The 144179-nt window shown below is 41.5% G+C and overlaps 2 protein-coding genes across 13 annotated transcripts in view; one reads left to right on the forward strand and one right to left on the reverse strand.

Moving 5' to 3' along the window:
• Positions 1-1250: 1250 nt before the first annotated feature.
• Positions 1251-62270, reverse strand: UMODL1 (uromodulin like 1). 2 transcript variants are annotated; one of them, XM_073359875.1, is made up of 21 exons: positions 62099-62270; positions 53232-53393; positions 52713-52828; positions 51012-51204; positions 49538-49678; positions 46929-47183; positions 44545-44657; positions 41423-41642; positions 35846-35983; positions 34477-35250; positions 29015-29272; positions 28403-28515; positions 19870-20083; positions 17705-17842; positions 15467-15924; positions 13957-14099; positions 12590-12826; positions 10803-10962; positions 6338-6422; positions 4898-5099; positions 1251-3983 (listed from the first exon to the last, which is right to left on the reverse strand). In XM_073359875.1, exons 1-20 carry the CDS (start codon positions 62214-62216, stop codon positions 4918-4920), a joined length of 4218 nt encoding a protein of 1405 aa, XP_073215976.1. In that variant the 5' UTR covers positions 62217-62270; the 3' UTR covers positions 1251-3983; positions 4898-4917. The 2 variants fall into 2 exon arrangements, with proteins under 2 accessions (XP_073215976.1, XP_073215987.1); XM_073359886.1 differs by lacking the exons at positions 49538-49678; positions 51012-51204; positions 52713-52828; positions 53232-53393; positions 62099-62270 and adding an exon at positions 49198-49260.
• A 34258-nt stretch (positions 62271-96528) lies between these two features.
• Positions 96529-144179, forward strand: part of ZBTB21 (zinc finger and BTB domain containing 21) — a 50489-nt gene continuing 2838 nt past the window's right edge. Inside the window, exons 1-7 of one of the 11 annotated variants that reach the window (XR_012160793.1) lie at positions 96529-96721; positions 111374-111580; positions 114101-114167; positions 120044-120155; positions 121873-125210; positions 127618-127653; positions 140926-142562. Coding sequence is in view for 1 of the 11 variants with exons in the window: in XM_073359936.1 (XP_073216037.1) it covers positions 121886-125053 (3168 nt within the window). In the remaining 10 variants the exon portion in view is untranslated. Of the gene's footprint in view, positions 96722-111009; positions 111581-114100; positions 114168-120043; positions 120191-121872; positions 125358-127617; positions 127654-140925; positions 142564-144179 lie in introns of those variants that run through there. The other 10 variants (XR_012160801.1, XR_012160802.1, XR_012160795.1 and 7 more) reach the window with 10 other exon arrangements.

The raw sequence follows: 144179 nt of genomic DNA on the forward strand, positions 1-144179 counted from the left end.
GGTAACAGACACTTATCTCGCTGTCTGGTCAGTGTGTGTATTGTCCACTTCACAATGGGGGTCTATTTGACTACTGAGCCACAAGCTAATCAAGACTGTGAAATCTACAAGAGATGGCAAAATCCACAGGAAGGAGCAATCAGCAGGAGGGTGTCCAGTTTATGAACAAAGATCAAAGGATTGTTTTGCTATACCTGGGGTAGCAAAAGAGACACCCAGGATCCTTTACCTAGGATACAAGTGGGCAAAATGTTTCATCTCATGTAGGAGGGATCACAGCCGGGCCCGGCTGTGAAGACTTTGGGTGAGCTTTGCCCTATAAGACATGAAAGTGCCTAGTTAAATAAGTCTAGGTTCTAGAATACATGTTATGACTTTATTTTATATGTAACCATTTGTTTCCAATACTTATACTTGCTACTGCTTGAATCTCTATTCTTTGTTAAATACACTTACATACGTCCATAGTGAATTGAAGTATAAGTGCTGTGTGGTAAGCAGAGCAGTGATTGAGGTGAAACTAGTAAGCTGGGCTGTACTGCTTCTCTGGGAGCAGAACATCTGTGAATCCTGTGAGTGTCCAGTGGACCTGGAGCTGGACACTCGAGAGAGAAGCTGAGAAGGTTCAAGGTTGGAGCGTGCCTGTTGCTACCTGTAAAGAGAGAGCGGCGCCTGCAGAGGCCTAGTAGGGAGGGCTTGCGTTGCCCGTGGCTGGTGGCATTGGGAAACTGACCCCTGGCAGTCATAGACAAGCTTTCCTCACACTCAGGGCAGGTGGTAATGAAGTGCCTCACAACCCTGGGTACCCCCAGGATGCGTCACAACTCTACCTCACTGTCTTTGACTCTGTGAAAATCCTAACACATAAAACAAAGGTTTTGTGCCTCTCTCATATAGTATTGAAGATATACCCCCTTCAGAAGTCTGGGCATGTAATAATTTGCAATTGCAATACGTATTTGCATTATATCACAAGTCACATATTTTGGCTTGATACTCATTAAACTGATGTTTGAGCAGCTGTTCAGAAACAGTCAGGAAGAAGTTGGTTCAATAAAAAGATATTACCTCACCCACCCTGTGTCCCTGATACCCTGGGACCTACACGACTGCAGGTAGACTGCATACAACTTACATTGCCACATTCACTCAACACACTGCTTCAGGACATTCTGCAATTCTTAATTTGTGACCAAGTCATTACATTAAAAAAAACCAGAAATAAGCTTAGCCCTTGCATTTATTAAGTCATCAAAACAGGCTACATAATATCTGATTTGTGTCTGTTCACAACAATAGTTTCCATTCAGCATGCTAAATATCAAATGCAAGTTATCCCATTTCATTAAAAACTGTGGGCTAGATCCTCCACAGCTGTAAATCAGCATAGCTCCACTGAAGTCAAAAGCTGACGCTCTGGCCCTGAAATTTGAGAGCAGTTTAGGATGCGAATACTACAAACTTTAAAAAATATTTATATTAAAATAGTTTCCTCTTTCACTATGTGCCCAAGGCAAATACAGTGTGATGCTCAGAGCAAATTTACTAAGAATAAAGAAACTTCTATAAGATGAAAAGTTAGTGGTACGTTCATCAAACTAAGATTGCAAAACATTGCATCTTCACTGCCCCATCATCAGCCAAGGCAGTGTTTTAAACTAGGATCTAACTTGCTGTTGAAACTGATCCACAGACGACAATTCAGTAATTGAATTACTGTAGGTGCTACAGTAGGTGCTAACTATATATGGGAAACAATCTGTTCCACCTTGCATTTTGCTGTGAGGCTGGGAGTTCCTTTCCTAGACCTGAGGAACAGCTCAGTGTGGCTTGAAAGCATGTCTCTCTCACCAATAGACAGAGGTCCAATTAAAGATATTACCTCAACCACCTTGTCTCTCTACAATTCACTCATGATTTATGGAATGATGATACAAAGGAGATTTGCATGCTTTGTAAGACATCTTGGGTCAAAAGCAGAGATAATTTACTTCAAGTGATCCTTAGATTTTAGAACCAGAATGGGAGCATTATGATCATCTAGTCTGGCATCTGGCATAACACAGGTCATAGAACCTCACCCTGTAATCTCTGCATGGAGCAAACATTGGATTCAGAATTCATTGGATTCATTGTGACTATGTCCACCATAATCGATCAAAGCAAACGTGTGACACAGGTACCGTTAACTAAAATCACTCCACAAGTAACATTTCTTAAACAATCCAAATGCAAAGTTACCATCATTATTAGTTACAAGTTATTATGCTGCATCTCTCTCCATGTTGTGGAAACATCTGTAAGGTCAGGGATTGAGGCCGTTGAGGGAAGATCATGTCATGATGGCTCCTGAAGAAGCCACTTGCCATGGAGAAGGGATTGGACTAAAGCATTTGAGAGACATATTGTACCTCTGCACAAATGCCCTAGCCTTCTACAGGTGACCCAAGATCCCGCTCATTTCCCCACTATTCTTAGGTCTCCTGGGGTTTGGAAGGCCAAGGTGTTTGCCAGCACTTTGCAGGAAATCATCATGCTTTCCACAAGATGGGTAGCAGGAACCTGCAACTTGAAACTTGATGATTACTATACGCTGACTAGCATACATATATATGATGTTGATAATACTACCCACCATCTATGTTCCAAGCATTTAAGTACACATATTATTAAGGATGAACATAGCAGTTATATATCCCAAACAGGCTTGTACCTAATCCTGTTCACTTATGCTAAGGATTCCATAACACTTTACATTAGCTGCAGTAAGCTTTGGCTAACTAGATAGGAAAACTGTCAGTATCAGGACATATATTGTTTCCTCATAGCAACAAACCTATTCGTCCTAACACAGATTTATGAGATGTCCTCATGCCCCTTAGTACCTGGAATGCATGTACCCAGAACAAAGGTGAGAGTGAATCATAACCTGGAATGCATGGGTTCAGAAAGAAAAAAAATAGAGGCATACACCAGGGTATCAGAAACAAGCAAGGTTAATTGAATCCAGTTTCAGGTGATGTACATAGTATCTTTTACTGGTAAACAAGTAGGAATGTACCTTCACAGAGTACACCTTCTGTGTAAGGTGAATGCACAGAACTGCTCTTCAGAGCCTGACATCTTATAGAATCTTTTTCCTGTATGACATTAATAACCTGACTTACTTTGGCTATTTGGTCTCTTGAGTATATTTCATAACAAACCAAAATGTGGTCAAGCAATTGATTATACAGTTTATCAAACTCATCACATTTCTTGGCCCAGTGCTTATTTTTCCTTACACGGGGATGATCTAAGCCTTTCTTTTTTAAGTTTCCTTCTCCACCTTAGAAAATAGGGGGTTTCAGTGCAGCAGGAAAGAAATCAACCCAATGCAGGAGAGCATGAGATAACAACAACAGAAGAAAATACAGTGATCAAAATGTTTAAAAGGATATTTCCTAATTGACCATGAAAACAAAAATGGAGGAGCTGAACTGCAAGTGGCTGAGAGAGATTTTTAAGCAGGAGAATCTTGGACATAGCTGGAACTGGAACAACTGAGCTGGGAGAGAAAAGGAGAAGTTCTATTCATAAATATTTTGAAGAGAGAAAATAGTGGTACACTTGCTGTGAAATGGGAATAAGAGGAGCGGTATGCTGTTTCTTGGCCTTGGGTCCCAGTTTATCCAGCTGAGAACTGAACTGCTGCCTCATACAATGGAGTACCCAATCAAATATCCTGCAATTGTACTACATGTAGAAGATCACAGCCACTTAAAATGCAGCTCTACCATATAGTTTTTGTGTTGTAATTAGACTGCTCTGGTGAGTAACAGACAGCAAAAAAGAGATCAGGAGGAATATAATCATATTTTGTAGAGATTGTTAACTTTGGGGATTCAATGTTGCAACAGATCATGAGAGATATGAGAGATAATGGGAGCAAAATGATGTGCGAAGAAAAACCATTGCTATCTGTGTGTTGAGACGAGTTCCAGCTAGAAGACAAGAACAGAGAAATCATGCTGGAGAGGTGGGATCAGTAGTCTTCAGAAAAAGTTAATATGTAAGTGGCAAAGAACTGTTTAGTTGTCTTAGCTTCCAGAAGGGAGCTATTAGACAGTGTACTGCTTAGAGTATACTAGGCTATTTATATATACATATTATGAGTCTGAATCACATTTACACCAAGGCCTTGTTACACTTGCCAGAGGCCTTGGTGTAAATGAGAATCAAGCCCTATAATTGATGGAGCTCAGCAACAGAATATGGCACACAGAGAATCTCAGGCCACGCCCCCTTTCCTGCTAGGGTGACCAGATATCCCAATTTTATAGGGGTAGTCTCAATATTCGTGCCTTTGTCTTATATAGGTGCCTATTACCCCCCACCCCCATCCTGATTTTTCACACTGTCACCCTGTTTCCTTCCCCCAAGCCTGCACCTTAATCCAATCACAGGGAGGCAACCAAAGGACCCCACTCCCCAGCTGGAGCACCGGAGCGGGGCAAGCCCCAGACCCTGCTTCCCAGCTGGAGCTCGAGGGCCGGATTAAAATGTCTGGAGGGCTGGATGTGGCCCCCGGGCCGTAGTTTGCCCACCCCTGTGCTATGAGGCCATGTAAGAAGATAAGGGGAAGCAACACACCTGTCCCCAGTACGGCCATGTAGGACCTACTTGGATCATGACTCTGGTGCAGGAAGGAAACACAGGAGCTGCACGCTCCATACTCCCCTTGATCCACAGTTGCAAGGGGATGGGAAGTTTCCTATTGGCTATCTAATTACTGTCCACATCACTAAACTAAAAAATGCTTCAAGTTATTGAAGACAAATTTGTAAGCATTTCACAGTTTCCATTTTAGGAAGGGCTGAGCGGTTTAAAACTTGATTGATCACGGTTTAGTACTTACATGTGATAAATTGGAAATATTTAATCATAGAACACTTGGTAGTTAAAGTTGTCAGACTTGATTTTGAAGTTGTATCTCCCCGTCTTTCGTTGGTATTGGAAAACCAAAAGGGCCGCCGCTCCCAGCACAAAAACAAACACAGCAATGACGATAAGGATGATGAACCCTACTCCTAGCACAGGTGCCTTCTCACTTTTGGCATCTAGAGAAAGAACAAGGGAAAGGTTTGAATCCCTGGAATCTGTTCATACATTAAGAAGCCAACTGAGTGTTACAATCTTGCATGCAATTTAGGATGCATCAAGTAGCACAACGCAGTGGTAAGAGCACGGGACTCTGATACATTGATTCGGTCCTCTTGGAACAGTTATTCTCATGGCAATGTCTGTGAGTTAGAGCAAATCCTGACTTTAGATACTTGTGCAGAACCACTACTGACTGTGATAGGATAAATGTACTCAAATTGGTATGGAGGATGTGGCTCTAGGCATTTTCTGTTAAAATAATAATAGTGATATATACATTTCTGAGCTACTGCCCTAGCTTCAGCATAACCCTGTAGGCAGAATGTTCTTTGATTTTAGTCCTATCGTTCATGTGCAGTAATTAAGCATATTTGTAAAATTAATATGTTTACATCATGTGAGATACAATTCATATTACTGGGGGGCAAGTACTAGTTAATGCCATGATGGGCAATAACTGCACTTAAAAAGAACATTCAGCGTCATGTTCAGATGGGGTGTAGAGTAGTGAGCAAGGTCTAGCTTGTACACAAACTCCTCCCTGCTTCCCCCCCCCCCGGCACTCAGTCTCCATTTGATTGACTTTTGGCCACCCCACCCATTTCTAAGGGATCTAATTAGCCAAGGAACCAGAAGAGGTGTAAATTAGACTGATCTCCACCCTAGTTTACACCTTATTCCAGTTCTTCAATATGTAAATTGTGCCAACTTTTCCTCCTTTACAGCATCAATAAAGTGGGTGGAAGGGAGCATAACAGACCTAACTTATATCACCTTACATAGCACATCTCTGAATTTGGCCCTCAGGGCTTAACATATTGTGCTCTAGAAGGAATCTAGTCGAAGCACTGTACAAAAGCTGATTGCAGTATAAGACTTGAGCAGACTCAGAACATTGCCGTTCAAATCCCCATTACTCTGTGCAATTAATTCCACCTCCTCACTAGCACAAAAAGAGTTGCACAGAACATGCACCCACCCCCACCAGTGTATGACCATTGCTGCATCGCAACAAGCAGAGACTGGCCCATAAGATACCAGTCATTGCTACCCAGCTTCAACTGACCATCCCATTTCTCAGCCAAGGGGGTTTATGCCGTACAAGGAAGGTTTTCAAGTTCACCCATCAGTAAAACAGAATCTGTTAAATAATTAGCTTGGGTAACTTTTTTGTAGCCATCTACTCATTACTCACCAGTGGCTCTGCACAGAGGCCCCCAGGATGATCTGTGTGTGGCAATAATTTCACCACTTTTCAGGGATCGAATATCTCGGCAGCTCTGTAACAATTACAAAACCCTGATCATTTATAATATAAACTTATGTAATATATATGAAGTCTTGTTATGACTCCTCTAAAGAACGAGGAATTTTTGCTGATTTAGTGAAGGCAGTACCCAGGACCAGAGCTTTTTTTTATTTCCCAACGCTAACCTTTGGTACATTATAACAAACCGAAAAAGATCAGGGAACAGTACCGGGAAAAAGTATCCGCTTATCAGAACACTGAAAAGAAACCTCTGTGAACAGACCCTTGGGACAAAGCTAGTTGTGTTGAGTCTATTTAAAAAAAAAGGCTACAGGAGAATGTCTACCAAAATTTTCTTTAAGCAATACAGTGTGTGTACTACTAAGTTTTCTCCAGCACTCTTAGGGCATGTAAGAAGGATCTGCAAAATAAGCCAAAGCACACTACACGGCCTTCAGCATCCTTTCTTAACAGCGTTCCTCATTATATTATTATTAACGAGTATTATTATTACTATTATTATGAATCATAATAATTTGTATTGTGTTGCCACCTGAAGGCCTCAGTCAGGATCAGTGCTCCATTGTGTTTACATGTAATAAGACGATCCCTCTCCTGAAAAGTTTACAGTTTAGTTTGAAGCAAGATGCAACCTGTGAACTTAATAAACAAAAAGGAAGAAATGGACAGTAGGGGTAAGTAAGGGCTTGTTTACATGGGACAGTTTTACCAGTTATACTGGTACAACTAGATCACTATAGTTATACTGGCATAACTCCACTTATTGGTACGCTTATTCCAGTATAACAGTAGCTTTCTCCTGCCTACCTTGAAACCTTTCCAAAGCCACATAAATGAAACAAACAAACACCAAAAAGCCACTCTTGTTCTAGAATTAGAGTATCCACATGGGTTGTTGTACAGGAATAACTACATCAGTTTAAATTCACATCTTAGCAACAGGTATAACTTTCCTGTGTAGACAAGCCCTAAAATAAGAACATGTGGTTACATAGGTAGCTATTGTGCAATTTCATGGTTCCAAATCATTGTAATATTTTTTGTTCTGATTTGTTATTGTGCTGCTGGCTGTGCCTGATGTTACTGTCCTGACTTTGTCCTACAACGTTTTTCTCCCAAACTACTCTTTTCTGTTCCAGATTTAAGAGAGCCAAGACTCATCTACCAAAAAACTGGGGAGCGACAAGGACAGATGAGAGAACAGGTGAGTTCCAATCTTTTGGGCAATAATCCAGGCCTCAGATCAGCTCTGAAGCGAGCAAATGTTTCTGGAGGCAGAAGGTAGGTCAAGTATGAGGCTATAGTGAGCCTTCACTTTCATGCTTCCCTAACTCGTGCTCTCACTTAAGTCATGTTGTATTAGATGACGTCTTGCTATCCAGCCCACATAAGGAGCAGCACTGGAATAGGGCAGGGACCAATCCTGGACTCAGAGTCACAGTTGAATCCTTGCTTTTCCCTTGCTCCATGGGGCGCTTACCCTTTTCCTGTCATAGCTCTATTCCCCTGGGTGCCAGCTGACGCATGGTGGGGGAAGAGCCCAGGCTTCACATGCTCCCCGCCCACCTGCTTGTGGCAGCTGCTCTTCCTCGCTGCACAGGGCCTGGAGATATGGAGCCCAACAGAGGAGAAAGAGGGCTCCTTATTCCCCTCACTCCCGTGGAGGGACATGCAGCCAGGCTGACAAATAATCCCACAATAAAGCAGATTGGAGCGCAGGACTGGGTCTTCAATAGTAGTGAGCTGTAGCTCACGAAAGCTCATGCTCAAATAAATGGGTTAGTCTCTAAGGTGCCACAAGTCCTCCTTTTCTTTTTGCGAATACAGACTAACACGGCTGCTACTCTGAAACCTGTCAATTTCCCAGTGGCTCTTTGTGACCCTTCATCCACCCTCACTCTGGCATTCCGAGTGGTTCCCAGTGCCCTAAGCACTCTCTGGGCATCCCCAGTGGTTTTCAAGTGCCTGTCACATCACTGTTCTACTTTCTTGAGGGCTTCACTCCCCCAACAACTCCTCTGGTTTCCCAAAAGTTCCTCTCACTGGATTTGCCGGATGTCTTCTAGTGCCTTCTGTGCTTATCATTTTAATTTAAATCCAATAAAAATATACTAAACTCACTACATTTTCATACGGGATACATTTTGTTTGGGATAAGGGATGATACAGTTTTCCTCTTTAAATTAATAAAGTTTCTAAATCCTACAAGAAAGATGTAAAAGGGGTCCAAGTGATTAATTGCTGTATCGTGCTAGACATTAATTTAGAATCAGCTACAAACTGGGGCCTAATTTTGATCTCACTTGCAAACCAGGAGCAACTCCAGTGAAGTCAATGAAATTACATCAGCATAAAACCAGTGTAAATGAGATCAGAATATGGTCCTCAATTAACATACTCTCTACCCCAATCTATATAATTAAAGACGTTAAAATCAGATCTATCACTATTCCTTGTAGCTTCTACTAGACCCTTGCTCAGCGCATTGATGTTAACTTTTACTCTTTGTTTGTAGTCCTTCAGCCAATTTTCTATGCGTGCGATAGTGCTCATATTCAAGCCAATGTAAACTAAATATGCAAGTAATATTCTGAGAGGCATTGGACTGAATGCTTTGCTAAATCAAGATACATTACATCTACTGCATTCTTTTTATGCATTAACTCTGCAATGGGATTAAGAAAAAAACAGCCATACAAATTAGAGATGGAGACATTCTATTAGGTCATCTAGTACATCCATACCAGTACTTTAAACTGGACCTGTCTGTGTCTCAGTTCATTAGATTGCCTGTTATACTAAACACAGGATATTACAGAAACAAAGAAGCTGAAGACAGAAGAAAGCTAGTTGATCTTCTAGTCCATCCATCGTTGGCCAATGCAGGATTGTTCTCTACACTGCATTTTTAAGGCTTTGCCCAGCCTAGTTTGTCTGGCATTACCTGTGCTTTATAAAGGCACACAGTGCTAAAGACATTGGGTTGAGAATTGGGAGACCTGGTTCTATTTCAGGCTCTGCTGCTGACCAGCTGTGTGACCTTGGGCAAGTCATATCCTCCCTCTGTGCCTTTGCTTCCTCTCTGTAAAATGGGGACGGTGACATGTACTCCTTGTGGGACACTGAGATCCAGGAATGAAACATGCTCTATTCTAGCTAAGTATGTTTGTCTTACGTTCATGCTCCTTGATGCTCATGATTCCATTGTCCTCTAGATGTTGGTCCAAATTCAGTCCTGGTATGAATAGATGCAACTTTGCCTTCATCATCTTAGTGTTTGTTCAATTATGTTATTAGGAATTGAAGTTATATGGTTTGAATACTTACTTAAATATGGGTTTTGCGGTACTTTAAACATTCAAAATTATATTAGTGTCAAACCTAGAGCCCTCCTTCCATCTGTCACTCAAATTTCCTGTTCCTCTTTTTCTTTTTCCCTGGACAAAGCTCTGTAACCTGAGACAGGAAAAGGTTTTCTTGCTCCTGCTATCCATTTCTGATCTTCTAGGAGGAGTCATTTGATTTATACTGGGACCAAGTTGAGCAATTTACAGAAGGAGGGAACTATTAAATAATGGACAAATACCTAATGAAAACATTGTGTCACCACAGAGAAGATCTTTAGCCAAAAAAAAAAAAAAAGAAAAGAAAATCCTTTTATCTACAGTAAAAAGAGAGCCCTAATTTATCTTGTCTTCACAAGCAACATATTATAAGTGCAGTTCACATACCTGGAACTAAAAAGAGATAATGTGATCATCTTTGAATGTAGTCAGAAGACAATATCATGGGTGCCCAACTTTACCAGATACGGTTCACTACATTTTTTTAAGTGCTTTTGGAAAGGTGCTGGGTTGACAGCCCTAGAAACCAGGGAACTTGGGCAACAACAGTATAAGTTTCCTCACACTGTGCCTAAACCATGATCAGGGAAAATAATCACTGGGCAAGAAAAGATAGAGCGGTCTCCTTGATAATTCCAACTTTGGCTTTTCTGATGAGACTGCATCCTTACCAGCTAGTTGACCGTTTTTTATTCTGTGGAACCTGTCCACTAGGATTTGTATTGAGATCACCTGCTCCTTTCACAAAGGCCATCAGATGGTACTTTTTTTCCAGTCACCCCCAGAGCCATCCAATTTTTTATTTATTTTCCATGCTTCAGCTGAAGCATAGGGAATGGAAAGAGAAATAAAGACTGAGGCTTACTTGTGGCTATATTATTTCCCCACTTCACACTGCTGCAAGTTGAAAAATGAAGGAAAATGGAGAAGAGAAGTTTACAGGATACCATCACCTTTCGGAAACATATTATCCCTTCATTTTCCAGTTAGAGCACTGCTTGTCATATGTCACATAGAAAGTTAAATTTAAGGAGCAAACCCCTTACCATCCTACAGGTGCTTTCAGGAGTTTCCACACAAATACGAATTTTGCAATGTAGGTAAACCACAGGGTGGTTGATAAAGGAAAAGATTTTCAGCTTCAACTGAGCTTTTCTTGAATTTCCATTTTCAATCATGGTGGTGTAGGTCTCTGGGACTGGGCAGCTAAAAGAGAATAGGAAGACACACAAAATAACTAAAGCTATAGATGTTATACCCCAGGAACGGCACCTTGTAGTTCCATTTATAAGCGTCAGCCGAAAATCCTTATCTAGGTATTCCATAGAGTGTTCTCCAGCACAGTCACGGGTGCAGTGTGGCTTGTCCCTAGGATAGAACACCACTGCACACAAAAGCCTGGGTAGCTAAGTACACTGGGGATTCAGAGGTGAGTATTTAGTGAGATTCTTCAACTTCAGCATTGGAGAAAAAACAAACTGAAGTCTGAGATGACTGAAGCCCGAAGATGAACTTGGTGTCACACAACACTGACTATTTTACACACAATACAGTAGTTTGACAAAGTAAACTGAAGACCAGTCATGCCCAGAGCACCATTTGAGACGGGTTCAAATGTCCTGCTACAGGTAAGAATTAATTCTGACTTTTGGAAGGGTGATGCTGGTGAAGGAATCCCATTCTTCAGAAATTAAATAGGGTTTTTTAGTAATTTCTTTTCAGCTCTGAAAGTGAGGTTCTACTTTAAAAGCTGTCTTTGTAAATATATATCATAGGTTCTCCATTGTTATTGCCTCTCCACTATTTCCATATCAGATGGGCCTAAGTTACTATTAAATATTTTCATTCAAACTTGCCACCCCTCCAAAATGAACCTGGACTTTGAGGGTACATCTCCTCTGTAATAAAAGACCCACGGCATGGCCAAGGCTGGCCCAAGTCAGATGACTTGGGCTGGCAGGGCTCAGGCTGCAGGGCTAAAAATGGCAGTGTAGACATTCGGGCTTGGACTGGAGTCCAGATGCTGAAAGCTCAGGAGGCAGGTGAGTCTCAGAGCCTGGGATCCAGCCCAAGCCCAAATGTCAATGCTTCTATTTTTAGCCCTGCAGCTGGAGCCCTACAAGGCCAAATCAACTTAGTTGAGCTCTGAGACTCAGTGCCGCAGGATTTTTATTGCAGTGTAGATATACCCTGAGTGTCACCTAGAGCTCTCTCCTCCTTTCTCATGTGCCTCACCAGAAACAAAGGTACTGCAAGCCAGGTGAGTTCCTCGGTTTCACTTATTCAACCACTGTCTTCAAATTATGTCCTAGTAGCCTATTCTGCTTTACAAATCAGGCTACCATACTCTGCTTCATAAGAAGATTCTGGGTGTTCTTCAAGGATCACCCCATATAGAGCATATAGCAATAATCTAACTTCAAGGCCGTAAAGGCATGCATGCCTTTGGTAATGGCTGCATCAGAAAGAAATGGCTGCACATAGATTTTTTTTTTTTTTTTAAAAAAGCACATGCACTGTTGACTACCAAAGCCACGTACGCCTCCAGGACCAATCAGAAATCAAAGAGTAGACCTACACTGAATATCTCCTTTACAAATATTAGGGGGAGGCAACAGCCGCCCCGCCCCCCAGACTCTCTTTTAGAATGTCTGAAGTTAAGTATTTGGCTTTGAAAAGAACAAGGACTCCTTGAGGGCATGTAAAAAGTACAATAAAAAAATAGGGTATTAATAGCCATCTTTGGCTCATGGAAAGGTTCCTCAAGCTCAGGGACTACACTGCTAGACAGCTTGCACATGCCTATGTCACTTCTAACATGTGTGTACTGTACCTGTTGTTAATAAAAGCAAATGATAGAGGATCCACTGGATTACTAGATGGAGTTGCCCAGCACTCAGTGATGACCACCTTGAGCTTGCTGTCTCCTTTTTGAATTCCCACCTCAATCAGTATATCATCACTGGCAGAGACACTGAAATTTTTGGGGATTGAAGAGTTTCCAACAAACAAATGCATCTCAGTTATAAAATATCCAGATCCATGTAAATCCTCAAAAAAGGTATAAACCCTGAAAAGACAATAAGCCGCTTTTAAAGATCATAAATTTGATTATAGTGTTTTTAACTGGTCACATATACAATTACCGTTTCTCTAGCACATGTGCACTACAGTAGTGAGGAAAAATCTGCAGTCCAGCATATTGTTAGGATTTCAAGAGGAAAGGGTGGTTGCTTGCTGCAATCCAGGCCCTTAGGGTAGTATGGAAGAAGGCATGGAGAAGACTCTGGGAGGCTACAAAGGTGGAAGTTACTGCAGTATGAGCAGACAGCGTAGTGATGACAGTGATTTAAAGTGGAAACAGGAGTATACCGCCAAAGCGCCGAACAAGAAGCTTGAGCCTGATGCAGAAAACAAGAGGAAGCCAGTGAAGAGATTTGAAGAGGGAGTGATGGGGTCAGAACAGTAAATGAGCACGACTTTTTGATGCAGCTTTTTGGACACACTGCAAGAGAGTGGGCATGGGGGGAGGGGAGAATCATGGAGGCCAGATGAGGTGATTGAAGTAATCAAGGCAAGAGATGACCAAGATCCAGATGAGCAGTTTTGTTGTAGGAATGGAGAGGAAAGGATGGGGTTTGGAGCTGTACAGGAAAGAAAGTGAGAGGATTTGGTGACGGCCTGGGTGTGGTGAAAAGAAAGAGAGAAGTGGTCCATCTGAGGAAGGGATGCGGCTCATTGGCAAGACAATGTGAAGAAGTCTGGGCTGTCATTTCTTGTGTGCTGCCCATTCTATAGATATAAACAGAGGATCTCACTCTATAGTGCTGGTAACCTGGAGCCTTTCGCAAGAACGAAATTTGCATTACATATTTTCAAAGGTCATCAAGTAAGTTGGTGGATTTTAAAAATCATCATCATCTTTATCATAATGCATAGTGATTACACAGCACTGTACATTCATTCATTCCCAGAGGCAGTTATTTTGCTGATGGGGAATACGACTTGCCCACGACCACACAACCAGTGACACAGCTGGGATTGCAGCACAGGAATTTCTGATTCCCAAACTTGTGCACATGCCACTAGAATACACCTTAGAAGACTACATTTCCCGCCCCCCACTCCATCCACACACATACACACACACACACAGAACGCCATACATTAGAACTGGAAGTCAGGTGAGTTTTTATTTACCCTTCTGCATCGTATCCAGATGAAGTCAAGAGATCATTCTGAAACACACAATGGATTGGACTGACAATCTTCAAGTTGTGGATAACTCGCTGAGAGGAGATGTCATTCTGAAGTATTGTTTTCACAATAGTGTTGGTCTTATTCTGGAACAGAAAAAGGAGAGAGAGATACTTTATCAACCTTTATGTTTCAGAGAATACCTTAGTCCCACTAGTCAGCTACCTCTGGTAATTTTAAGTAATACCTCAGGAATTCTGTATACAACTGGCCAATAAAACCCAAACCATCAGCATCTACTAGCTTTGTCATTGTGGGGCTAGCAAATGAAAACAAGTTTGCTGTTCTCATCTTAGTACATATTGTTCACTGGTCCATAAAACATCCATACCATTTGTATGACCAGGGCTTTTTATTCCACATTGTCCCCTGTCTAGACCAGTGGTTCTCAAACTTATTTGATCAGGCCCCATTTCTTTGGGTCTGTAGTCGTTTATTCCCCCCCCCCCCCCAAGTACATATACCACCACCAGGATCTAAAGGCAGAGCAGAGAGCAGCGGCTGTTGGCCGGGTGCCCAGCCATGAAGGCAGAGCAGAGAGCAACAGCAGCACAGAAGTACGGGTGGCAATGTGAAAAATGATAGCTATCACTTTTCACAGCAGATTTACCTCCCAATTGCCGCCCTTACTTCTGCACTGCTGCTGTCATCCTGGGGCAGACAGCTGCAGATCTGCCACCCCAGTGCTAACAGCCAGAGCCCCACTGCCTCCAGGTGAGGGATTGGGGGGGAGGAGAGGGGATGGGAGGGGAAGGAGAGCCTGAGCCCAGGCGGTGGGGCTTCAGCTGTCAGCCCGGGGGCGGTGGGCCTCTGGCTGTGCCCTTTATACCCACCTCCACAGCTGTGCACAGCCCTTCTACACTAGTCCCACCTCCTGGGGCTGAGAGCCACAGATCTTCAAGAATAAATAAATAAATACATACATACATACATAAAAACACACAGCTCGCGTTTCCCTTGAACACCTTCCCACGCCTCCCTTGGGAGGCCCGCCCCATAGTTTGAGAACAACTGAGTCTAGACCAATCAGTTCAGTCTTGCTTGGGTTACTTATGCATTTACATATTACATTAAACTTATTTCATTCAGACCCCAAATTTTAAATATGCCACAGCTCTGTGTACTGGCAGTGAGAAGTTAACAGAAGAAACGGGAGGGAACAACACTGCAGGCTGTTGGACCCCCAAAGGCTAGCAAATGGGTTTTATTGTGGGGGGTGCAATGAGGGTTTTGGTGTTGAGGATACAATCTTTACTTCCCACCTCCTTACTCCCCAGGTCGAAGTGGAGGTGATTTTACTTTGGGAATTGAAAGTGGGATTGAATTCTTTGTTCACGATTTCAGGAAACACCTGGCAGCAACAGACTGTGCCCCCAAGCCCAATCGCTGCCACTGCACTCTCCAGTGACAAGTACATTCGCCAGGTGTTTCTTCATCTGTTCAGGTGACTTACACTTTGTACTTCAGTTCCACATTCGTTCCACGCTGTCCACAGCACCACACGAGTGTCGTTGCTGAAGCGCACGTTGCAGTGAGGCTCCCCAAGATAGAGTGCAGATTCTGGGATAGATTCCTGCTGCAGAAATATCTTCTGAATGGCAATGACAATCTTCTCAATCTCACAGAACACTCTCACTGCATCCTTTAAGGATACCCCATGGGAAGATTTAGTGAGTGGCGAGGTAGTGACATGTGGCGAGCTATGGGCATTCAACACAGATGCTGTGGAAGCACGTGGCATTGCGGTGCTAGAAAACATAGCATCCTCTTTAGCTTTGGTTTTAGCAGCAGATGAATCCTCTGTAGCAGGTGAAGACACATGAGCTGAAGTATGTGGACGTGTAACAGGTAAAGCTGTGCTGCCTACCTGTTTGCCATGTGCAGTGGTAGGACCATGGCTAAGAGGAAATGCTATGGAGCAACAAAAATAAAGGGATTGTAAATTACAGCTTTAAATCTGATTTCTTAAGAATAGTCAAATAAAAAAAACCCTTATCAGGAAACTTTCAGTCACTGGTAGAAGAACTGCTGCTCTTCTTTCTTAACTGGTCCTGGGTAATTACCTCAAAATACACCATTGCTTTTTTCTTAATTAAAAATAAAGACACCGGCAAGAAAAGACCAAAGATTCCATTTCTTTCTGGCTGCAATAATTTACACACTCACAATGTGTGTGTGTTCCCAGTGTCTCTTGGGGGCCAGATTTTCAAAATAGCTCACCTCCCATTTAGGCATCAGAATAAGTGGCCATAAGGGTAACAATAGGAGCTACTGGATGCAGAACACTTTTGAAAATCAGGCCCTTATTTTTGTCCCTAAATGAGAGCTGAGCTCTTTGTAAAATGTGGCTCCAGCTGTGAGTGCTGGGCACATGAAAATCTGACCCTGGCCTGAGTTTTTTGGAGAATCTGGTTCTTGTTGCCCTGCAGCACAATAGTATTACAGCAGGTAGGTACTGTCTATAGATGTATGTAAGGAGCTTTACTGAGGAAGTTAGCAAATGTATGTCAGTAGGAGTTTTTTACTGGGGATAGGGAGGGATGAAAGAGAAGGAAACTGGGGGAGGTAGGAGGGGGATAGTCTGGGTACTGAACACAAAACTCCTTTCCCTCAGCCCCTTTTCTATCACAGGTTTTTGGGTTACCTGTTAGATTGCCCTATGATACTTTAATGATACCCACAGCCCTACTCTGCACCCATCTTTGATTTTAGAGGGAACCAACGTAATGATCTACATTCACATAACTAATACTGGATTTGTTTTGAATAGTGTGGATCCTATTATGCAATATTTTACTGAATTATATGCATGAATAGCATGCATTTGCCAATCCAAATTTTTTAAAAAATATATTTTCTAGGAAACCATCTTCATGTCTTCTGAGAATGTCCTAAATTGAAAAATTACTGATCTCATGGCAGGAAAAAGGATCCAGGAGCTCTTTCAGAAATGTCTTTCCCAAATCCTTATAATCACAGTGCTAAGAAAATGTCCTGATTTACTGAAACCTAACAAAGATAGGCATGTATTTACAATGTTGAGATTTCAGCCAATACACAGAGTTCATCACTATGGTTACAAAAACAAATACAATCCACAGAAAAGTGGTTCAAAAGAACTGAGAAACTGAAAGACCTGTTTTAGGTGAACAAATAAATTATTTGAGGAAAGGTGCCAGGAGTTGGATGCATTAACTAAAGACAAATCAATGAGTTATAACATCAGTATTTATCCATACTATAACTCATAACATAAACTGCTTCCACTCTGATTTAGTCTCTTATCTTCTATCTCTGATGTCCCTTCTATTACTCCTTATGAAAGAAAATAACTGGTACTCTCAACAATTCCATTTACCTTTAAGGGGGAAAATGAGAAAAGAGAAATCATTGTTAAAAGAAAAAAAATAAAAGAATGAACTGGGCCCATTAACTGTTCATACAGTAAACTTTTATGATAAAGCAAAAGTATAATAAATGCAATTAAATATAACAGAAATATGCAAAATACACTAAAATATACATATTTTTCAGTAGCATGTGGTCGAACACATTTAGCCAAAGTCATCCCTAGTATACCTCCATGGACCGCAGTGCAGTTCCACCAGAAGTGGATGTAACTAAATGATTTTATGAAGACTCCACCAGTATAATTTAAAATAAATCACTAGGTAATGAAAAACAATATTGCCTTCACAGTTTCTCCCAGGTCTCTCTGAATCGAGATCAGCAAATCCTTCATTACAGCTGCATTGATAGCTCCCATATGTGTTGTGGCATGATGCATCCGAGGAACAGTCATCTTCTTCTCTTTCGCACTCATCATAATCTGTTGGGGTTTGGAGTTTTGGGTTTTTTATTAAAAAAAAAAGAGAGAGAAAGCATTACTGGCATTGTGATTATTCCTTAACTGGAACTACCATCATGGTACCCAGGACACTAGTTCTCATTGCCAGCATCATGGCACCAACATGCGTGTTGTTTATCTGGGAGATTGTAACACACACAGTCCGGAAGCTGCTGATGCTAGCAGAGCAAGAATACTCAGTGCGTGGAAGGTCAGAATTAGCAAGAGCCTCCAGTGGTATTGCTGGCAGCTGATAATGGGAGGGCAGATCCCCTCAACCCCTTCCCCTCGGCACACCCAATTAATTCTCCCATCCCCCAAAACTGATAGCTGTCACAAGGGACTACTCCCAAACAGACTCTTCCATCCTACAGACTCAACACTCTTAAGAGGGAAGATGGTGGTTGGTAATTTAAAGAATATTTGGAGCTGGTTGAAAAACAGGCCACAAAGTTTGGGAAAGTTTCATCAAATTGTTTTCCCATTCTTCGACCAAAATTTAGAATTTCAAGGACAAATATTTGTTACAAATTTCAATTTTTGTACAGGTTCTACTCAGGATTGTGCATAAATGGAAACAGGCACAGGTGGGTTTCAAATTTCCCACTTGTTACTCTCACTAATCTGCATACTAACCACACCCCTAGAGGTGGCTCGTGTTAACTCTGTCCCTGAAACCCCTCAGACTAATGCCAGTTTCAGGGGGCATATATATCCCTGTCCTCACTGACGTGCTACCATGATATGGGCATTCTTTTATTATTAATGAGACACCTGTTGCTGGTTGTGGTGAAGGTGGAGAAAATGCACCTCCATGTGGTCAACAGCATGGATTTCTGTGCCTTATGTAAATCAGACTCTGTGCCATAGGAGAACATGTATTTTGTTTTTACATGCAGGAGATTCAAAACGAGTGTTCACAGCCGAAAATGGGCACTAAAAATCCAAATAGATATAGAAATATCCAACCTGCACTCAGCTTTTGTAGACTTGCAGTGCACTACTTTCAGAGAAGAAACATTAAGGGCCATCTACCGCAGTGTGCAGATTGAAATGTAGCTGAGAGTATCAGAACTGTGGAATAGCTGAAGACCATTATGAACAACTCAATAAGAGTGTGTAGGCAGAACATATCTCAGTAAGAACCAGAGTTGGAGAAGGATGTCTTTAGGAAGGAGCAAAGAAAGTTACAAGAGACTGTGGTTCATTTATTCTAACCAAATGAAAGATGGGGGCAAAGAATAACAGATTGACCTTTTCTAATTACTTTGGGGCAGATTTTGCCACTTCTACTCACATGAGTAGCACTTTAATCCTCAAGTAGTCCCACTGAAATGTGAGTAAGGCTGCTAGAATCTGTCCCTTAGAAAACAATAACCTGATGAACGCTATGTAGCATGGCTTTATAAAGGACACAGAATGTCTGACAAAATCGATAGCCTTCTTTGATTAAACGATTGTAAGTGTGGCAGGCAAGGAGAATGCACTAGATGGAATAAATCTATTTTAGTAAAGTTTTCCATACTGTCCTGCCTGCAATTCTAATTGAGAGGTTAGAACAACATTATTTGAATAAACACGTTGTGGTGTAGATACAAAACTTGCTGATGTGTCATCAACAGAAGGATTAGAAATGATTTTATACAGAGACATCAATTTGAGGAGCTGTATAAAAAAGGATTCTACTGCAGTCAATCAATGGACCAGTTTTATTTATCTTCTTTATCAATGATCTGTAAGAAGAAGGAAACTGTACAATAACTAGTGGTCCTAGTTAAACCAAACTGAGGGTCTACATCTGAGCCCTGCTACACCACACATCTCACTGTATCTTTTGAAGTTCTCTGAAAGAGCTCGTGGGATGAACTGGCAGAAGTGCTAAGGAAAAGATCATGGGTTTTCATCCAGCACTTTCACAGAAGCTGTACTCTCAAAATCACAAACAAAATGACAGGTTTTATCCTGTTGCTAGTTTTGAAAAATTACAGTGATATAAAACTGCACCTTACCACGTATGGAGATGCTGTTGTTGTCAACTGTAAAATAGGAACTATTTTTAAAGACATCCTGAAAATCTGTGGAAAGGTGGTGGATATCCAAGTCTTTTGCAGTCAGTAAATCGAAACCTACCACTATGCTTCCATTAGTAACACTGGTTATCAGCATTTTTATCAAACCAAGATCCATTTCCTGAAGAGACTTAAGAGGCAGAGATTTCCGTACCTGTGATCAAAATATAATGCATGTGAACATGGGCAGAAGTATGAATTAAATTATATGCTGTGAAGATGACTCAGAATGCCCAAACATTATGCATAACTACCGTGCTTCATGTTCAGGACAGAGACAGCAGAAAATGGGCTTTTATTTAACTACTGAATTTTCTGAATACCACTGTTTGGCTGAAATATGTATTTAACGGTGAATATAAAACACAGGAATGATTCAGCTCAGGGCATACACAGGAGGAGATAGGCGTAGATATTGACAGGGGTCCCTGGTAACACTTAGCCTGCCAAGGAGAGAGATTCCATTGGTGCAATTCAGCCTCATTATTCCCTCCATCATGGGGCTTTTAAGGAGCCAGTGCAGCCCAATACTAAGAGGCTTTGGCTATGGAGGCAGCATGGGCAGAGTGAACTCAGGATGCCCAGATTCTGTGCATCTCTGCAACAATATCTGCCAACAATCTCCTCTGGAACCTCAACCCTATCTTATAGCTGCTTCTGCAGCACAAATCCTACGTGAATGTAGCAGCCATACCACCCCCTGCCCACCCCATGGTGGATCTCCACAGAGGGCAAGCCTGGTAAGTTCCTCTGTGTATTACGATTAAATCTGGCCTCCATCTACCCAATGATCAAATCAAAGGGGAAATAGAAAAACAGTTTCTCATGCTTTCAGGGTCTCCACGCAGCCTCAGCCCAGACTAACTCAAAAATGTTTCACAGGAGTTTTCCATGGGGAGACTTGCACTGTTGCTGCAGATCCTAACTGCCAGCTTGTCACATGTCCCAGGCTCCCACATTTCCCTGACAGCCTCGTGGCCAGGCCAGAAAATAACTAAAACAATCTGAAAGTGAATATTTAGCCTCAGAGAACTACAGTTAGGGCAGTTGATCATGACTAATGATAATAAACACTTAATCGATATGCAGATGTTCTGGAATTTATATTGGACTGAAAAGAGAAAACACAGCCTTTCCCAGTGACTATTGAACCTCCCCAATCACTAGGCTATAGCAACAATCTTTTGTACTACTTTGGATAGAAGGATGGTCTCGTCTCCACAGGACTGGAATTCATAGTTCTACTTCTGGCTGTGCCGCTGATTTGGATGCATGTGTTTGGACAAGCTGTTCCACCTTTCTGTGCCTTAGCTTCCCTAGATATACCACGCAGGATAATACTGGCCTGTCTCTCAAGCTCTAGATAGGCTATGAGGCTGAAAATTAAATAACTTTGAATAGCACATTGAGATCACTGGATGGAAAGCACTATGTAAACGCAATGGGTTACTATTGATACTACCACATGGTTAAAGAGTTTAAACACCAGTAACGAGAGAGAGCAGACAATACATCCTATTTATTTCCTCTACTAATTTAGATGCAAACTGAGATGACCCATCCCAACCACGCTGCGTTCCAGAGGAGAAGCCTACAACAATAATACAGAGTTTCTGAGAGAGGCCGTAAATTTTGTGCTGAGGAAAACTGGTAAAACTACTATCCATCACATAACTTTAAATACAACTATATGAAAGTCAGCTAGTTTGATAACATTTTATGTATCTGTCAGATTTAAAACCATGCACAATATATGTGCAAAGGATGTGCAGAACAAATATGGGAGAGAAATACTGTACACTGTTGACACAGCCTTATCTCTCTTTAAAGTTTGACTGCTGAGTAAACTGCTGTTTCTATCTGCCTGTCAGACACTTCTAATATGCCACCAGTGTAATATCTAGATGCACTGAATTTTTCCATAAAGGACTCTGTTCTCCTCTTGTCCTTGCTTCAGAAGCTGCTCATAGTATCCCTGGTGTTTCTTTTCCCCTCCTGTATTCTTTTCTGGTTTTGACCATCACTTGCTTTGTCATGTCTGAATTCAGACTGTGAGCTCTCAGTGGCACTTATTTGTGTCGGTGAATCCTAGGATATTTTTCACATTTGGAAATAGACAACTTACACTGAAATTTTCAAACCTAGATACCTAAAATTAGGCTTCGCATTCCACAGTAAGGTACCTTGTAATAATCAGTTCTCTATTGTTATTATTTATTTCACAGTAGCAAATGTGGAAAGAAGCTCATAGCCCCACTGTGCTAGGTGCTGTGCAAACAGAGCGAGACACAGTCCCTAATTCAATGAGCTTACACTCTAAGACAACAAGACAGACAAATGCCGAGACAAACCTAAGACATGCACTGTCCTCCTGACATACGTACATCACTCCCATTAGCTTCAAATGAGAACGCCAAGAGGAGGAAATATCCCAAGTTGTAGAACTTGAGATTTCATTGCTTCAGAGGGGTGATTACCCTGCTTGTGCACATCTACTCCTGCTAGCTCTCCTCAAGCTAGCACGAGTATGACTAGCAATGTAGCTGCAGTAGCACAAGTAGTGGCCGTGGAGGTATGGCTGAGTTGTGCTGACTACAGAACTACCAGTTTCAGGTGGGATTGTACTTGGCATGGTTAAGCCAAGCCTCTGCTGCTACTGTCCATGCAACCATGGCTGCACTACTATTTAGAATCACGCTAACTCGAGTATGTGTGTGTAAGCAAGGGAATCACCCCTCTAACTCATAGTGTAGACAGTCTCAAAATAATAATTCTTGCCCTTTGCTTGCAAGATCCTCTATTTAAATTCCCTCATTCCTATATCATAGAATCATAGAACTGGAAGGGACCTCGAGAGGTCATCTAGTCCAGTCCCCTGCACTCATGGCAGGACTAAGTATTATCTAGTCGGTCCCTGACAGGTGTTTGTCTAACCTGCTCTTAAAAACCTCCAATGATGGAGATTCCACAACCTCCCTAGGCAATTTGTTCCAGAGCTTAACTACTCTGACAGTTAGGAAGTTTTTCCTAATGTTCAGCCTAAACCTCCCTTGCTGCAATTTAAGCCCATTGCTTCTTGTCCTATTCTCAGAGGTTAAGAAGAACAATTTTTCCTCCCTTCTCCTTGTAACAACCTTTTACATACTTAAAAACTGTTATCATGTCCCCTCTCAAGCCTTCTCTTTTCCAGATTAAACAAACTCAATTTTTTCAATTTTCCCTCATAGGTCATGTTTTCTACACCTTCAATCAATTTGTCCATATCCTTCCTGAAATGTGGCGCCCAGAACTGGACACAATACTCCAGTTGAGGCCTAATCAGCGTGGAGTAGAGCAAAAGAATTACTTCTCGTGTCTTGCTTACACCACTCCTGCTAATACATCCCAGAATGATGTTCACTTTTTTTGCAACAGTGTTACACTGATGGCTCATATTTAGCTTGCGGTCCACTATGACCCCCAGATCCCTTTCTGCAGTTCTCCTTCCGAAGCAGTCATTTCCCATTTTGTATGTGTGCAACTGATTGTTCCTTCCTAAGTGGAGTACTTTGCATTTGTCCTTATTGAATTTCATCCTATTTACTTCAGACCATTCTCCAGTTTGTCCAGATTATTTTGAATTTTAATCCAATCCTCCAAAGCACTTGCAACCCCTCCCATCTTGGTATCGTCGGCAAACTTTATAAGTGTACTTTCTATGCCATTATCTGAATCATTGATGAAGATATTGAACAGAATTGGACCCAGAACTGATCCCTGCAGGACCCCACTCATTATGTCCTTCCAGCATGACTATGAACCATTGATAACTAACCACTTTTGCACCCACCTTATGGTAGCTCCATCTAGGCTGCATTTCCCTAGTTTGTTTATGAGAAGGTCATGCAAGACAGTATCAAAAGCCTTACTAAGGTCAAGATATACCACATCTACCACTTCCCTTCTATCCACAAGACTTGTTACTCTGTCAAAGAAAGCTATCAGGTTGGCTTGACACAATTTGTTCTCAAATCGTATCAAACCATCAAGCTCTCAAGTGAGCAGCATTTCATAGATCAATGTTTACGAGGTAGACAAAGAGCAGCTTTGCTATTTTCAGGCTATTTCTCCATTAAGGGCTATATTGGGAAAGGCACGGCCATGAGTAAGTGGTTCAGGACAGCCACAATTCCTTCCCCACTCCCCCTTGCTCCTGGGCCAGGGGAGTAAACTGACATATTTTATAGGGTGCAGCTTCTCCCCTCCCATTGGTCCAGCTCTGCTCTCCAATGCATTAAGGGTAGAGACAGGATTCACCCATTCCCCACCTACTCGCTCTTGGAAGGAATATCCAGGGTGCCACACCAGACCTGGACTCAAAATCCAAGAAACTCTTACTTGGCCAAACAGTGGGGTGGGGCCTTTCTGCCCTTTACTTTGAAACATCATGAAAGATAAGGCAAAAATCTAGCCTTAAGTTTTCATCTTTCATAATTGTTCTCTGAATTACAGTAATTAAGTATGTCTGCAATCTTCCCTTGGACTTTCCTCAGCATTCACCAATATTCCCTTCTCACAGTTAGCTTTGTTTTGTGGACTCCATTTTAATGGAGGTTTTATTTTAATTTTATTTGATTTTATTCAGAGCTAAGCACCAGGAAAACATCATGGTTATGTTCACATTATAGGTTTCAGAGTAACAGCCGTGTTAGTCTGTATTCGCAAAAAGAAAAGGAGTACTTGTGGCACCTTAAGACTAACCAATTTATGCTCAAATAAATTGGTTAGTCTCTAAGGTGCCACAAGTACTCCTTTTCTTTTTGTTCACATTATAATTAGCCACATCACAGTTAGCCACTAGGTGACACTATTGGCCTCGCTCTTCAGGTTACTGCATGATTTAACAATGCCCTACCATTAAAATAATACATGATAAAAGCGGGAGGCAGAGGGAGCGCCATGGTATATGAAATGAAAGGACATTTCTTTCTCTGACTTTTTTAAGGAAATAATTATATTAAAAAGGAAAATCCATCCCTCTACTTTGAGGTTTTACTACCAGAAAATAAATCTAGCTATACCACATTCAGTCTTCTTAGCATATGCACAACATGCTTCAAGTGGCATGCAAACAGATTCATCACTGAATTTGGTCTGCTGGTTAGATCAGGTTACAAAGGAAACACCAGGAACTCCTAAACAGAACAGGTAAAGGATATGCCTACACTGCGAGTGAAGGTGTCACTGTAGCATGGGTAGGCATATCCATGATACCTGCGGTAGCTAGATTAAAGCTAACAATAGTCGCATAGATGTGGTGGCATAGGATTCAGCACAGGCTAGCTATCCAAGTAATAGCCTCTGGGGAACCTGGGTATGTACTGGGTCAGCTAGCCCACCCTGAAGTGCATGCCACTGTGTTTTCACTACTATTGTTACCTGTGCTACAATTACACCTTCCCTTGCAGTATAGTACATTGAAAGGTAAAAAGCAAAAGGCACATTACTGTCAAAAGGAGAGTTACAAGAGAGGAGGAAAACACTGGCAAAACTAACAGCTACAACATGAGATGAGAACCCCCTTTGGTAAAGCAAGAAAACCAGGAGGGAGATAAACCCAAAGTTAAGAAGCAGCCCTCATGGAGGAGCCCGGGGAAGCCACGCTGAAATGCTAGTGAAATTAAAGGAGCCTCAGTAACATGGCTGGAGGTCTGGTGCTGTTGAGGGGTAAAAGACAGAAATAGGTTCAGAGTGGAGGAGCTGTCTGTGTGGATGGCAGTAGTAATTTCTGAAGGGTACTGGTTAGAGATAATAGCCACCCTGCCAATAGATCCAGAGCAAAATGCCAGCAATACATGAAATAGCTAATCTGGGCACTTCTAGACACATACGTAGGGAGTCCTGTTGAGCAGGGAAGAATTAGAATTGCAACAAAACCTTGGAGACTGATAATAAAATGAGTAAGAGGCTATTTTAACAGAATAGGCTATTGCTATTTAGGATGGCGGGTACCAATCCTTCCCACCTCTTACTCTGCCCCCACACCGCTGCTGTCCTCACCGACTGCATTTTATGATAGGGCCAACTGGAAGAAAAGTGCAACCAAGTCCAGCACTAATAGACTCGAGTCCATGTCACCCAGACCACCCCCGCAACTGCCACTAACTGCCATCCTTCTTGGTAGTCTCAACAGAGAGGCTGAGGAACGTACCCAGAGACAGAATGACCCTCTCACTCCCAAGGACAGTTCCTCCAAGCCAGGCTTAAGGTGTGTAACACTGGCAGCCCCAGCTGAGCACCCCCCAGGGCCAAAGGTCACTCTACATCACCCTGCCTCTGTTTTTCCCCTCTTCAGGGTCCTTTAAGAACACACTCAGTTCAAATAATCCCCTCCTGAGGGCCAATTTATTGTGTACTTAGGGTGCAGACTGGCTCACTAGGCCCCAACCCCAGTTCAGCGTCTCTCTCCTGATAATTCAAAAAACCACAAACTCATAGGGTTTTCAACCCAGTTTCAGCTGGGTACAGCCCCACCTCCCTGAGGGACTATATTTAATCTTCCCAGCACTGCCTTCTCCACTTTTCTTCCAGTTGGCCCCTTCCGACTGGGCCTTTGCATCGTCTCCCCCTCCCAGGCCAGGCCTCCCTGCCTGGAGAGTTTTACTCACTCTCTCCTGCTTCTTGAGCTTTCCCCCCTGCTGACTCAAGGCCTTGCAGTTTCCTGGGCTTCAACCCTTCACTGCAACATCCTGCTCTTTTTGTACCGGCAAAGCTAACTTAACCTGGGGCCTGATCCTGCTCTTAAAATCAGTGGGACTTTTCCCATTTACTTTAATGGGATCAAGGTCTGGACCTTACATCCCGAAAAGAAAATTGTAAAGTTCTTTTTATTTTCCAGACTCTCTCTTCTTTGACAGATAGGAACACAAGAATTGTCATAAGACTCTATCAGGAGGAAGAATATTTTGCCTCGGGCAGTGGCTTATGTCTAATGGTTCACAGATGGAAGGGAAAGACTCCATAAATACCTGGCCAGTAGTATTGTTGGAAGGAACAATTATTTCCTTATTTTCACAGGTGATCAACTTAAGCCTAAAGCAGGGGTGTGACCTAGCTTACACTGTGTGTCCTAGCTTACATTGCTATCAATCTTACTTTAATTTCGTTACCTAATCTTTTTAAAGATAAACTACTTATGTTAATGATCTTCTGAAGCAGAGAAGTTGATTGTATGCTGCATGAAGATAAAATATTTCATTTTATCCATTGTAATAAAATTTGAAAGGGACAGGAACTGGGACAAGGCCTTGATCAAGGTTCTAATATCCAAAATAGCCTGAAACATATAACAATGATGAATAAGAGGGAGGTCAGTGGATACTTGCTGCATTTTTACTTTGCATGAACATGTCACTTTCATTTTATGGCTGTTGAACAAGTATTGCTAGGATGTGTCAGCCTGAGACCTAAACAGCTTCAAGAAAGCTGTGACCCATTGACTGCACATAGGGAAGGTGTAAACTAGCAACAGTGGGAAGTTATTTTATACTTTACACATTCTCTCTCGATAAGAATTCCCCTGTATTTTCATGCTGCGTAGAGCATTCTTCACTTTCTATCCTGAACTCTTCCTGAGCATGGTTAAACTGTTGCCACTTTGCATCCCAGAAATGGCTGTTTTTCAGGGATACTTAAAGTGTTTTGCTCTCTTTGGATGAAAAGCTCTAGAATGGTCAATCACGAATTTATCATTGTCAGTATTAATCTCCCAAACAATGTTTCAGTAATGCACACTGGTGAGAGGAGACACACAGCTGGAATATGTCCAATGGTTTTCCTGTGTGTTTGTTGAATAAATGCCAAAAGGAACAACAAAGACAAACAATTGATGGATTAGCCAAAAAATAAGAAAAGGAGGGTGGCACCTCCAAAGGAAGTCCCTCTGAATTACAAGACTGTTAAAGGAGATAAATAGATCTTCCAAGGTAGTTTGGTATTCTGTGCCCTAATTAAATGTGATATTAAAGCTGACTTAATAAAGGGAGGGGGAAATAGGCTGTAAAATTAGGGGATATGAAACAGGATAATAATAAAAATCAGTACTATATCAGACATGTGTGTACCTGAGAAAGGACAACAACAGAATTAATTTGCACTGATATAGTGCCTTGCAGTCCAAAGATCTCTAAGTGCTTCAACAACATTCATTAGCCCCTCAAAACTTGCCTATGAGTTAAGTCTGCTTGATTATCCCCATGTAACTGATAGGGAATTTGAGGCACAGAGAGCCAGGAATAAACTCCCAAACTTTTGATTCCTGGGCTCATGCTCTAACCACTGCACCATGCTTCCTTTTTTTTCTAATGTAATCAATAGGTCTCAATTCATTTCGGTATATGGGGATACATATATGGTACAGAACCATCATTGGCCAATCATATTCCTCATTTTATGAAGCCCATTTACAAATAATGACCATTTTAAATCAACTTACTTCACCAAGAAACAGCTGTATAAAATTACGATACTGTTCACTACTTGCATTGCTCAAGCCTGCAGTATATTTCACATTTGTTATTCTTACTGATCCATTCAGTTTTTGAACAGCTGCAAAATCAGAAAACAGTTATTTAGAAGAATGTGATCCACAGACCATTGGTGTTCTGAAGAAAGCTGTCTGGCACATGGCATAGGTACTCCTCCTAGTTTCTACCTGCTGAATCGGGTCAAACTAACGTAAATAGTTTCCCAGTATTACTTTCCCACAGAAGCAACTCCTGTAATTGCTACAGAGATGTCCCATGCCTATGAATGGGAAGGGAGGAGATCCACAAGACATGATTTATATCAATGGTACCACTCCAGTGCCAGCCTCAAGCGTTGACTTCATACCACTGTTAAATTTGCAGTCATTGTCAGCCCATTGTTTTCTACCTGACCACACATCCAACAGCTGCCACTAAATCATCCTTAGTATGTCCACCAAACCCTGTCCTGGCCATGCGCTCTCTTATAAATAGAAGTCCATTTCCCCCATTGACTTCAGTGGCATTAAGAGCTGACCCTTTAAGAAGCAATCATAAGAGTTGTTTCTAAATGAAATTACCAGTCTTTACTTTCTGGCGTGCTGGTTTACTTTCCTTCCCACAGACTTTTGTCACGATTTCAACGGTGTACAAGATCCCAGGTTCTAGCCCTGACACTGTCAGACTCGTGCTCTCAGTTTGAGCCTCCCATATTAGCTGTTTTTCCTGAAGCAGTAGAAATCGGAAAGCAGGATTCAGTGCAGAATCTGTGGACCAGGTTACATGAAAGCTGATGCTAGTCACATTGGAGAAAATAATCCTTTGAGCTGGGACAGGTACTGGGAAGAAAAGAAATCATCATCAATCAAACCTCTGGGATAAGCGGGGAAAGTACCACATTTATCTTAGAACTAGCGATTGAAGCAGGCGTTCTCGACCCCACAATGATTCTGATGCAGAAGGAATGCCTTTAAAATTAAATGATAGATTATTGGAATTTAAGCATTTTTACTCAGTGTGTCTGCTGCAGTTTGTCTTGCAGCCTTGGAATGGATTCTAGAAAGTATCTGACTTGAATGACCATTACTTAGGTAATTTTCAATATTAAAATATCTGCATGTAAATTTTAACAAATAAAACAAGTCTAATATTAGCTAAAGCCTGTACTGATAGCAAGCTAAGCAAGATTAGATAAGGAGAGTATTTGGATGGGTAAACTCCAGGGCAGAGATGTTGCACCAGGGAGATGCTATGGGACCCTTGACACACAGAGCAGGGGGGGTGGGTTCCTCAAAAACCCTGTACTTCCTGCCTCAAGCCAGCAGATGCTGTTATGATGTTTCCTCTTCTCAGTCACGGTAGCTAGCAGCAGGCCCTTGGCTGTCCCCTTTCTCAGCTTTCATTATCTTCAGAGGAGGCAGCAAGGACAGGAGAAGCAGCCATCCAGCCAACATCCTGTGTGCTGTGCTAGGCAGCTTCACAAAGCACTAGAAGGGACTCAGGAAAGGGGGCTGGTGGCAGAGCTGGCCTTACCATGAGGCAAACTGAGGCGGCCTGCTCAGGTGCCCGACTGTGGGCGGGGGGCGGGCGCCACTAGGACCCAGAGTGTAGAAAATTGTGTCTGCTGCTGGGGCATATGTATTCTCTCCGCTCTAGATGCACAGAGATGGTGGAGTGCTGTGCTGGAGAAAGGAGGGTACAAGAGACATAACAGGCAGGCAGGAGAAAAGGTGAGAGGGAATAACAGAAAGCAGCAGGAGCTGTAGGGAGAGAGAGGAGGAGGAGTCTCTTATGTAACTCTCTTGCACCCCCAGGAGCCTGGACTGATTAACCCGAGCTTCTCAGGGAGCTTCCTGTTTCCTGCTGCTTCCCTGAACCCACTTGAGGAGAACAGGCAGTCAACTGAAGCAGTAGGAGCCAGTTAGGCCCTTAAGATGCTGATATCTTCCCTCACTCAGGCCCTGCTACCAGCCTGCTTATTTGTCCCCTTCACTTGAGTGTTGAGAGCCACTATAGCTGGCACAGAACAGCAGTCATGAGTGAAAGAAGAAAACGCTCCTCTGGGGCAGCATTCAGAAAAAGAAAGAAAGCAAAGGAAGCTTTTCTATCTAAGCAGGAAGGAGCTCTCCTGAGATACATAGACACAAATATTCATGGTGAGCCTTCTGGCCCCAGTGAGGATGTGAGTGGTGAGGAGATGCCTGATCTTCAGTTAGTCAGAGTGCAGGTGACCTGGCAGCTACTGCAGCATCCATATCTCCATCTCAAATGGATGTAACCGTGCACAATCCTGAAGAAAAGTGTAGATCAGAGAAGAGTGTGATGGAGGCACAAGAAACAGCTGCTGCTGAGTTTAGTTCCTTAAGTCTAGATGATCCAGGACTGTGGACCCACTTGAGCAGTAGCCTGAGTGACTTCCTTGTAGTGCATGGGACACAGCAAGTGAAAAACTTCATGTTCCCCAAAGACAATGAAAATAGAAGTTTCCATCCAATACATTACTGGCGTGAAATCCCCAATGGTGACAAAGCGGAGAGGCCATGGCTTATGTCAGGGGTCCCCAACGCAGTGCCTGTGGGTGCAATGGCGCCCGCCAGGGCAGTTGTGCGCGCCCACAGGACACTGCACCGCCAAAATGCCACCGCCGAGTGCGGCCACTGGAGAACCGCCCGCTGAAATGCCACCGAGAAGTGCATTTCTGCGGCGATGCTTCTTTTCACTGCCACTTTTCGGCGGCATTTTGGCGGCAGGGTCTCTGGCAACCGCCCAAGCCTTCTGGGAATAGAAATGTGCTATTCCCACAGAAAGGTTGGGGACCACTGGCTTACGTACCCAAAAACCCAGAATGCTGCATACTGGTTTTGTTGCAAACTCTTCCAGTCTAATGTTCCAGCCACGTTGGGTTCTACAGGAACAAAGGACTGGAAAAATCTGGCTAGAAATCTGGCATGCCATGAGAAGGCAGCAAATCACCAGAGAGCATTCCATAGGTGGAATGAGCTTGAGATGAGACTAAGGTTAAAGGCCACCATAGATAATCAGCATCAAGAGAAGACTGCATCAGAGTCTCTTTACTGGCAAAATGTTCTGAAAAGGCTCATTGCCATTGTGAGAATGCTTGCTACCCAAAACCTAGCACTGCGTGGCACTTCAGATCAGCTGCATGTGCCAAACAATGGAAACTTCCTTAAAATTGTGGAGCTGATGGCTGAGTTTGATGCTGTACTCCAGGAGCATCTAAGAAGAGTCACCACCCAAGAAATGTACACACATCACTACCTTGGAAAAACAATTCGAAATGAGATCATACAGTTACTGACAACAAAAGTCAAACAGAAGATTGTGGCTTATCTGAAGTCAGCAAGATATTACTCTGTTATTCTGGACTGCACACCTGACATCAGCCATACGGAACAAATTATGTTAATGGTGCAGTTTGTAACAACAACAGAACCCAGTGAAAAGGCCCCTGCAATGGTGATTGTCAGAGAGCATTTTCTAGAATTTATTGACATTGATACTACAGGAGCTGGTATGACAAATGTGCTTCTTATAAAGCTGAATGATACGGGAATTGCGATAGCTGACATGAGAGGTCAGGGCTACGATAATGGTGCCAACATGAGAGGAAAGAACAGAGGAGCACAGACACGAATCCATGAGTTAAACCCTCGAGCTTTTTTTGTCCCATGCAGTTCTCATTCATTGAGCTTGGTGGTCAGTGATCCAGCATCAGCTTCTAGTGAGACTGCTGAATTTTTTAATGTAATTCAAAGCATCTGTGTATTTTTCTTTGCATCAACTCATCGATGGCAAATTTTGAAGCAACATCTGTGAACATCCTCTCTGACACTGAAACCACTTAGTGCCACACGATGGGAAAGTCGAGTGGAGGCGATAAAGCCTAACAAACACCAAACTGGGAAGATAGATGATGCCATAGTTGCCATTATGGTGGATAATGCTATGACAGGAACTGTTTGCGGGAGAACAGTGGCAGAGGGAAATGGAATCACCAGAAACATACATAACTTCAAATTTCTGTGCGGCTTAGTGTTTTGACATGACATACTGTTTGAAATAAATGCTGTAAGCAAGAGACTCCAAAGTGTTGACCTTGATATATCTGGAGCAATGGAAGAACTGGACAAAGCAAAGTCATACCTACAGTCTTACCGGTCAGATGAGAGATTTCAAAATGTTCTGAAGAGTGCACAGAAGTTGGCAGAGGAACTTCACACTGAAGCTATTTTCCCACCCATTCAAGAATACAAGAGTCACCAAAGAAGATGACATTTTGATTACAAGGCATGGGATAATCCCATAAGAGACCCCAAACAACAATTCAAAGTTGAATTCTTTAACCAGGTGCTAGATTGTGCAATACAGTCAGTTGAAGAATGTTTCATGCAGCTCAAGGAACACATCAGTATATTTGGGATGTTGTATGATATTCCAGAACTCCTCACTATACCTGAAGAAGGCCTACACCAGCAATGCAGGACACTAGAGACAGTATTGACACATGATGACATGCGTGATATTGATGCGAGTGATTTAGGTGATGAACTGAAAGCCCTTTCAAGATACATTTCAGCAGGATCAATTCCAAAGGCTGCTCTGGAATATATGTGCACAAATAAGATGACCACCCTCTTTTCAAATGCTTTTGTTGCTCTGAGCATACTTTTAACACTTCCTGTAACAGTTGCCAGTGGAGAACGCAGCTTCTCCAAGCTGATGTTAATAAAAACATGTCTACGCTCCACAATGACACAGGAGAGGCTGGTTGGCCTTGCAACCATCTTAATAGAACATGAGCTGGCCCAGACTGTGGACCTTCAGGAGGAAGCAGTTCAAATCTTTGCAACCAAGAAGGAATGGAAAGCACGACTTTGATTATTCAAACAGATAAAAATGTCAGTGTTTACTATGCAGACAAGAAAAGTTACATTTGCTGTTCAGGCGTTTGAAAGTTAAGTGTTACTTAAAATTTATGAACAAGGCATTTTAAGTTGTTAGTTCTCCTTTATTGGGGTAGGTAGCAGAGCAGTACCGTGAGAGGGTAGAACAGGAAGAAGGCAGACTTGAGACCTTTCAAAGTTTTGGCCCAAGCGAGGGAGCATGGGGGATTCATTTGAGCTCCCTGCCTCAGGTGTCAAAATGTTGTGGGCCGGCCCTGGCTGGTGGTGGTAGTGGCAGAAGGGATGAGGGGATTCAAGAGAGCAGAGAGAGGCGAGGGTGGACCCCATGAACGAGTGGGAGAGAGTTTCCAAGAGATAAAATGAGGCCCAAGGAGGTAGGTGGAAAGGTGGAAAATTCATAAGAACCATTGTAGTACATCTCCCCAGAGCCAAACAGATCATGCCTCCTCATTGCCCTAAATCACTCTTCATTAGAAGTCTTCATAAAGTTGCTCTCAGATCTCCACACATTTCCGCTCTTTGCTGGGGTTTTCAGGAGTCCGGCTGACCCTTGCCTGACTGGCAACTTTTAGGGAAGTACAAGATCAGACCATCTCTCGCCACCCACCAAGTTATACAGACCCCTCAACCTGTGGGTAGCCTACCTTCTCCTGTGCCAGGGAAACACTCCCTCAGCTGGCAAAGGGACTTTAATAGTCTTTGTAGGCTGCAGCCTACAAGTGTCATAGCAAGAGAGAGGATCCCTCCCCAGATCATTGAGGCCTAAGAGGTTTATCATAATGTTAAATGGAGCAACATTTAAGGTGTTACATGAATCACCTCACTGTTTTTGAGGACAACTTCTAAAGTGTTACAAATCGATGAAACTACATTACTATCAAAACATTGGAAGGTTCGGTTATTTTGGCAATGCTCTGACATGCTTATTTAGAAAATTGCACCTAAGAATAAAGCCAAGCCTACAAGAAAATATATAGTTCAAAAAGACAAACTAAATTTTGGTCAATCCCATCCCATACCCAAATACATACACAACTACGCATTTTTCAGAACCCTGACTTCTTTCTTCTTGTGAACAATTACCAAGCATCCAGGATAGTGCTGTGATGCATACTTACTACAGTCTGTGGTCGGGAAAGTGGTTGCACTGAAAGCTGGTGGTGAGAAGTCAGGGGAAACAGGTGGCACTGAGGATGATTCTTTAGGAGATGTCTCAGACCAAGAGTTGCTAACTTTTCTGATCTCTTCATGTACATCAAGGGTGGAATTTATGGTATAAATTGTAGGGTTTTCTGTAGTAGGCAGGGATGTACTGGAGCCATCCTGAGAACTTGCTTCAGGAACCTGGAGAGGTACGTGGGTCTCTCCAATAGATTTATTTCTCACAACAGCAGAAGTTGTATTTGAAACCATATATAATATGGGCAATGGTGAAGTGTGCCGCTCTTGACTGGTTGCATCCATGGATGCATTGGTAACAGTAGTCAGTGGCTGTGGTGCAGCAGTTAAAGTCTCTTCCATAGAGTTTTCAAGTGATGCACTTACATCTTTCCATTGTTCTGTCACCACGACTAGTGTTTTGATGGTTGTTGGACCCTCCGTACCAATTGTCCTATTATTTCTTTCAAATCCAATTGATGATATCATGCCTTGTCTCTGAGTTACTGGAGGACTGCTGATGAAAGAATGACTGCTTGATGCTTGTGTGCTACTTGATGGTAGCAGAGTAGGTATATTTAATGTGGTACTCCTCTTGGAGCTGAGAGTAGTCATTGTTCTTATTTCAGTGATTGCTGGTGAAGCATGCAGTCCAGTACTTGTTTCAGGTGGTATTTCTGTCCCGCCTGATTCATATAGGGGCATTGTTTCAGTAACTGGGTTCACAATTTCACCTGTAACAACATTGTTATGACACTGAAATGGATGTTCAAACCAAAGGAATAAAACATTAGAACATTCCCTAATTTATTTTAAAATCTATCAGATCATTTTAGTGTCATGTAAGTAAGACGTGTGTATTTCGTTAACACATTTTACCCAATAAGCTACTCAAAACAGGATCTGGTAGTGTGGTTTACTGCTCTGCCTTGCTACACAAGAGAAGCAGATTCAATTCCTGGTCTCCCTTTCTTCTGGTCAGCAGGACATGGATCACCACTGAGAAGAGCACTTAGCTCCTGGGATGCACAGGAACTCATTACTCAAAAGCCACCCTTCTGGCTGATTAAGGAGTGATACTGAGAGGTTCCAAAGGGAGACCTACCCAGTTCTCCCTTCCTGGGAAGGATGGTGGTCACAATGCAGGCCCTTGAGCATAGGAGACGGTACACTGTATGCTCCTAGGGCAAGGACCTTGCCTTATAGACATGTGTAAAGTACTGTGCACACATTCTGCACTATATAAACGATAGATGACAATAAAAATAAAGTGGAGGTGGCAAAATGACGTGTTCCAGCTTTTCCTGAAAAAAGAAACTAAATGCTCACCTTCACAGTTTCTCCCAGGTCGAGATGGATTGGTATCCATGGTTGTCTTACATCTGCACATGTATGATCCCATTAAATTGATACACTCTGCATACATACAGCAGTCATTCTCTGAACGAGATGCACATTCGTCCCAGTCTGTAATGCCAAAACCAAAGTGTCAGTAGAACAATCTCTTTTCTGGCTGAATTGAGTTATAACTACAAATAATCACAAAATACTCTTGCGCTTATTTATATAGTTCTCAGTCCTCACAGTTTATCTGAGATCCCAGGTTTGAGTGACTCAGAACATTGTCTGATCTTGATATCCTTGCAGATCAAATTTTTTTTAAATGGGTGTCCTAGTCAGGAAAAGATTTTTGTAAAGGGGATTATTTAGATTTTTGTCATAGATTTAAAACAAGACATACTGTAAGCTTGAACCAGAGAAAGTTGGTTGGGCATTAGAAAATACAATGTGTATTTACACCAGAGAAACAAGTTACTCTGGAGCATACACTCCACTGAATTCAGTTTACCACATCTCATGAGATTTCATGTACCAATGAAGTTACAACCCACGGATGCCTCTGGACCAGCAAGTCCACTGGAAATTTACTAAGGTTTAAACAGAATTTGGATCCAAATTTTTCTTATTTGGAAGAAGTGATGCCCACAGGGAACAGTCTTGAACTTTTGGAGGAGGAAGTTCTAAGGGTGAAAACTCCCATTCTTTAAAAAAAAATGTGTTCTTTGTAAAAGCAATAGCATAAAATCTAGTGTCATAGCTGAAACCCTTTTAGGCAGTCTCAGGAGAGAGACCATGGTTTGGGTATGTAAGAAAATGCTTAAATGTAAGGGCGCCCTGCTATGGTAAAGTGGAAAACGCTTCCACCACCACTGCCAGTGCTATGTATGTGGCTAAATACAAGACTTAATTCTCCAGGGCACTCTCTCTGGCATCTTTCATGAACACTTAGACCCCAATCCATCAAACCCATAAACATGTGATTAACTTTACATATGTAAGTCGTCCCATTAAGTTCAATGTGATTACTCATACATGTTAAATTACTCTCATGGCTAAATCTTTACAGGATCAGAGCACTAGTTCACTTGGAAAAAAGACTATACTGAAAATGTAATCCCAGCTACAAATCACTCTGACCAAAGGACTGGAAAATTGAGTTGTTCAACGTAACATCTTAGGCTATGTCCACACTGGCAACTGAATGACAAAACTTTTGCCTTTCAGAGGTGTTCAGAAAACACCCCCACCCCACTCCCAGCCCGAAAGATAAAAGTTTTGCCAATGACAAGCGCCCGTGTGAACAGCTCTTTGTCGGCCGCTCATTTGGGATGGAAGTTTTTTGTCGGCAGGAGAGTCGACAAACAGCGGCTACACTGAGCACCTTTTAGAAACACGCCTGTAGCAACACAGCCATGGTGCTAAAAGCTGTGTAGTGTAGACATAGCCTTAGGCTCCTGTTCTGAAAATGTACCGATATTCATTACTGTGATTTTTTTTTTCTATAACAAAGGAAACTCCTATTCTAGGAATAGAAGAGGAAAAGTGCATGTGCACGCATGCATTTGTCTTTGTGCCTGAGCACATGCTTCATTTAGTACTGCCCACCTAAGTAACGTTTTGTTTCTCTCTCTTTCAGACTCATGAGCTAATTGCCATATTTTATTTATCCAAAGTCCACATCCATTTTTAAGTTGAAACCAACCCCACTGATAGGGTTCCACGATTTATCACACCATGAGGAATGCAAGAACTTCAGTAATGTTTTACCAAGGCATGGGCCCACTTGACTTTTGATAGAGTTTTATGCTGTTAGGAGGATGTTTCAGCTCTAATTATAAAATAATTTACACATTTCATTACTTGTGAAGATTTTCACTGAGGTTTTCCTGCCATTTTGCTGAGTGTGCCCCCTGTACACCAGTTCCCTTACCCCTCAAGACTGAGAGCCTTATAAGTGATGGTCACATAACCACCATCCTATACCAGAAACCTACTGACCACTATACTTACCTACATGCCTCCAGCTTCCATCCAGGACACACCACACGATCCATTGTTTACAGCCAAGCTCTACGATACAACTGCATTTGCTCCAATCCCTCAGACAGAGACAAACATCTACAAGATCTCTGTCAAGCGTTCTTGAAACTACAATACCCACCTGCTGAAGTGAAGAAACAGATTGACAGAGCCAGAAGAATACCCAGAAGTCACCTACTCCAGGACAGGCTCAACAAAGAAAGTATCAGAACGCCACTAGCCATCACCTTCAGCCCCCAACTAAAACCTCTCCAACGCATCATCAAGGATCTACAACCTATCCTGAAGGACAACCCATCACTCTCACAGATCTTGGGAGACAGGCCAGTCCTCGCTTACAGACAGTCCCCCAACCTGAAGCAAATACTCACCAGCAACCATATACCACACAACAAAAACACTAACCCAGGAACCTATCCTTGCAACAAAGCCCATTGCCAACTCTGTCCACGTATCTATTCAAGGGACACCATCATAGGACCTAATCACATCAGTCACACCATCAGAGGCTCGTTCACCTGCACATCTACCAGTGTGATATATGCCATCATGTGCCAGCAATGCCCCTCTGCCATGTACATTGGTCAAACCGGACAATCTCTACGCAAAAGAATAAATGGACACAAATCAGACGTCAAGAATTATAATGTTCAAAAACCAGTAGGAGAACACGTCAACCTCCCTGGTCACTCAATTTCAGACCTAAAAGTCACAATTCTCCAACAAAAAAACTTCAAAAACAGACTCCAATGAGAAACTGCAGAACTGGAATTAATTTGCAAACTGGACACCATTAAATTAGGCTAGAATAAAGACTGGGAGTGGATGGGTCATTACACAAAGTAAAAACTATTTCCCCATGTTTATTTTTCCCCTACTGTTACTCACACCTTCTTGTCAACTGTTGGAAATGGGCCATCCTGATTATCACTACAAAAGTTTTTTTTCTCCTGATGATAATAGCCCACCTTAATTGATTAGTCTTATTACAGTTGGTATGGCAACACCCATTTTTTCATGTTCTCTGTGTATATATATCTTCCTACTGTATTTTCCACTGCATGCGTCCGATGAAGTGGGTTTTAGCCCATGAAAGCTCATGCCCAAATAAATTTGTTAGTCTCTAAGGTCCCACAAGTACTCCTCGTTCTTTTTGCTGATACAGACTAACACGGCTACCACTCTGAAACCTTATTCCATGAGGTAACAGTTACAGCAGCTAAATTCTTTGTCCTGTGCTGATTGGCTGTTTGTGCCACCCTCGCCCACCCCATCCCCAGTCTTTTCAGATCAGCATCATTCCACCTGCTCTCCATACTTCCCTCCTCCCTTTCCTCCCGTGCCATTATCCCTCACTTCAATGTCCCTTCTCCCTTCCTTAGGGCTTGTCTACACTTGAAATAGCAATTCAGTGTAGACACTCACAGCAACAACAGGAGGGGTTCTCCGATCAGCGCAGTTATTCCATCTCCCTGAGAGGCAATAGCTAGGTTGATGGAAGAATTCTTCTGCTGACCTCGTGCTGTCTACCCCAGGGGTTAGGTCACTTTAACTATGTTGTTCAGGGGTCTGGCTTTTTAACATCCTGGGAGACGTCACTGGGTTGACTTAATTTTTGAGCGTAGACTTGGCCTTAGTCTTTTCATCCAGCTAATCCTTATCCCACTCAAACAAAATTATAAAAATTATAAAAATAATTCTTTCCAGGCCCCCACTTTGTTCACTTGCTGGTATGTTATATTTGCCTATGTAAGGTACATACATATTGTATTCTTTATCTATCTTGTCTGTTTAGATTGTCAGCTCTTCGGGGAAGGGCCTGTCTACTACTCCGATTGTACAATGCCTAGGACAATGAGATCCCATTCTCGGTTAGTCTATTAGACACTACCACAGTAGACATAATAGATAATGATAATATATGACCCCAAAGAAAGATGTTTATTGCCCCAGTACTTTCAGCTATATTAGCTCTCCTGGTTTTTTCAGCTGTGCTGTTTTAGGGATGGATTCTCTGGTCTGCCAAGTTCACTTTGTGTCAAATCAAGCCCTTATCCTTAGCTAATGTAAAACAATGTAGATTCATTCATAGAAATGGAGCTATACTGATTATACCAGCTGAAGATATGGCCATGCTATCCAGGAATCGTTAGAAGATGCAGTTTTGATACAGCTGGAAAGCCTGATATACAAATCTTTCCCTGTGTTTTCAGCTTTATTGTGTGTGTTTCATTTTCAGAAATTATTGATAAACGAATGTTTGTTCAGAGTTAAGAAACATATAAGCCATTTTCTAGCTATACAGGAGAGTGGAGCAGTTGTCTGTGCCATTCCGGGGAATTGCTGCTGGGTAAGAATGTTACTTGAACTCTACTGGATTTTTGAATTAAAACATTTTAGAACTTTTGCCCTCCCCCACCCCTTCATGCTCAAAATTCCCGTATAATGTACGTGCAGCAAGGGGCGAACACTCCAATGATGTATTTTGGCACATATCATTATCACTTTGCAAGATTGTATCTGATGGAAGTTTGATCAATATATGCTTCAGCTACAGTTTAAAGAACAGGCGTACTTGTGGCACCTTAGCGATGAACACATTTATTAGAGCATAAGCTTTATTAGAGCATAATAAATGTGTTCATCTCTAAGGTGCCACAAATCCTCCTGTTCTTTTTGCGGATACAGACTAACACAGATGCTACTCTGAAACCCGCTACAGTTTGTCTCTTCATTAATTCCATCCACCCAGATCGGGAAGTCGGAAGGGGGCTTTTCTTGACTGTGCTAAATAAGCTTTCATAGGACACGTTATTCAGAGACCCAACCACCGATTTTGCTGCCTTTGGCAGCTGTCTGAACTGTGGTTGGCTCTGTTCGTTTTGAAACCTGATGCCAGAACCATCTGATTAGAAAAAATAGTGGGTACTGTAGATCTAAAGAGGACCTACTGCAACATAAATTCCATGCACAGTTCCTTAGCTCATTTCACTGGGATGACATCAGGTAATTCCTCTGGCTGGACTTTTATCACAGAAATGTTGCATTGCATTTTTTAAAATCTGGACCAAACACAACAGCAGCAGCCTTGAATATACAGTATTCCAGAGGGGATGTGTCTTTCACATACCGAGTAAATCCACACACTATCCTCAGCTACCCACTAGATGGCAACCTCCTAGTATCCCACAAAGCGGAGGAGGAAGGGAGAGAGGGAGTGGGGAAACTGGCTAATCCAGGCTCCATTCATTCCTACATCAGGACCCTGACAGCATAAACGGAGGGAAGAATGCCCACAGAGGCCCACCATCCTTTCTCCCTAGCCACTTGGGCCAAGGGGCAAAGAGTTACAAGAGGCCCGTTCTAGTTCTAAGCCTGCAAAGGGAGGTCTGATGTCTCTATTTTCCTTACAATACTACTGTGTCACCTTAACACTGTACCTTATTTCTGTGTAAAGTACTTTTGACAAAGAATCTAAATGCTATCGCAGGTTATGAAAATACTACTTTTTTCAAAAAGATCCACCTTCTACTGAGGTGCTCTGCTGATCAACCAAAAACACTGAGCTTCTATACAGAGAAGAAAGCATAGGAGCGAATGTGGACACGTCTGTTGGAAACTCGGGATCCTGTACGATGATTCTAAGCCTCACAATGATACTTCCAGCTTTCAGGGACTCAATTTGCACCTTCAGCTTCCCAGTTTTGTATAATATAGAAATATTTGGTGGAAATGAATTTTCAATCTGAAAAAAGTGAGAGAAACGTTGATAATACAATAAGAACACAATTAAAGCAGCACATTACAAATTTTTAACATGTATGCTGTCTATCTATCTTCATATTCTATATATAACACTTATAGAAAAACATCATCCAGTCTGTGATATCAATCAGCAAAAACCGAGCAATTCAGCTGAGTCTAATACACTCACAACACAGTGGAAGGCCATAACATGAATTAAGAACAGAGAATTAATACATTTTGAATATCTGGAGTGTCCAGGAAGAGATTTTCAAAGCTATAATATCTACCTTTCTCTGTGTAAGTGCTCTGGCTGTCAAGCACTGATGGGTTTCTGAAAACTAATTCTCATTTACTTTAGCACCCCTTTTTGCACCACTCTGACACCGTAAAGGAGTTTTAATTTGGGAGTGAATGTAATTTATACCCACCTTAAGGCCTATTTGCTCTGCCAGAGCAGTGCAAAGGGCCACGTGTAAATGAGAATGAAGTTCTAAAAGATCTGATATGTGGTAATAAGAGTGGAGATGGGTCAATTAGCATTTCAGATTCTGGGCCAACTCCTCAGCTCCAATGAGGTATGAAATAGCTTCAATCCTGGTCTAGGTGGCCAGCTAGGGATTCCCCTGGCATAGGGTAATGCCAGGGTGCCTGTGGGCCAGCATAGCCAGAATCCATAACCAACCTCCTTTGTTCCCCCAAGAGTAAGGACCAGGTCACAGGCATGCTGGGGAGAAGGAGAGGTTGGAGCATTCTGTGATAAACTACTGGACTGATCCCAGTTAGAGCAGCTCTGAGATGGTCTAAAATACATCTGAGGTCAAGTCAGCCCCCAGCAGGTGCTAGGATCAGGGAGTGCAGAGGTAGCATAAATCCAGCTTCCTATTCTTTCCCTGAGTTCTGTACTGAGCCCTCTGAACCCAAGGATAGAGCCATTCTCTACTATGAAACTGAACTACAGTAAAAGAAATGTAAAGCTCCTAAGTGATTTAGAAGCCTAAGTCTCATTTCCAGAAGTCACTCAGGTGCTTAGGAGCCTAAGTCTCATTGATTCATTGACTTTTAGTGAGATTAAGGCACCTAAGTGACTTTTGAAAATGGGACTTGGGCACTTCCAAAAAATGTCTTGTCAAATGGACAATGATGCTACAGATCAAATTGAGCCCTGGCTCAAATGAGCAGAATTCCACTGACTTCATTAGCCTTGAACTCACTTGCGCGAGGCCTAAATGTGTCCCAGTGACTTCATGTCCTAAACTTTTGATGCCAATATGGTACAATTTTAGAGCTCTCATCTGCTGCTTTGTCCCTAATTCACCTGTTCAATTCCATGTGACCTGACTGAAACCCTCACAGGCTGCAGTTTATCTGAAACACACAATCCCAACCCAAGTGCAGTGGAATCCAATTACAAAGAAATCTGAGACTAGGACAAGACAAAACTGACTTTTTAAAAAATGGATAGCTTATATAAATCAGTTTTATTTGAATGAATTGACTGAAAGACAACACAACAAATATATTATGCTTTCCCAGCAATGAGCTAAGTGGATGCATATTCTGAGCCAATGGAGTTACCGGAGGGATGAATCTAGTGCACTAATGTCAGTGTTAGAGTGTGCTAAACTTAGCAGTTTTGCCTTGTGGGTGCTTGAGCAGAATTTTTTCCAGGTTTCAGCCTTTGATTTCTGCATGATCCTGAACATTTTTACTTTGAGTTTACAATGTGAGGTTAGGGTGCAGGTGGTGGGAAGGAGGCCAGGGAGATCTCAGAGACCAGTGCCAGTCTATGGACCAGTTATTGAGAAACACTGAACTAGATGATCTAGTGGTCTCTTCTAGCCTTAAACTCTATGACTGTGTAAGAAAGCATAAAGCAGGTAAGGTTTGCTCAAACTGAGCTAAGTTTCACTCAAAACGTTCACAAATCTGAGCAAACTATTTGACTGGTCTGAGTTCTGATTTTCCAGTGGCTTCAGATGGTGTTGAAAATATTTTGCTGTTTGAGTCAGATAGACAGATTCGCAAAAATGCCCCTCTACCACAGGGGTGGAGTATTCATGGCCACGGAAACCTACGTCTTGCACCTATGCAAGCAATTACCCATTTTGCATGAGCAAATGTCCATTTAGGTAAGCAAATGTACCTGTTGTGTCTTCCTTTGAAAATGTGGTCCTGTATGTCCAATCTTTTTGTTGTCAGTCTTTTTTGAACTTTAGAGGGGACTTGGGCCCATCTGTACATATAGTTTGGGGAAATTCTGGGCTTGGATTTAGATCTGAACTTCACAGTGAGGTCCCATCTCTATAAGACGGAACTACAACAGAATACCCTATCTGAAACTCCCCACACTTTGTGGAAGTTCATGTCTGGAACCAAACTCAGGCCTATTTATTTTGTAATTCATGACTGATGAATTGACAGCACCTTAGATTCATGGCATGCAGTATGTGAATATCTAATGAGGTATTAGAAGCAATCCTGACCCAACCTCCTCTGCTTAAAGGAGAAAGAGCTTGGAGAATAGGTGAAAAATTGCTGAAAACATAACACAAAGAAACCCAGGCCACACGTGCATTTCAAAGATCTATTAAAAATCCTCAGATCAACTTGCAGCAAATTCCTTATCAATATAAAAATCTGAAGTGGAGAAGACTCTTCTGCATCACTGTTTTTCCTTCACTCTTCTGTAAGGCAAAACTGCCATTGACTTCAGTGGTAACCAGGTCAGGGCCCTGATTTGCTTTTTTATTTTGCAAACTCCTTTTATTTCAATTGTAAGTGAAGGTCCAAAGAAATGGCCTGAGGATTTTTACCAGACTTTGTAAATGTGTACAAGCTTCTCAGAGACATTAAGTAAATCCCAAGTTTAAAACAATTACACACATATATTTTAGTGTTACCTCTCTGAGCAACAGGCTTGAAAACTCTTGATATTCTGAGCTACTCGTGTTGTGGAAATGTTCAGTGAAGCTATAGTTTAGGATCTTTATTGTAACACCAAATATCTGGGCATCTATAAGACACAATATTAAAATATGGATAAAGGAGAAGAGGAAATGATTTGATCAAAACTGATGTACCTGAATCAAAACCTCAGATTTGGGTTCAGGGGCAAACTGAAACACTGAATACCAGAAGTGGAACCTTGATGGTGTAAATTAGCATAGCTTCATTGAAGTCAATGGAGTGCCTCTGATTTACAACAGCTGAGGATCTGGCCTGAATCTGAACACTCTGAAGTTTGGGAAAGTTTAGATTTTGACCCCTAATATTTAGGAGTTTTCAAATCTGTTTTGTAGTCACCCATTATATATGAAGTTTGATCTAGCATTTGTATCCAAGTATTTCTTTTACACCCATCTATCCCGCAAATTAGTGAAAATCTGTGTAGAAAGTAATGATGCGGAATGGACATGGGGGTGATAGAAAAGAAAATATAATTGGAGAAATACTTAGTGCTGAAGGTGAGATTCTCTGTCCAATAACCTAGTACTAGTATGAAGTAAATGGACCACTATATTTCTAAGGTGTTAACGCTAAACCAAACAACTAGAGCCAGTTTTCTGTTACTGATCTTCTAAAGATAGAGACAAGCACTTAGAAATTCTCCAATGTGTTTTTAAATCCAGGTCTGGGTTCCTATCAGGTCATCACAACTTGTCATTGGAAATTATGTTGCATGGTATTAACAGCATTCCTAAAATGAAGATTAAAAAAAGGTACATATAATTTCCACTGCCTAACAAACAATAATGGCTTTCATGTATAGTGTGTTATCTGAAATCAGCAGCTTGAGAGCCTGTAGCAACTGCTTTACCCTGTAACATAGATAAGATAGATACTTTCAGTCTACAGCTAAGACCTTTTTCTTTTTTTGGTGGCTTTACCTTCATATCTGACTGATGTACCTATATTTCCTCAGTCACTATAACCTCTATTTTCTCCTCCAAAAGAGATAAGAGAGGTAGCTCCTTACAGAGTCAAACCATTGTCATTTCTTAGCTGACTAAAGGGAAGAATCCTACAAAAAGGTGACTAGCAACATCCTCACAATGGCTGTAACTAAATATTTTACTTAGAACAGGTTGGGACATTTCTGATTAAATTTTCTCTTTTGTTGAAACCCAAATGTTTTTCAGAGACATTTGACAAAGTTTTTTTCTGGGAAGGTTTCTGAGGTCCAGGGCTCTCTGATACTTATAACCAGAATGAGAAGAATCAAAAACCTGACCTTTTCAACATACTTCCACTTTGTTTCTAAAGGTTTTGTCCTCATTACAATATGAAACAAAAACAAATTCTGAAACTTTGGAAGGCCTCATGAAACAGAATTGTTGACCTCTGGCCAGCTCTGATTTTTTCTGACGGATTTAAGAGGCCATGTGGGATCTCAGGAAATAATTTTAGACCAAAGGAACAGCAAAACTTTAGTAGACCCATAGTCCACCTAATATCCTATGTAAAAAAATGGCCAGTGTTGGATACTTCAGAGCCAGGTATAACACCCACATGATGATGCAGCTAATTATGCAGTGCTCTACCATGGGGGAATTTCTCCTTCACCCCAGCTAGGGACCAGTTTATGTCTTGGATTGTGAGGCTCATTAACTCATATAACTGTAAATACTGACCTCATTTAAACAAAGAAATTGTATCTTGTTAAAATTTAGGAGGGCGTTTGGTGCAGGTGAAAGCAGAGGGGGAAGCAGCATTGGCTGAGTGGATGGAACTAGCTGTAATATAGCAGAGCCTCTGCAAGCTTCTTTATACAGCTCTTGTCCATGGACTTCAATCCTGATCTGTTGCGCACTAGCTCACCAAAATCTGGCCTTCACTCAAGCAGGTGTGTCAGTTATAATATTCTCAGAGAGCCTCTGATTTATACCTATGTAAATCACTTCACTTCCTTGTTCCTCTCTCAACTCAGCTCTAAATCAGACAAAAGCAGGACCTCCCCTGCAATTTATCTTGACTGGAAAAAAAGGGTAGTGCAGCAATGGCAGCTGCCTGCATGGGCAACACCACATTCTAGATTAGATTTATGTCTCTAATTGCCTGACTCAGGAAGCAAGTGCTTCCCTTTACCAGCTGCGTAACAAAAGAGCCACACAGCTCCACACAACCTCTGCTGGCTGGTTATCTGAATTACACTAGCATTGGGGTAAGGGGAAGAGAGCATGAGTGAGTGGAAGAAAGCTGAAGGTGGGGTCTTGAAGGCATCATGGGGAATCCTCACAGGATAGAGATGTGGTGAGAAATGCAACATTTCTAAGGTGATATTTACCGGTTTTGACATTTCGATAGGAGATAATGTTCTTTCCACAAGCTTCATAGCTGATCTTCACTGTGTATTTTATACCTGCTTCCAGCCCAGACACATCCCTTTTCATTTCTGTAGTCTCCATACTTGTGATCAACTCTTTGCCCTTGTACACTTGTACTTGGAATGTGTGGTTCAGAGTAGAATATACACTCCAAGATACTTCAAAACTGCTGCTGGTAACGCTGACGATTCGGTGGTTTTCAATTGAAAACAGATCTATGGTAGCACAGGAGAGCATCATCAAAAGTGAAAGGAATCTTTTTTCTAAGAGATGATGTACTCCAAATCCATTATACACATATATGGTTTTGATCAATAGAGTGAAATTGCTCATTGCAAAATAAACGACCAGATTCTGCCATTTTTACACTGAGTAGTATCCTACTCCACAAGTAGCCCCACTGGAGCCATTAGCTATACATTTACAATTTGTTTTCCGTTTTTTGCCTCCAGGATTTGTGACTGATCTATATAAATACAGATACCTGTCCAGTAAAACACTGGCTTGAATGACTGATGTAAATGCAATCTCAGTGGTAACTACTCATGGAGTAGAATACCACTCAACTTGATTCAGAGTAACAGCCGTGTTAGTCTGTAACCGCAAAAAGAAAAGGAGTACTTGTGGCACCTTAGAGACTAACCAATTTATTTGAGCAGCGAAAGCTTATGCTCAAATAAATTGGTTAGTCTCTAAGGTGCCACAAGTACTCCTTTTCTTTTCACTCAACTTGAATAAGGGTTGCAGAATTAGGAATCAATAACTGCATTCAATACCTTTGGAATAATTATCATATGTATTATATCCATACATGCAGTGTTATTGTAGCCATTTTGGTCCCAGGATATTAGGGAGAAAAAGTGGGTGAGGTAATATCCTTCACTGGACCAACTTCAAGCTTACAAAGGACCTGAATAAGAGCTCTGTGTAAACCCAAAAGTTTGTCTCTCTTGCCAACAGAAGTTGGTCCAATAAAAGATATTACCTCACCCACCTTGTCTCAATATATGCATGTATTCTTTATTTATTTTATACTTTGCTCTCCCAATGCACTTCCTCAGCCAAATGCTACCCATCTGGGCAGTGTAAATTAGAACAAAGCTTGGGATTCTAGTTTTCATGCAGACACTCAACACAGAATGGAAGACTGTGGCATCAGTCAGTCACAATTTCAGTTCTTTTTATACTGATTGAACTTCCTAAGGAAAAGGGAATCAAAGGTTTTTTCAAACCAAACAATGTGGGTGCCTGTTTCAATGGAAGGGACTTGTTCCCAATCATTCAAGCCAGTGGCCCATCAAACAGATAGTTTTACAAATCCTAGAGGCATAACACCTACTGCTCTAAAATGACTGATTTAATTTCTGCCACTTTATGTTAAATTGCAAGTGGAGGACTAATATGAGGGTCAAAGTCATAATAACTGATAGTCTCAATGAACTAGACAAAAGGTCACTTCTTAAAACTTTCCCCTCTGCAAAGAAAAAGAGGGGGGAGATTGTTAATGGGATTGCGATCCTGCTCAAGTGAAGGAATTAAACTGGGTAATAGAAAGGCTAAGCTATTGGGGGTCATTCCTACTACTATCCCTCAGCTGGAACTCTAGACACTGTAACTCAAACAGCCTTCAGGACAGAGGGGATTGAATTGGTGATGAACTTAAAATCAAGCAATATTAATTAGCATCCAAGGTTACTTATAGCATTCTGAATCAGTAGATTTATTAGCTGTTGATTTACTTATAGCGACAGAACTATTGCTTGTACTAACTGGATCGCGTGGTGAACTTGGAGTAGAGTATATCATATTAAGGAAGAAAGGGCATTGTTAAGCAATTAGACATTCTTAGCCAAACAAATCCAAATTAAACATCATCCACATTTTCAACAGCTCATAGGACTAAATCAGTGCACTGTAAGTAATATAAGTGGAAACACAAATCACTAAATTTGCTAAGGCCCTGATCCTACAGACACTAACCGACGTGTTTAGCTTTAAGCACATGAGTAGTCCCATTGAAGTCAGTGGGATCTAAGCACGTTTAAATTCTTTTCTGAATTGTGCCATAAGGAATAATTTCACCCATCACTGATTTGCAGCTATGTCTGACTGGTACATAGCAACCGTTTAACAGCCTAAGGTTAACATTACACAACAGTTGAGGACCGTAACAAATACTGTACGCAGTTGAAACTGCAAATGGACTTTAAGTATGCAGAATATACTTACACATATTTGTATTTCCTGAGGACCCTGTGGATATGTATTGATAATGCATGACTGGATCAAAGAAGTTATTGCAGGTTGAAGCTGAAGCTTTGGCAGATGGATTTGGGAGCTTTTTGGCAATTGGCTAGGTATTGTGGGATAAAGTACATGGTTGGTTTTGCTAAAACAATCAGCAGTAAAACAGTTAACAGGCAGATCCTATGCCATCTTCCACTCCCAACTCCATCATAAAGGGCAGAGAGCACATTGTGCTCCAGAACTCCTTTGCTGGCACACAGCCCTTTAAAGTAGATGAGAGAACATTCCTCAGACTTCTGAAAATCAGGCCCATGTTTCCTACCTTTAAATTCTTTCTGTGGCTGGCTAGAATTCCCGTCCACATGTTCGCGTTCACAGGTGCAGTTATAATAACCTTCCAAATTTATGCAAAGCTCTGATCTGGAACAAGCATTGAGTTCAGCGTGGGAACATTCATTTACATCTAAGGAGAGGAACACAGTTTTTAGGACAGAACTTACAAGTATCTTGAAAGCAGCACAGGAATTTACCTGCAGTCTATAGCACAGATAAGGCCAGACTATGTACACAATTACAGTAATGTAAATCCATCCGAGTTACTCTGGATTTGCACCAACACAACTGAGATCAAAATCTGGCCAGCAAGCAATTTCAAAGCACTTACTGTAGAAAGAATGATTTGCTATTCTCAAAGCTAATGGCACAATCAAGCAATTGCATATGTAAATTATGGAAAGAAGTTTGACTTTCAAAGTCGTTCATGGACTGGGACCAACCCAGTGTCAGTTTTATGCATTTTAAAAGGATGTTAGTTTCCTCAGTGCTGCTCCTCTGTTCTGTCTCCCCACCAAGAGAGTTCATCCCACAACCACCCTCTCCATGAAGTCCCTGTCACTCTTACCCCTTTCAGCTTGTTGCCTTGAAAGAAAAATATGTATCTTATTATTACCTCTCCCAGCCCCTGCATTTTGGCCACAGAGAAGAGTGTGGGAATGCCACTTGGGACTGCAGTGTTACCACCTCCCTTGAACCAGCTTTGATCCAATTACAACTCTCCCATAATTTATTTTTAAGATACGATTTTTAAAATTATGTTACCTTTCTTACTATTCTAGGGCATGAGCCAAAACCCACTGAAGTCAATGGGAGTCTTTCCCTTGACTTCAGAGGGAGTTGGATTGAGTCTTTAAAGCATTATTTTCAAATTGCGTTTTTAGGCCAAGTAGTGTTTCGTACTACATTTTTGGAGTTTCAAATCTTCAAATACTTAAACTGCAATGTTTTGGTAGATAGATCAGATCTAGGTGACTCTAAGAAAGTGGTCTAAATACAGGGGCTCATATACCACAGGGATGTGTGCACGCCAAATATCTAGGCAGATCATATTCTTATTTGATCATCCAAGTTATCTGCAGTAGCACTTGCAACAGGTTTCCAAAATACAAAGCAGTCTTGATTTCAAAGGGCCCCATGAAAGTTTTCATTAAGACTATTACCTGTTTAAAATGCCTACTACTATGCCACAAATTCAGGCATGCTTTTCTTTTAAGTCTAAAGATATGCTACCTTATGAAAGTGTATTTCTTCTCAAGTGAGCAAGGGAATCCCCCACCAAAATGCAGATTTCTAAATAACTATGAATTAGAAACTTCATTTGCCACAGAGTGGGTATCTTAGACACCCAAATGTTCAAAGTTTCACTTTATATTTCCCATGGTCAATGGCAAGCCATAGGGCTAAAATTCTGAGTGACTGAAAAAGTTTCCCCGAGAGACAGAACCATAAAAAATAAAAACCTTGAACATCTATGTTGATAACTTCATACACACGCTTCACGATGTCTTTCAACAAAGAAGAAACTTTCATTAGTGGAGCTGGCTGATGTAATCCAATAAGAACCTGAGATGTTAATGTCCCAGCATATGTTTCTGCCTGAGTAGTCTGGATATGGTACACTGAGGAATTTAAAGGCCATAATGCACCAGTCATCTGTAAAAGAGGGGAATAAACTTTTATATCTGATTTGTTTAGCAATACAGCTATACACCAATGAGGTATAACCTATCCAGCGATTATCATACTAAAAAAAACTAATACTTAACTGAACAAAACAAAACAAAACAAGCATTCATTCAGAATTCAACAACAGGAAAAACAAGCAGTATTTTAGTTTGAATTTGTGTAGAGTGAACATTTCTGTTTCTCTTATTGCATAGAAAAGGATGCAGTGTGATAACTGCTAGACTAATGAAGGAGTTGAAATCTTTGTCAGACCTAAAAGCTTTGCCAGGAACACATAAGAAAAGGAAGGTCTGGTTGTTATTGACAGGTCCTTTTTGAGTGTAGTACTTAAATAACAGAGGCTCAATAACAAAATACTTATTACAGGCAGAGCTGATAGCACAGCCTATTATTAAAAGGACCCAACACTTCCCTTATAAGCAACTGAAAACAGAGTCTTATGACTTTACCAAAATTCAGCACTTGGGCTGAAATTTTCCACACTGGGTGTCTGCCTCAGGATGATTTTTTTAAAATGTTTCTGCCAGAATGGTTCAGCTGTTTCCAAGGATGAGGCTAGAGGGAAGAACATTGTTCTAAAACGTTAAGAAAATTTTAACAACCTTTTCTTTGAGAAGTCGTGCTGCCCCCTTGCTTTGCAGCAGGCACTTGAAATTTAGCAATGGGGTGATTTTTGCATCAGGGATGCCTTTTGTTCCTCCTGTGAAAATCCACCCAAATTTGAACAAGTTATAAGCCTCTTAAAAATCTGTTTGTACATGCTCAGTAGAGACTTGCTTGAGCTTAGCAGCCAAAACATCAGAAAATTCCATATGCACTGGGCATGCTCCAGTCCCTCACAGCTCCTAGTGAGGACCAGACTGCACATGCACCATCCTAACAAAGTGACTGAGCTTGTTCATTGGAACTTTCCCTCTAACAGCAGCTGCTGTTTACTCCTGGAGTTAAACTATCAACATTTGCGGGAGTCCGAATCTGATTTATATCTAGATCCCAGATTCACAAATGGCCCTTGTTTCCAGAATGAGTCAAACCAAAACCCCAGATCTGAAAACACCCAACTTTGGAGTTCTTTAAATCCAGATCTAAATTGTATCTCTCAAGTCCATCTCTGCTTTTAAGTGGGGCTTAGAGGCAGAGCAGATGTCACTGGAGTAGAAGGAAAATTAGATCTTATAGCATAAGAACTTTGAACTCCCTTTCAGTGTCTTAAGAAATGTCAAAGGAAGCTGTGAAATTGCTGCTACTTGACATATGCAAGAGTAAAACTGGCATTCACCTATTGAGAATGCTTTAGGAAAAATTAAATCTATCCTGCTATAATACTGGGGAGTGGCTGGATAATAAGGTCCTGCCCAACACCAAGAACCCTTCCAGCCCAATGTAGCTTGGCTGTGTTGGTATTGAGTATCAATGTCGATGCAATGAGAGAAACAAGAACGCAAGAGCTTTCGGTTCTTTGTATCTATACGTACCATGGAGTGCAAAAGGCGTGAATGATTCAAAAGTCTTAGATCCACTCTGCTTAATTCATTAAAATCCATTTTCACAAGGACTGATACATTATACCAATATTTTTTCAGGTTTCTCTCTGAAATTGAACAAATTAAAATATAAAAGCATTTGGGGTCTGATTCAGAACAAATTCGAGTCAATAGAAAGGCTCCCATTGAATGCAGTGGGCTTTGATTCAGTATCTGTGAATGTACCATATACAGCTATCACAAACCAAGGTATTTCTCATGTAATCCAGATGACAGAACTAGCCAGGGGGAAGAATTAGAGCAAGAAAGTTCCACCAGATCTTTAAAGCCAGTTGTCAGGGGCTCACAGATTCAATATTGAAACCAATCATCCTTGAATTGATGGAAATCAGATTAATGTATTATGTTATGAAGATACACAATAACAATTGCTTTGTTTGTCCTCATCTTCAGCAGAAAAAGTAAGGCTTACTTCTTTTGGAGGGAGTTGAGAATTTGTCAACAGCATACCTTCTGGTATAGGATCCACACAGCCTGCTCCTTTGGATGAGTTACAGCATTTTTTAAGTCCTGGACAGTCAGTATCAAGTGTGCATGAATAGTTTAATGAATCCATTTCTTCCTCTGGACAAACACCAGGTCTTGAGGCAAATTCATTGGATCTGTTCAATGCTGTGTAATAAAAACATTTAACAGCAAAATTGCATGTGATATTTGGTTTCTTTAACATTGTGATATTGAATCTAAGGGATACATCTCCTCATAGTCCTGGGTGAGGGTCTCTTCTTGGGGTTTTCCTGAGGAAAGGGGGGGAGAATAGCAACTTAAGACAAGAAGTGTTCTGTAAAAAATTGTCAACATCATCAACATTTTCTGATTTTTGTGACTTTTTCCATGACATTTTTATCAACATTTTGAGTTAATAGAAAAGACAGGTTGCAATAAAGGAAAAAAAAATAAAACTTTGCGTAAAATGTGGAAAATGGAACATTTCCAGCAAAACAGAAATAACTTGGAAATTTTCATGAGGTCACTTTCCAGTTTTTTGACCAGCTCTAGTCCAAACAGAATGAAATGTAAGGGTCAATAAACAGCAAAAAGCTGAGACATTCTGGGTTTTACCCCCACCAGCTCCTTCAGTTTTTATAATCTAAAATATTACACAGGGATGGAAATGGGGGTTTTCATGGGGATAAATTCTGCTCTCAGTTACACCACTGCCATGCAACTGAAAGCTATAGGGTTACATACTAAGAAAGGAGAGCAGAATTCAGCCCATGATTTGTAACCTGACAGTGTTTATTTAATTTCTGGGAATTACATGAGGTTGCTATCCTAAAACAGATTTAGCCAAGAAGAGGGTGACTAAGGAAGAATATTACCACTTCCTAAGTAAAATGCACATAATTTTCCTGGCTTCATGCCAACAGTTGGTTCCAATCTGAGGAAGACTGAAAATATTTTCTATGATTTAATATCAGGCTTCTCCGAGCCTTCCCTTCATACACTCCCGTCAGACATAGGCCCAGCTGCTGTTCATCTCCACTCGTCTTTCCGTGTTGGGTCCTATGGTTTCTCTTCTTCTCCATTCACTGTGCCCAGTGTTTTTTGGTCTCATTAAGTCCCATTCTGCTGAGTGGACAATTTTCTTCAGCCAAGAGGAAAATGAAAACAATTCTTGTGATTGTAGCCAAAGGTGTTGCAGTGATAAAAAATACATTCACCATAATTGAACTTCTCGGGAATTAAATGGACACTGCCAATTTTTAATGGGGTTTCGATTTCTCATATCCCAGTGTGCTGATTAAAAGTAAAATTTTGATTTTTCTGTCAAGTGTGCTGTAATATTGAATGAGATCTTGTGTCTCCACTAAATATACTCCTTTAACAGGCTAGTGAGCTTTATTAATCAAGATTTAAAGTGAACATGTGTAACCTACAGGTGGGTGGGTGTTACAGGTCCCCCTCTGTGTTAATCCACAGAGGACAGGAGCCTAACCACAGCTAAGGAGACATGGCTTTTTAGCTCAAGCTGCAGCAGCTCAGACTTTTTGGTCTGGAGGACCCCAGTTCCACCCCCAGTGTGTTGGTGCTGGTGTCCATCATACATGAGCAAAATTACATATTCATAATTTGCAGCCCGGTTTCTGCAACTGGCTGTGCAGCCATAATAATTGCTTAAAGATATTACCAACTAAGGCCATGTCTACACTAGTGAACTTACAGCAGCACAGCTGTGCCGATGCAGCTGCACCACTGTAAGATCGCTCACGTAGCCGCTCTGTGCCAACAGAAGAGAGCTCTCTCATTGACGTAACCAAACCACCTCAACAAGCCGTGGTAGCTCTCCCGCCGACCTAGTGCTGTGCACACTACCACTTCTGCGGGTGAAACTTATATTTTTTCCACACCCCTGAGCAACATACATTTTGCCAATATAGGGGACAGTGCAGACATGGTCTTAGACTTCAAACTGGTCTTTGTACATTCAGTTACTTACACCATCCAAGTAACCGGCATGCAAGTTATTTGCGCATGCGGTTTTGAAGATTTGAGCCCAGCATACTTTAGACTTTTTTAACTGTATTTTGTTTTGAATATGTACAAAATCAAATATTTCGGTGTTTTAGTAGAGCTGTATGCAACCTGGCACAGAGCTACATAGACTTAGTTCTATAGTTTGCTCCAAAAGGGTTGGCAGGGAACCAACTTTTGACATTTCAATTGAAAGTTAGTTTTCAACAAAGATGAACCCCAGCAGCCCTACTCCCTCAACAAATATTGGGCTGCTTTAGCTCATGTTTCTTCAGAGAGTGCCCTGGGAGTTTTGCAAGGGAGGGGCAGATATTTTGGAGAGAGCCTGGCTCAGAGGAGACAGGTTCACCATCTTGAGAGAAAGGATTGGTTAAAACACCATATTGGGACTCATGAGCTACACAGCTAACTCCCAGCTCTGCCACAGACGTCCCGTGTAATCATGGACAAAGCACTTCAGGTCCTCATCTGTGAAAGTGGAGCCTTTCTTTCACCTTTTTCTGCCTGGTCTATTTGGATTGTAAGCTCTTTGAAGCAGGGACTCTCTCTCTGAGTGTATTTGTACAGAAAGTAACACAATAGGTCCCCCAGTCAAAGTTGGGGACTGGCCCTTGGTCGGCCACCTCCCAAGCACCTCCTCTTGGGCAGACACAGCTTCCCAGCATTGGGTCTCTTTCCCCTCTTCCATGCCGTTTGTGAACTTTACCCAGTCTTTTTTGTGGCTAACACCATGCCACACCCAGAGCTGGCTTAATAACAGAAACAGTCCAAAAACAGTCTTCAGCACTCCCCAGAATAAATCCCTGCACCACAACCCAAAAGTTCATACTCCTGTCTAGCTCTTCTACCACATGCAGAGATCTTCCCATGTTTCCGTCTGCTTCCTTGACAAAATGTCACTCCGAGCCTTTCCTAGCAGGAGCTCAACCTTCTAGCTCTGGCTTCCTTCTCCTGCCAATGTCTCCCCTGTTCAGAGGGAGAAAACAGCATATTACACTGCTCTCCTTCTGACAGCTCCTCCCGAGTGGCTGAGAGATAGAGGACACGCAGCCCTGCCCCACCCTACACTACAGAATTCCTGATCCCACACCTTTAAAGAAACAGTGTCCTGGGTTTTCCCCATCCAACTATTAACTCCGCAGGACTGCTTCTTCTCTTCTGGCTTTGACCATTTCCTGCACCTTTGTTCACTCCAGTGTTCCAGGAACATGGTCTTCAGGCTCCCTATGAGCCTAACAGGCCAAAACACCCCTTTACAGGGACTTATTGTGTTATATGCTACCATATTACAAATAATAATAATAAGCTTCCCAATTCTGCAGACTACCACAAGCCAATGTTTATTGAACTTTTCTGAGCTTGGACTCAGAATTATGAACCAATCAAATCCTGAAACCAAGGCTCATTTTAAAAAAGTCTGAGGTTCAATACAGCTATTTCACACAGTTCTTTTTTTAGCATGTGAAACTGCAGCATAAACCATTAATGAGTCATGGGCAAGCGATGGGAATGCCACTGAGTTCTGGCTGAAAGCCATAGCATCCATTAATCTAGAATCTAAAGGTCATAATTTTTATATCAGCAGAGAAACAAAGATGGACTCACATCACATTTCTGTCTAATCATATAAGACACATTTGAAAATCAATTTATTCTCTCTACTGTAAGTATCATGGGAACAATCACCCAGAACTAAGCCATCTGCAAAACAACATCATACTATCTGGGAGCAAACCAATGGTCTCCTGTCAGTAGAATTACAGATAGTCTTTTCTTCTTCTATAACTTTACACAAATACTAAAGTAGAAATGCTGTTTCCATTGCCTAGCAACCAAAAGCTTAGTTACAAGCTTATTGCATATAATAACCACAATTCCTAGTTAGGCAGGAGAATCCTCTGGGATAGAGATGCTAAGGGACATGATTAGCTCAATATTAACCTCTCTCTGTCTCTCTACCTGATCAGGACTCATAATATACAGCTTTCTCCAAAACTTTCCTTACCATATCATCCTGAGCTGGCTTGAGGTTGCGATATAGCATAAGATCAAAGTACTGCGACTGTCACAGGGACCCAAATGTGAACTAACAGAGACAGGTTTCAGAGGAGCAGCTGTGTTAGTCTGTATCCGCAAAAAGAACAGGAGGACTTGTGGCACCTTAGAGACTAACCCATTTATTTGAGCATAAGCTTTCGTGAGCTACAGCTAACAGAGACAGATGATTATAGGCAGGGCTGCTGGCATCATGTATTATTAAAGTTGCCAACACTTTCAAAGACCCTGTGTTTTCAGTTACTTATGATTTTGCCATACTTTAACCATTTGGGATGAAATTTTCATACCAGGTGTCTGCCTGAGGCTGATTTGTTTTGTTTTGTTTTTTGCAGGGTAGGGAATTTTAGCCAGAATAGATCAGTAACTCCTGAGAATGAGGTTAGGGGAAAATACGTTGTTTTGCCCATGTTAAAAAATTCTGGCAACATTTTCTTTGAGAAGGACTAGCACCTCCATGCTTTGGAGCAGGGACTTGACATTTGCCAGGGGGGCCTTTGTGTCAGCGATGTGCCTTTTGACATCCCCGGGACAAGCTCAAATTTGGCCAAGTTGTAAGCCCCTTGGGGAAAAAATGCACTTTGCACATGTTCACTAGAGACTTGTAGAGAGTCCCAGCTAGTGTCTCTGAAGGTGCCATCTGCACAGAGCATGCTCCAGCACAGGGCTGTGCAGGACTTTCCCTGCAATTGCTACTCTAGGCTGCTATGGACCATGCCAGGTCAACCTTCCTGCTCTGTCCAGTGCTTTCCGTGACACCCCACCCCAGTCCTCCAAGCCACATGGAGGAGAAAGCTGCCTGATGCAAATCCAGAGGGACAAGAGCCAGACCAGGCTGGAGGGAGAAGATTAGATAAGGAGCCTGGGGGGAAACTAGGACTGGAGTTTGGGGGAGGATGGGAAGGGAATTGGGGCCTGAGGACGGGGAATGGTTCTGGCTGAGCAAGGAGACTGGTACTGGGAGCCAGGGAGGTGGAAGTCTGCTGCAATCTTAAAAATCAGAAAGGTTGTCTATGCAATCTTAATGCGGCCCCTTTGTGCATATTTATCTATTATGATACAGTCTTTAATTATGTGATCCGATACTATTTTTCCACAGGACTCCTGCCTCAGTCAGTGCACAGAGTGGATAGTGCTCACTCACTTCATGAGCCGCTGTTCAGTATTTTCTTCTACCCTCATCGTTCAATGTGTGGCCTATTTACTGCATACTATTTACACTCTGCTCTGAAGACAGAACTATTGATTTCCTCAGGGGCTTGTCTATGGCGCTCATTACTATAGCATGAGGGCATCACAAATATTAATTCATTTTCTTTTGCAACACCCTTGTGAGGTGGGTGGGCTAGTAATATCTCCATTTTACAAATGGGAAACTTAAGTCACAAAGAGATTAAGGTCGAAAGTATCCACTCTTTTTGGGTGCCCAATTTGAGAGGCCTAGGACCTGATTTTTCAGCGTATGTAGCATTAGACACCACTTCTTATGTTCAAAGTGCAGCTCCCATTGACTACAGTTGCAGCTGTGAGTATTCAGCTCTTCTGTAAATCAGATCCCAGGGTCTCAAGTCAAGCACCCAGAAAATAAGGAACACACTGTTAGTGACGACCTTTGAAAAGTCTTAAGTGGCTTGCTCAGCACCTCATGGGAACTCTGCAGCACAGGAAGGGATAGAATCCAATTCTTCAGGGCAACATTCAACTGCTTGAACCATGAAACTATCCTTTCCCTTCCCACACTCCCCTGCCTTGTTCACTATACACCTTCCAACTTCTGCAACAAATAAAGCAGAAGTCCAACAGACAACAGTTTCTTTTACTACACAACTCTGATTCCTCCCCAGAGCTGGTCCATCTTGTGTACTAAATGAGGCAGGGGTCCTGCGGAAAGAATAGTAAGTGATCATGTAATTAAAGACTCTTTTCTAACTCATACCCACAAGGGAGCTAAACATAGATTGCACAAGCAACTTTCATTCTGGCATTTCCTAACTTCTGAGTTCTTGACTTTGCAACCATATTAATGTTCTTTTAACATCTTTTCTTGCGTGTATAATATTGTCACAAAGGTGCAATTAACATTCAAAGGAGCTACTGAAGAAACCATACCAGTCATGTACTCCTAACCCTGCTCTCCACCCAAGTGTTAAACAGAGAAAGCCCCTAGGCCTGCCTTCCCAGGCAGAGGGATTTGATTGCTTATAAAAAGTAAAGGTGGGAAAATGGACAGGAATAGGTTGCACTACAAGGCTAAGCACATAGAGAAAGCCACTGTGGATAACATGAGGGAAAAAACAATAGTTCAATGGCATGCAGTGCAGTAATTCCAGCAGTTCCAAATGTCCTCCTTTCATCATTTATTTAAGCGTTTGTCTAGACAGTGCATTACAATTCATGGAATTTATGACTAATGTCCTGAAAAGCACAGTAAGATGCCTGAATAATCTAATGCTAGAAATCATCTAGAAATTATGCAAATTCTTTAGCTTGTTAAAATACTCCCAAATTAATTTAAAAAGAATAGTCAAAATTATAGCATGCCATAAGCAAACATTTCCAGAGTATAGGTGTGCTAATTAATGGCATGGTGCTAATTAAAGGTTGGTTTGAGAACTGTATATCTAACCAGTGCAGGCAATTTCCATATATTTTAATATTGGTTTTGTTTTTAAAATTAAGTATATCATGGTAGATGTTGTTTGCACTAACACTGCTGCATCTGAACTGTTAGTTAAAGAAGCTTTTTGTTTTAAAAATATACATTAATTGCACAGGATATTTTTCAAAAGAGACTAGCGATTTTTGAATTTTTGAATGTCCAACTGAGGCTCTTTAAAAGGACCTGATTTTCAGAAATGTGCATCCATCCCAAAACAGAGGCACCCAAAAACCACTAGTCACTTTTCAAACTCTTGGCCCAAATTAATTTTTGTTGGTTTGTGCTATATAAATAAATATCAACTATCCCTGACTGCTACTCCGCCATGCCATTATTTGGTTAATTTTTTACACTGTAGAAGTGGTTCTTGAAGGAGGGATTTGATCTACAGTAGTTTTCCACCAACCTGATGTTACTGCCTGGAAATTTTGTATAACCAACAGTAGTTTTCCACCAGCCCGAAGATACTGTCTGGAAATATTACAGTCTGTGGCCAAATTCTGCATTGATTTACACCCGGTACAAAAGACTGAAGTCAACAGAATTGCATGAAGGAATAAGTCAGGGAAGAATTTGTGTCTCACTATGCTTTTTTTCCCTTAGATTATTTTGAGAAAAAGGTGGGTTAAACACAGAGACCACTTTTATGTTCCAGTTATTTCAACTGAAATCTTACATTGCCAAAAAGAGTGATTTAATAAGCAATAAATGATCGACAACTTGCATAAACCGTTTGCAGTGTATGATATGGGATGGATTTTCAAATGCACCTCAGTGACTTAGAGCATAAGGGCTTGTGTACACAAGAAAGTATAGTATAACCTGAATCATCTTTTAAACCAATATAGTTAAACCAGTGCAAAAGGCTGTGTGGACACATTTCAGTATTAAAGTGGCTTATTTCCGTTTAATTAACTTAAAGTCAATTAGGAACAGGTTAATTAAACGGAAATAAGCCACTTTCATCACCAAAATTAGTGCCCACACAAACTTTTGCACTGGTTTAACGATATAGGAAAGCCACACCTTAAGTTATACCAGTACTTTCTTGTACCTTTGAAGTCCCACTGAAAGCCAATGATATTGGGCTCTCAAGTCACGGAGGTATGTCTACACTGCAGCTGGGAGCATGCTTCCTAGCCTGGCTAGACAGACACACGCTCTCTCTCTCTTTGATCTAGCATGTTAAAAATTGCATTGTGGATGTTATGGCATAGGCATCGGCTTGGGCTAGCCACCTGAGTAAAAGCCCACCCAGATACCTGGGTCCATACGCAGGTAGCTAGCCCATGCTGCAAAGTCTGCACTGCTATTTTTAGCACACTAACTCAACCCCTGCTAGTGCACATCTGTCTTCCTGAGCTGGGAGGCTGCAATGTAGACATACCCTTAAGTACTTCTGAAAAACCCACCCACTGTCTCTAAGGAACTCAATGTATCTGTAACCTTCGGGAGCTTTTTAAAACATGGATTTATTGTTGACAACAAGCGGCCCTGTGCAAAACGTTCAACGTGGTCTGACGGCAGGTGAAACATATCAGATTTGGAGTTTTGTTACAAACCAGAAAGTCAGATCAGATTCAGTGAAAGGTTCACTGCATTTTCCAACTTTTCAAGCAAACCTGGGACAACTTGTGGATTCATGAAGGAGTCATGACAGCAGGCAGCTGCTGCATAAGTTTTCCTTTGAATTTTTAGGTTCATTTGAACTCAAAATTCAAAGCACAACTTGAAGAGGGCCAGGAATTGCCATGGCTCCAAATTCAAGCAAATATTAAAATAAGTCCTTGTGAAATTAAACCGGCATGTTTCCAGCAGTCCTGACTGATAGCCCTGTAAAATGAAGTCATACACAGAACAGGTACAGCACCAGGTAATGACTGTGCAAGCTACTCCACACTGCTCTACTAATGTGCACCAACCCTGACACATACAAAGACAAGCTGTATATGTGGCAAAGTAATGCATTTCCAAAATGGACATTTTGAACCAAATTTACCGATGACCTACTGATGCAACTCAGCGGTTGCAATGGACTGGCACCAGCAGTGAACTTGGCCTTTTGAGTCAAAATCTACAATCACCTAACAAAAGGAATATTTATTTAAATAATTATTCTAATACTTACATAAAGTGCAATAGAACCCAACTTGTTCATACCCTTCACAGCAATCTGTAAAATTCATAATCTCAGGGACTTCAATGATGTGATACTGAGTTTTATAAGACGTCTTAGGACAAACCATCCACGGAATCCATCCTCCACAAGAAGTGTGTTTCTCATATGACTTTTGGTAGGCAGCCATTTTAGACACAGTTTTAGTCACGCTATAGTTGCACAGATGGTAGCCTAGCAAGGAGAGGCCTTTTTCTAAAAAATAGAAAAAATTAAAAAATCAGGGTTAGCTGCTAGCATTACAGAATGAGTTTCCTTCAGTGTTTAGATGTAAACTGGGTTATGATATAAGAAAAAAGAGCCATTTAATGAATGATTGATTCTCAGAAAGGCCATTATTAGAAAGAATGTTACTGGAGAAAGTGGACAGGTGAAGTTTGCTGATGGCAATTAGTAGTGGGAGTTTTTTTGGTTAGTAAAAACTATGCAGTTTGTGAGAAGCTCCAGATAAACATAAATGCCTTGAGAGATTGGGCAGAACAATAGCAATATAACTTGAATAAATGTTATGGACATTAACAAAATTAGTCTAAAATTCACATGTGAGCTAAGGGACTCGGAACATCTTTGATTTTTCTGAGGAAAAAGACAAAGTTCATAGTGTCTGGAAACGTAGAAATCAGAAGTGGGAGAAGCTCATTAGGTTTTTTATTTTTCCCTTGTGTGCTTCATCCCATCTTATTTTCAGTACCTCAACAACATCCTTTGAAAGACTATACTAGAAGACAAGAGCATGGTGACCCCACAACATTTGCAGACATCTTTCCGCTGACAAGCATTCCCAGAAGACCATGTCACTGGACTTTCCATTTTACCCTTCTAATTTTTTAGTGGCTCATCAATATAAATCCTATGAATCAGACCTCAGCTGTTATAAATTTGCAGAGCTCCACTGATTTTAGTAAAAAGAAAAGGAGTACTTGTGGCACCTTAGAGACTAACTAATTTATTAGAGCATAAGCTTTCGTGAGCTACAGCTCACTTGGTTAGTCTCTAAGGTGCCACAAGTACTCCTTTTCTTTTTGCGAATACAGACTAACACGGCTGTTACTCTGAAAACTGATTTTAGTGAATCTATGCCAATTTATACTGAGGTTGAAAATCTGACCCTATGTCTTTTGAGACCTGAAATCAGTTTAGATGAGGGTAAATTTAACAGGGCCTCCATAAAGGCATGTGTTAAATTAAGCCTCAAATCTCTGCTTCTTAAGCCCTGACCTTGATCTTAGCAGTCATCTTCAAAATCTTAAACAGGCCTGCTGTAGAAGGAAAACAACAGAGATGAGCTAGCATGGATTAATGGGAGGTTGTTGATGAATTGCATTTGATGTGGGATTCACAAAAAGAAAGATTACAGATCATGACAAGTTTTCCTTAATGACACAACCCAAAATTTGCTCCCAATTAGAGGGACAGATAACTTGAGAGAGAAGTATTTTGTTTTTATGCTGTCTCAAGTAAAGGCTTAGTGGTGATGCTTGGCTAAAGTCTTTGTTTTATTAAAGTAGAAGTTATGACCGATACAATTATAATGTGTGTCAGTGTATTATAGATCACTTTATAAAAGAGGATCTTTTCAGTCCTCAATCCTGAAAAACCCTTATGTGTGTGCTTGCCTTTACTCTCAATGGGACTACTCATGTGAGTAAAGTGCTGCACATTCAGAAATGCTGGCAGCATCAGGGCCTTCCTACGGATGGAATTGGTATTTATAGTATTTTCAGCTGACTTATTTCAGATTATGAAAAAACAGTTTTAAACATTCAAATACTTAATTTGATAATAAAATCAACTGACTTATCTGAAAAGCTTAATGGGTGAATCCCAATCACGTGCAACAAAATGAAAGTATCAAGAGGGGTCATTAAGAAAAGGTAGACTAGCAAGGCAAATGAAATATAGTATTTAATTAGAGTAAAATTGTAAGTAATTTTATTTAGGGTTGTGTGATAGGCAACATGATTTCCTCTTGAGCTTTTATAAAAATGGGAGGGGTGACGTTTGGAAATGTGAAAAGAATAATCAGATAAATACATTTATACTGGTATAACTTTACACACAGAGAAAGATGGAAGGGGCTTTTAATAAGTTAAATGTGAAGTGGATACAGAAATCAAAGTGTGGTGGGGCTGCACCTTTCAGGGCTCTCAGAGAACTGTGGTCAGCCAAACAGAAGCATGCAATCAAAATATGTACAGTACAAATGACTCAGAGATGACAAAAAAATAGATAAACTAATTCAGTGTAAAAATTTTAGATGCTGGTCCTTATACATCACATTTTCAAACACACACACACACCCCAAAAAACATGCTCACCACATTTGTAAGCAAACGGTACCCTGTATTTGTGCGCACATAAATGTGTAATTGAAAATTTGGTGGGTTCATTTTTAAGAGGTCTGTTTGGAAAGCTGGAACTGAGGGCCAGATCCTCAGCTAGTGTAAGTCAGTGTATATACACAGAATTCAATGGAGCACCATTGACTTACATCCATGAAGGATCTGGCCACAGACCACTTGTCTGATTGTGAGCAATTCATTTAATCTCTCTCTCTCTCTGCCTCAGTTCTCCAGCTATAAAACAGGGATAATGCTACCTGACTCGGGTGTTGTGAGCATAAAATAATTATGGCATTCAGACTTTACTGGGATGGAGGAGGCCATACATATAGATGGAGTCTGCTCCTCGGTTTCATAGATCAAAATTGTGATGTTCAAGAATTGCAGTGTTACAATTTAAAATGTTAGGATTGTGTGGGCTGTTCTGCATGCCCCCAGCCACCCTCATCACCATGACAACAGTGCTCAGATCTCACTGCCATGAGTGTGGTATAAGAACCTGAACAGAACAGCACAATGAGATAAGAGGAAGGTTAAAGATATATGTCCTCACATCCAGAGCTGAAAAGACAGTCTAAAGATATCATTACAAATCTAAAGCTTCCAGGGCAACCAAAACCAGTTTGGGATTTGTAGCAACATTCAACATATATACTGATATGAAATCTAGAAAGTAAAATGGTACAGATGTTTGAAAACCAAGTGAAAGTATATAATTAAAAAGCACTGATGTCAGGCCAGATGTATGCAATTCAATTTTATGGCTATTTCACTAGGCATGGGATGAAACTGCCAGAGCCAAGAAAGCAGGTTTGAGGGATTCCCATGAGAGTGTAGAAAGATGCACTTCTAAAGAGACCGAACCAAAGCTAACAGAAGCAAGCACAGTTCCAGCTTCTCTTTCTCTGAAGCTAGATCAGGCCCACAGTGCAGTCTAATTTAAAATAACGCTTGTTACTATGAGAGCTCAGTTCTCTGGGGACAGCAGTTTCTCCTGAGCACTGTGGCTTAGCACAATTTGGTCTGTTCAGCAAATTGGCATTCTTTGCTCATTAGCTCCCAATCAGCAGGAATTAAAGTGTACTGGACATGTTTCTGCCAACTCACGATTGAAATTACTAGCAAAGCAGATAATCATCTGAAGTTACTTCTGTTACATTAGATCTGTCATCTTTGAGCATTTCAGTTTTCATTTTAGCAATCTCAGGCATGGGCAGGCAAAGTACGAAGCTATTATACTAAAGGAACAACAACAAAAGCAGCAATGTGACTATTTTATTATAAGAGGTGAGCTGCATTGGTTAGTCAGTATTCAGCTCAGACTCTGAATTAGGAATAGGCTGTGTTTTGATTTCATGATCAAGACCAATCAGGCCTGGTATATGGGATCATGGTCAAATTTACCGGTGCCAAAAACTTCTGAGTTGTTCATGCTAGATTTTCATCCGAAATTGTGGAAAACTCACAAGATCAACTGTTGTCATGTTGGGCTGAAATTTGCAAGAATGCTTGAGATCAAAAGCCAACCATGAACTAGAGACAAAGTCCTTAATTGCTTTGATGTGACCTACAATTAAACCCATGTGGGTGGGTCCTCACCCAGGGGATTCAAACAACTGCTCTGTCCTCCAAAATTTGAAAAGATTTGAATGAAAGGTTCTGTTTTCTAGGCTCTCATATCTGAAAACCTCAAACATTTTTTGAAGCAAGCACAAAAAGATCTCTGTATCTTCAGCCTTTCCCCCCTTCTGTAGGGGGATTTTTTAAAATGTGATTTTTGGTACGGTTATTGAGGAAAAATCCATGATTAAGAAATGGGTTATATATTTTGGCTGAGAATTTCAAAGCCACCGAGGCAATTTTTAAAAAATACAACAACAAAACCCCAGCCAAAAATTAAAAGCTGTTCAAATCTAAATAAATAATGAATTAGTCTAGAAATTAAGAGTAAACTAGGAATTAAAACTGGTGCTCCAAAGCCAGAAATTTTCATGGTCATTTGGTTGGATTATTCCCATTCACAGCCGATAACTGAGGGTGAGAGTTAAAGATGTGCCATCTATACTCTCGCCTTTGCCACCTCATACATCTCTAGAAGTTTGCTAGTTTTAATTTGTAGATACTCCTCAAGACAAGGAAAAGGATTTTTCATTAAAATCGGCACATGACTAAGTATAAAGCTGCAGTTCGAGCCTCTCTTTTCTGGCTAAAGGGAAATGACAGGTTTTCTTAATTGGGGGATTCTTATGTGGTCAATGAGACGCAGCTGGGTTTCTATAGAGCAGAAACAATCACTGGTTCATTTAGCATAAAGGGACATCTCATCATATCCAAACTAAAATACCCAACATTTCTCAGCTTCATCGTGCATTACTCACCTGTAAAGACATTTCCTTTCCCTTGCCCTGTGGCTGTCCAGAGAATGAAGACAGAAATAACAATGATCCTGGTCATTGTACCAGCAAAGATTGGCATCACTCTTCTTATTTCTTTGTTCCCAGGGAACAAAAACCCAGTTGTTATTACATCCAGATTTTTGGAATAAGGAAAAACTTTCCTCTGTTTTTCTCCTTTGCAAATGGGTGATGACAACTGGCTTCTGAACAAAGAGAAAATCCAATGGGTATTTCACCTCTGTAGTCTCATTAATGCTTTCCCCATGGAACCCTTGCATCTCAATTACCGAGCCTACCAGTGCACAGCTTGAACCATCCAATGTAGTCATTTACCAAACAAGATATTAGAAAAACTGCTGCACTGGTCCACTCTTTCCTTCTCAGCACTAACCCCCTTCTGTGCCTTGAACATCAGACAGACAGGAACCAGATCTCACACACTTGACTCTACCTCAGCATTCATTTTAAAGCCAATTTTGATTCTGGCCAAATCAGAGCTGATGTTATATTATAGTTCACACCTGGAAATTATTGGCCTCCGAGATTCTGCTTCTTGAAGTCAAAGTGATTAAAAATAACTGGATATGTTAAAATAATGCTTCCCTCCTAACTTTAAGCTTCCTCCCTGGCTGCTTTTAGTGCCTCCCTCATTTTGTTGTGACCCCACTGTCACGCATGTTGCTGGCCGAGTGAGAGCTAGAATAGGGCTGGGCAGCGATAGGGCAGGATCAGGTTATATATAATCAAATTTGGGCATCCAGAACCCCTTTCTTTTCACCATCTAAAACAGGAATGTAAATTGCAAAGACAAATGTATCCACACCCTTCAAACACAGGGTGCACATTTCAACGTGCAAGCACAGAAATTGTTCTCTCTCTTTTATTGCAAAACAAAAACAAAATAACCCCACAAATCCTCACTAATGAAATGTTATAACTGAGATTTCAGAATGAAGCCTGGAAAGTTAGTTATGGTATGCCTGCACCACACAAATATATTAATACATAAATACAGTAGAACACCAGAGTTACGAACACCAGAGTTACCAACTAACCGGTCAACCACACACTTCATTTGGAACTAGAAGTACATAATCAGATACCAGCAGAGGGGGGTGGGGGAAGCAAACGCCGTACAGTACTGTGTAAACTACTAAAAAAATAAAGGGAGAGTTTAAAAAAAAGATTTGACAAGGTAAGGTGTTTCTATGCTTCTTTCATTTTAATTAAGATGATTAAAAGCCGCATTTTTCTTCTGCATACTAAAGTTTCAAAGATGCATTAAGTCAATGTTCAGTTAACTATTTAAAGAACAACCATAATGTTTTGTTCAGCGCTACAAACATTTCAGAGTTCCGAACAACCTCCATTCCCAAGGTGTTCGTAACTCTGACATTCTACTGTAATGTCATATAGCAATAGTACCAATTACTACCAGTGCGTAAGAGAACCAGGTAAAGTTTCTATGGTGACCACAATTGTGAATTTTCCAATTTGTGTGTGTTTAAGATCTCAGCCACAACAATGCAACCATACATCTTTGAACAATTACCTTGTTAGACCACCCAAGCTAAATCGGTTTAGGCCTCCAGGTAACACGCAGAGGCAATGAGTGATCCAATAAGTAATTTATTTCCTTCTGACTCAGTACTGAGCCAGAGCTCCAGCATAGTATTGAGGAAACCTAGCTGCTGTTGGCTCTACCCATCTGTTTTGATGCATGAGATTTAAAAACTTAGAGCAGGTTGGGAAAAAAATTCCCTAGAAAATTGGGACCAAAATGAAAAAAATTCATTTTCATCTAAACTTCCCACTAAAAATTTTGTTTTTTTCGTGGAAACTCAAATATCAAAAAAAATTCAGCCCCAAAACAATCTTTTGAGTTGGAAATGCTGACACAGTGTCTCATGGGAGTCGTAGTTTGGGTGCGTCATGCTCCCATTCTTCTCTGTAGGCCAGGCTCCCTAGTTGGGCAAAGGCTCCCATGATGCACTATGGTGTCTCCTCTTAGAGATGGGAGAATTATGAGAATCCCTCAGCACCATGCAGCATGGTTGTCTGGCCAGGAAGCCCAGCCCACAGAGGAAAAAGAGGATGCAACTGAACTACAACTTCCATGAGGCACCCTAAGCATAATTTCCAAATAGAAATATTTTGGGATTGGGGTGTTCATTTTTTCACTAAAAAGCCAACATTTCCCGCTGAAAGTAGACTCTTTGTGAAAAAATTTTGTTTTGCCAAAAGCTCAACTTTCTGTCAAAAAATGTTGACAGAAAAATTATAACTAATCCTAATAGAACTTAAATCCTGACTTACGGTCATTAAAAACTCCATAGTACTTTTGGAAGAACAGAGAATGTTCTATGCAATGTCCTGTAAAGATTCAAATGTAGGTAATTACATTCTGCCAACCTATATTTCCACTGTGGTTTCAAGTACATGTGGTATTCCTCACTTACTAACCTAGACTGTTGTATAGTGTTACTTTAAAACAGCCACAGTATTCCAGAGTTGGCTGGGTAACAACTGTCACCTTATCGATCTCTGACTTCTGAACCTAGAATTTCTGTAGCTAAAGCATGAGCCTCTGTATCTTGCAGTAGAGAACTAATGCTCCCAATTCTGAAAAACTTAGGCACATGCTTGAATTTATGCTCTGTTCTCCTTTGCTCAGCAACAATTCCCAGGGCTTCCTTTTAGAGTCTTCCTTCTCCTTCCCTAGAGGAAAAACAGCATCTATAGGCCCTCCTATCTTTCTTAAGAGGCCTACTTAAGCCACTTGACTGCAAGTCATGTGACCTTGTTGTTTTTCACCACCTGTGGAGGCTAGCTAATTGTGTCACAGCTGAGGCCAAGGTCCACCTCCCCATAAAGATCCAGCCACTCTGTGACAGCATGTAATGCTTCCTGGGGGGTAACTCAGGGTTGTGAGGCACGTCAGTATCACCTGCCCTATGTGTGAGGAAGCCTTGTCAGCACCTGCCAGGGATCAGCTCCCCAATTCCACCAACACAAGCACTCCCCTCTAAGCGTTGCAGGACCTGCTTTCATTCTACAGGTTAGCAACAGGCACGCTCCAATCCTCAAGCTCTCTACGTGTCTCCCTGGAGTGTCCAGTCTCTGGCCCACTGGACACTCTCAGTATTTGCTGATTCACTGCTCCCAGGGGAGCAGTACATTCCAGCTTATCAGTTCCACCTCAGATCACCACTCTACCAAACACACACGGCACTGAGATTTGCTTATAATGAAATCAAGGATAAGTTTAACAACTCACAGAGATTCAAAGTAATAGCAAGAAGTAGTATTGGAAACAAATGGTTACATATAAAAGAAAGGTTTCAGAGTAGCAGCCATGTTAGTCTGTATCCGCAAAAAGAACAGGAGTACTTGTGGCACCTTAGAGACTAACAAATTTATTTGAGCATAAGCTTTTGTGAGCTACAGACTAACGTGGCTGCTACTCTGAAACCTGTCATTATGCAATGCACTGAATTTAGCCGTATGGAGTGGAAATCCATCAACTTCATGAAAAACTCGTACAGAGGCATGCATCCGATGAAGTGAGCTGTAGCTCACGGAAGCTTATGCTCAAATAAATGTGTTAGTCTCTAAGGTGCCACAAGTCCTCCTTTTCTTTTATATAAAAGAATGTCATAACACTCATTCAAGAGCTGAGACTTAATTAATGAGATACTCTCAAGTCTCACAGAGTTTGGCTCACGCAAAATCCTTGCAGCACTTTTCAGCCAGGCTTCGCTGTGATCCTCCTTTCATGAAAGTAAGGCCTGTTCTATGCTACAAAGTTAGGTCAGTGTAAGTTGCCTTGCGTCAATCTATTGATGCATGTGTCTATACTCAAATTTGCCTCCTGCCAACATAAGCACCCTGTTACGGCAACGCAGTAACACCACCTCCCTGAGTGGCACTGAGTGATGGTCGATGAACTGTGGTTGACGCAGTGTGAGTGTATACACTCTGTTACCTGTGTCAACCCTGTCAGTCCTTCAGTAGCTCTCCCACAATGTTTGACAACTGACAGCTCTGATCACAGTTGTGAACTCCACTGCCCCGGGGTCAGAGAAATAGGAAGACACACCACACCTTTTAAAACTCCCGTGTATTTTTGAAGAGCCTTTTCCTGATTGCCCAGCCCGGTGAGCACGCCTAGCAGCTCTCCATTGTTGTGTGCATTGTAGCTGACGATGCTGGCTACATGCTTCAGATGAGCTCCTGACTAGAGTAGACAGGAGATACTGGATCTCCTGGGCCTGTGGGGAGAAGAGGTTGTGCAAGTACAACAATGGATGAGTCATAGAAATGTGGACATCAATAAGCAGATTGCATGGGGGAATCAGGAGAAGGGCTAGAACAGGGACCAGCAGCAGGGCTGCGTGAAAGTGAAGGAATTGTGTCAGGCATACTAGAAGGCCAGGGAGGCCAACAGTCGAACTGGTGGTGAGCTGCAGACCTGCCCCTTTTACAATGAGATTCATGCCATACTTGGAGGATACCCCATGAGCACCTGGCAGAGTATTATACATACCTCCCAGAAGCTCAAGGCACAAACACCTGCCATGAACACTGAGGAGGAGGAAAATGGAGTTCCATAAGCCAGGACTCCACCGCAGTCTGGTCAGTCCCAGCAGCTGAGTATGGGAGAGCCTGATGCAGGGGAAGGAACATCAGGTTAGTGTGTGAATGTTTAAATGTACAGATGCTCCCTGACCCCACCTTAGCAGGACACAGGTATAGATTTTTCATCAATGTGCTCAACTAGAAGAAGTAGAGGTACAACAAACAGTGGTATTGGTGTAATCTGCTTTTCATTCCCCTGCAGGGTAAGCGGAGCAGTTTGTTTACCTACATAGGGATGTACCTTGAAATCCTCCTGAGAGATCTCAATGAAACTTCCATGGAGGCACTCTGTAATCCTCACCTGAAGATTTCTAGGGATGGCAGCCTTATTTCCTCCTTTGTGCTAGGACACTTTCCCACACCATTCTGTGATGACTTTGGCAGGCACTTTTGCAGTAAACAAGTTAGTGGCATATAGGCCCAGGTGGCTTCAGGACACCAGCAGCAGCTGTGGTCTCTGTGCCTTTGTTACCCTCCGGAGTGAGATATCAACTGAAATTGCCACCGCCTATGGAAAATGGTGCCAGTATTCAGCACCATTGCCTTATGCTCGTATTCATAGAAACAGGGGCTTAAACTGTATTGTTTCATGCAGCTGAACAACTCCTTCCTCATTCTCCCCCTCCTCTCCTGCCTCTGGTGGGCCAGACTCACCATGGCTTGGACTGGAGAACAGTACTGCGTGCTCCAAAGCTGAAGTTTCAATAAGCATCTCTTGTTTAAAACTTTGGGGAGAACAAGGGAAGGATGTTCTGAAACTTCACATCTGCTTTCCATTATGACCATAAATCCAATGATACATCTGTGTGTTTCAGCTGTAGCTGCTGTGGCCTTGAGGGATTCCCCTCCACACACACTGAATGCCAAACTATGATAAGGAGGAGAAAGAGGAAGAGGACTCAGGAGGACATGTCCTCCGATATCTCACAAGGCAGTGCTGCATCTGACAGTGAACAGAGGGCCTGGATGGTGAACATTTCAGTCAGCCCAGATAGGGCAAATGCAGACAGGAGAAAGACCCAGGAGTTCCAGAGGAATAGGGGTGGGAGATGCACCAAGATATAATGGGGCTTCTCCAACAGCAAACACAGATGCTGCAGACTGTGGTTGACCTACAGGTTCAATAAGCAGAGGCTCGACGCCCTTTGCAGTCAGTGGAGAACTCCATTTTAGCACCTCCCTGCATCCCACAACAATCAATGGGGCATCAGGGCCACATTCCTACTCCTATCTCTCCACACAGGGTGATAGTTACAAATCACAAATTCACATACACTGACCTGTGAAAGCCACGGTTGGCGTTTATGTATAGCTGAAACAGACATGAATGTTCTTCCCCCTTGTTAAGTTCTGTTCCATTCATTTATTTCAGACGTTTCTATTGTATTTGTTTTTCAATAGCAGAGAGGATTTTTGCACTGGTTTTGGTATGCACTAAAATCTGTTTTGTTGGAAAATAATTCATCGTTATGATGTCACAATGTACGCTGCAGAATGCTTAGCGCTGCTGAAAACGCCCACTACTGTTCTTATGCAGAGCTCCAGAGCTCATAGGATCAGTGACAAACACGGCGTAATAATTATAATGTACAGAGAGCACCACAAAATGAATAGGTGCATTAACAGTGTTATATCATAGCTGTACAGCAAGCGCCACGCCATTCCCTACAGCCCCCAGAACTTTAGGACCACAGCCCACCACACCACATTACTGTGGCCCATGGTTAAAGTGCTCTTTCAAGGCATGGTGAGAAAGTCCTGCCCACACAGTGAAATAACAGTGTTACAAACTGGTTACACAAAGACAACCACATACCAGCCGAAGCCTCTGCCAAGAGTGACACATGTTTAGCTGCCATGGTTACACACACCATGTTTAGAGCCAGCAACTGTTCACAAACTTAGTTAATAGTTCTAGTGCAGACAGGAACTAAAGCTAAACATCTAGTTTTCCCAAATACCTCCAGGACCCTCTACTGTCCAGAAGCCCCATGTCGTGAACATACGGCCAGAAGCAGCAATACTTTAGCCCCGCTTCTGCACCAGGGAATCCTCCTGCAACCTCTTCAAGTTAAACCTGTCTTTTCCCTGCAGCTTAGTGGGAGACTGTGTTCTCTTTCCCTCTCCCTACTCAGAAACTCTCCTTTCCACTGCTGCACCCTTCACTTCATGAATGCCGCAGCCTTGCTGCCTCCTCTCCCTGACATTGTTTCAGCATTGCCAGCTCTCCTGTATGTGGTGGTTTTCTTAAAGCCCCAGCTCCTGGAGTTATGTGATTTCAGCAGGCTCTCTGGATTCATTGTGTGAAAAAGTAAGTTTCTAGCCCTTCAGGGTTGTGGGGGGGAAAGCTTAAAAATTTGATCCCTAAAGGGTCCAAAACCAGAAAGTGAATGGAGAGAACTCCCACATTATTATTTTTTAAATCTTTTAATTTTTAAGCCAATCTAATGTCTTTTGAACACTTGGGGTTGACAATACTGGTGCTTCTGTTTTCCCTCTCACACCTGTCCTGGGAGCACCCTGGTCCTTACTGTCCCTACTATTGCTGAGTCCCTTCTTCCCTTTCTCCATTACTTCCTGTTCCTCTTTGCAACAGCTCCACTTACTAACCCATTTCCCTTGCCTGTTCCCCTCTGCCCTGCCTCTTACCCTGACTCCTCTCGAGCTATTTTAGACCTCCGCACCAAGCACCTCCCTCCCTTCACCTTGTCCCTTTTCCCACCCCCCACTCCCAACTGGTGTAAACACCAAGGAATGATAATTATTTAGACCAATATAATGGGGTAACAGGACAAAACTAAGAAAGGGAAATAACTGTCAGGAAACCCTTTCCAACAATCGAGTCTGTTAGGCTGTGGGATGACATTTAAAAATTAGCCGGCAAAAAGAACTAGCGTGTACTTTAGGGAATAATCATAAATTGGCAGAGAAATGGTCAAATAGCTCTTTTCCCATCTCTGGCTTCTCAATTCTATTTTTAGTTTAATATCACACAGCTCCAGTGAGAAGCCAAAACTAGTAGAGGAACTTGTTTTCATCAAGAGCGGCCTGATATTATTCAGTGATAAATATGTTTGAATTTACCAGATATATTTGGCTGCAGCAGTAGGATGGCATCCTGCACCAGTGAGGTCAATTTGAATTTTCTTATTTACTTCAAGGGGAGCAGCATCAGACCCTTAGCAGGAAGTAGTAGATTTTTTTATTCTTTGCAGGGTCACTCACAAGAGCATAATGCTACCAAATATGATCTATAATAATCAAAGTTAACATCTGAAAAATTAAACCTTTCTCCTTTCGTAAGCCAGGTATAGAAGGAAGATGATATGTGCTTATTTTTAATATACAATACCGCTTTACCTCCCTGTGGCCTTAAAAAAGCCAGAGGTAAACGAAGGCTAACACTGTATTCCCACACATACCATTACTCACCACAGCGGGGTCAAATGCTGGAGTGACTTATATGCTCTGCAGCTCCATTTATTTTAATAAGATAGTACAGGATGCATATCATTGCAAAATCGGGCCCAACTTTTTAATGCACATTATTACTATCAGACCTTTGGGGTCATTCCTCTGTAGTATAACTCCACTGAAGTCAACAGACTTACACCAGAGATGAATGTGCTCGGTAAATCTTGCTAGTTGATATAAATAAGCTGATCTTCTACAAATAAACTTCCTGCAGTAAAAAAAATAATCATTCCTATCATTCAAGATTCAGACCTGCTCCATTTCCTTTCCTGTTTCAGAAAATCAATTTTCATAACTGGCATCTTTGCCTAATTTCATAAGCAGTGAAATGTGTTTCCAGAATCCTTCTTCACACTCATTCCCCAGAGCTAGGGCACTAGCTTGGGACTTGGGAGATCTGCGTTCATTTCCCACCTCTGCCACAGACATACTGTGTGACCTTGGGCCAAGTCTATGCTAGACCTTTTGCCTGTGTAGTAATGTCATTTAGGGGTGTGATTTGTTTGCAACATTTCAATACCAACAGAAGCCCTTGTTATACTGGCATTAAAGTGCTTTTGCTGGTATACTTTAGTTTGCTCGGGGAACCAGTATAAGTTATAGTGGCAAAAGCACTGTGTCTACACTACGATGGATGGTTTGCTGGTATAGTTATACTGGCAAACCTTTTCTAGTGTGGATCTGGCCTTAGTCCTGTTGTGCCTCAGCTCCCCATGTGTAAAATGAGGATAATACCACTGACCTACCTGACTGGAGTGTTGTGAGGATATGTATATTAGAAATTTTGAGGCACTCGGATACTACAGAAATGGGACTGAAGTGACTGACAGACAGACAGTGATATACCCAGAAAAGTCCCCACATATAGAACAGTCTCTTACTGTATTAAATTACTTGCTCTTTTTTTAAACCAACCCACGTTTCCATGGGCAAGTTGTTTTGTTTTTCCTCTAATATGCACAGCTGTATAAAAATGATTCATGAGGATAAAAGTTCTTATTGGTAGCAGCAGAAAAAAAATCCCATGAGTCAGGAGCAGGTCATGCTGAACATCTGACTGATCTTATATCTCTGAGTGTACCAAAATTGTGTAATTTGGAAGTCATCAAAGTGCTCATTTTCTGTAGTTCTTTGATGGAACAATCCTGCTTAAAATGCAGACCTTACAAAACCAAAAACTATTGCTCAGACCTCCCACTATATTTAGGAAATACTGCTAGAAAGAAGCAGACATCCTTTTGAAAAGTTCTTATACATGAAATAGTGCTGTTATTTTTTTGTTTGCTCTCGATAAAAAACAACAGCGTTCTCAATAGGAAAGCAATCAGAGGGACAGAGCCTGCCTGCCGCTGTGCAGGTTCACTAGTGAGGCAAGAGGGCACAAGAGTGGCTTCTCTCCTTGCTCTGCCCCTACCATTATGCAGGACCAGATTCTAATTTAGGGCTTGATTCAGCAAACTATTTAAGCATGTGCCTAAGTTTAAATACACATGTACTTGATGTCAATGAGGCTACTTACATGCTTAAAGTTAGGCAGGTGCTTAAATACCTTGCTGAATCAGGGTCTTGGTGCTCAAGAATGGAGGACCCTTCCAAATGGCAACAGGAACATGGCAGCTAGGGGACGTGGTCAAACTACTGCTGTGCCATAGTCTCTAACACATGCTGGCTAAGGGTACATGCTGCTCCTTTTCAAGGAGTGTTCAGCCCACTTCTTGTCCTCCTAACCTGCCCCATTGAATCCTGCCCTGACCATTAAGATATAAGAAGCAAAGTATGCAACAACCAGACTTTGTGATTCCCCTCCACTCAGCGTTGGTCAATTGGCCCTAGTTTACAACTAAGGAATGTCTAAATAATAAAATAAATAAAGCAAGCTTAACACGTGAGGAATTTTTTTTAATTGCAGAAAATGTTCTATATTATAGAGCTTAGGGATTTTTTCAAAATCCCTTTATGTTCAGACTGTCCCAAGCTGAAAGGTCTTTATCTGTTCAAAAAGTTTTAATACCAAACTGTTTACCAAGAAAATGTTTTCTGTGTGCTCTAGTAACAGTGTCAATAAATGACAGACAGACTTATAAAGAAGGATCATCCTGAATCTGCAGCACTGGATGGAGGTAAGCACATTAAGGCTGGGTCAAATTCCGATCTCCTCACTCACTTCTTACTCATGCCAACAGCCCAGTTAGCTTCAGGAAGGGTTTGCCTGAGTAATGACTAAGGACAACAGGATTTGTCCCAGTGCTTCTGAGGGTTAGAAGGAAACCAGCACAGCTTTTCCAGTAGTAGTTTCAGAGAATTAATTGGATCAATTTACAGGAAAGAATGTAGAAGGGTGTCTTTTTCTAACACCTTGGCATTGTAACCCTACCAGACAAAGACTGGATTGGTAGTGTACCACGGAGGGAGGGTTTTTTTAATAAAAATGAAACAACCAAACAAAGTCCCTCAGCTGCAAGAAAAGAGAGAAGTAAATTGCATCCCTCCCCTCAAAAAAATCAGACAAAGCTACAAACAGAAACTTACTTCTTTGTGTAAATTTGAACAGATTGAGAATTTGCCAGTAGCTCCATGGTTCTCATTTCTGGATCTGAAAGACTGATTTTTCTTTAATTTACAAAAAGCATTTGGATCCTCGATCATATTTGTTTATAAATTTTTTTTAATTACACTCATTTTCAGATTCAGATTACATAATTAGAATGGAAAAGCCAAACACTTTGTGGCTTCTCTGCTCCTTGCCCTGCACCCCTCTAAAGTTTACATTAATCCACTTTGTGAACCACAGCAGTAGGTGTTCCCAGAGGGCCAAAACTGAATAATTCAGACTTGCTCAGAAGGTACTACCAAGTTAAAACTCATCATGAGTAACTCTGCCATAGGCTTTTAGAGGCCGTGTTCTGATTCTGGATATTTACATATATGGATTTTTCCACTCTTTCATTCTGCCACCAGATGACCTCTGTAATATGAAGGGTCCATTGACTTCAAAGCATTTAAAAAAAAAAAAAAAGCTCCTAATTACACAACCACATTCCAGCCTGTGAGCAGGATTCATTTCACCAGGTATCTGAGAACAGATTTCAAATAGGGACCATTTTCAATTAGGTAACGGAACAGCACACATCCTACTAATTGTAGCCTATAGACGTCATACAAAATGTACACTTTGCATTACTTCCAGCAACAAGGAAGGGGGGAGGGATAGCTCAGTGGTTTGAGCATTGGCCTGCCAAACCTAGGGTTGACAGCTCAATCCTAGAGGGGGCCATTTAGGGATCTGGGGCAAAAATTGGGGATTGGTCCTGCTTTGAACAGGGGGTTGGACTAGATGACCTCCTGAGGTCCCTTCCAACCCTGATATTCTATGATTCTGTGAAGAAGCTGCCATTGGCATACACGGCACTGGAACATTATTTTCATGCTAGTGTGGGTGAACTATCCTTCTGTCTCAACACAATCTACTCTGTACTCATATTTCCACTTCTGATGCCAGGAAAGCTGTGTGGCTGTCTCCACACCCTCTGCTACACAGAGCCATTGCCTGAGCTAGGTAGCACCCCCTGGCTCTCCAGATCCCAAGGCAAATAAAATCTATCCCAGTTCCCAAAAGCATGAACTACTGACACTAAAAATAGCAGTTTCTCTATGATACTAGAGTGTTGAAATGAGATGTTTAAAAACACTAAATACTGGTTTGGAATGACACCCTGTATTGCATCATGGGTGGGTACCCCATAAAAGAAACATAGGAAAGTACCAAATGAAATGGACAGTAGGACTTTCCTTGAGTTGCCTATGACACATACTTGACCAAGAAAAAAGAGAAGCAATGAGACATGCATGGGAAGAAAGTTATGCTCTTTCTAAAGTTGGACACTTAGAAGCACATTTTTACCAGGATCTCAAACCAGCTTCTAAGTATTCTGATGTAAGAAAAGATGAGGCAATAATTAATAGAATGTGCATTTTTATTTATTATTTATTTAGATTCACAGAACACAAACACAACTGAAAGAATTTCAGTTACTTTGTATTTTTTAAAAACTCTCATTTTTTGGTTAGAGATCACCCTTCACTAGAGCAGTTGCTACTGGAGAAACTTTCTGTGTTTCCTTCCATGCTGATCTTATATAGGGGAAAAACTCCCCATCAAAATTATCCTCTTTGAAATCCCTCCTTAAAACCTAATACCTGCTTCTGGTTAAATAGGCACATTTGTCTGTTTTCTTTATCCTGTCTGAGACCTAGTTTGCAAGCTCTCTGGAGCAGGGACTATCTTCTTTTTAAATTGCTCATACAGTGCCTAGCACAATGGGGCCCAGATCTTAGACCCTACCATAAGAGAACAATAATAATACCAGGTGAGTCTCTAGATCCCAGTATACATTTCAGTACATACAATATTCCAAAGGACCTAATAAGAATTTTATACCAAAGCACACTTCATCTTTGTAATTAGTTTCTAACAATCTATAGACAATCATAGTTTGTATATTTTGATCAACAAAGTCTTACATTTGTTACAGTACAAGTGACAAGAGCTGAAAGATTTTTTAAAAATCCAGTGTACTTTTACTTCCTTATGCTGGGTTTCCCATTCTGCATTTCTCTCAGCTTGAACAATAAAAATGGATTAGTCAGTATCACTTTTGCTTACAGTTTGTTTCTTGTCAATATCACTGCCAAGTTCAGATGCAATAGCACAATATAAATACTCCCGGGAGAACTTGATTTGGCTCAAAAAACTGTTAATATTCAAAATAAAAGTAATCGAATGATATTGGTCTTCAGTTATCAAAGTTTTTTTTTAAATAAATGCTAAATTTCAGCCTTGATTGTAGTCCTAAAACATTACAAGTCACTGCCTTGACTAACAGCTTGAGATAAGGAAGAACCAACTCTGGAATGAGGTAGAAGAGACAGGAAGGAGGGGAATAAAATAAAATAAAAGTAATGGTCTGAGTTTCATTCTTGGACAATCATGTGCAGTCAGTGAGAGTAGAAATGGTTCACTGTGCCTTGTGTTATGTGACAGGGTTTTTGTAAACTCTCTTTAAACCTTTTCTCTACCAGTACCATTCAAGCCTCTGCCTCTAACAAGCCTTTGTATGCACAGTAAAAAGGGAGGTCCCACAGCTCCTTATTAACTTGTTTATTCTTTCCAGTCTTCTGCATTAAAGATAACTCATGTTACACTAATAGTAGTTATGAAAACAGTCAAATTTATTTTGTTTTGACATTCTTAAGGAGCAATATAAAGTGTTTCTCTTTAAAGGGGCATTTGAAAGGCAAACAGTTTGATGTTTGAAATATTTGTCTATGTCTGTAAAAAATAGAAATCACTGTTCTATGGTTATGTTTCAATAGAAGAGGGCAGTATAAGAAATCTGCAATTCAGCCTGAAAGTTAATAACCTAATTTGCTTATTTGGGTGAATTGTTCATTTCACTTGCTGGAGCAGAAGTGCAAATTTGAATCCTTTTATATTTTTAGACCTCAAAAGAAAAAGGCTGCTTTTGAAATCTCAGTGGGCTGATCCTGCAATCTATTATTATTCTCTGCTTTCTAAATTCTTGTTTTCAAATTTTGGTGTCTACTCATGCTGTTATTAGCACCTTCTTTTGGAGATAAAAGGCAAAAATTCAGCTACACTACATGGCCTTTGCTTGTATGGAAGAGGGAATGAGACAGTTACCATGCAAACAAACAAAAAACAGAACGAACTCTGACTTGCTCCCCTGAGCTCATCAGCAGCTAAACTTGAATTTGATCAGCTCTCCTATCAACAGCAAGATTCAGTGTAACAGAATTTACCATAAAAGGAAAAGTGGGGTTTTACTGTTATCAAATGGATTAAACAAAACAAAGCACATCACTATTGGAAGCATTTCATTGTAGGATTCGTGTAATTTTTTAAAATACATACTATGCCCACTGTGGCAGTCATCAGAATGGCTCTGCATTTTTTTATATCATGATTATCTATATTCAGCCACTGCAAGGACTGTTTCCAGTACTAAACTATATATTCTCAATAAATGTTGCAGGAATTCTCTGAATGTAAATGAAGGCAAACATGCCAAAGGTACAGCCCAAGGAACCAACAAGGCCCTTGTCTGTCTCTCGCTAATATATCCAGGGGAAAGACAAAGCTGTTCAATTAAAGAGTTTCATTATTGTTGAATTCACCAGAAACCGGGCCCCAATCTTCAGCTGAGAGTACAGGCAGACTGTTGTTGTTCAATGGAGCTTTGCACAGGAGCAGCAGTCCATCTGTGTGCAGTCAGCTGCAGAATTGGGGCCTTCACATTCGTCTCTCAAGGAAGACATATGTACAAACAAATACTACTTGTAAGCTTTTGCTTATTTTTACATGAATGTATGTAAATACTAAACGCTACAATATGTTGGGATATACTAGTAGAATTCTTAATATATGTTGACTGAAAGGTAGAAGCTCATTGTGATCCATTTGAAGATATGGAAACTGAAAAGGGGTATTTAAAATAAATAAGATAAAGAAATTTTACAGTAACAAACATTTAGGTGAAGTTCAAAACAAACTAAAAATAATTTTGGGAAAATATATCTTTCAACAAATATATAGGGAAACATAAGCCATGATTACAGAAGTGGGAACAGAAAAGGTACTGAATTTACTCGAACCGACAAAGGCATAATGAGACCCACAGTTTGGAAGATGAAGCTAGTCAAAGTTCAGGCAAAAGTAAGGCAAAATTTTTAAGTGAGGGTAATTAATCATTAGAACAATTTACCTAGGGTTGTGGTGGCTTCTCCATCACTTGAAGTCTTTAACTCAAGACTAGGTATTTTTCTGAAAGATATGCTCTAGCTCAACCAGAAGTTATGGGCTTGATGCACAAATTATTCTGAGAGCTTCTGTGGCCTGTGTTATGCAGGAGACCAGACTATCATAATGGTCCCTTCCTGCCTTAAAATGTATGAACCCACCCCAAACACAGAAATGAAGGCAGGTAACAGAGAGAGGATGAACTGATTTTCAAATATTTTCCTTTAAATATAAATGTATTTGTCATATTTAAATCTACACAAAGGTCTGTTAATGATTTGGGATCATAAACAATATTTTAAATGCTAAAGCTTTGCTGTTCACATTAAAAGGTTACTGTGTCTCTGCAGTTGCATACCATAATTGCAGTCAGCTGGCAGGTGGTGATGTGACAAGGTTGAGCCTAGTGTTTGATCAAGGTACGCTGTAGTGTCTGCTGATCTGTGCTGGTACACTGTCAGGTGGAACGTCCTCAGTGGTGGAAAGTCAACTTTGGCAGGGGGTGTAACACTGGGGAAAAAGTAACCACAATACCCACTCCATCAAGGGGCCTACAGCTTGATAGTGCAGCTAAAAAATGAGCCACTAATTGGTGTAGGGGTGGGTCCCAGGCACCTAACATGTATGCTGATTCAATGCATCCTTGGGCATCCTCTGCCAGCAGGGTTCCTGCAGATACACAATTGTAACTTAAAACTGCCATCCTTGCTGAAGCATGATAGTGAATCTCCCTTTGGGATTGGAGCTGCCCCCATTGGCACAGGGGATGACACAGAACTTGGTACAGGGGCAAATCAAACCCAAGAGCTACCATTTTCTCATAAATTGAAGAAGTATGAGGTAAAAAGACAAACAACTGGAAGGAAGTAGGAGAAAAACCAGGAGGGAAAATATAGAAGAGGAAGGAAGGAAGGGAAGGAATAGACAAACTCCATGTTGCTAGAAATAGCATTTGTCAATCACATATGATATGTCTCAAAAAGAGCCAATTAAGGCAATGGGAAAGGCGGAAACAATAACAAAGGGCTGAATCATCTAACCTAATATAGAGAACACTGAAAAAGAAAAGGGAAGACAAGATAAAATTATTTTGGGCATTAAAATGATTCCAGATTGAATCCATCTTTCAAGAATATTTCAGAGGGTCAACTCCAGCTCTACCCACAGAATTTCTGATTCACCAGCTTATTCCAATTTCACGCTGATGTATCTTCACTGAATGACTGGAGCAAAACCAGTACAGAACTGGGTAATGCAGTGGAGAATCAGGCCCATGTATCTGATATGAACACCTTCAGAAAATGTAGCTCATTGAGACATTTATTTCTTCTTTCTTTCTTCTCTTTCTTCTGAATCAGCTGCAGCATGAACATAAAAGGTTTTGGTACTGGATTCTATTAGATCCTAAGCAGTTTCCAACATTCCCCTTTCCCAGGCTCTAACTTAAAATATGTCAATAGCCAGGTCTGCTCTTCTGCAGCTTTTGCACTTCAAAACTAATCTACACACAATATTCTACATATGTCAGCCAAAGACAACACACTGTTCCTCAAGGACTATTTCATCATCTCTGAAGGGTAATTTATCATGTCATGGCTGGATTAATTTCAGAAATTCCTCTAATTGTACCACTTCCAGATTAGCATTATATATGTAAAAGGAGAGACTGCAGGTTAGCTCTCACCACACTCTACATTCTACAGGTTTGCAGCAGTTATGAAGTAATGTTATGCAGCCAGAGGAAAAAGTTTCCAGTCCAGAGAACATTTATATATTCCTAAAACTTCGGCAGTCCAGATCTGAATTAGAAAATATCCAACTACACAAACAAAAAATCACACCCAGACAGATGGATAATTAGAATATTTATAGGGATATATCAAACAACAAATTTGATAGACTGTAGACTCTTAGGGCACATTTATCTCCAGTGCAAGTTAGAGCTGCCACGGGGCAGATCTAATTTATGCCAGCTACAGCAGTCTCCCCAGAGACCTTTCTGCCAGTACACCTCACACTCCAACCTTGCCTGCAGTCAGCTCCAACATACCCCCTGTGCTGGTAGAGCCTTTGAGTGGCTGGTGTAAAACAGAATCTGCTTGAGTTACAAGCCTGTGAAGGTGAGCTATGTGGCACTATGGGAAGGGTCTACTCTAAAGCCTCTGCAGGGCAGCATTCCAGGATGTTCCATGGCAGTTGGGATAAGGAAAACTGTGTAAAAAGTCAATTTGTGAGGAGCCTGGAGACCAAAATTGTGTAATTTAAATAAATAACTTTTAACATTTGAATTTAAAACCAAAACCACATGTCCTGAGCATATGCTGCGGTTTTCAAATAAGTATTCTGGTTATCCTCGTAGCACATGGTCCAGTGCTATTATCCCTACCAGCATCACTAATGTGGTGAAATTTTAGGCAGCTATTTCAAATTCTACCTCTTCACATACTGTAAGTGGCCCCCAAAAATGTGTGATATATGCTGAAAAATCATTATTAATGTGTGCATGTCTGGTAGCACCCTCTATGCCTCATGCAGATTATTTATATTGGGAGCACATATAATCTCTGGGGGTATGTGCATGTGTATTACTGCCAAGGTCCAGGGGGAATGAAGGGGAAAGTTTTAGACCAGGAGTGAGCAAACTTTTTGGCTCGAGGGCCACATCGGGATGCGAAATGGTATGGAGGGCCGGGTAGGGAAGGCTGTGCCTCCGCAAACAGCCTGGCCCCTGCCCCCATCCACCCCCCTCCCACTTCTTGCCCCCTGACTGCTCCCCTCAAAACCCCTGACCACCCCCTCCCGGGACCCCCCACCCCTAACTGCCCCCCCACCCCATCCAACCCTCTCCCTGCTCCCTGTCCCATGACTGCCCCGACCCCTATCCACACCCCCGCCCCCTAAGAGGCCCCCCACCCCATCCAACCCCCACGCTACTCCTTGTCCCCTGACCGCCCTCTCCCAGGACCCCTGTCCCTAACTGCCCCCCCAGGACCCCACCCCCATCCAATACCCCCTGCTCCCTGGCCCCCCCGGGAACCTCCAACCCCCCCTGCTCCCTGTCTCCTGACCACCCGCCCTCCCCCGGAACCTCCGCCCCATCCAACCGCCCCGACTACCCCCTGGGACCTCCTGCCCCTTATCCAACTCCCCTCCCCTCCCCCCCCATCATGCTGCTCAGAGCGGCAGGACAGGCTTATTGGAAAGCCTGGGAGGTGGGTGGGCGCAAGTCGTCTGGCTGCGGGGGGAGAGGGACAGTGAGGGCTAGCCTCCCCAGCCAGGAGCTCAGGGGCTTGGCAGGACAGTCCCGCGGGCCGGATGTGGCCTGCAGGTTGTAGTTTGTCCACCTGTTTTAGATGCACAAAAATGCAGATCATGGCACCAATCCTGCCTCAAACACCCTTACACAGCTCCTTTTGGAGAGGACTTACAATGTAGTCTCTGTACAAGTGTTTAGGGAGTCAGAATTGGGACAGGTTTCAGAGGAGCAGCCGTGTTAGTCTGTACTCACACAAAAGAAAAGGAGTACTCTAAGGTGCCACAAGTACTCCTTCAGAATTGGGACAGAAAATTTACATCTTGTACTCCCCATTTTTGTGTGTGGGTTTCCTGGTGTATTTCTGGTTTTCTATATTCAAGTACCAAACAAAATAATTTGTCCAGTGTACTGAAGAAATTAGGCCGGTGACATACAGAAAAAACGATCAATAATTAGGCATCTCAGTTATTTTTGCTATACTACTTGAATTTTCCACTTAATAACAATTAACACATTGGACTAAATACTCAGCTGACAGTGAGACTGCACAGGTTTCATAGTTGCAGAATCTGACTTGTTGTTACAGAGCAGTATTTCTGCAGTAGCCCCATTGCGGCAAGCTTCAGTTCCTGATGTTTTCACTGAAGTGAGCTGTAGCTCACGAAAGCTCATGCTCAAATAAATTGGTTAGTCTCTAAGGTGCCACAAGTACTCCTTTTCTTTTTGCGAATACAGACTAACACGGCTGTTACTCTGAAACCTGATGTTTTCACTGTCGTACTTTTATGTAGACCAGGCAAGTACTGTCTAAACTTGTAATCAATCTTTTAAAAATAACTACTTTGTAGTCTTCATACTAAAACATAAATATAATCTATGAAGTGAGTGAATGGTAAAACAACATCTTCAATAACCATGGTACATATGTAGCATGGTGAGTTTATATGAGCTGTGAAACTTTAAATAAAAATGACAAAATACTTCTGACATTATTTGGTAATAAATTAACTAAAAACACACACAGGTATTTTTGTGTGTAACGCTATAAGGAAAAACCATGATTTAACTGCATTTTTTCTAACACGTGTATTCCTTATTTGATGAGAAGTTATCATAAATCACTTTCACTGAATATTCTGACACAGTCGTTCCAGAAAAAAAACTATTTTGGCTTTCTAGGGGTAAAGCACTGCATCACATTCCACACTTTTCAGTATATTAACCTCATTCAAACAAATGCATTTGCTACATTCCTGAGAATTGTTATCCACTTCTGTGTACTCTCTGACACCAAAATGCTTTTGAGACCAAAATGTATGGTTGATATTAAGGAATGATGAAGATGTCTCATTGACTGTTTAAATATTCCGCAACACTAATAGCTCTTTGGAGCTTTCTCAGATCCACTTATATAAACCTTCTAGAACAGAGATGGACAAACTATGACCTGCGGGCCACATCCAGCCCGCGAGACCGTCCTGCCTGGCCCCTGAGGCTAGGCCCTGGCCCCTCCCCCGCTGTTCCCCCTCTCCTGCAGTCATGCCGCCTCGCAGTCAGCGGGGCTGCAAGCTCCTGCCGCTCTGAGCGACATGGTAAGGGGGCGGCGGTGGCACGCACAGTGATGGGAGAGTTGAGTAGGGGGTCCCGAGGGGCAGTCAGGGGACAGGGAGCAGTTGGATGGGGTGGAGGTTCTGGGGTGGTTGGGGAACGGGGGGGCTGGATAGGGCATGGGAGTCCCGGGAGGCCTGTCGGGGGCTGGAGGGTGGATAGGGGCCAGGGGCCAGTCAGGGAACAGGGAGCGGGGGGATTGGATAGCAGGTGGGATCCTGGGGGGAGGGAGTTGGGGCAGGGGTCCTGGGAGGGGGTGGTCAAGGGGCAAGGAGCAGGGGAGTTGGATGGGTGGGGGTTCTGAGGGGAGCAGTCAGGGGGTGGGAAGTGGGAGGGAGTGGATAGGGGGCAGGGGCCAGGCTGTTGGGGAGGCACAGCCTTCCCTACCCGGCACTCCATACAGTTTCACACCCCGATGTGTCCCTCGGGCCAAAAAATTTGCCCACCCCTGTTCTGGAGAATTGAGGCTCCACTAGCAGTAGTTTCTGCCAAGATATGTAATCTCCAAAGTCTTGTTTACAGGAAAATAAACGTAATTACTGTACTAAAGTCAAGATACTGATGAATCTATCTTTCTTGAAAGTGAGTTTTTTGAATGTCAGGTAAAGTTAATCTAAAGTATCTGAGAGCTACTTATTTATAATCAGTATAAACTCTGAATGAGATGCCAGTGCCTCCTCATCTTGCTTTCCGTTTACTCACTCTCATTTATAGTTATGCTATGCTAGCAATTTATTTTTGTCTTTTTACTTTGCTTTTTCTATATTTCAATGTACTATATGTGCTTGCTCTAAAACAAAGAGCCAAGATTTACACATTTGTATCTGGAAAATACATGCCACAATTTATTTTTTATTGTCTTTATTATTACGCTTATACTACAACCAAAATACCTTGGGCCTTATTTTCCTAAGAGCTCAGAAACCAAACTCCAGCTGACATTAATCAGGGCTGTGGGAATTGACCACTTAAGACAATTAGGCCTTATACGCTGTACTGTGACAAGACAGAATTTTGTATCTGAATTATGTTTGTATTTTTTTCTGAAACAATTAAAATCTTTTTAAAAACCTCTCTGCATTCATTACAATAGTTATACAGTGAGGAAAAGATACAGTTTTCTATAACTAGTAATTATTTGTTTTCTGTTCATGGCATGCATGTACCTAAGTTTTCTAAAATAATTTCTTCTGTATCTTTGTCTTCTAAATGAAATTGTTACCTTTTTCAAAGGCTAGATTTGAACTTGCTATTTAAAGTTTTCTGTTATAGAATCATAGAAATGTAAGAGTGGAACAAACCTTGATAGGTCATCTAGTCCAGTCCCCTGCACTGAGGCAGAACTAATTATTATCAAGATCGTTCCTGACAGGTGTTTGCCTAACCTGTTCTTAAAAACCTATCATGACAGATATTCCACAAACTCCCTAATAATTTGTTCCAATGCTTAACTATATTTGCAGTTAGGAAGTTTTCCCCAATGCCTAACATAAATCTCCCTTGCTACAATTTAAGTCCACTACTTCTTGTCCTGTCCACAGTGGTTAATGAGAACAATTTATCACCCTCCTCTTTGTAACAAACTTTCTCATACTTGTAGACTGTTTTGTCCCCCACTCCATCTTTTCCAGATTAAACACACCCATTTTTTTCAATCTTTCCAATGGTCTGAAATTAATAGGATAAAATTCAATAAGGACAAAGGCAAATTTCAGACCATTTTTCCAGTTTGTCAAGATTATTTTGAATTCTAATCCTGTCCTCCGAAGCGCTTGCAATCTCTCCCACGTTGGTATCATCCACAGACTTTATAAGTGTACTCTCTATGCCATTATCCAAACCATTTATGAAGATATCGAATAAAACCAAACACAGGACAGATCCCTGAAGGACCCCACTCAATATGCCCTTCCAGCTTGATTGTGAACCATTGATAACTACTCTGAGTACACTTTTCCAACCAGTTGTGCAGCCACCTTATGGTAGATTCAACTAGACTATATTTCCCTAGTTTCCTTATGCAGCCATGTGAGACAGTATCAAAAGCCTTACTGAAGCTGAGATATGTCACATCTACTGCTTCTCCCTATCCACAAGGCTTGTTGCCCTGTCAATAAAGACTATTGGGTTGGTTTGACATTATTTGTTCTTTGCAAATCTATGTTGACTGTTTCCTATCACCTTTTTTTTTTTTCTAGGGGCTTTCAAATTGATTCATTATTAGCTCCATTATCTTTTTAGGTACCGAAGTTACACTGATTGGTCTATAATTCCCTGGGTTGTCCTTATTTCCTTTTTTGTGAGATAGGTACTATATTTGCCCTTCTCCAGTCCTCTGGGATCTCTTCCATCCTCCACTAGTCTCAAAGATCATCAGTAATAGCTCAGAGATCTGTTCAGCCAGTTCCTTAAGTATTCCAGGATGTATTTCTTCAGACCCTGCCTAACTTGAAGACATCTAACTTGTCTAAGTAATTCTTAACTTGTTCTTTTCCTATTTTAGCCTCACATCCTACCCCATTTACACTGATGTTCACTATGTGAGTCATCCAATCACTGCTAACTTTTCTGGTGAAAACCTAAAACAACAAAGTCATTTAACACTTCGGCCATTGCTGCATTTTCTGTTATTGTCTTTTCTGCCTCAAGGAGTAATCAGCCTACCCTGTCCTTAGTCTCCTTCTTGCTTCTTATGTATTTGTATTTATGGTATTATAATCTACATGTAATAGGCTGGCAATGTTTGCTTGAAACACTCCACCCTCTTAGGCAGGTGCTGATTCTGATTTTAAAAGATTAAGTAGGTTTTGCTGACTCACCAAAGATGGCTATTACCCTATTCAGACATAAGGAGGTGGAAACAGCTTTGCGGATCAGGGTGTGGACTGTGCAGTCTTGTAGTAGTAACCTTAGAAGCAGCCAAACCTGGAGTGAAGACTTGAGCGCCACTTTACGTTACATTATTGTCAGATTCTTTGTTAATAAAGATAAAACTTAGGAAATGGGTGAGGTTTAGACTTCTGTGAACTGTGTTTCACCGTCATTGGGGAAAAGTACTTGTTCAAAATATACACATAACCCTAACCTTTGCAGTCCTTTTCTATTACAAGTGATGATACCACCAAGAATGAATCTTTAGCATGCAGCTATTTCACCTAGTATCAGTCAATAGGAGATGTGTCTTAAATTCAGTCAGAGTGTATTTTATACAAAGTGGGCTTCCTTTCTCATACACAGCTGTATCAGCAATGCGTGACTAAAGAACATTATTTCCATATGTTTTGGCAAGTCATAAGCTCCATAATTTTGGCAAGGAGTGACTTCTCAGATATTGGAAATCACCAATATTAAAATATTTTCAGTATTCACTGAAATATTTACTTCTGCAGTAACCTGACAGACTGAAAGTAGAGATTAATTCAATCATCTTCACTGGTGTCCAGGCATTCCATTTCACTTCTTTGGAGTTCAGAGGTGGGGGTTTGAGGGAATCGAGTAGCAGAGGTGCTGTGCACTGCAGAACCATCATCTGCTCATCTCCTTGATTTCTGTGACAATCCACACAGGACGTATCACCTAATAACCTCCCTCTGTAGTCTAATTCTGGTCTCACACCAGGGTAATTCGGTAATACCTCCATTGATTTCAGTGCAAAACATGTGAGATTTTACTCTCGCCTCAGGTATCCTACATTTTCACTACTATATGGCTTCACGTGGACTCTATCAATTGATAATGTGTGCTATTGGGGGTAGGGGATGCAACAGAGCAGCAGCAGCAGCTATCCCTCCAGGATAGCATCTGTGTGCAGAAGGGTGCTCTCTTCCTCACACATACCCAACGATCCACAGGAGATCCAATAATAGGGTGAGAAAACTGCAATATCCATGATCCACAAAGACCTTTATACAAGTAGGAGCAGTTCAAGGAAGAATCCATGAAATTCCCCTGGCTGATTTTTCTTCTCTCTCTCTGGGCATTCTGACACAGTTTTCCTTCAGGAGGAGGCACTGTGGATCTGTGATTCTGTTAAATGTAATATATTCTTGTATTGAATATACAATTATATATCCACTTTTAAACGCTTTACAAATATAAATCTTAACAACACTCTGTGAGCTAAGTATTACTATCCCCATTTAAAAGATAAGAAAAGAGAGGCAAATTATTTGTGTAACACAGAACAAATCAATGTCAGAGCCAAGACTAGAATTCAAGCGTTCTGAGTTCCCAGTCTTGTGCTCAGACCACTCAGTTCCACACCTTTTTGTCCATCTAAATTTAACTCAATACAATTTTGACGAATCTTGAATCACCCTCTAATTGTACTATTTCTCACAAATCACAAATACTAATCAGGCTACATTTAGAAGATATTTCTGGATAGCAAATGGAGATTTAACTAATTACTAGTCTGTCAAAATTAATCTTCCTCAAACATCCTGACATTAAAATAATTTCACTGGTTTTGACCTCTCTGTATAAATACTGTGTGAGAGCTTTAAAGTTGTTTTATATCCTATGAATATGGTTAATAAATGCAACAGCAACGAGCAAAGTGGACAATTAAAATAAAAACATCAGATCCAGTTCCCCCCTCTTCTCCTCCCACACTAGACATGCCCTTAAAATTCTGGTTCAGCTGCTTAACTTCTTGAAATAGTGGCCTACCTGAAAATGCTGACAGCAACCATTCTAGGAATTATTAGAGTCTGAATATTTTATAGCCTGTTATAGAAACAGAGGGAGGTTAATATTACGGCTGTCGATTAATCGCAGTTAACTCTAGTGATTAATTTAAAAAATTAATCACAATTAAAAAAATTAATTGTGATTAATCGCACTCTTAAATCGTAGAATACCAATTGACATTTATTGAATATTTTTGGATGTTCTTCTACATTTTCAAATATATTGGTTTAAATTAGAACACAGAATGCAAAGTGTACAGTGGCCACTTTATATTCTTTTTGATTGCAAATGTAAAACAAAAGAAATAGTATTTTTCAATTCACCGCATACATCTACTGTAGTGCAATCTCTTTATCATGAAAATGAAACTTACAAATAGGTTTTTTTGCTACATAACTGCACTCAAAAACAAAACAATGCAAAACTTTAGTGCCTAAAAGTCCACTCAGTCCTACTTCTTGTTCAACCAATTGTGAAGAGAAACAAGTTTGTTTACATTTATGGGAGATAATGCTGCCCACTTCTTAATTACGTCACCTGAAAGTGAGAACAGGCGTTCGCATGACACTGTTGTAGCTGGCGTTGCAAGATATTTACATGCCAGACACACTAAAGATTCATATGCCTCTTCGTGCTTCGGCCATTGTTCCAGAGGACATGCTTCCACATTGATGATGCTTGTTAAAAAAATAATGCATTAATTAAATTTGTGACTGAATTCCTTGGGGGTAATTGTGTATCTCCTGCTCTATTTTACCCACATTCTGCCATGTATTCCATATTATAGCAGTCTTGGATGATGACCCAGCAGCACATGTTGTTCGTTTTAAGAACATTTTCACCTCAAGTTTGACAAAATGCAAAGAAGATACCAATGTGAAATTTCTAAAGATACCTACAGTACTCGACCCAAGATTTAAGAAGCTGAAGTGCCTTCCAAAATCTGAGAGGGGTGAGGAGTGGAACATGCTTTCAGAAGTCTTAAAAGAGCAACACTCTGATGAGGAAACTACAGAACCCAAACCACCAAAAAAGAAAATCAACCTTCTGCTGGTGGCATCTGACTCAGATGATGAAAATGAGCATGCGTCGATCCGCACCGCTTTGTATAGATATTGAGCAGAACCCATCATCAGCATGGACGCATGTCCTCTGGAATGGTGGCTGAAGCACCAAGGGACATATGAATCTTTAGCGCATCTGGCATGTAAGTATCTTGCGACTCCAGCAACAACAGTGCCATGCAATCACCTGTTCTCACTTTCTGGTGATAATGTAAACAAGAAGCAGGCAGCATTAGCTTCTCTAAATGTAAACAAACTTGTCTGTCTGAGCGATTGGCTGAACAAAAAGTTGGACTGATTGGACTTGTAGGCTCTGAAGTTTTACAATGTTTTATTTTTGAATGCAGGGGTTTTTGTATATAATTCTACATTTGTAAGTTCAACTTTCATGATAAAGAGACTGCACTACAGTCCTTGTGTTAGATGAACTGAAAAATAATATTTTTGCTTTTTACAAAAATATTTGTAATAAATAAATATAAAGTGAGCGCTGTACACTTTGTATTGTGTTGTAATTGAAATTAATATATTTGAAAATGTAGAAAACATGCAAAAATATTTAAATAAATGGTATTCTATTATTGTTTAACAGTGTGATTAATCACATTTTTTACATCATACAATTAATCATGATTAATTTTTTTAATCGCTTGACAGTCCTAGTTAATATCTGTTACCCCCATTCCAGTACTATGAATTTTGTGTATTTCACAATATATGCATTGTCTGATTGGTTGTACACCAAAAAAAGTGAAACCAGTCAATCTGTGTTGTAGGAATAGAAGTAGACTACATTATTACAAGTTAGTTGAAGTCAACTGGAGTTTTTCCCAAGTTAGGAGTGCAGGTCTGGACCCTATACAATGAAACGTGAAAATCAAACAACCCAGAGTTACTTTATGTACTTGCACTTGTAGCTGAAGCAACTGAACATTTTTTTCATTTGTGCAAGTGAATATTTTTGGGGAGGGGAAGCTGTATGTATTTGCTCAAATTTCTGAATATGTTATAGTTCTGTTTGGGTTTACTTTTTGCTTATATTCCAATAAATGAGCTTACTGACACGAATATTCACAGATACAGTAAATTTTAACTAAATATTGGCTGGCAGAAAGCAAGATTTTAATTCATAAACATGAATATCTGCATCAGATTCTAAAAGTTGTGCTACTTCCTTCATATCACAGAAACATATGATAAAACCTAAGAATCCTACCAAAACATCTCAAATTTTAAATATTTGCAAAACTGTTCTCAAAAAAAGTTAACGCAAGAATTGAGAAATCATTCAAACAATTTTGAATAATGAATAAATTTGAGAAAACAGATGCGCCCAAGAACAATTTAAAAACAAACAAACAAAAAGTATATATGGCAATCACTTGCCTCGGTTTTGTTAGCATCAACGAAAATGATCACGTCTCTAAGTCAGCAAGATACTTAAGTATCTGAGCAATTCCAGCTAACTCAGTGAGACTATCTATGCTCATGCTAAAGTACTTAGCTGCATGTAGTCCGATGTCCTTTTAAACAATCGAATATATAAGAATCGTATTTCAACTTGGAATAGATAAATAAGTACCTAATCCACCCAAAAAAGGTGAAAGAAGAAAACAAGCTTGCTGGTTTCATGCATGCCACTTTCAGCAGCTCGATTGTGGCAGTCATAATCTCACTGTTAAAATGGGCACCACCATAAACAAATATCTAAAGAATAACAGCAAAGTCAACTGGAAGCCAAATTATTATAGCTTTCTGAAATAATTTGCTCTTTTAGAGCAGCACCAAACTATTTATTAATTACTAAGATCCTAATGACAGGTATCAGAGTAGCAGCCGTGTTAGTCTGTATTCGCTAAAAGAAAAGGAGTACTTGTGGCACCTTAGAGACTAACCAATTTATTTGAGCATAAGCTTTCGTGAGCTACAGCTCACTTCATCGGACGCATTCAGTGGATCCTAACGTCTATTTAAGAATATGTGCCACTAAGATCCCAGTATCTATTTAAGAACATTTGCCACCTAGAAAAAGTATCAATATTAATTACAAGGGGAGGTGGGAAGGGTATGTTAAGCGAAAAACATGTATGTGGACTAGATATCTTTCTACCTGCAGCTTCTGTATTACTTATTAGTGTTAGAAGCGACAAAGGGCCAGATCTTGCTCTTATTGAAACCAATGGAAGATGGATATGGCTTTGTTTAGTCTGGCTTTGTTCAACTTGGATGCCTTCACTTAGGCACCTAGCGGTGCCCAACCTTATTACACAGGAAAGCCCCATAAATCTAAGCACAATCTTGTGTGGGCCAGACAAATTCTACATATTTTAATAAGATTTAAAGTCACCTGTATTGATTTATATTTTAAGTTCAGCTTGTTTCGTACATATGTAGGTAGGTTGTTTCTATGTACAGTATTGTCTATTCACACACTTGTGTAAACTAAAATGATGTAAACATAATGACAAAACACTAATGAATTAGCCATTAGTACATTGTGTAGAAGCAGGCAGTGGGCCTTATGAAATGCTCTGGTGGCCATTCACGGCCCACAGGTTGGGCACCCCACCTAGATTATTACTCAAGTATCTAACTCAAAATGGCTTGATTTTTGTCAAAAGACAAACATAATAATAGTGGTTTCAGAGCAACAGCCGTGTTAGTCTGTATTCGCAAAAAGAAAAGGAGTACTTGTGGCACCTTAGAGACTTAGCAATTTATTTGAGCATAAGCTTTCGTGAGCTACAGCTCACTTCATCGGATGCATACTGTGGAAAGTACAGAAGTACAAAAGGAAATGGTTTGTGTGTATATAAAAAGATCTTCTGTACTTTCCACAGTATGCATCCGATGAAGTGAGCTGTAGCTCACAAGAGCTCATGCTCAAATAAACTGGTTAGTCTCTAAGTGCCACAAGTACTCCTTTTCTTTTTGATAATAATAGTGCACATTTTATCAGACGTAATTTTCCAGACCATTATTTATTATATTATGTGGGCTAGCAGCTATTTGTTGTTGTTGTTATTAAATGTTCACTACAATCCTGATCCAAAGCCAATACAAATCTTTCCACTAATTTCAATGCGCTTCGAATCATACCTTAAAGGTGCTAAATATACAGTACTGGAGGTCATTCTTTTACCTATCCACACAGCATAGGCACCACCCAGAGACAGGAGCCACCCCACTCCTGTTAAATAAGTGAGGCTCTTGGGCAGGTAGGAGGAGGCACACACGGTAAAAACAGAGCCTCATTAAAACATAACTCAGGCATTATAGACATGTGTCCCGGGCCCCAGCTTCTGGGATCATGTCAAAATACCGGGGTTCACTTTAAAAAGGTAAACAACATCTCTAGTCCTCAGGGCTACAAAAAAAAAAAAACACACACACACACCAACAACCCTGGAGAACGTGACCTGAGTCTGCAGCGAGCCTGAGACCGCAGCTACAGGAGTGGCGATGTCCTGCCCTCTCTAATGTAGTGGACGGCTAACCCTGAACCCCAGCTGCTGTGGAGATCCTACCAACCAAACAGGGGCTGAGGTCTGTGCTGGGTGAGCCCAGCCTCGGCCCCTTGGGGCCTCCCGGGCAAGGCCGCCACAGACAGGGGCTGGATCCTCCTGGGGGCAAGCCCACCGCGGCCCAAGCGGACTCTACTACCCACCTACTGGACCTACTGCCCACCCCCGACTGCCCCCGGGCGCGGCTCGGGGGCCGCGCCCGGGGCTGACCGGTCCCCCCGCAGCTCCCGCGCTGCTGCATCCCCCGCTCAGTCTTGAGCCCGGGTGCCGGCCGTGGTGCCCAGCCCACCCCCGGCGCTGCGAGACGTGCTGCGCACCCAGGGGACGGGGGGATGCTCCGCTCTCAGCCCCCGAGTCTCAGGCCAGGCCCGGCGTGTAGCGGGAAGGCGGCTCCCACCCGACGCAGCGACCCGGGTGAGACTTGGCGAGAGGCGCCTCCCCCGTCCCGCGCAGGGCCGCCGCGCCAAGCGGCAGGGGAAGGGCGCGAGGAGGAGCTGACGGTTGGGGGGATCCCCGGTAACTCCCCCTAACTGCCACCCAGTCCCCAGCGCAAGCGCCTCTCCCGCACCCCCCACTCTGGCGCCGGCCAATCGCAACGCTGCGCACGTGACGAGCGTTCCCTACGATGACCTCATCCCTGGTGTGGGATGACGTCAAATTCAAGATGGATGGAATCACGGCGGTGGCAGCAGCGCGCTCGGGCGAATCGTGAAGGGAGGCGCCGAGGGGGGCAGCAGGGTGGGGTGCGGCTAACGGCGGAGAGGGTGAGTAGCGGCCCCGTCTCGCGCCCGTTTCGGGAGCTGCCCGCGCCGCGCGGGTCTCCCCGTGCACAAAGGCGTCTTTTCCTGACGTAACTCTGAGGTGTTTTTTTTTCCCCCCACCGAGCGGGGCTGCGGTCCCCAAACTCTTCAGTGCGCCTGCGCCACTTACAAAATTAGCCCGTCCCTTATTCGCGCATGCTCCACTTCCGGAGACGGACTAAGCCTGCCCCTTGCGCGTGCACACATCCGCCACATAGACTCATCGAAGCCTCTAGTGCGCCTGTCTGGTGCCCGCAGGGGGCTTCGCAGTCCCTTTTTTCGCGCATGTGTAGTGCAGCTAAAAGAACCTCAAGCTTGCTTAGCTGCGCGTGCGCGGTAGCCAAAATGTGGCCTTTCGCCCTGAGGCGCAGGGCGCTCAGGCGCAAATGTTTCACTGCGCAGGCGGGCTGACGGTGCTTGTGAGGGGACAGGGGCTGCAGGGAGTTGCTCTGAGCATGCGCAATGCCGTGAGCGTGGCCCTGCGTGGGGAGGGGAACTATTGAGTGTAGTGATGTCACTATAGGTGGTGAGAGTGCTCGTGCCTCACCTGCTCCCGCCAGCCCGAGCAGGGAGCTCCCGCACCGGGGCCGTCAGCGGGTGCAAGAGCTGCCGTGTTGCTGGTTAGGGCATCCGTGCCTGGCGTGGGGCCCAGTCACCCCCTGTTTGCGTGGCACCCTGGGCTATCCCTGCTGCATTGGCTTCAGTGCAGCGAATGTAGAGGGCGATGGGCTTCCGTGACAGCGTGGTTTACACTGTATTATATGGAAGCTATAGATCACATTTCGTGTTTCTCTCATCTGAACCATGAAGAAAGAGAACACATTTGTATATGGTAGATTCTCCCTGCTGTGTCTCACAAAAGTGCTATGCTAATGTAAAAATTTAAGAGTAACTGCTGATGAAGTGGGCTGTAGCCCACGAAAGCTTATGCTGTAATAAATTTGTTATTCTATAAGGTGCCACAAGTACTCCTGTTCTTTTTGCCGATTATGCTAACCTTGCTGACTAGTCATGCACACCAGAGCTGGGCGGATAACTGGTGGTTGTTTTTTCCTGTTCGCTGGCAGTTCTGAAACATTGGGGGAAAGAATTTCAGTTTGGATTGAAATGAAACTGAAAATTGTGAAAAATTTCAGCATATCGAAAAAATGTGTTTTGAGTCAAATACAACATGTTGTTTGACCTGGAACTCTTTGTTGTGGGTATTTTTAAAAGGATTCATAAAATGCCAGGAGGAGGAGTAGATGGTGATGGTTGTGTACCAATGCCCTTCTTATAACTTTTAGTTCAGCGTTTAGGCTACTCACCTGGGATATGAACATAAGAATGACCATAGTGAGTCATACCGATAGAAGAAATGACACTGAGCTAAATGGACTAACAGTTGTCAATGCCGGATGCTTCAGAGAGAATTAACAGAACAGGGCAATTAAAAAGTGATCCTGTCGTCTAGTCCTAGCATCCGGCAGTCAGAGGCTTAGGGACACCCAGAGCATAGGGTTGCATCCCGGACCATTTTGGGTAGTAGCCACTGATGGACCTGGCCTCTGTGAATTTATCTAAGTCTTTTTTGAACCCAGTTATACTTTTGGTCTTCACAACATCCTCTGGCAATTAGTTCCACAGGTTGACTCTGCATTGTGAGATGTAGTACCTCTGTTTGTTTGTTTTAAACCTGCTGTATTACTAACTTCATTGGGTTACCCCTGGTTCTTGTGTTATGTGAACAAGTAAATAACACTTTTACTCACTTCATCCACACCATTCTTGATTTTATAGACCTCTATCATATCCCTTATTAATTATCTCTTTTACAAGCAAAACAGTCCCAGTCTTTTTAATCTATCCTCATATGGAAGCTGTTCCACACCCCTAATTACTTTTCTTGCTCTTCTCTGTACCTTGTCCAATTTTATTGCATCTTTTTTGAGATGGAACAACCAGAACTGAGCGCAGTATTCAAGGTGTGGTTGTACCAAGGCTTTATGATTAAGGAAGAGGCACCCCGGGTTAAACTAGCACCACCAAGCCCTAGAGCTCAGGTGACTGGGCCACCAGGAGAGCCCAGGTGGAAAAAGAGAGGGGCTGAAGGCCCACCAGAAGCCACAAAGAGTTGGAGCACTGAGAGAGAAGAGAATTGTGATGTTAGAAGGCCCAAACCAAGAGACTGGGCAAGGCCTAGGGCCCCATACAGATGTTACGCCTGCGGGGAGTGGGGACACATAGCTGCACAGTGTCCCAATGCTGAGGAGCCTATGCAGTGTAACCTGGGGAACTGGGCAGATCCATGCTCCCTAATCCACCTTGTGCGGCTCTCACTAACCCCACATATGTACACCAGACCAGTGAAACTAAATGGGGTAGAGACCACGGCACTGGTTGATTCGGGGAGTGCTATCACGCTTATCTCAGGGAAGCCTGTGAAGCGTAGTCATCTGCTGCAGGCTAAACGTACGGGGATAACAGTTAGTTACTACTCCACCATCCCAGTAAAAATTGAAATCCAGGGGAACACTACTGAGGTAGCAGCAGGTGTAGTCCCTAAACTCCCATACCCGGTGCTGATAGGGAGGGACTTCCCAGAGTTTGGAGACTTTCTCCAGTCCACCTATTGGGAGTAAGAGGGGAATCCTGAAGTTAGTGAGGCATCCACAGTAGATTGTCAACCCCCAGTCTTCTCTGAAATATCACCAGATTTATTTTCCATTCCCAGGCGGGGTAGAAAGATGAAAAGGGAAAGAAGGGCAGCTAAGGCCTTGGGGACTCGGATCCTGACCCAGGGACAGAGGATCGTCCTTGTAGGCAGGTGGACCAAGGTAGCTGGAAAGGAGGCTGCCCTGGAGGAGGAAATGCCCGAGCCTGACCCCCACCCTAATATCTCTGAACCAGGAGAGGAAACAGAGACTGGCCCCCTAGAACTGAGACAGACCAGCCCCAGAAGAGAAAATTTTGGACAGGACCAGGCTGAAGATCAACGGTATGACAACGTTAGGAAGGAGGTGAGCAAAATAGATGGGGTCCTCGTGGAAGGAAAAACGCAGGGACCAGGACCCTACTTCATAATGAAGAAGGATCTCTTGTACCGGGTTGCACCAGTACGGGGGCAGAAGGTACAGCAGCTCCTAGTACCTCAAAAACACCAGAACGCCGTGTTAAGCCTTGCACATGGTCATCTTTTGGGGGGGCATTTAGGAGTAGAGAAGACCCTGGCATGAATCCTACGACGGTTCTTCTGGCCCGGGGTACATGAAGAAGTACAGAGGTATTGTGCCTCCTGCCCGGAGTGTCAGCTGCACAGTCCCCGTCCTCACTTGAGGGCACCTTTAGTACCCCTACCCATCATAGAGGTCCCCCTTGAGTGAATAGCGATGGACCTAGTGGGACCCCTGGAGAAGACAGCTCGGGGCCACCAATATATACTTGTTGTTTTGGACTATTCTGTTTGCTATCCAGAAGCCGTCCCCCTGCGGAACACAGTCTTTAAAACGATAGCCAAAGAGTTGGTGGGGATCTTTGCCCGAGTGGAGCTACTGAAGGAAATATTAACAGACCAAGGAACCCCATTTATGTCGAAGCTAATGAAGGACCTCTGTACGCTGCTCCATATACATACCCTGAGGACTTCAGTCTATCATCTGCAGACCAATGGGCTGGTAGAAATATTTAACTGAACCCTCAAGGCAATGATAAGGAAAGTGGTAAGTCAGGACGGGAAGGATTGGGACACCCTACTACCTTACCTTAAGTTTGCCATCCGGGAGGTACCTCAACTGGGTTTTCCCCCTTTGAGTTATTATACGGGTGCCATCCCCATGGCATACTAGATATCTCCAAAGAGATCTGGGAAGAGGAACCCAGTAAGGGGTATAATAGAACATGTATTGCAGATACGAGACCGGATAGCCCGGGTCACCCCTATTATACGGGAACATTTGGAAAAGGCGCAGGAGGCCCAGCAAACCCACTGCAATCTCCAGGCAAAAGTCCGACAGTTCCAACCAGGGGTCAGGTGACTGTGTTGGTACCCATGGCAGAAAGCAAGCTTCTGGCCTAATGGCAGGGGCCCTATGAGGTGGTTGAACCTGTGGGGGAAGTAATCTACAAGGTGTGGCAACCAGGACGCTGGAAACAAGAACAAATTTATCACATTAACCTCTTGAAACCTTGGAACCAGGGAGAGGCATGTGTGGTAGCCCAAGAGGCCCCAATCCAGGGAAATAACATGCAGGAGCAGATCAGGATATCCCCTGATCTAACACCAAACCAGAAGAAGGAGCTAACTGAGATGATCAACCGGTATCAGGACGTATTTTCAACCAAACCAGGCCGGACCACCGAAACATATTACCACATTATCACAGACCCTGGGGCAAAAGTAACTTTAAGGCCCTACCGGGTCCCAGCAGCAAAAAGGGAGGAGATCAAGGCAGAGGTAAAAAGGATGTTGGAACTAGGAGTCATTAAAGAGTCCCACAGTCAATGGTCGAGCCCGATTGTGTTGGTGCCTAAACCCGATAGCACCACTAGATTTTTGTAATGACTTCCACCGGCTGAACGAGATATCCAGATTTGATGCATACCCCATACCCTGCATCGATGATTTAGTTGATCTTCTGGGCAATGCCCGATTTTTGACCACCCTTGATTTAACAAAGGGATACTGGCAGATTCCCCTTACCAAAGATGCAAAAGAAAAGACGGAATTCTTGACACCAGAGGGTCTGTTTCAATATACTGTTCTTCCTTTTGGACTGCATGGGGCACCTGCCACCTTCCAGCGTCTTATGGACAGGCTCCTGCAGCCCCATACCAATTATGCAGCTGCATACCTGGATGATGTAATTATCCATACCCCAGACTGGGAGACCCAGTTGGAAAAAGTAGAAGCGGTTCTGGACACGCTAAGATGGGCTGGCTTTACAGTCAATCCAGCCAAATGTGCTGTAGGGTTAGCAGAGGCTAAATACCTTTGGCTACATTGTAGGAAGTGGCATGGTCTAGCCCCAACTGGACAAACTGGAAGCTATCCAAAATTGGCCCCAGCCAAATCGGAAACAACAAGTCCGGGCATTCCTGGGGGTGGTGGGGTACTACCAGCGATTTATTCCCCATTGTGCTACCAGAGTGAGTCCCCTGGCAGACCTGATAAAAGCCCGGGGTCCGGACATGGTGAAGTTGACTGACACTGCAGAGAATGCATTCACGGATCTACAAACAGCTCTCTGCAGTAACCCCGGGCTTATAGCCCCGGACTTGAACAAAGAGTTCATTTTACAAATAGATGCGTCTGAAGTAGGATTGGGAGCTGTCCCATCACAGATGGTCGGAGACAAAGAACACCCAATCCTCTACCTCAGCAGGAAACTCCTCCCGAGAGAGCAGAAGTATGCAGTGGTTGAGAGAGAGTGCCTTGCTGTGAAATGGGCCATGGAAACACTTTGTTATTACCTACTGGGATGACGGTTTACCCTTGTGACTGATCTTGCACTTCTCCAGTGGATGCAGCAAAATAAAGAGAAGAATGCAAGGGTGACCAGATGGTTCCTGTCTTTACAACCTTTCCAATTCAACACCGGGCCAGAAGCCACCATGGCAACGCAGATGGCTTATCGCGAGTACACTGCCTGATGTCCCACGTGGCCTAACCCTGTGGTGTTGAGCAGGGGGGTCGGGCGGGGAGCGAGATATGTGACAGGGTCAGGCCAGATGGCTACAAGAGAATGGTCGAAGGTAGATGCATTAGTTCCAGGTTAAGCAGGTCCCTTTTTCCTGGGTAAGATAACAGGGACTATTCCAGAACACTCAGGAACTTTCTAGAACTAATTAAGGCAGACTTATTAGGACACCTGTAGCCAATTGGGAAGCTGCTAGAATTAATTAAGTCTAATCAGGACACGTGGTTTACAAAGGCTGTCACTCCAGTTAGTGAGTGTGTGCGCGTAAGGAGCTGGGAGCGAGAGGACGTGCTGCTGGAGGACTGAGGAGTACAAGCGTTAACAGACATCAAGAGGAAGGTCCTGTGGTGAGGACAAAGAAGGTGTTGGGAGGAGGCCATGGGGAAGTAGCTCAGGGAGTTGTAGCTGTCGCACAGCTGTTCCAGAAGGCACTCTAGACAGCTGCAGTCCACAGGGCCCTGGGCTGGAACCCAGGGTAGAGAGCGGGCCTGGGTTCTCCCCAAACCTCCCAACTTGGGACCCAGCACAGAAGGTTCCACCAGAGGGGAAGGTCTCTGAGCTGTTCCCCGACCCACATGGTGGATCAGCAGGGATTGTTCTTATTCTTTTTTTCCCATGCTGGCCAATGATGAGATTATCTGAGTGAACAGCAGGTTTGAGGCACAAAAGTGGCCAAAGTGAGGGCTACTGTGAATCTCTGAGGCGAGCAAAATCCGCCAATAAGTACAGGACCCACCAAGGTAGAGGAAGAACTTTGTCAGAAAGGATAATGGAAAGAGCAATGGTTACATATAAAACAAAGACATTTCTTGGAGGCTAAACTTGACTTTAACAGGCTAAAACTCTTGTTTAAAGCACTTTCTCACCTAAAGCAGTCTCCCAGCATCAACCAACCAACATGGCTGGCATTCACCTTTCACAAATGCAAAAAGCACTGTCCTTTTTGCTCCGTCTATGGTCGATGATGTGTCCTTTTTTCGTTGTTTTATATTCCCAGAGTTCATTGTTGTGTCCCCAGAATCAGGATTAGCCCCTTGGTTTAGACTCTAGTACCGGTCTTCCCATCCCCATTTACTCCATAAGCAGATTTGGCTTCCATTGTGTTAGTTTACAATGCTTACTGTACATAGCCAACAGGGAGACAGATGAATCAGCTTCCTTTATCTTACTCAAAACCTGTTAGTCAACCTTGCCTTGATTTAAACATATGTTTAATACATATGCACGACTTCATAAATATCCGTACCTACATCATTCGGTGATTGAGGATCAGTGTGATTCCAGCTTTTGTTTATGATCTCACATGACAGTCTTTATAGATAATTATTATCACAGCAATGTGTTGAGTGTCATGAATTTGTCAGGCCTGTCGGGCTACTGTTACAGAACAGTGAACCCTTTACCAGTTGGCATGGAGGGGTTCTTAGGGTCGCACCTGAACCATCTTTGTTAAAATAAGTAGATTGGACTTTTTTGGTCTATATTCGTGCCTACATCATTCAGTGATTATGAGGCTCAATGTGCCTGTTCTCCAATCCTGTAATCCTCGTGGCTCCTCCCCGAATCCTCTCCAATCTATCAACATCCCTCAAATTGTGAACTTCCGAACTCCTAGATGAGTGCCCTACCGACCAGGCTATAGAATCATTCTCTCTTTCTCTCTCTGCCCCAATGACTGTTCCTGTCATTACGAATGACTACAAATTACCACTTCTAAAGACAATAACACCATCTCCAGACATTTTTCAAATGGCACCTAAGTCCTCCCAAAAAAAGTTTTGGTGAAAACTATTCGATTAACTCTTTATCGCATTCACAAATAGCTTGAGGTCACTCAAAATTGCATTTTTCATTGAATAAACTATTTGTCCAAAAAACTTAACTTAGCTCTAAGGCACACACAAATACTAAAAGATTAACGTGTAATGTATTTATTGGTCTGAGTTTGGGATGGCTTCATTGTTCAAAAGTAGCAAAGCTGCATTCCAAGCTCAGGTAAATAAAGCCTTTATTTCACCACACACCATCATGTACTCTATATTTTACAGAAAAGCTATTTTATATATTTGTAAACTTTTAATGGTGTGGTGTGGTGTTTTGTTTTTCGGTTTTTTGGTAAAGCTTTGCTTGTAACTCCAGGGTTGTCTTAATACCATTAATCCAATTATACAGGCCTCAGAGAGAGAAAGATGGCAGGGGGGGAAGTACTAATATATTTTTTAAAAGCCTCTAAAATGATTTAAAATAGTTTTTTCTATAAAGGTAGGACACTGCATTTTTTCAAGGCCAATTTTCATGACAAGTCAGATGAAATGAACACTGTACAACACTGGAAAGCCTGGAATCACAGTTTTCCACTGGCATAAGGACAGTTTTTTTCTTTTTCCTGATTGTGTGAGATATTGGATTTTAAAGTCACCTGTCAAGGAGTGTAATTTATCTAGGAACCCATAGTAGTGTAAATTTGGAAGACCAGGCTACATTTTGGGCAAAAGGAAACTCTTGTGATAGATGCTATTTTAAAAATTAAAAAAGCCTATTTGAAACTGCTCAGGTTTTTTTTCATTTTGGTAGTCTCAGAATGTAAGGATTAGTAATAGACTGCAGGTGAAAAGGACAAGATGCAGTTTCTCAGATGGTTGTAAAATTTAACATATGGATGGCATTGTCATATTTAGTATGAATAGATGTAGAATTGGTGTGTGTATGTACAATTAACACTGCATTAATGTAGTTTTTTATTAAGCTTGAAGTTAAAATAATCTAAAGTTTAAGGTTTCGATAGCAATGTTAATGTGGGGGGGGGATGAGAGAGAGTTGTATGAATAAAATCAATTTAACTATTAAAGCAGGAGTAGCAAATGCTACAATATAGGAAGAGCTGGTAGCATTGTCTATAAAGATTGCCCAACACTTCCCCATTATAAGTCCCTGTTTTTGTTGCTTGTAACTTTGCTACACTTTAACAGTTTGAACTGAAATATTTTGTGTTGGATTTCTCTCTCAAGATGAATGATTTTGTGGCAGCAGGAATTTGAGCCAAAATGATTTAGCTGTTTCTGAGAATGAGGCAAGACAAAAATAAGTTGTATGTACATGTTAAAGTTCTTGTGACCTTTTATTTTAGAAACTCCCAATCCATTAGAGCAGGAATTCAAAATTAGGCAGGGGGAGGCCTTTGTGTTAGGGAGGTTCCTTTTTCCATTCCCAAGAAAATAACCTAAATTGGGCCAAAGTATTAACCGTTGAAGAATTGTAGTCTGCATGTGCTCAGTAGACGTTTGCTAGAGCTTCACAGTCAAATGCCAAAGATTCTGTCTGCATGTCAGCCCAGGGCATAGCAGGACTTTCCCCATCCCTGCAGGTGTGAGCTGCTGCAGACTCTGCCAAAGCTGGGGCCCAGGTTTGTGCATCAGAACGGAAAGCAGGGAACATTTCTCTTCTCCTGTGCCATCAATACTTTCCCCTTTGCTGGGCCCAGGCAGTGTTGAAGTGGAAGCTACCTGATTCAAATTTAGAGGGTACAAGAGCTAGACTGGAAGTGAGAGGAGGGAAGATAGGAATAGATAGGGACAAGGAGCCTGGGTTGGGGAGACATGGGACTGAAGGATGGCAAGTGGGGAGAGGTAAACTGGGACTGAGAGTTGGGATGTGGCGGAGGCTGGGGAACAAGATTGGGAACCAGGGGATTGGCGTATGGAGATAGGAGGGAGAGACAAATCTGATGGGGATGCCAGGTCTGGGAAGACAACTGGGACTGGCTGGACAAAGAGATTGGGACAAGGAACCAAGAAGGTGGGTGGGGATAAGGATACTGAAGCTTAACGAGAAGACTGAGTCTGGGGACAGGTATGGTGAGGGGGACAGTGAATTTAATTTTAAATTTCAGGCCAAATGGAGAAATTTTCACAAAGTTATGAGCAATTAATAATTATGAGTCACAGTTATTATCACTGAAGTTTTGAAATCTTAACAATAGTAGTTGCTAATAGTGACTTATAATATTCTTCAGTTTTGAAATACACAAATGAAAACTGTTGACTTTCCAGATCTGCAAAGTACCATTATTAACAGTGAGTGAAGGCTCATTCAGAAGGCTGTCACCTTCTAAATTTAGTGAATTGTTTCATAAAAAATAATAGTACTTGCACCTTCCATCTGAGGATCTCAGAAAACTAATTCTCTACAAACACAGCAAAATCCTTCATCACAGATGGAAAAGGGTGTAACATACTCTGCTTTAAAATCCATCCTCAGTTCAAAAGAGATCTCCTCCTCAACTCTGTCCCTAATGGCTCTCTGTCAGTGTAAGACCAGTCTCCATAAAGCAGTCGCTCCCCCCTCCCCCCAATGATTATGAAATTTGGGACAGCAGGTCTTTTTTTTTTTCTTTCACATAGTTGAAAGAAGGGAAATGTATTTTGTACTGTCTTCACTGAATGAAGCTTTTATGTGTCATGTCATTCTGGAGCAGATCATGTACATCTCAAAAACTGAGTCATTCAAGGAACAAGAAACAAAAGCTTGTTTTTATGTTAGGCACCTGCTCCACTCTCCCATGTTTTTTCTTTTTTCTTTTTCATAATATTGTGATTAATCTCCCCTACCAAATTTTACTCATCTGGAATGGATGAAGAATTCCGTCATTTTGGATTATTTAAATCTCTCTCTTATGTTGAAGAATTTTGTTGTAGTGCTTCAATGAAACATTAAAATCTTGCTCCCTAATTTAGTTAAAAATGCCCCTTTATTTAAATTGTCACAAATTGAGAGTACACCCTATGGAAACCTGTTTCCCACAGTCTACATTGAATGAAGGTTTCAAAAATACTTCAATGTGAGCTCTGATCGTAGGGCAATTCATGTACATTTCTTAAACTGAATTCTTTAAGAAAGGTAAAAGCATTTTGGGGCACCTACTTCACTCTCCTCCTCTTTTTCTACATTATCTTCAAAAGCAATTAAAATAAGCAGTTTTAAGAAATCTCTGGCAAAAATGCCTTTAAATATGTGTATGCATTTTTTTCCTAATTTTAGGATACTTTTTTCTTAATTTGTAAAACTTTTATTAGATTAGTTGGAGGTATTATATTAAAGGGTAGTGTTTACAGTGGTATTTCTCATCTTTTCATGTACATGCATAATTTCGTTAACATTAATTGAAAGCACCAACTGATATTTATCGGTGGCAGGAGCTGACTTTGGGTCCAATTCTGTTCACATTGAAGTCAATAACAAAACTCTCATTGTGTTCTGTAGGAGCCGGGTAGGGTCCTTTGTTATAATGTATTCAGGTTATACTGGACACAGAGTAAGAACACAATTTCTACATCTCCTAGAATTTAAAGTTTCAGAGCAGCAGCTGTGTTAGTCTGTATCCACAAAAAGAACAGGAGTACTTGTGGCACCTTAGAGACTAACAAATTTATTTGAGCATACGCTTTTGTGGGCTACAGCCCACTTCATCGGATGCATAGAATGGAACATATAGTAAGAAGATATACGCATACAGAGAACATGAAAACGTGGAGTAAGAGGCTAATTAATTAAGATGAGGTATTATCAGCAGGAGAAAAAATATTTGTAGTGATAATCAAGATGGCCAGTTTAGACAGTTGACAAGAAGGTGTGAGGATACTTAACATGGGAAAATAAATTCAATATTTGTAATGACACAGCCACTCCCAGTCTCTATTCAAACCCAAGTTAATGGTATCTAGTTTGCATATTAATTCAACCTGGGCAGTTTCCATCAGATCATCTAATTTGATTTACATATACAGGCCACTAAATTTCACCCAAATCCCCCTATATGAAACCCAAAGACTAGTGTCAAGGTTTCTTCCCCACTCTGAACTCTAGGGTACAGATATGGGGACCTGCATGAAATACCCCCTAAGCTTATTTTTACCAGCTTAGGTTAAAACTTCCCCAAGGTACAAACTATTTTACCTTTTGCCCTTGGACTTTATTGCCGCCAACACCAAGCATCTAACAAATATATAACAGGGAAAGAGCCCACTTGGAAACATCTTTTCCCCCCCAAAATATCCTCCCAAACCCTACACCCCCTTTCCTGGGGAAGGCTTGCTAAGAATCCTCGCCAATTTGTACAGGTGAACACAGACCCAAACCCTTGGATCTTAAGAACAATGAAAAAGCAATCAGGTTCTTAAAAGAGAATTTTAATTAAAGAAAAAGTAAAAGAATCACCTCTGTAAAATCAGGATGGTAAATACCTTACAGGGTAATTGGATTCAAACATAGAGAATCCCTCTAGGCAAAACCTTAAGTTACAAAAAGACGCAAGAACAGGAATATACATTCCATTCAGCACAATTTATTTTATCAGCCATTTAAACAAAACAGAATCTAACACATATCTAACTAGATTGCTTATTAGCCCTTTACAGGAGTTCTGACCTGCATTCCTGCTCTGGTCCCGGCAAAATCAACACACGGACAGAGAGAACCTTTGTTTCCCCCCGCTTCAGCTTTGAAAGTATCTTGTCTCCTCATTGGTCATTTTGGTCAGGTGCCAGTGAGGTTATCCTAGCTTTTTAACCCTTTACAGGTGAAAGGGTTTTTCCTCTGGCCAGGAGGGATTTAAAGGTGTTTACTCTTCCGTTTATATTTATGACAACTAGTTTCCCCAAGATTGAAATGTTTTGGGCTAACTAAACTATGAGCCACAGGCAGAAAACAGGAGAGATGCAGATGCCACCAGTGCCTGAGGCCCCTGCAGTGGCAGGGAAATGATTAAATGAGAGATGCCCAAATGATCCCAGCAGGTGAACCATGCCCCATGCTACAATGGAAGGTGAAAACCCCTTGAGCTTCCTGTCAAACTGAGCTGGTGCAAAATTCCTTCCTGACCCAAATCTGGGATCTGTATGACCCTGTATCACCCTGGGTGCGTGAGCAAGTCAGGCATCTAGAAAGACACGCCAGCCAGGCATTTTCTGCATGACCTCAGGGCACTGGTCCACCAGTGTCCCATCTCGAGCTATGACCAATTTAAGTTGCATCAGAGGAAGGAGATTAAAAAAAAAAATGCATCAAGCCAATTGGGGGGTGCGGAGGGAGGCCCCTGCAGATGCCTGCCTGAAGCCTGATATTTGATTGTAGTCACTATCCTAATACAGAACTACAAGTGTTATGAGCCAATACATGTTTATTTCCCACTCATATGGAAAAGAACACTTGTTTAGAAAATATGCAAAGGAGCTTGTTCAAAATTAACTTTTATTTGGAAGTGGAGGGGAATGTCCCTCATATACCTGTGTGACAAAATTCCTGCTCTACCTTGGTGGGTCTTGTGCTTATTGGTGGATTTGCTCGCCTTGGAGCTTCACGGCAACCCTCAGCTTGGCCGTTTTTCTGAACCCACAGTCCAGCCTGCCCCTTTTGTTGGGTGCTTTCAGAGGGGGGAATTGTTGGTGACACTCGGGCGTGGCGCCAGGTAACTCAAGGGGGTGGCAGACCTTGAGAGTCAATGAAGCCCCCTCGCTCTGGACCACCAGGTAACTCGGGAAGCGTGGAAGACCACGAGAGTCGAGGAAACCCCCAGCCCCCTGGCCCCCAGCTCTGGGCCCAGGCAAGCTTGAACACTTCCCTCCCCTGAAGCTAATGAGAAAACAGTTGTGATTGGTTGCTGTGTTACACATTGTATATGCTGCTGTTTTTACTTTGTAAGTGTGTTATGCAAATAAAAAAATATCTTTTTTCTTCAAAAAAAAAAATTACTCTCCTATAGCCATCTGGCCCTACCCTGTCACACCTGTCATAAGGATTAGGTTCTCCCAATTTACTCCAGCATCAAACCACCAGCTATCTTCCCATTACCATCCATATCATCTGTCACGGCTACCACTGTTTTGCCTCTGGCTCAGGACAGCTGGATGGAGTTTCCTTTGGAACCCATCAAACTGCTCTTACATCACTTAAGGGGAGGAATCGCAAGAGAGAGAGATGAGGTGTTTTTCCCAGAATCCTCTCATCCCTCAGATTGTAGTTCCTTAGGCTTGGTTGACACACAGTTTTTGTGCCTATTTCAGTTAGGGGTATGATTGACTGACTGATTTAACCAACATAGTTATACAGGTACAAACCCTAGAGTGGATATAGTTATACTAAGATAAAAAATGTCTTAGACTGGTATAGCTTATTCCCCTTCCCATATGAAATAAGCAATACTAGTATAACTTTGCTCAGACTGGGGAGGCAGAGGGTGTGTTGTACTGTGGTAACAATACTGGTATAGTTGAAACAGTAAAACTTTGGTGTGTAGACATGCCTTTTAATGCAGGGGTGGGCGAACTTTTTGGCCCAAGGGCCACATCAGGTTTGTGAAACTGTATGGAGGGCCGGGTAGGGAAGGCTGTGCCTCTGCAAACAGCCTGGCCTCCGCCCCCATCCACTCCCTCACACTTCCCACCCCCTGACTGCCCCCCCCCGGGAACCCCTGCCCCTCAGGCAATCCCCTCCCCTCTCTCCCCCGCCCCCCAGGCAATCCCCTCCCCTCTCTCCCCCGCCCCCTTATCATGCCACTCACAGCAGCAAGAGCTTGCAGCCACGCTGCCCGGTAGGAGCAGCAGGCCAGAGCGCTGGTGGCACAGCGAGGCTGCAGGGGAGGGCGGAGGCAGTAGGGGAAGGGCCGGGGACTAGCCTCCCCAGCCGGGAGCTCAGGGGCCAGGCAGGATGGTCTCACGGGCTGTAGTTTGCCCAGCTCTGCTTTAATGTGTAGTGTCAGTTTAAGAGAGAAAATGATGTAATTTGAGCTATGATAGATTGCTTCAGATTTTATTGAGTAGCCTTCCCCATATGCTTGAGACACACCCATTAAAGGGTACCTACAGAGGAGGGAAAATTGGGCTTGTGCCCCTCTGTGGATTCATGATGCAAAAATAAGGTCTGTTTTTTCTGCTTGTTTTAATATTAGAATTTCAGGTCTTGTATATTAAGGAAGACTCAGTGATGCCTATAGTGTTAATGAAATGACAACATCATAAAAGTCAAGAGTGAAAATTGAGCAACTGAGAGAAGAAGGAATTTTTAGACTGCTTAAGCTCCTTTGGTTTTTGTTTATACCTATTTAACTTCAAATGATAAATGTTTTGGATGAGGATTCGACACACTTTCAACTGAGGTATTGGAACTCACAGTAAACATCTATTGAAACCATGTTCTAAGATTTATAAGAAGTTTATTTTTCAACCTTTCTGGTTTCTTCTTAATATATCCTAAAGAAGCAAAAAAAAAAAAGTTAAAAGCTCAGTATTTTAAATATCCTTTACATGTCACCTTGAAGTCTCTGTTGCTTGCTTTTTTTTTTCCCCCTTTAAAAAAAAAATACTCCTGAAAGCCCCAATTCTGATTTGCTATGCATTAAGCTGAGGTGGAAAAGTGCTCTGCACCAAGTTGTGTGTGGCTTAATATATCAGGATCTGAGTTATTCCCTCCCAAAACTACCTGGGGGTTCTAATATAAGTCACACTTGTAGAATGCTGCTTTGTACGTATACAGAGAGAGATTTAAAACTGTTATGTTTATAAATATAAATTGACTTGTTACTTCTCACATGGATTGGACGGTGTCAAGGGTCCTTCTCCACTCTGAACTCTAGGGTACAGATGTGGGGACCTGCATGAAATATCCCCTAAGCTTATTTTTACCAGCTTAGGTTAAAAACTTCCCTAAGGTACAAACTATTTTACCTTTTGCCCTTGGACTTTATTGCTGCTGCCGCCAAGCCTCTAACAAAAATAACAGGGAAAGAGCCCACTTGGAAATGTCTTCCCCCCAAAATATCCCCCCAAACTCTACACCCCCTTTCCTGGGGAAGGCTTGCTAAGAATCCTCGCCAATTTGTACAGGTGAACACAGACCCAAACCCTTGGATCTTAAGAACAATGAAAAAGCAATCAGGTTCTTAAAAGAGAATTTTAATTAAAGAAAAAGTAAAAGAATCACCTCCGTAAAATCAGGATGGTAAATACCTTACAGGGTAATTGGATTCAAACATAGAGAATCCCTCTAGGCAAAACCTTAAGTTACAAAAAGACACAAGAACAGGAATGTACATTCCATTCAGCACAACTTATTTTATCAGCCATTTAAACAAAACAGAATCTAACACATATCTAACTAGATTGCTTATTAGCCCTTTACAGGAGTTCTGACCTGCATTCCTGCTCTGGTCCCAGCAAAAGACAACACAGACAGAGAGAACCCTTTTTTTCCCCCCGCTCCAGCTTTGAAAGTATCTTGTTTCCTCATTGGTCATTTTGGTCAGGTGCCAGCGAGGTTGTCTTAGCTTCTTAACCCTTTACAGGTGAAAGGGTTTTTCTTCTGGCCAGGAGGGATTTAAAGGTGTTTACCCTTCCCTTTATATTTATGACAGACGGTGTCGGTAGAAAGAGACATGTAGAGGTTCAGGAGTCTGATGTGAGCAGTAGGCTGAGAGGATGTAATGATTTATTGCTCACCCAGCAATAAAAAGGGAAAGATTGGGCGGGGGAGGGGATAACAGGTACTTACAAGATGGAAACAGAAGCAGCCAGCTGTAAAATGCCCACTTCATGCATGTACTTGGCTCTGAAGAATTTAAAGGGCAACCTGAAAGGCTTTTGAGAAGAAAAGGATCCCATATGATGATAACCCTGTAGTGGGAACCTGTCCTGTCTTTGGAATATCATAGCTTTTATCTCCTCTATAATATAGCAATCTCCTTTCTCCCAGGAGATTATAAAATCTCATTTTTATTCAACTGGTCAAATACTAATAATCTCTGCTGACAGCATACTTAAAAGCCTAAGAATGTTTTCCGTAATAATTCACATAGTAATAGTAGCTGAATTCCCATTTCATTACATTTTGGAGAAAGACAGAATCCCTAAACTGAAGGGAATAATAACAATAAATTTCATTCCAAATCCCTCAAAATCCTTTCCTAAATTATAGTTCAAATAGTACAACCCCAAACTTACTATATAGCTTCAAAGTTTCTCTTTACACCCAGAAGGAGACTCTCTTTTTTTTTTTTTTTTTTTTTTAAATATCGCATTACTGGTGACGGGGAAAGCATCAGGTTGTATCTACTCCATATTGCAATTTAATAAGAGTGGTGTCTATCATAGAATATTTACATAGCAAAATAAACAGAACTCCCTTCTTGTGCATCTCGAGTGTCCTGATGAATAACAGGAGAGTCATCTTTTCTGGTGATATGGACATTTTAGCCACAACCACGTTAATATGAATAACTTATTACTACTAGTGTCAGTCACAGGCCACATCTGTCCCTCACTAGAGCTAACTAAGGGCATGTCTACACTACAATCTTAAGTCAATTTAAGTTTGAAGTCGACATCCAGCCGCTACAATAATTAAGTCAGTAGTGCATGTCCACACCACACTTCTTATATCTGTGAAGCACGTCCTCACTAGCAGCACTTGCATCCGTGCTGAGAGCAGTGCACTGTGGGTAGCTATCTCACAGTGCAACTCTCCGCAGGGGGTTTGGGGAAGGGATTGCAATGCCTCATGGGACCAAAACATTTTTTCAGGGAGGACTGGGAATATGGCTTCAGTATCCTAGGATGAAGCTTTCTCCATCCCTCCCTGATCTAAACTGCAACGTATAATGTTTCACGCCTTTTTTCGAAAGGACGGCATAGCTGCGTGTACGCCATCTCCTGAGAGGCATGGATCCTGCACCTCTGTGCACTGTTGTGGTGAGTATTACAAACACCGCGCATCTTATCCTGCAGTATTTCCAGAGTCAGGAGAGGAGTCACCATGTGTAACATTGCAATGTCCTTCAAGCAGCCCTGCTGGAAGCCATAGAATGAAACAATTCCCAGTTGCTGCTGGCAGTCCACTGAACACAGTGGAGCGCCGTTTCTGGTTCTAAGAAACAAGCAGTGACTGGGGATCACATCGTTATGCAGTTATGGGATGATGATCAGTGGTTGCAGAACTTTCATATGCACAAGGCCGCTTTCCAGTAACTGTGTGCAGAGCTCTCCCCAGCCCTGCAATGCAACGACACTAAAATGAGACCTGCTCTGACAGTGGAGAAGTGAGTGGCAATCACTGTGTGGAAGCTTTTGATACCAGACTGCTACCAGTCACTGGGGAATCAGTTTGGAGTTGGTAAATCCACTGTGAGGGCTGTTGTGATCCAACTATGCAGGACCATTTATTGCCTTTTGGTAAGAAGGGTAGTGACTGTTGGTAATGTGCAGAACATACTGGGTGGTTTTGCTGCAGTGGGGTTCCCTAGCTGCAGTGGGACGATAGGGATGTGTGTGCCATCTATCTTGGCACCAGACCACCTTGCCAAAGAGTACATAAACAGAAAGGGATGCTTTTTAATGGTGTTGCAAGCATCAGGGGATCACCAGAGGCCTTTTACCTACATCAGCGTGGGGTGGTCAGGGAAGGTGCATGATGCCTGCATCTTTAACAACACGGGTCTGTTCAGAAAGCTGCAAGTGGGGACTTCCTTTCCAGAACACAAAATAACCATTGGTGACTTTAAAATGCCAAAACTGATCCCGAGAAAGGCAGCCTACCCTTGCTCTCATGGCTCATGAAGCTGGACACTGGACACCAGCAAGGAACAGTTCAACAATAGGCTGAGCAGGTCCAGAATGGTGGTTGAATGTGCCTTTGGCCATTTAAAGGGTCACTGGTGCAGTCTGTTTACTAGCTTAGACTTCAGTGAAAGCAATATCCCCTAGTTGTAGCTGTCTGCTGTGTGCTCCATAAAATCTGTGAGACAAAGGGTTAGAAGTTTCCACAGGAGTAGGGGGTAGAGGCAGATAGTCTTGTCTGCTGATTTTGAGCAGCCAGATACTAGAGCAATAAGAGGAGCACATCATGGAGCACTGTGTCTCAGGGAGGCTTTGAAAACCTGATTTAGTAATGACCCCTAGTAATGTGCACTGCTTCTTGAATTATGCCTTCCCTTACTGTGAACCTTGCTGTGCCTGCTGGGTTTCTGTCTCCAGCAAATGCCCTCTGTTTCTGTAGTTTCCTTGTACCTCTCCTTCCTCCGTGGTGTGAAGTAATAAAGATTATTTCATTCTCAGGACCTGTAGTTTTATTGCACAAACATATTGGAAGTGAAAGATCAGGAAAATAATAAAAGGAGTACTTGTGGCACCTTAAAGATGAACAAATTTATATGAGCATCTCGAAGAGTCTCTAAGGTGCCACAAGTACTCCTTTTCTTTTTGCGGATACAGACTAATATGGCTGCTACTCTGAAACCTGTCAGGAAAATAGTGTAACCTGGGACAGTCATTAGAATAAAATTTGGAGGGGAAAAACACTGTGATCTTTTCTTTTAAATACCGTGGCCTTGCCTGTCAAAGATTATTCTTTGTGCGCCTTTTATTCCTAGTATCCTCCCCTGGTGTGGAGTGGAAAGAATATAGCTTTTTCCCCCTGGCCTCTTGGAGCATGAGGGGGAGGTGAGAATACAGTGATGGAGGAATGCTGTTTTGCAGGGGCTGTAGAGGGAGTCTAACCTCAAGGTGTTTTTCGTGAAGGTCTACGAGATGCCTCAACATGTCCTTCAGAATCCCTAGCATCTCCTGCTGTGTGCCATGCCATGCTCATGCTCCTGAGCTGCTCTCCTGCTCACAATGTCCATGTCCAGTTTTTCAGATAGAGAAATCCTCCATGCTCTCTGCTCAGTGTCAGCCATCCCAGAGGCATGCATAATCTCATTAAACATGTCATTACGTGTTGTCTTTTGTCTTCTTCTAATCTGAGACAGCCTCTCCGCCGGTCTGGAGGACGAGCTAAAGGCCATACTTTCAGCTGTAGGACATGAAAGTACAAAGCAATCATTGTCAATCCATAATCAGGGTCTAGTGCACAATTAATACGTAAAAATCCTCCTTATTCCACTGAAGTATAAGGCAGAACATTTTAATTGATGCAAGGTATTCATTAAACTGGCTTGCTGTACCAGGCATGATGAGTAGGGCCTGGGGACATGGGCACCAAGCGACTGTCTGCAGCACTGGGTGGGCAACCCACGGCAGGAACATAAGTGGCATTGGCCACCTGCCCTTTGTAACATGGACTTTGTGTGGCGATCGGGGGCCACCATTGCCCTTCCCAAACTGCAAACCTTGGCAAAGGCAGTGTAGTGGGGGAAGTTGCGGGCGACGAGAGTGCACAAGAAAATTTCCCAAACCCTCCTCTACCCCTCCCCCATTGCGCTGCTGCTAGCCGTGGCCTGAGGCTTGTGGTTTCTAAGCTCAGTGCCTACCCCTGCCACCCAAACCACCAGCATTCAGTGGTGCTGGAACAATTTTTATAGTGGGATGAGAGCCACTGAACCAAACTATAAACCCTATGTATAATGAAAATCACTCCAAGTCAGGGGGTGCTGCAGCACCCCCTGCACTCCTAGTTCCAGCACCTATGCCAGCATGTCTGGGAAACCGTGAGGGAACAGAAAAGCACAATGGGATGGGGTCGCATGGACTATTGTTTTCAATTGCTCGGACTGCAATGAAAACTGCCACCGTCTCCCCTAGATGACCCAAGCTGATATCACTCTCCTGAAGGTAACAGAGACAGCAAGGACCTCATTCAGTGCACAGAATAGACATAGCCCAGAGAATTGATCAGAATTCTATAGTGAAATGAAACTGTTATCTGCATGACTCCTGCCTCTGTTAGTGCAGAAGTTGGAAGGTGTGTAGTGGATGAGTAGGGCCTTCATTTTCAGTTTTCATTTTATTTAACTTTTCCTGGGAATTTATCCGTGTTTATTAGTACACCAACAAAAAGAGGTGAAAATTGGTGAAAAAAACTATTAATAATTTTTTCTGGGTAAATATCAGGATTTATTTTGGTGGACAGGGGAATAAACTGTTCAGCAGATTAATGCTTTGATGAATGGAATTCAATGTGGTTTGCTGCAGAACTAAAACAGAACTCAAAACACAATGCTACCTCTGACTTTAAGAAAACAATACATCTCTAATCTCCACATAAAACTTTTCATTTGAATAAACAGTTTACTGTTGTTGACTTAAAACTATTAGCCTATAAATATTTGTGTTTAATAATTGAGCCACACCATTTGCAGTGTATACAATCAACTACTTCATTTTCTCCTGTTTTTGTTATTTTTAAACTTTAGAGGACTTCCTTGTGCTCTGAAACGTATTCTGATACAGATTTTCATTTTCTACCCATTTTAGTGTTTCAGGTCTTTAAACCATTATCTGCTAACAGCTTGAAATGTGTACGTGGTGAGCATGAGATTCATCAGTACGTTCAGATGTGCACGCACTTCAGAGTTGTGTGTATGCTTGTTTGTTGTATCTTCTAGATCAATGGTTCCCAAACTAGGGGTGCCGCTTGTTCAGGGAAAGCCCTTGGCGGGCCGGGCCTGTTTGTTTACCTGCCGTGACCACAGGTTCGGCCAATCGCAGCTCCCATTGGCTGCGGTTGGCCACTTTCAGCCAATGGGAGCCACAGGAAGTGGCACAGGCCAAGGGACTTGCTGGCCGCTGCTTCCCACAGCCCCCATTGGCCTGGAGTGGCAAACCGCGGCCACTGGGAGCTGCGATTGGCCAAACCTGCGGATGCAGCAGGTGAACAAACAGGCCCGGCCCGCCAGGGGCTTTCCCTGAACAAACGGTGCCCCTAGTTTGGGAACCACTGTTATAGACTAATACATAGCCATACTTCAACAGGCAGCTTTGCATTTACACACAGACTAATGTATTATCGTAATACATGTATCTCATGCAATGTGTTTTAATTTTCTAATAAAACAAGTTATTTTTTATATATTTGAATGATACAAAAGTAGGGTGGAAATTGGAGGGAAAATGAATAATATTTTTTGTAAAACCCAGGATTTTTCTGGTAAAAATCAGTTTAAACTGAAAAAGAGGGGGCTTATGAATGAGGTAGGGAACTGCAGAAAGAGAAAGGTGGTCCCATGGCTGAGGAAGTTGAATGCTGCCCTGGAGAATTGGATTATATCCCTGCTACAGAGCTCCTATGTGATGTTGGGCAAGCCACTTAAACCAAAATGTTCATAGTTGGCCATTAAGTATGTGTTCCTCATTTTCTGGATATTCAGTGTGTGACAACTGGGGTCTGACTTGCAGAAGTGGTGACCACTCCTAACTGTATCCTAAGCCAATGGGAGCTGTGCTTTGAAACATGTAAAGTGCTATGAAAATGCTAAGTACTCTGTAAAATCAGCTCCTAGTTGTTTATAATTGGGCAATCAAAATTAGTGGATGCTTGACTATCTTGGTCTTAATTTCTCTGTGCCTCCATCCACCATTTTACTGATGGAAAAAATACTACCACATCATCTCATAGGAGTATTGTGAAGATAAATTAATTAGTGTGAAGCAGTCATACTATGGTGATCAGAACCACAGAAAAACATGAGAAAATTAATAATTTTGTATTCAGTGTAGTGTTGGATGATGTACCGTAAATAAAGCAGGGGCCACACATTGGATGCTGAAGATAAAAATATTGAATAATTGTTCATTTAGTGAGCACTATCCATCCTGTGCACTCAGTCAGACAGAAGTCTTGTGGGAAAAGTAGTATGTGATCAAGTAATTAAACACTGTACTATAATATAGATAACCTGATAGGCCCCTGTGTCCTGGGGCAGTTTGCACAGTGATAGCAAACTTACATAGTGTATTTTTAGATGAATATTTGCCAATTCTTTCCCTCGGATGTGCATTGTTGCACAAGGATTTCCTGAGACCAAATACACTGTGATTTGCTTAATGATCTCTGTGGCACGTTAATACTGGAACATATAGGAATAAATAGTTTTTGTTAAGGATCTTATCAATCCAGGAATATTGAAACAGAATTGTCTTTTATTAGTTGTTGCTGTCTTCATGATCTGGTGTCAATCGTCTTGATTTTGCCACCTGCATATTTCAATGATGGGCTTAATATTAGAAATATTTAAGGGAGAGAGTTTCACAGACACTAGCTCTGTACTGGACATAGTTTCAGTTCAGATGACGAAATGGAATTCTACTGTTTTGCTCATGGTATTAGGCAGACTATGGTGTGTATTTGACATAATACCTATAGGATTGATTAGTCCTATTTCCTGCAGTGCACTGAACACCTGTAGGTTCAAGCCCTGGATGAGGCCAATGTAAAACTTTTTGAGTTTCAAAGGGGATTTGATAGATAAAGAATGATAGGATAGGAATAATAGTTAATGCTAGTCAATCTGGTTTTATGGAAAACCTGATTTCACTGCTTGAGATTACAAGTTTGGTTGATAAAAATAACTGCCTAGATGTAATATACTTAGACTTGTGTAAAGCATTTTACATAGTACTGCACAAAATTCTGATTGAAAGAGTAGCACTGCACAGTATTGATAAAGCACCTGTTAAATGGATTAAGAACTAAGTGACAGATTTCAAAGTAGTCTTTTATGGTGAATCGTCACCGAGTGGAGGTGGTTTCTAGTGGGGTTCCACAGGGATCGGTACTAGGTCTAATGGTATTTAACATTTTCATCAATGTTATAAATATATCATTCAAGTAAATATAAAATCACTTGTCATAGGGTGACACTAGACCTTTAAGATGGAAGAGGCCAGTGTACCTGTGATTGATGAGCTGACTCCCAGTTGGGCTTGAAAGTGGACACCAGGGCCCTATAGGGAGGAAGTTGTCAGGTGAGATCAGCGATAGTTACCAAAGAAAATAAAAAGTAAGTGTACAGTCTAAATCTTAAACCTTATTAAACTAGACAGCATTTGGGTCAAGCAAATTTTCTCACCCTACTGGATGTTGTAGGTAAGTGACAGTTCTTAATACACAGGCTTCCCCTTTAAGCTTGGGACCAGTCTACTCAGTTCAAGTCTTTTGTCTTCCCAGCGTTCTTGTTGCTTCCAGGGTAGGTGGAGGAGGAGAAAGGCAAAAGCATGACGCCACTGTCCCCTATTATATATCCTCAGTCCATGTGCTTGGAAAACAGTAGCCCAGACATGTCCTGGTGGGTTTTGCTGAGTCACAGGGTTGAGCAACCCTGCATTGTGTGGCGCTTCTCTTACAGAATTGTAAATTCCTTGTTTACAACTCCAGCGCTGATTACAAGATTAAAAAAAAAGAAATATTATTTTTAATTCACCTCATACAAGTACAGTAGAGCAATCTCTTTATTATAAAAGTGCAACTTACAAATGTAGAATAATTTTTTTACGTAACTGCACTCAAAAACAAAACAATGTTAAACTTTAGAGCCTACAAGTCCACTCAGTCCTACTTCTTGTTCAGCCAATCACTAAGGTTCCAGGGTGCTGCTTTGAGGAAGAGAGTGCCAAACAAGTCCTACCTGTAGAAGGAGGTATTGTATCCCAGAAACCAGTGACCCTCAAAAGGATCTAGGGGCTATAGGGGGCAAGCAACTCAACATGAACTTCCAGAGTGATGCTGTCTCAAAAAAGCTAATGCTATCCATACATGTGTCACCTGAGGATTTGAGCAATACAACTTCATGGCATGCAACAATACAGCAAGGAAGAGCCATTCTAGGACCCTGCTCAAAGGCACCAGGGCACCAAGTTCATCTGTTGCTGTGGGTCAAACCAGGGAGTGTAGTTGGTTGGTACACTATATATTGAAGTCATGACAGAAAAACACTTGGACTCTATTGTAAAACTGAAATTCCCAGAAAGACAGGATACATGGCCACTCAATTACAAGTAATTTTTTTTAGTAATACACTTCCAAAGTTGTTAATCTATACTTTTTGCTTTGCCCTTAAATGTAAGCAAATATGAGAGTTAATTACACCAGTCTTCATCAGAGACAATTAAGCAGGATAGTTTTTCCCCATCATTTTTAAAAAAGCAACAAAAAACTTTAGCCTGTTCAATTAAAAGGGTACTATCAAGTTTGTTTAGCCTCAAAAATGAGTTACATTTGAAAATTAACCCATATTGTAAGTCTCAGACTCAGAATTTTAGCAATATTTTTTTAATATGTCTTTGCAGAAGTATTGGTAGGAAAAAAAACTTCCTTCATGCTCAGTCAACTTATTGAGTATTACTGTATAAAGAGAAGTAGGCATATGCTAGCTACAGGAAGAGAACATAGCTGCCCTTATTGGTCAGATATAATCTTAATGGAGAGTGGTTATTTAAGGTGCATTGGAAAAGCAGAATCACAAATTGCTTTTTTTCGTGCCTGTGTATCTATTAGAGTTATGAATTCAGATTGCTTTTGTTCTTTTAATTCCCATGCATAGCCCCAAAACTTAAAATTCTTTAATGTTAATGAAAAAATAGCTATGTGGACTATAATCAGAAACTAAGCCGTTATATAGGTTCATGTTATATTTTAAAAGTGTGTGTAAAACAGACCATAACTATCTTTATTTTCGTTTTTCAGATAAATCCAAATCATGGAGGGGCTCTTGCATTACATAAACCCAGCACATGCCATTTCTCTCTTAAGTGCTTTGAATGAGGAACGTCTAAAAGGACAGCTATGCGATGTTCTTCTAATAGTGGGAGACCAAAAATTTAGAGCTCATAAAAATGTTCTGGCTGCCAGCAGTGAATACTTCCAGACTCTCTTCACAAATAAAGAGAATGAGTCCCAATCAGTGTTTCAGCTTGACTTCTGTGAACCAGATGCTTTTGATAATGTATTAAACTACATTTACTCTTCGTCTTTGTTTGTTGAGAAAAGCAGTCTCGCAGCTGTTCAAGAATTGGGCTACAGCCTTGGCATTTCCTTTCTTACTAACATTGTTTCTAAGAGTCCTCAAGCTCCTTTTCCAGCATGTCCCATTAAAAAAATATTGTTTCAAGAAGAAGATGAAAGCAGTTCTCAGAAGAGAAGTGTCATTGTTTGTCAGAGCAGAAATGAAGCACAAGTTAAAAATGTCAGTCAAACACATGATTTAAGCCATAGCTCTAAGCCCTCACACTCCATTGCCATCAAAACAAACAATAGACCACAAGTAACAAAACCAATTGAACCCCTTCACAGTTTATCATTAAGTGACAGGAGGTGGCTAAAAGACAGTCCTGTGAGCTACACCAAACTTCATGAACCTTCTGGAACTGTGGATGACCAAAGTAGTAGTGGCTTGGTAAAGAGGAACACAGAATTGCCACAAAAGCCTTTAGCTGAGAAAGAAACTTCATGTGATGAGCCAGGCGTGAGTGGTCAGCTTCTAAGAGGAAAAGCTGTAGAGATGTCATTAAAAAGACCACGTCCTCCAATCTTATCTCTGCATGCTTCATCAGAATCTACATTTTTGTTGCGAGAGACAGGAAAAGGAAATGGTCAAGGAGAAGATAGGAATTTGCTATACTACTCAAAATTAGGACTAGTGGTTCCATCTAGTGGATCAGGTCCTGAAAACCAAAGTATTGACCGGAGTGGCCCACTTGTAAAAAGTCTCCTTCGAAGGTCATTGTCCATGGACAGTCAGGTTCCTATTTATTCATCTTCTATTGATTTAAAAGCTTCACATGAATCATCATTGGTGACTAGTGACTCACAGGGAAAAACGTTTAATGTTATATCTCAAAAGTCATCCTTGAAAGAGTCTTCAGAAAAGGCTGTCCTAGATGACAAGACACAGGTAATGCACCCACACCGCCTTAGGTCCTTTAGTGCCTCTCAGTCGACTGATAGGGAGGTAGCTTCTCCTCTAACTGATGTACGAATAAAAACTGAACCTAGCAGCCCGCTTTCAGAGCCTTCTGAAATAATAAGAGTTACAGTAGGAGATGCTTCAACATCTGCCAGTAAAGACTTTCCTTTTAAAACTGAGGATGATAATAGGGATATGAATAGACTTCCAGCAAAAAGGAGGTTTCAAGCAGATAGAAGGCTACCATTTAAAAAATTGAAAGTGAATGAGCATGGTTCTCCTGGGTCAGAGGATAATTTTGAGGAAAGTTCAAGTCCTACGCGTCTTGATGCTGACTTTCCAGATTCTGATGTTAGTAAAGATGAATACAGTGAATTGGAAGAAGTGAGACCAAACAAAAAGTTTAAATGCAAGCACTGCCTTAAGATTTTCAGATCTACAGCAGGCCTTCACCGTCATGTTAATATGTATCATAATCCAGAGAAACCATATGCTTGTGATATATGCCACAAGAGATTTCACACAAACTTCAAAGTATGGACTCATTGCCAGACACAGCATGGAATTGTGAAGAATCCCTCACCTGCTTCCAGTTCACATGCTGTCTTGGATGAAAAATTCCAAAGAAAATTAATTGATATTGTGAGAGAGAGAGAGATTAAAAAAGCACTGATTGTTAAACTACGACGTGGCAAACAAGGTTTTCAGGGACAGTCCAGTTCACAAGCACAGCAAGTCATCAAAAGGAACTTAAGATCAAGATCCAAAGGAGCCTACATTTGTACCTACTGTGGGAAAGCTTATCGTTTTCTCTCTCAATTTAAACAGCACATAAAAATGCATCCCGGGGAAAAACCAATTGGAGGAAATAAGGCTTCTAAGCAAAAAGAGCACATTCATATTGCAAGTCCAGTTGAAAACAAAGAGGTCTATCAGTGTCGTCTTTGTAATGCTAAGCTCTCCTCTGTTATTGAACAGGGAAATCATGAGCGACTTTGTAGAAATGCAACAGTTTGTCCTTATTGCAGCCTTAGATTTTCTTCTCCAGAGCTGAAGCATGAACATGAAAGCAAGTGTGAATATAAGAAGCTCACTTGTCTTGAGTGTATGCGCACCTTTAAATCCTCCTTTAGTATTTGGCGTCATCAAGTTGAAGTTCACAATCAAAATACCATGGCCCCAACAGAGAATTTTTCTTTACCTATTCTTGATCACAATGGTGAAATAACTAATGCTTCAAGATTGCATTCTCAATCAGAACCTAATAAAATGAACAATTTTGTTACTGCGAAGGAAGATGGAGTATTCAGTGATTCTTCAGAACAAATTAATTTTGATTCTGAAGATTCTTCATGCCTTCCTGAAGATCTAAGTGTTTCCAAACAGTTTAAAATTCACGTAAAAGAAGAGCCTGCAGACGATATAGAGGATGAGGTCACTGAAACCAACAGAGAAGCTAAGGAAATAGTTTCTAATAAAGTCACTGGCTTGTGGCCCTGTGAAAAATGTGGAAAAATTTTTACTGTACACAAGCAGTTGGAGCGTCATCAGGAGCTTTTGTGCTCTGTAAAACCATTTATTTGTCATGTGTGCAACAAGGCCTTCCGGACCAACTTCCGTTTGTGGAGCCACTTCCAGTCTCATATGTCACAGGCTGCAGAGGAATCAGTGAATAAAGATTCTGAGATATGTCCACCAGCTAACTCCCCATCACCGCCACCTCTGCCTCCACCCCCACCTCTACCCAAAATCCAGCCCTTAGAGCCTGATAGTCCTACAGGTTTGTCTGAGAGCCCAACTACTACTGAGAAATTATTTGTTCCACAAGAATCGGACACGCTCTTTTATCATGCTCCACCACTTTCAGCAATCACATTCAAAAGACAATATATGTGTAAACTTTGTCACAGGACATTCAAGACTGCATTTAGTCTTTGGAGCCATGAACAGACACACAATTAGTTAGAGATCTTCAACAGGTAGTTTAAAAAGCTGGTTAAATGGAGACCGTTTCCAGGATATTTCAGAAGTATGCCATATAAACTAGAAATCTAAGGGGACAAGAACCATCAAAAAAGTAAAGATGGATTTATGATGCTGCTTGGATTTGAAGATTAAGGTAAACTAACTTTGATGTTAGTAGATAGAAATTTGTATAATTTAAAGTACTGTTGTCTGGGATCTTATAATAACAGTATAATTTAATTTCATTAACATTGAAATCCGATCACATCTTGATTGTATGCATGGATCCTCATCCGGTGGTGTCTATATATATATATATATATATATATATATATATATATATATATATATATATATATATATATATATATATATATATATATATATATATACATTTTAAAAACAAAAAAGGAACAAAAATGTGGATTCTAACTGTGAGTTTATAGTGGTGTTATATTGTAACCAACTTCTTGTTTTGAGTATAATGAACACCTGAGCTCCCTATAAATATTAGCCCTGCACTTGAAGTTAAGAAAGAAGTGGATGGAATATTTTTCTTTAGTAATCTAGATTTTAGTAATATTTTAGCAATAACAAATAAACCTCAAATTTGAGTTATCCTGACACTTATTGGGAATTAATGTTGTTGGTTTTTTTATAGTAATGTGGAATTGTTTTGTTCTTATATGGAACTTGTGCAAAATACAATAGAATCTAAGATCAGCAATATTAATACTTGGATTTTATATATAAAGGAGCAGCAAGCCTGCTTTCAGCCATTTAAATAGAAGCTTCTAAGGAAGACTCTGGAAAAAAATGTATGCTGCTTTATAGAACGCCCCAAAGGCTAATTTACTGTACATAGTTCAGTAACTACAAGCATTGTAATAAAGCAGCACTTATAATGCAAACAACAGTACTGTTTATAAATATGAACTAACATTGAATGGATGTCAGACAATTCACAATTTTGTTTCCTCTGGTTTGTACTGTTGTGTGTAATTCTAAGTACAATAGAATGTATGAATATATTACTTCGAATAGCAGAAGCTTGTAGGGGGAAGGAGTTGTGAAATAAACTCCTGTGTGTGGCCGTAAATATGGCCATTAGCACAAAGATATGTTTTTTTAAAAAAAATTAAATGTAAATATTTATATAGACACCTGTATAAATGAATAAAATATGTATTTAAATTTTGTATTAAACATACATATCTGGTTCAAAGCAGAGGAAAAAGCACCACACTACAATCATCAGCTTTTGTAAATACAGTGTATAGAATATTTGTTTCTTTTCTGACACTTTCTATTGTTTGTGATACTTTGTGTTAGAAGTGTTAATTTGGGTTTGTTTAAAATCATGGTAATAATGGTTAAAAATAGTCACAATTGGAATAGTTGGCATCATTAGTATCCAATATTTGCCAGAAGCTATGGCAAGGGTCCAGAATTAGTTTTCCACCTGCTTTTGACAATGTGCTTCTCTTGTTTAGGAGCTCAGAGTTAAAACCATCTTTCTGCTGCTGGTATTTTAAATTTAATTGAGTGGAATGGATTAGAATAAACCGTGAGAATGTAAATGGATGAAATACTTGACAGTCCATTTTGGATCCAGGCCACCTTCAAATGGGAAAAGAAAAAAGAAAGTATTGCATTCAGTACTGTGTAATTAGGTCCCAGTCCTGCTTTTACTAGAGTCAACAGGAGTTTTGTTGCGGACTTCAGTAGGAGCAGGATCAAGCCCTTAATCCTATAAGGTTCTGATACTGTGTTCCTTCAGCATCCAGAATTCCCACAGAAGTCACAAGGAATGTAGGCTGAGGCCCAAAATATAAAGGTGTGGACAACAATGATAATATTCAGGACCAATGGGCCTGATTCAGCAAGATTGAGCATGGGTGCCTAACTTTAAGCTGCTGGGTGGGTCTGTTGACTTCAGTGGGTGGTTAGTTAGGCATGTACTTAGATACCTTGCTCAATCAAAGTCCATATTTGCCATCATTTGTTTTGTTTGTTTTAAAACAGCACTTTATTTTCATTGGGAAGTTCAGCTTAAAAGGATGGCACAATATGACCCTCAGACTTTCTGCTACCAGCAAACTGCAATAATTAGCTACAAAGTCTTTTGCTACAACATGGAGGATTAAAAAAAAATCTAAAACTGCTACTAAACACACTAACACCTACCTATAGGTGTTTTTCCTTATTCCAGATGAATTATGTGAAAATATGATTACACTAATAATCTGAAAATATTTTTAGATGAAAACTGCAATCGAAACTACAGTTAGACTACATGACCCTTGAGGTCCCTGCTAACCCTATGATTCTATGAAACAAGGTTCCTATGTAAACTTTTATAGGTGACACTTCCGGATGTGACTCCTTTTTTTAATTCCAACTAACAAAACTAAACCATTTAATGAAAAGAAATAATTTCAGTGTAAAATAATAATTACTCAACCTTGTTTATTAAACAAAAGCAAGATGAAATAAAGCCATGTTAAATATATTTAGCACAGCTAAATAATTGTTTTGTGTTTACATTAAATGTCTTTTAGGAGAAGAAATCTATGTGGACAAAATGTGAAAGCAAGGTATTAAAATTGGTGCCTAAGTTTTCACCATTGATTCCTGTACAAAACAGCATGATATTTCCTTTTTAGTTTGTTGACAGTCTGTACCTAGCTTTCTAAGAATGAGTATACCCTTCTAAGAGAAAATATGATGACCAGTTCAGCTATCAAATAACCATAATTTTCAACTGAAGCACTTCTTTGATGCATTTTTGGTATATACTAAGATTATAAATAGCACACATTTAACAACCTTGTGCTACATTTTGAAGAAGTCTTGATTTTTTTTCCCCCAAGTGTAATATATATTGTAAAAATCAGAAAAAAAGTGGATATAACTAGTTTCCTTTTTAAGTTTGTTAGATTATTTTTAAAAACGTTTGTTTTTAATTTTGAGCATGTTCTGTGTTTTGTTTTGTTTTTAAAATTAGTTCCTGTTTGTTGTCCAGTAAAGGAATACAGGATCTCTAAATAAAGTTTTAAATATGAGATATTTATACATCAATTCTGGTTTTCTATTAGTATCTATACAGTATCTTAAAAAGCCCTGAGACAGAAGTGTTTACTTTGGAGGATATGGATAAATATTCTTCTACTCCATGTAATTTTAATATATGTTAGAAAAGTTAAATTATGGAAGAAATTGTTAGTTACAATAAAGGTCTTTTAAAGAATGTCTAGTTTGGCCATAACAAGAATAACAGGCAAATTATTGATACAAAAAACCTGTCTTCATCATATTTTGTTTAGTTTTGCAACTGTGTGAATTGGATACTAAAGGCCTTGGCTTTTTGTCTGATTATTTAACAATTGCAGAAAGTTTGTATGATTTCGCTTAAACTTTGAGGTTTTGTGCTCTTTTTCATATGGCATGACAGAAACATGCAGATGTTTTAATATATACTTTAGAATTTAATTCTTTCTTGGTTTGTTTTGTCCTCCATCAACAAAATTTGACAGAGGCTCATCCTGTTCCAACTCAAGTCAGTGACCATTCCTGTTTACTTTAGTGGGAACAGGATTGGCCTGTGAAGTAAAACTAGTTCATGTCGGTACTGATTCAGCTAAGCATATGCTTAAGTCTCACTGCAGTCATTGGGCCTTAAAACATGATTAACGTTAAGCATATGCTTAAGTGGTGTGCTGAATTGGGGCCATAATCAACCACTCAAAGTAAGCAATGGAAATAATTACATGTTGTGGACTTTTAAATGGTAGAAACAAAAATTGTATCAGTGAATGTTCTTCTGAATAAAGGCTACATATATAGTTAGTGTGTAATTCTGCAATTTTACCAAAATAGAGAAAGGACATGAAATGGTATTGCTGCTCTAATTTTGTAACATTTTTAAAAGTAAACAATAGACAGTTAAACTTCAGAGATGGCAGTTGAGTTGTCAGTCTCGTTTCAGAACACAACTATAGCCTTACAACCCGCCAGTGAACCAAAATACACAGCTGTAGGGAACCTGCTCCTGCATTCCCTCCTTAAGCAATGCTCCCATTGACATCTATGAGGGCTTTTTGCCCAAGTAGGAAGTGCAGAAGTGCAGGTTTCTTCCAGATCTGTATTGTACTCTAAGGCCTTGTCTACACTACAGGGTCGATCAGTCTAAGTTACACAACTTCAGCTATGTGAATAACATAGCTGAAGTCAATGTACTTGGATCTACTTACCGCGGGGTCCACACTACGCAATGTCAACTGGAGATGCTCTCCCGTTGACTCCCCTTGTGCTTCTCGTTCAGGTGGAGTACAGGAGTCGATGGGAGAGCGATCGGCGGTCGATTTAGCGGGTCTTCACTAGACACGCTAAATCGACCGCCGATGCAGCGATCGCCACACATCAAACCCCCGGTAAGTGTAGACAAGGCCTAAGATTTTGCCTAAAACTTCTGTTGACATCAGTGGACGTTCCTCCTGTGGGACAAGGGTGTAGAATATGGCCCTAACTCCTGAGCACTAGCAGTTATGGTGCAAATATCTGGCATGTGCCTATAAAATCTGGCATGTGCCTATACTGTCTGTTTACATTTTCTTACCAGAAGATCTAGATGAAAATCAAAGCAAGATAGTTTTCTTTTATGTTGTAATTAGTGAATCAGTGTTAAAAATTTTGTGTTGAACTCAGCCTGATAGTATTTGGGTTTTTGTTTTGTTTTGAAGTCCTACTGATTCTTGTTTGTTTAAAATGACTTGTGACAAAAATTGTACTATCAAGATAAACATAGTGTAAAATGTCCTTACCTGTGTTACCAATACTTGATACTAATAAAGCTAATATAATTTTTAAACCCCAGTTGTTAACATTTAAGATGTTTGGGCATGAAAATCCCAGGTAGGGATACCATCAAACTTTGGCAATGTGTGTGAAATATGGATCTGAGCTTTGTGGATCTGTTGCATTTTGCTATTCTGAGACAGTTAAAACAGACAAATCAGTTTCCCTTTCTATTTCTCATACTCTGGCACAAATATTGTGTTTGGGTTTCCACCATTGTAGCAGTGTGTTAAATTTAAAACACCCTTTAAAATATAATATTTGAAAACTTATGAATAGTTACAAAACCAAAACTTCAGAGTCTAACCTTGACAGTGTCCCTTTTAAAAATAACAAGAAAAATGGGATCATTTGTAGAGTTCGGAAAAAGTCTCCTACGCTTTGTGGAAGTTGGAATAATCCAGCATAAACATGCAAACTGTAGTATTTTCCAATTTAAAGTTACATAAAATCACTTGTCATTTTAAAGTGTTATAGAATTAAGACAAATAAAAGCTGTTTTTATAATCCTGTATATCATGTAGCCATTGTATATTGGTTCAGTTACATCAGTGTTGGATTTTAATTAATAGGTTTTTACTTTTTTAGGACAGAGATTTAATAGTGTAGAATAACTCTTCCTTTAATGTAATGTAAATCCATTGCTGCTTTGTATGACTTTTTCTACTGTGTGTTTTCTTTACTTAGATTTTGACTAAGAAATGTTGGAGTCCAATAAACTTACACTTATTTCTTTTGAGTTATTGTCTCATGTTGGAATCTTTTGGCAAATTTGATATTATTTATAGTGGGGTGGGAATTTTGCTCACAAAAGGGTATGTTTCAGTCTGTATGCTTTGTATATACAGCATGACTATTTTTAGCTGGTATGTTTAGGATTAAAATAATGTTTTATGTTTGTTTTTTAGTAAGTATCTTATTGAAATATTATAAAGAAAGTGAAGTGGCATAGAAAATATACTTTTACATCAACAAACCCTGTGCTTTGTGGGTAGGGTTTTCAAAAATGTCAGCACTAGCTTAATTCTGTTCTCATTGCAGTCAAAGGGAGTTGTACCATTGATCTATCTCTGCTTCCATTGAAGGCAATGGTAAAACTTAACTTCAGTGGCAACAGAGTAAGGTCAACTGCGTGCTTCTAAAAATCCTGCCTTCTGTTATCTAAAACTGGATTGAACTAAATGTTTTAAATATACTGTTGGGGAACAATTGAGGGACCTGGTAGTGCTGCCATTGGAGTAAATAGAGTTCTTATTGCCACCACTTCCTGTATTAAAACTTATAGGAGAGAATGCAGGGGGAGGAGTCGCCTCACATAGAGAAGAATCCGTCGTTGTCACGGGGGATGGGGTTTACCCACCCCCATTCTTTCACAAAATAGGTTGTGGAATCCACCATTGAGCCATGAGGATTCTTAGGCTACAGGCATCCACACAGAATCCCTCTGCATCCACAGCTGCTCTGGCCTCCATACTCACTCTGTCTTCAAACACATGAACACAATAGCATGATTCCATCAGAGCTGCACGACCAGGGACCCCTTGTTGAAAGGGGTTCTACAACACAGATGTTTGCTTCTGGAAAAGATCATTCAGCCCCACTGAGAGGTCTAATATCCTATGACCCACAAGTGCTAGAAAAGAAGGCTTTATACCACAGAGTGCTGGGGATCTTCCCTCTAAAGAAATACAGCACTGGTTTCTAACCCTTCTAGGTTACAAGACACCAGACTTAAAATCACAAAATGATAATACAGCAAAGCTATTTCAGATAATTTAGAGGTTTCTGATATTTTTTTTTCTTTAAAAATGCTCTACTTCCAGTACTAAGGTAGTTTAATTTACAAGAAGAGGGGTATGAAAAATAATACTAATACCATAAAAATAAGTTACAGGTTGAGTGGACTGGAGTCTTTCTACTTCCTAACTATCTATAAAGCAAACAACGAAGGCTTAATACTGCAATTTTTGAAAATTAAACAAGACATGACCCCCTTTCTTGATGCAGGTGTTTGGTGTGCGTGCATGACTGAACACAGCCAACAATATATTTTTTTTTTAAATACCTGATTCGTGTGAACCTAACCACAGAGCAAGGTACTAGTCAGTGGAGATTAAAAATCCTCAAAGGCGCAAATTAGGGTCCCTATAATATTATCTTTCTCTTCATCCCCAACTGAAGGGGGAAATGTTTTATTTTACTGTTTTGAGTGTGTAGTTTATCACATGAATGAACCTGAAGTTTGGAGTATCCATTTTTTTCTCTCTTGCCAGGATGAGATTACTGTTTTCTGCTAGGCACTTCAGAGGAAGATCCTTTCCTTTGCATTGCAGCACAAGAAGAGAGCATGACCCTAACACTGCCCAAACTGAAGTGTGTGCGGTTATGAATAAAAGAAAGGACTGATTGTATGAGGCAAAGGAAAAGTAACATACCACCCCAGTCCCCTGTACTGAAACATTGGTCTAGTGGATAGAGCCACTGGGACCTAGACATCTGGGTTCTAATTCTGGCTTTGCCACTGGCTTCCTCAGTGCCTTTGGGCAAGTGATTTCACTTATTTGTGCCTTAATTTTCCTAGCTGTAAAATGGAGATAATGATACTGACCTCTTTGGTAAAGTGCTGTATAAGAACTAGGTGATATTAGTTTGCAAATCAGGCCCCTGCTTCTACAACCATTATACAAACAGTCCCCCTGAAGTCCTTCTCCATTATTATTACTGAGGACTTAGAGATCTGCCTAGGCACTTCACAAAAAGAAGAAAAAGTCACAGTCCCTGCCCTGAAGAGTATACAGCCTAGGTTCGGCATAAGGGTCAAGAAACATATCAAAGGGGGAGGAAAGGCACAAGACCACTTAGTAAGGAATGTGCACATCTAGATGATTAATTTTTTGATTTTTACTTTTTCGCCCCTCACTTATCACAACTTTTGCTCCACAGCTGGATCCAGTAAATTCCACTTATTGCCGCATCCACAGAACATTACCAGCCACCATTTTTTAACTACAGAATGTGATGTGGCAGATATTAAAGGCCAATGCTACCTTTTGGGGATGATACCATTGTTTCCAGTGGTACGTATGTACTAAAATACTCTCTGGCCAGGCAAACTTTCAAAGTATTAGCTACTAGAACAACAAATGCATCATATTTTCCCCTTCTTAATTAGGTAGGTTGAAAAAATAGGTCACAGAGTACCTTAGATAGGCGGGTTCATGATATAATAAACCCCTCAACCATAATCAGTATGTTGTGCTGATATTCAAGGGTATCAAATGTAGTGAGTGCTCAGAGTTGGTCCCTCTAGTCTTGTCCTTGCTTCCCTCCATGCACAATTACCTTTGAGTTTTTTAAGGTTATCTTTATTTTGTGAGTTTCAAATGGCGATATCTGGGAATGAGCTAGATCACCCTCTCTATGGTAAAATCTGGGGGAGGAGACTGAAGGGAAGGAAATTTCCACAAGGAACCCCTACTGAAATTTCTCCAACATTGCCCCATTAGAGGGACAAGGCTTGCTTCTTACAGAACAGGTTTTGAAACCTACCCAGAAACCCTTCAGCTTCCCAAGCATCAACACCAGCTTTGATCTCTATCACTCTGGCAACATGACTCTAATGGAGCTGCACTAGTGGGGCCTCCTTCTAGCCACAGGTGCCCCAGATCTCCTAATAAAGGTCCTCAACCTCAGTCCTCAAGTTCCCCCAGAGCACCGTGTGTGGGGTACAGGGGATGGCGGAAGGGAGAGTGCTTACTCCACCTTCAAGAGGGGAGAGGAGAGGTCTGCGTGTGGAGGTTCCTCTGGCTGCAAATGTAGGGACTTGAATTGCACCCCAATGTAATTAAACTTGTGCAGTTTTGCCATTGCTGAGTACTGGCCTGGTTCTTCACTGAACCCGACAGCCAGAATGGCACAAGCAGGAAACTATATCTTTTCTGATTTTATTCAGACCCTTTGTTTCAGGAGAAATTTGAATGGGACAAATAGAAAGAAGAAAGTGCAATTAAGAAAGAAAAGAAAAGTGTAAAGAATAGCTCGAAGTCAAGAAAAGTCTCATCCTTAACAGAGGCATAATAGATTCCAAAAATAATTTCATAGGTCTGCAAGAGGATACTGTTCTGAAAGATATGAGTAAACTTAACTACAGGGAGAAAAAAGCAACTTTATCCCGTAAACCACAATAGGGGACTGGGTGGCTAGTGGTAGTAGCTGCAGTTCACGGGCTCTAGGAGGAACCAGTACCCTGAGCCGGTGATGTCACATCCGTTACACCAGCTGGATGGACAAATATATTTTTTAAGAGGCTTTAACTTCTAAACAAGTTCCACATTCAAATAAAACATCAACTACTCAGGAACTGCAGGCATGGAAATTTGCTTTATGTGGTTTCACAGAATTGGAGGAAATTTCCACAGGAATTTTATGAAAACTACCCAGCTGTACCCTCACTCTCTTCTGCTCTAGTTTTTACTTCATTCACCAGGCCGCTTTACCAATGTGCTTTAATCTTGTTCTGGAAGGATAACAGTGCAGACTGAGCAGATAGCTGTGTTTCTGTGTTAGTTCGGTCCTTGGCCTCATTGCTTAGACTGCCAAGAAGTGTGCCAATTATAGTGATTTTTGAGATGCAGACGCCTGCCCAATAGAAAATGGACCAACAACAATTCATTCTACACACCATGAATGATTGAGCAGCCATGAAATCATCAGATCTTTCAGGCTACTGACCTGGTCATAATTTGAACTGGTGACCTAGGGGTTGAAAACTGTTTCATTACCTATTTCCTAAGATATTCAATTCTCCTTCTATTGGAGAATGTTTAATTTTGAAGGGGAAAGAGAAGAAAAGAGAATCAGGAGGGAAATATCTGCAAATAAGTAACAAGAGACTTACTGCCTTGATACTGGTACCTCAGCAGCAGTGATTACGTAAAAGAGAAAGAAGAACAAGACTCCAGTTTAGTGTCATATGTTTCGTTTTTGCAAGGCTGTTAATAGACTAAAGCCCAGAAATCCAGACCAGTCAGCAGATCATCCTTCTTGGAATAACAACACAACAGTAACATCTGTTGTATCTAAGGAGAGAGAATAACAAACATTAGGTTGATGTTCGTGCCTTTTCCACATGGCATCTTAGGTTGATGATCATGCCTCTTCCACATGGCATCTTCTACAGTTTAGACACCTTTCGTTTAGCAGATCTGGGTGAATAACTGATTTTACAGTTCGCTGGCAGTTCTGAAAAAAAATGGGGGGAGGGAGGAAATCAATTTGAATCTAAACAAATCCAAAATTTTCAGCAATTTGAAATAATCCATTTCAGGTCAAACAAAACATGTCATTTCAGCTGAAATGTTTTGTTGCCAGGCATTTTTAAAGGGCTCTATTTACAGAATGGTTGGAGGAGAAGGTGCTGTGCCCCTGCGCTCCCTCATAACTTTTAGACCAGTAATTAGGGCACTCACTTTGCAGGGAGAGACTTGGGTTCAAATCCCTGCTCTGGACTATTGGCTGATCTGGGATGGGGTCACTCTCTCAATCTCTCCTGTTAAAGCTGTTTCACTACTTGAATAATCATTGGACCTAGAGAGAAAATGTGTGCCTGAGAATGACTCTATAGCACTCTATATGCATTCCCCGAGGCTGTAGGAAACCCAAAAGTTTAAGTCCCTGCTCCAATGAATAGTTAAATATTTACACAAAGTGGAAAAGCTTCAACAGGAGAAATTAAGAGAAACTCACCTCAGTATAGCCAACAACTTGGTAGGTAGGGCATTCACCTGGAAGCAGGAATTCGAACCCCTGTCCCAGGTGAGGACCCTAACCACTGGTCTAAAAGTTATAAAGGGCAGCAGCAATACCTCCTCCTCTGGTTGTTTTGTGAATTTAATCCCAATTTTCTTTTCTTGGATGAAATTATGTGGTGAATTTGTGCCAAATTCACAAATCGTTTCCACGTGACCGAAACTGCATTTTTCAGCAAGTGAAATATTTAACCCCCCAATTTTTTTTCTAAGTAACTGCTTTTGAGCCCCTGGAGCTTCTGATTCCATGAGATTGCCTGTTATTGGCAAGAGCTAGGAATTTAAGCTTCAAAGACAGTTCTATATGCCATGACAGAAGCCTCTGGTTATTGGCTCCCAGGTGGATGAAATGGGCCATGTTGTTCAGTCTATTGACTTCCAGGAGATGCTTGGAGAGATTAAGGCATAAAAGCCTGGGAAGCCTAAAGTAGGTTTCTTTCTCAGGCTGGATCTCAATAAGCCACCCTAGACATACATGAGGCATAGGTGTTCATGCCTATTTGTGCCTCCTAGCCTGAACGTTCTCAGAATGGCCAACTCCACCTTCTGTTTAAGGCATCCTATAGAGACATATTGGAGACCAAAGATAGGCCATATTGCTTTGAATGGGAGGCAACTGCTGAGTTAATCTTAGCATGTAAAAGCCACACCTCCTGAATGCCTAAATCCAACTAGTAGGTCACCTGGGCAGTAGGCCATTCCAACTGGGGATGCAAAGCTGGTCTCAACCATCTTAGAGATAAAAGGATACACTGGTAATGCTTTTTCACTTCTACCCATCTCTTGTAAGGTGAGCAATTCAGAATGTTTATTCTCTACTGCTCTTTTCCATGAGGGTAATTTTGAAAATCTAGTCCATGTGTGACATTAAATAATCCCAGTCTTAAAGAAACTCTCCAGGGAGCATTCAGTCCATGGATGGGGACATATGGTGGAGGGAAAGGAGAAGGAGAAGACATCTTTGAGGTCTGAGCCCAGTCTTTTTCCCCCAAGCAAATCATCCACCTTGGACAAAATGGAAAGGGGAAGGGGCACAAGGGCCTGCTGAGGGGCACAAAAATACACAGATTCCTGGAAGGCACAGAGGATGGGGTAGGGTGGGGCCTCAGTCTAGGGAAAACTTTGGAGGGACTGCTTGGGATACCGAGTCCTTGAGAGGGGAACAGAGAGTCAGCATAGTTATTTCACCTGATGGTCCCTCTGTCCAATGTTCTCTGTGGGAGGGAAAATGGGATTGTCTAGCAGAGGCCTAGTTCCATGTTCTCTTTTCTTTGTTATCCTCCCTGTGATTCTTCTGGGGAACCAACTGCAAGAGAATCCTGATGTAGAGGGGCCGAAGTCAAAAATCTTCATCTCCAGGCTGAGTGCCTTCTGTCTAATAGAAAGGACACACTCTGCGTCTGCACTACTGGCAGCCACTTCTCAGGAAATTGCACGGTGACATTATGTCTAATTTGATGTATCCTAAAGCCACTAAATCTCTGTTGCTATTAATGCTTTACAGAGTTCTCCTTCCCTTGAGTATCTCTGTTTGGGATCATTGTTGGCAATGCTTTTATTTTGCCAAGTTGAATCATGTTCCTTATCCTTCTGTTATTTCTGTCCTCAATGGCATATTGTACTTCTCTCACTGTGCCAATTTAATTAACATGCTGTTTATTCCCTCTTCCAGTTTACTATAGCTTTTAAATAAGAATTGCAGTAACACCTATCCCTGTGGAACCCCACTAGACAACTTCTCCAACTCAGTATAGTGACATTTATAAATACCCTTTATTTACAGCCCTTCAGCCGCTTTCTGATCCACATTGAAGTCTTCCTATCCAACCTCATCAAAGAGTAAGTTGTGTGAGAAACTGTATAAAATGCTTTATAAAAATTCAAGTATGCATCAAATCCAGAAGTCCCCTGTGAGGATGTGTAAGTTAGAGCAGTTTGTACTCAGACTCTCCCTAGATCTTCTTATACCCACTCCATTCTTGTGTAAGGGAATCTGAGTTGGTGCATATTAAGAAGTCAGAAGAAAATGTAAATTAGAATAAGGTCTACTGTAATTTACAACCTGTAAATATCAGTTCCTCAGTGTGTAAATATCACCAACTTAAACTCCTTTATACTCAGGTGGAGCAGAGGCAACTAGGTCTTGGGGAGTCTAAACTGAGTGTCAGAGGGTGTAAAGTATACCATGTGGAAGAGTGAACTCTGCTAGAGCATGCCCTCGTGGCTGAGTGTGGCATGGCAGTTCTCTCCTGTGGAGCACCCCTTACCAACTGTCACTGGTCCTGCAGTGATGGCCTCTTCTCATGACTCGGCCCTCCAGCTGCATCATGTTTTAGTCCCATCCAGGGTAACAGAAAGTCTAACTGAACAAATAAGAGTCCAATGTCCAACAGAAGGTCTTCAGCTCTCCACTTTGAGCCCTGTGGTCCTTATATCCCTTCTCTCAGGGCTTTCAACTGTCCTTATCCCCTTCTTGGGGTGGGAAGGCTTCCAAGCCCACCCTCTGCACTGAGTTCCAGTCCAGGGACTCAATAACCAGCAATCAGTCTGCTCCTTCTGACTCCTTGCTGCTGCCTTCTAGGACTTCTGCCTACCATAGTCTGTCAGCACGCCTCTCCCACAGAACTCTCTAAGTTCACCCTTCTTTCAGGGCCAGGACTCACAGGACTTTCCCCCTGGAATTCCCCCAACAAATCCCAAACCAAAAGTATAACTAAACCCAACTTCTGCCCTCCATGAGTTTGACCTTTCATACCTCTTACGTTTCCCTTATATAGTTCCTGAGTTAAATACCTCCCAGGGCTCTCTCCCTGGAAGTCCTGATCCTGCCCTTTTATCAGGACTCCTCACCAACACAACCTGCTCCATCCCCAGGGCTGCTTCCTCTCTTTTGTGCCAGACTTCCCTATTCCAGAGAGGATCTCAGGGCCAACTGTCCCCCTGGCCTTCCTTCTTCATCCTCCTGGTCTCTCTAGTCCCAGAGAGTGATTGCAGAGTTTCTCCCTGCAGCTTCTTTCCTTGTCTTTGTTTTTTTTGACAGAGCAGCCTCATTACATGAGGCTATGACCTCAACTTTCTTCATTCATTTTTAGCCATGTTATTAATATCCTTTCATTCAGTCTAGTATTCTTAAGGAAACACAGCAAAGCACTGTTTCATTTTCCTGACATTCTCATTGGTCCTTTTAGAGAAAAATCTTTGATTTCAAGTCAACTAAATTTTTTGTAAAGAAACTTTCGTTCCATAGAATATTGCCCACAATGCCATAGAACATGATCAACAGTTTCTTTGGTTTTGCACGCAATACACAGCACATCTTTATGTCTCTTGAACACAAATAGCTTAGTAGGTCATTGTGCGTTAAATATTAACACTAAAAATGACTACTTCTTTTTTTGTACCCTGGCTGTGGAGTATAGTATTATCTTCTGTTTCTGAGCATACACCATAAAAACTTCATCCTTTTGTTTCCTTAGTCCATTGTTCTTGCCATTCCTTTCAAAGCTCCTTCATGACTACACTTTAAAATTCTTGTCTGCTTAAGAGTTTCTTGATACCCACCTTCTCACTTTTAGAGCTTGTTTTGCTTCTTTGTCATCTGTCTCATTTCCAGATATTCCAATATACACAAGAATCCATGCTATTGTTACACAGATACCTGCTTGGTTTAATTCTGTAGTTAGGAACATTATTTCACTTATGACATTTCTGCTTTCCAAAATACCTGTTCCGATTGTCATAATACCTGACAAGGATCAGATAAAATGACAGCTGCAGCTGATTGCCTATCTCTTATCCAGGTTAGTGCCAACATTTTCCCCATTAGTTCAGCCATGAGAATGGTCATATAATTCAATATCCTTGTAGATTTCTGGATTCCAAGACTAGGAACACAGAAAGCTGTTCCCACTCTACTTGCGCTGTCATCTTTTGATCCGTAGAATCTGGATTGACTTGGTAAAGCTTGCCCCATTTTCATAAATAGATTCAGAAATGTCATTGATCATAATGTAAGATTTTTTTTCTTTCCTTCGTTTTTTCATACAATTCCAACTCCACAGATGGGGGTTTAACTGTCCAGCTCCAATTTGGTTTCCCATGATTAAAAATTTGTAGTTCTCTCAATTTTTTGTTACATATGTCCTTTATCCATTTTTGACCCTGATAGTACCCTCTTTCTGCTTCAGATTTCCTTTCTTTATACTAACTACCGAGCTCCTTCCCCAGCTGTGACTCAAGTTTAGTTGGGCCTGGCCAGCCTTCCAGGTGCAACCAGATGGGTTGATTGGCCTATCAGCCCCATATTCACCCATTCAGAGCCTGTGTGGGTACAAAGACTGTCACACTCCATTTTATTCATAGTCCTCCATCTATTGTTTTCCCCTCTTACTTTCTGTTCATTTTTCTGTCAAAAAAACAACAAAATCAATCAAATGTGTCTGGCTTGATTTAGTTTTTATAAACACATGATGCTATACTAAAGTCTGAAAAACACACTGTTTTTGCACTACAATCATATAAATTATAAGTAATTGCAACAGAAACATTTTCCCTAGATCCTGCATCACCATGTACGGGTACCAAAGAAACAATCAGCAGTTCTAAATCAGATGCATGCCAGCAGTCGTTCAGTTGGAACTGTCCACAAACTTAGGACCACTTAGCAGCAGATTGTTTACCCAGATGTGGGAGAGTGAGAAATGGATAGCCCTGCTCCTGCAGAAAGAAGTGAATTGTTTTCATGTGGTGAAATGATAAGAAGCTTCTGAAAATAACTGATGAAATAGCAATTTTTTTCGATGAACACAAAGATCAATAAATTATTTTGCCAGTAGTTTAATACTTGTCTATTTTATTTATTCCTAACTACAATGGGTCCAATCCTGTATTCATTTGCATTCATGACTTCAAAGAGAATTATGGGCACATAAGATTATTGGCACTGCGGTTTGGCACTGCACATCGAGTCCAGTGTTGTTAGCAGTACATTTTGAGATATGGCTTTGCAGCTCCGCATTAAAGAATATGGAATTATGATTTGTCAAAGTTAAATATCATGATTGATCTGTTTTGAAAACTCATCCCATTTGTCAACAATGATATTTATGGGGCATAACTGGTTTATTTTGGGATATCATTTTGGACCATACATGTATTACAAATCTGATACTGTAGCAAAACTAAAAGACCAATTTTCTGACCTAGGGGGATGCTCCCAAGAGCCACTGATGCATAACCTATTTGAGAGATGTGAGTATTTGGGAGCAGGTGCCAAAGAAAAACTGAATGACATCCATATGAAAACTTCATTGAGGTGGAAATGCTTTAATTTTTTATATGAGCAAAAGCAGAGTAGGACAGATCAAATATCTACTGACAAAAAGGAAAGAGGGAGTAGTATGGTCAAAGTGATGAGCTGGGAAAATTAACTTTGCAGCACCATTTTGAATAGATATAAGTAGAGCAAGAGTGCATTTGTCAAGGTCAGTGAAGAGGATGTTGCAATAATAGAGATGTGAAATGATGAGTGTCTGTATGAGAGTTTTAGCTGTGTGGATGGACTGGAAAAGCCCTGTTTTAGAGATGCTATGCAGGCAGAACGAGCAAGCTGTACATAAATCCTAGAGATGAGGACCAAGAGAGAGGTCTGAGTCAAAGATGATGCACAGGTTTCAGGCCTGAGGGACAGTCAGGATGGTGATGTTGTTCACAATGGTTGAGAAAGGAGATAGCTGGGAAGGCTTGGGGAAAAGAGATTAAAAGTTACATTTTGGCCATGGTGATTTTAAACTGGCTGGCCAGCCACAAGAAGAGACCAGAAAAACAAGCCAAGATTTTATTTTGGACAGAAGGAGGCGAATCTGGAGTAGAGGGGTAGATCTGTGAATTGTCAGCATTGAGATATGGTAACTGAATTTGCGTTTGCAGCTGAAATTACCCAGAAAGAAGACATAGAGGGATAAGAGAAGGGAACCAAGGACAGAGCCTTTTGGAAACCCCTCAGAAAGCTGGAGGGGAAGGAGGATGAAGAGGATCCTCTGAAAGACGCACTGAAGGAGTAATTAGAGAGGTACGGCAACAACTGGGAGAGGACAGAGGCACAGAAGCCAAAGGGGGACAAAGTTTGACAAAGAAGAGCATGATCGACAGTGCTGAAAGTGCCTGACAGGTCAAGGAGGATGAGACTGGAGTACTGATTCTGAGCTTTAGCTAGAAAGCGATTAGCAGTCATTAGAGGCTTTTGTGAGAAACATTTCAGTGGAGTGCAAGAGCCAGAAGCTGGACTGGAGCAGGGTCTAGGATGCAATGGGAGGAGAGAAATTTCTGATAGCAATTGCAGACAATGTGTCAACGTTCTTAGAAATGGAGGGAAGAAGGGAGCTGGGATAGTAATTGAAGAAGGTAAGTGGGGGTCAAGGGCGGTTGTTAAGTTGGGAGAGACTAAGGCAAGTTTGTATTGTGAAAGGGAAGAACCAGAGGAGAGAGAGTTTGAGGACAAGGGTAATATAAAAAATGAGGGTCAGCATTAGGGAAGTGAGGAGGTGGGATGGGATGGGGTCATAGAAGCTGTAGTCACCAAAGATAAATGTGGGAGATTATGAGGAGAGGAAGTGAAAGAGCCAGGAGTCAAAATCAGATAGAAAGGCTGATGGGGAGGAGTTGGGTGGATGGTTGATAACAGCAGCATTGAATGGGAGAGGAGAGAAGAGTTGGATGCAGTGCTCTTCAAAAGAGAAGAAGAGTGGGAAGGGGTGGAGGAAGGAGCTGAGAGTGGTTGGAATGGGAGAGGAGAAGCCCAACATGCCCACCAGCATCTGATCTAGGACAGGGAGTGTGAAAGGAGAAGTCTCCACAAGAGTTTATTTCCAGGTTATAATTAATTGGGCTTTTGTCGCTAATGTGTCAGTTCAAATACTTAAATAAATTCTTCCTTGGGAAGAGGTACCCACCTTTAGACTTGATCTTGCTGATCAAAGCCAAGCGTGCATGTTGTTTGATTGATATGTTTCACAAGAACAAATGGATATAATCTAGCCATCAACAAGTTTAGGCTTGAAATTAGGCAAAGGTTTCTAACCATCAGAGGGATGAAGTTGTGGAACAGCCTTCCAAGGGGAGCAGTGGGGGCAAAAAACCTAACTGGCTTCAAGACTGAGCTTGACAAGTTTATGGAGGGGATGATATGATGAGACTGCCTACAATGCCATGTAGCCGATCTGCAACCGCTAGCGGCAAATATCCCCGATGGCCAGTGATGGGACACTAGATGGGGAGAGCTCTGAGTTACTACTGAGAATTATTTCCCAGCTGTCGGGCTGGTGGGGCTTGCCCACATGCTCAGGGTCTAACTGATCACCATATTTGGGGTTGGAAAGGAATCTACCCCTGGGTCAGATTGGCAGAGGCACTGGGGGAGCGGTTGTTTTCTTCTGCAGCATGGGGTCACTTGCAGGTTTAAACTAGTGTAAATGGTGGATTCTCTGTAACTTGAAGTCTTTAAACCATGATTTGAGGACTTCAGTAATCCAGCCAGAGGCTAGGGTGTCTTTTACAGGGGTGGGTGGGTGAGGTTCTGTGGCCTGCAATGTGCAGGAGGTCAGACTAGATGATCATGATGATCCCTTTTGACCTTAAAGCCTTTGAGTCTATGATATACCTGTCAGGTATGGAAACTTTCTTATACCCTTATTTATATTGTCAAAGAATGCCAGAATGCTTACAAATCACTAGGAGGTTCAAATTGCTTAACATATCAGGGGGCAGTATAAAGGGCAAGAGAAATGGATCTTTGATAACATCAACCAGAAAGTAATGGCTATAAACTGGTTGAGAGAAGAATAAAAAATAAACCAGAGGCTCAGATATTTTTTGTGCAAGCTGACAGTATTGCAGATATAACTCATACTGATCAGTGCTCTAATGATTGTTCACTGCATTACTAGTTAAGACTAAGAATGCAACCTTGCATTGGGTGATGGCAACTAGGTGTGGTTCAGACAATGCTACCAAACCAGTGGCTACAGGAGGCCCACAGGTCATTGGGGGCCAGGCTACCAATGTTAGTGGAATGTTTACTTCTCATGCTCCAGCACCATGTGGCATGAAATCCCTTTATGCGCAGAGTGCCTATGGTGATAATAATTGGAATCCGCACAGAACCACAGTTGGCTTGGCCATACCATGGGTTTCCCTCTTCCAGTGTAACAAGAAACCTCCATCTACCTTTCTATAACTTCTTCCATAAACATACTCCTCATTTCTAGAAACACTACTTATTCTCTTCCCCCTGGTCCCTCATAGGAGTGAACATATTTCCGTCTCCAACACCCCGGTTTGCACAATTCAATGTTTGAAGCATGTGGAGGCAGGAAGGCATGTTCAGAACATTAGGCTCTGGAAATGTGGGCCACAGTCAATGTGCAGGGGACCCTAGATTTGCTTGAACCAGCCCTCATGAC

This window comes from Lepidochelys kempii, chromosome 1, assembly GCF_965140265.1.
Source record: "Lepidochelys kempii isolate rLepKem1 chromosome 1, rLepKem1.hap2, whole genome shotgun sequence".
NCBI lineage: Eukaryota > Metazoa > Chordata > Testudines > Cheloniidae > Lepidochelys > Lepidochelys kempii.

Excerpts from the sequence above, each read along its gene's own strand:
- UMODL1 (XM_073359875.1), bottom strand. The coding sequence starts at position 62,216 with ATGGTTTGTCCTAAGACGTCTTATAAAACTCAGTATCACATCATTGAA. Across the intron at positions 49,679-51,011 it reads TATCAACATAGATGTTCAAG|ATGTAAATGAATGTTCCCAC; the intron begins GTTTTTATTTTT and ends TCCTCTCCTTAG. Across the intron at positions 15,925-17,704 it reads ACCTGGGAGAAACTGTGAAG|CATTTCCTCTTAGCCATGGT; the intron begins GCAATATTGTTT and ends GTTGCTCCATAG.